At 58.2% G+C, this 138,158-nt stretch overlaps 7 protein-coding genes across 15 annotated transcripts in view; 2 read left to right on the top strand and 5 right to left on the bottom strand.

Moving 5' to 3' along the window:
• Positions 1–12,926, bottom strand: part of AKAP8 (A-kinase anchoring protein 8) — a 24,317-nt gene extending 11,391 nt beyond the window's left edge. Inside the window, exons 1-5 of one of the 5 annotated variants that reach the window (XR_010068964.1) lie at positions 10,162–11,954; positions 9,287–9,393; positions 6,604–6,642; positions 5,871–5,903; positions 4,352–4,634 (exon numbers count right to left, since the gene is read on the bottom strand). Coding sequence is in view for 4 of the 5 variants with exons in the window: in XM_063319078.1 (XP_063175148.1) it covers positions 4,352–4,634; positions 5,871–5,903; positions 6,604–6,642; positions 9,287–9,393; positions 10,162–10,241 (542 nt within the window). In the remaining variant the exon portion in view is untranslated. Of the gene's footprint in view, positions 1–4,351; positions 4,635–5,870; positions 5,904–6,603; positions 6,643–9,054; positions 9,242–9,286; positions 9,394–10,161; positions 11,955–12,804 lie in introns of those variants that run through there. The other 4 variants (XM_063319078.1, XM_063319080.1, XM_063319081.1 and 1 more) reach the window with 4 other exon arrangements.
• Positions 12,927–15,205: 2,279 nt separating this feature from the next.
• AKAP8L (A-kinase anchoring protein 8 like) lies at positions 15,206–31,409 on the bottom strand. The gene is made up of 13 exons (XM_063319012.1): positions 31,297–31,409; positions 29,886–29,918; positions 28,487–28,727; positions 25,938–26,406; positions 25,374–25,497; positions 25,154–25,209; positions 24,461–24,497; positions 23,045–23,153; positions 22,562–22,703; positions 22,033–22,138; positions 21,649–21,779; positions 20,743–20,838; positions 15,206–19,754 (listed from the first exon to the last, which is right to left on the bottom strand). Exons 1-13 carry the CDS (start codon positions 31,307–31,309, stop codon positions 19,260–19,262), a joined length of 2,052 nt encoding a protein of 683 aa, XP_063175082.1. The 5' UTR covers positions 31,310–31,409; the 3' UTR covers positions 15,206–19,259.
• Positions 31,410–33,088: 1,679 nt separating this feature from the next.
• Positions 33,089–94,882, bottom strand: WIZ (WIZ zinc finger). The gene is given in 13 exon segments (XM_063318974.1): positions 33,089–34,322; positions 34,476–34,668; positions 35,486–35,926; positions 36,340–36,870; positions 37,121–37,657; positions 39,913–40,419; positions 41,089–41,253; positions 53,208–53,573; positions 53,806–56,345; positions 58,666–58,720; positions 87,311–87,765; positions 94,532–94,677; positions 94,679–94,882. Coding segments are annotated over 13 exon segments (6,291 nt in total). The 5' UTR covers positions 94,874–94,882; the 3' UTR covers positions 33,089–34,162.
• Positions 94,883–95,699: 817 nt separating this feature from the next.
• RASAL3 (RAS protein activator like 3) lies at positions 95,700–110,627 on the bottom strand. 5 transcript variants are annotated; one of them, XM_063319041.1, is made up of 20 exons: positions 110,498–110,627; positions 108,128–108,542; positions 106,489–106,607; positions 106,284–106,368; positions 103,754–103,807; positions 103,213–103,301; positions 103,031–103,119; positions 102,824–102,956; positions 101,891–101,989; positions 100,636–101,172; positions 99,770–99,914; positions 99,438–99,582; positions 98,612–98,848; positions 97,952–98,153; positions 97,701–97,810; positions 96,790–97,102; positions 96,576–96,707; positions 96,291–96,490; positions 96,099–96,174; positions 95,700–96,023 (listed from the first exon to the last, which is right to left on the bottom strand). In XM_063319041.1, exons 2-20 carry the CDS (start codon positions 108,540–108,542, stop codon positions 95,874–95,876), a joined length of 3,330 nt encoding a protein of 1,109 aa, XP_063175111.1. In that variant the 5' UTR covers positions 110,498–110,627; the 3' UTR covers positions 95,700–95,873. The 5 variants fall into 5 exon arrangements, with proteins under 5 accessions (XP_063175111.1, XP_063175112.1, XP_063175108.1 ...); XM_063319042.1 differs by lacking the exon at positions 103,754–103,807 and having other exon boundaries at positions 97,707–97,810; XM_063319038.1 differs by lacking the exon at positions 103,754–103,807 and having other exon boundaries at positions 95,700–96,174.
• Positions 110,628–111,106: 479 nt separating this feature from the next.
• PGLYRP2 (peptidoglycan recognition protein 2) lies at positions 111,107–116,370 on the bottom strand. The gene is made up of 5 exons (XM_063318984.1): positions 116,278–116,370; positions 113,270–114,106; positions 112,144–112,354; positions 111,773–112,067; positions 111,107–111,614 (listed from the first exon to the last, which is right to left on the bottom strand). The coding sequence occupies exons 1-5, from the start codon at positions 116,321–116,323 to the stop codon at positions 111,612–111,614; spliced, it is 1,392 nt and encodes a 463-aa protein (XP_063175054.1). The 5' UTR covers positions 116,324–116,370; the 3' UTR covers positions 111,107–111,611.
• Positions 116,371–118,590: 2,220 nt separating this feature from the next.
• On the top strand, positions 118,591–126,868 carry LOC134507983 (ultra-long-chain fatty acid omega-hydroxylase). The gene is made up of 12 exons (XM_063318982.1): positions 118,591–118,821; positions 121,029–121,173; positions 122,174–122,227; positions 122,315–122,442; positions 123,916–124,055; positions 124,767–125,034; positions 125,563–125,629; positions 125,704–125,833; positions 125,906–126,039; positions 126,128–126,192; positions 126,309–126,391; positions 126,602–126,868. The coding sequence occupies exons 1-12, from the start codon at positions 118,636–118,638 to the stop codon at positions 126,777–126,779; spliced, it is 1,578 nt and encodes a 525-aa protein (XP_063175052.1). The 5' UTR covers positions 118,591–118,635; the 3' UTR covers positions 126,780–126,868.
• Positions 126,869–127,652: 784 nt separating this feature from the next.
• On the top strand, positions 127,653–136,463 carry MCOLN1 (mucolipin TRP cation channel 1). Its single transcript, XM_063318981.1, has 14 exons — positions 127,653–127,731; positions 127,851–128,041; positions 130,972–131,139; positions 131,238–131,397; positions 131,571–131,658; positions 132,333–132,429; positions 132,524–132,623; positions 132,756–132,862; positions 133,047–133,196; positions 133,649–133,750; positions 133,987–134,109; positions 134,403–134,609; positions 134,701–134,831; positions 135,282–136,463. The coding sequence occupies exons 1-14, from the start codon at positions 127,716–127,718 to the stop codon at positions 135,316–135,318; spliced, it is 1,677 nt and encodes a 558-aa protein (XP_063175051.1). The 5' UTR covers positions 127,653–127,715; the 3' UTR covers positions 135,319–136,463.
• Positions 136,464–138,158: the final 1,695 nt, after the last annotated feature.

The following is a 138,158-nucleotide window of genomic DNA, read 5'->3' as shown; positions in this document are numbered from 1 at the left end:
GTAAAACAGAACCAATTTTCTGATTTGTAATTCTGGTTTTTAGCTGGGCCTCTTCTAACCGCCTAACGGCTGAAATTAACAGCACGTTGTTCTGAAACCGTTCACTCTCGGAACGACGAGACCTCATTATACCAAGGAAGGGTGCGCACAGAGGCTCTCGCTTAAGACTTATTGCTGGAACAACCAAGGTTGGCTAACGGCGCTGCTCGCCCCCATGGAGGGTGGGAAGCGGAGAAGCGCGGAGGGATCCCACCCGCAGGGAGGAGTGGACGGGACAGGTGACCCCGAACTGACCATCGGGGTATTCCATCCCATCTGCATCACGCTCCGTATAAAAGCCGAGGGATCAAAGCGGGGCTCTGGCTCGGTTTTAATTCAATGGCTGACGCCTGAGGAGGACCCTGTCTGTCTGTCTGCCTTTGATCCCGATCCCAGCATTCCTGACTCTAGTTCCAATCTGGGACTTTCCCTGGGTCTGCTGGTGACGCGATCATCATCCTGGGAGCTGGATACGGTTTGGTATATATTATACACTTTTTATTTTTAATTTTTATTATTCTATGATTATTTTCTTATTTATTATTATTTTCATTAAAGTAGTTTAGTTCTTTTTCCAAACTCGTAAACCTCCTTGTCTCTTCCTCTCCTCTCTGAGGAGCCGGGGGGGGGGGGGGGGGGCGGGCATCTGTCGTTCTGCTTGGCCAATCCGGCCAAAACCGCGACAGATTTATCAGCACCCAACACGGGGCCCCGACTGTGGCACTGCCAGAGCTCTGACAGATGGTCTGAGTGGTTTGAATTCCAGTTTACTCCGAGATTGATACAGACACCTCACCATCATGTCGTTGCTGAACAGATTATTGTATTGTCTCTTTGTAGGGACTGCTTTAAAGTTAATTGATCCGACAGTGCTTAGCTGGCCTTACGCCTTGTATTGCTTGCTTGCTCTTTCTGTCTGTACGCGGTGGTCCAAACGTGCTATTTTGCTGCTGTTTTTAATTGAGATCCAGGCTGTGATTGAACGTATAGCGTCTTCACCTTCGTTCCTGGGGCATTACGTAATGGATTCTGTTACAACTTACACTAATTATACTTTGAATTTTACCATGGACATGTTTACTGCGCCCTTTACTTCTTACGTCGAATGGTCCCCATCAGAGCCAGGAGAGGGATCTCCTTTGGGTATGGGGAATGACACTTGCGTTCCTGAAGTCATGCTTTTGGTGCCGATTTTCCTGCGTGAGTTGCAGGGGGGGTTTCTCTTTAAATCTTGGCGCAGTAGGTGGGTGTAGTACGATACGCACTGACACTACTCGAACCCCATCGGCACTGGTACAAGTTGCCCCAGTGACCAGAAGGAAAAAGAAGAGGTCAGTAAGTTCCTCTGCCCCTCGTGATAAAGACCAAGTAAAGCCAGACAGCAGGGGGAGGACTCTTCCGATGAAGATCGAGGAAAGCGTTCTTCTAAAGACGATAGGGGAGAGGCTCCTGCGTCAACCCAGGAGGAGGAATCAGATACCGAGGTGATCATTAAATCCTTCTCCATGAAGGATCCGCGAAAGATGAGAAAGGATCTTACCCGGAATGATGGTGAGACGCTTGTCTCCTGGCTGCTCCGATGCTGGGATAATGGGGCTGATAGCACGGAGTTAGCTGGTAGCGAAGCCAGGCAGTCAGGAAACCTGGCCAGAGAAGGCGGTATAGATAAAGCTCTTGGGAAAAAGTCATAGACTCTCAGTCTCTGGAGGCGACTCGTGTCAGCCGTAAAAGGCAGATATCTGTTTAAGGATGACATTGAATGCCGCCCGATTAAATGGACCGGCATAGAGAAAGGTATTAAGTACCCGAGAGAAATGGCTGTGATAGAGGTGATTTACGGTGAAAACGCCATAAACGCCATGTAGGCGAGCTACGTTGCGGAAGCTTGTACGGAGTGCACCACCAATGTATTCCCGTACCTTGTCGATGCTGATTCGGGGAGGAGCTGATGATGCGTCACTAACTGTAAATAAAGTGGCTAGCAGAATGCGACAGTATGAAAACAGTCTTTCTCGTCCCCTCACTGTAGCAGCTGTGGAAAGATTAACTGATAAAACTGAGAAAATGATTGAGAAAAATGAGAAACTGTTTGATAAACTACCTAGGATGGAGGAGAGATCTTATTCTTCCCCTGCGTGGACCCGTGTTGCAGCCATTAGGAGAAGATCCCCTCCTACGAGACCGACTCAGAGGAAACAGAACACACTACGAAATATCCTGCGGTTTTGCCTCTGTGACTATGGAGAGGACTTGAGTAAGTGGGATAAAAAAACCTACCTCGGCCCTACAGGCACGAGTGAGTGAGTTGCAAGGTAACACAGATAGAAGAACAAATTATTCCAGGAGGACTGCTGCTCCAGTCCGCAGGGGGCCGTTCTCCGCTCCAGGCAGAAACTCATCTACTAATTACAGACATCAGAGGTGCCCTGCCTCCAGCCAGGAGGAGGAGAGGGACAACAAGAGCTTATCGGATGGTGTGGATTCGATGGCCTGGCACATTAGAGCCACAAAACTACACAGCCGTTGTGGACATGGGTGCACAGTGCACCCTATGGCCATCGAATCATAAAGGGACAGGATCTGTGACTGTTTCTGGAGCGACAGGTGGGTCTCAAGAACTGACTGTACTGGGGGCTGAAGTGAGCCTGAGTGGGAATAAATGGGAGCAGCATCCCGTTATCACCGGTCCAGATGCCCCGTGCATCCTTGGCACAGACTTCCTCAAAAGAGGGTATTTCAAAGACCCGAAAGGGCGTCGATGGGCTTTTGGTAGAGCAGCTGTAGAGACTGAGGACGGTACACAGCTGTCTGCCTCACCCGGCCTTTCAGCTGACCCTTCGGTGGTGGGACTGCTGAAGGTTAAAGAACAGCAGGTGCCAACTGCTACCACCACAGCACATCGGCGACGGCATCGCACCGACCGAGACTCCCCGATTCCCATCCAGAACCCGATTTCGTCGGCTGGAGACCTGGGGAGCGATCGGCAAGACTCGCTCGCCCTTTAACAGCCCTGTATGGCCAGTGCGAAAGTCTGACGGAGGCTGGAGACTAACGGTAGACTATCGTGGCCCGAAGGAAGATGTGCTGGAACCGCGGTATGAACTGGAGTCCACGGCAGCCAAGTGGCGTGCTCCAGTTGACATCACTCACGCGTTTTTCTCTCTTCCTTTAGCAGCAGAATGCAGCCCACGGTTTGCTTTCACCCAGAGGGGCGTCTGGTACCCCTGGAACGGACTGCCCCAGGGGTGGAAGCACAGCCCTGCTATTTGCCGCGGGCCGATCCAGACCGCACTGCAGAAGGATGGAGCTCCAGGAGACCTGCGATACGTTGATGACATCGTTGTGTGGGGTAACACAGCAGAAGAAGTTTTCAAGAAAGGTAAAAAAATAACCGAGAGTCTTCTGAAAGCAGGTTTTGCCGTAAAAAGAGGTAAGGTCAAGGCACCTGCATGAGAGATCCAGTTCTTAGGAATTAAATGGCAAGATGGTGGTCACCAGATCCCAACGGATGTGACTAACAGAAGAACATCTATGTACCCACCTACTAACAAAAAGGAAACACAAGCCGCCCTCGGCGTTGCGGGTTTCTGGAGAACGTGTATTCCAGGCTCTAGTCAGATTGTGAAACCTCTCTGTGAAGTGACTCAAAAGAAAAATTAGTTTACGTGGGGTCCTGAGCAACGATGGGCCTTTGAGCAAATTAAACAGGAGACTGTGCGTGCAGTAGCCCTTGGACCAGTCCGAACGGGACAGGACATTAAAAATGTGCTCTACACCACAGCCGGGGACAGTGGCCCTACCTGGAGCCTCTGGCAGAAAGCACCAGGGGAGAGTCGAGGTCGACCCCTGGGATTCCGGAGTCGGGGATATAGAGGCTCCGAGGCCAACTGTACCCCAACCGAGAAAGAAATATTGGCAGCATCTGAAGGGGTCGGAGCTGCTTCAGAGGCAATCGGTACCGAAGCACAGCTCCTCCTGGCGCCCCATGACCAGTGCTGGGCTGGATGTTCGAGGGGAAACTTCCTTCTACTTGTCACGCCACCGATGCCACCTGGAGGACGCGGGTTGCCTTCATCACTCAACGAGCTCGAAGAGGAAACCCAAATCGTCCAGGGATCGTCGAAGTGATCACAAACCAGCCCAAAGGCAAAGACTTCACAAGGCCACCTGAGGAGGTGGCGACTCATGCTGAGGAGGCCCCACCATGTTAATGAACTCTCAGATAATGAGAAACAATGTGAAGCTAGAGTGATTAAAAGCCATTATTTTTTATGCGATTAAAGATTAAAAAAAAAAGAAGTGGACCGGTCACCTTTCCTGGTCTTCCATCCCCTCCCCTGTCCCGCCGCTGCCCTCCTTCGATAGCATATCCAGCCGCTGGTTGATTTTGGCAATGATGGAATCCGAGTTCTCGTTAGCCGAGGTCTCGGTGCCGTAGGAGGCGACGGGCATCGCGGCGCCCACGTCAGCATTCATGCTCAGATCCGAGGTTTTGGGGGTTTCCCAGCTGCTGGAAGTGGCAGCGGCGTAGTTGTAGGTGGCTGCTGTGTTAGCGGCGGTGGTTTGGGTGTTGTAATAGTCGTAGCCTTCATAGCCTGGAAGGAAAGGAAAACACAATGGATTTTAATACAATATCGTAAAGATGTGGGTAGCTGGAGGAAGAGTTTAGATGCGAATGGATCCTACAGGCAGGGCTGCAGCTGGGTTTTACCTCCTTTCAAGAAAAACAGTTTTCTTAAAGTGAGAAATATCAAAGGTTCTTGTTGCCTAACCCTAAAAGCATGAGGACTTTCTTCTTTTGGGTGGTTTTATCCGCAGAAACAGAGCGCTGCTGCTTGTATGTGCGATTTCAGAACAAGACCCTGAGCCACTTCTGTCGCACGGTCCCACTAAACGAGACGAGAAAACCCAACGCAGATGCGCTGCTGGGCACATCGCCATTATACCCATCAAAAAAGGACTGCGACAAAATAAATTAATCAGAAAATCAACGCAGGGAGTTGTATTCAGAGAGAACCTTGTGGCAAGATACCTTTCTGCTCCGCAGCGGCACAACAGCCGGCACAACGGGGTGCAAGTCCTCCACACGGCACCCAGGTTTTACAAAAAAGAGGAATAACAGAAGGAAAAAAACCCTTTATTTTCACCAATGACTTGAGCCGGGAGGTTTGAATCCACAGCCCAACACGCAGCCTTCAATTTTATATCGTGAGGACCAAAGAAATAGTATTTTATAACGGAATCTCGGGCTTTTGCTTCGGAATGCGTTAAGACCGGCTTAAAACAGCCAAACGGTCCAAGTCAAGGCCAATTAACTAATTGCTCCGAGAGGAAACGTTTATTAGCGAAAGCAAATCATGTCATATTGAGGAAGCGCCAGCTTGCACGTAGAGAACTGTATTTGCGTACCATCAAGCTGCCAAAAATTCAAGAGCAAACCTTGGGTTTTGAGGGGAAAACAACGTAATCTCATTAAAATCAATTTATTAATACACACATCTGGCTGTCCCAGATCAAACGAGAACTGGAGACGTAAAATAAATGAACTTTTCTCATCCGCGAGCTGATTTTTTCTGCTTTACGGAACAGATGGCTGCCAGTCAGCAGGCCAGAGCTGCTCCCTTGGCAAGAGCAAAAGCCGCAATCATGGAGCAAGGTAAAAATAAAGAAAAGAATTAGCGGTTTAAAAGCACGGAGTTGCGTATTTCACATGGAATTCCAAGCAGAGACAGCTTATGAGCAGGAAAACAGCTCTGCTCGCTGCAGCCAGCTCGAGAGACTGAGCAGGACACCCCGAAGCCCGGAGACAAATGAGGTTTTTTGGAACGTACCTTGCCAGCTCGTCGCATTCGTCGCGTAGGTACCTGAGCGGGACAAAAAGAAAAGAGAGTTTCAGCTCTAAAAGCAACAAAGTTGAAGTTCAGAGACTAAATATATATAATTCAGGTGGTAAAAACGATGGATCCTTCTGCACGGAACAGGAAAGAACGCAGCTGGGATTTCCAAGAGCTAATCAGGAAAATGAAATGGATAATACAAATAGTTTTGAAACGTTTCTTGAAACATTTTCATATATACAAATATATTTTCGTATATTCAAATATACTCAAATGATTCCATTAAAACTCCTCAAGAAGCAAACCACAGCAAAAGCAAAACACGTTCATCAAAACTCTCGCTTTTGGGAGAATCCTGCTGCTTTTGCTGTTTAGGCTGGAAAGGGGTTCAAAGGAGAGAGCCCCAACTCCCAACCACCCCAGGACACACTTCGTTTTGCGGCACTAATAAACCTCAGGAGATAACGCAAAGCACGTTAATTAATTACACGCAAGGTTGTGACCAGTTCCTCCGGTACCCGACTGGGAATCAGAGCGTACCACGATATCCTGGAGGAAGCTTTTACCAAAAACCAAGTACAAAGTCGCTAGAACAGGTAGAGGAGAAGGAAAGGCTGCAAAAGCTGATGCTATATTACGTTTTTTTCTGGCTGGAAAGAAGAAAAAAAATCAGTTTTATTCTAAAAATGCAATTCCTCAGATCTATTTTTAGCTACACAAAACTCACCTTGAGTGTTGGTGGCCCCAGTATTCCAGGTTCCATAGCCTGCAAGAAAAAGAATGGAGCTATTAGCAGGATTGTCTCTGCTGTGATCACGGGGTTCGTTTCTTCCCTTAATTAACCCTAAAAACCAATAAGGTCTTTAATTACTTCCACTTGCTATGGTTTGGGAAACATGCCCGAAGCACGGACTTGATGACCTGAAAGGTTCCTTCCAACCTCGACAATTCTACGCCCGCCCGACGCTTTATTTCAGATTGTTTCACCAAAAAAATGCCCAGGAGGTTTTGAATTAATAAAAAAAAAAAAAAAAAAATCACTGTGTTTTGAAAAAGAAATTAGTTTTAAGAGGTGCTCGATGTAACAACGGTGCAGAGCTACGTTTCGACAGGAAAAAAATTGGTGGGATAAATCATCCGAAGAACCAAACCGGCATCAAGAATGGGCATTTCAGTTGTGTGACACATCCTTTTTCCTAGGGAATATCGGATGTCCTCGTACGGGATCCAAAGTTGAGCACTGCAATTATGCGAGCCAATAAAATAAAGAGAGTTCCCTCCACTTTTCAGCACTAATTGCAAGATTTGCGCTAACGAGGCGGCTTCAGTCTGGTCTCTCGCTGCGAAACGGTGACAGGGTGAAGGTGGAAGAAGCAACAAAGGGCCATGACTTGCAGGAGCTCCCGCCACGACCCCACCGGCTCTTTCATTTCACAGCAGCCATTTGTTTTTCTCGCCAAAATAAATCATCATTTTAAACCTTTTCCAAAGTTTCCAGGGTGGAATCGGCACCCCCGGCACAGCAGCAAACGCCTTCATCCACGCAAACGGCATGGGATAAATAAGCTCCACGCTGTAAAGAAACCTTGAGATCATCTACATTAAATTTCGAAATCAAAAGCAACGCGCTGGGCATTTTGCTGATAACGTTTCCCAGTGTCTTGGCTGCCAATTCCTCGCAGGAATACAATTTTTTAATCTTTATTTATTATTCTGATCAGAAGAATAAGCTGGTTCACAAGCCAAACGACTGACACGCAGCTTCCTACGGATCCGAGTTATTTCGACGCCCACTGTTTTACCCCAAAGTTCTCCCCATTTCTGCTCTGGCCTTGGCTTCTCCCCCCCCCGGCCCCGGCCCAGATCCACAGTTTCCCTTCCCTTTAGCAACCTCCTCTTCCTCCAAACGCTCCCCGGCTGAGGAAGAGCCTGCACGAGCCAAAAAAAATCACAGACACGCACACTTCCTTCCTTCTTCTTTTAAGGTTTAAGTTGCTTTTCTGCGCCTTAGACACCAACTTTGCAAAATTTCTACATTTTCGGAGGTGGCCCCCAATTGTCCAAAGCTTTTCTATTTTTGGAATCAGCCCCCAATTTTGAAAAACTTTTATTTTTTTAGAGAAAGCCCCCGATTCTGCAAAAACTTTTCTTTTTTGGCGGTGGCTCCTGATTTTGCCAAACTTTTCTATTTTCAGAGGTGGCCCCAAGCTTGCAAAACTTCTGGATTTTTGGAGGCAGCCCACGATTTTGCCAAACTTTTCTATTTTCTTGAGATAACGTCCAACTTTGCCAAGCTTTTTTATTTTTGAAGGGGGTGCCCAATTTTGCCAAACTTTTATATATTTTTGGAGGGAGACAGAATTTTGCCAAACTTTTCTATTTTTGGTGGCGGCTCCCGATTTTGCAAAGCTTTTGTTTTTGGAAGGGGCCCCCAGTTTTGCAAAACTTCTGTATTTCTTTGAGGCAGCCCGTGATTTTGCCCAACTTCTCTATTTTTGGAGGCAAACCCCAATTTTGCAGAGCTTTTCTACTTTTGGAGGGGGCCCCCAATTTTGCCAAACTTTTCTATTTTTGAAGGGGCACCTGATTTTGTCAAACTTTTCTATTTTTGTAGGGGGCCCCCTAATTTTGCCAAAGTTCTGTATTTTTTTTTTGAGGCAGCCCATGATTTTGCCAAACTTTTCTATTTTTAGAGGCAGCCCCCAACTTTGCAAAGATTTTCTATTTTTGCTGGCAGCCCCCAACTTTGCAAAGCTTTTCTATTCTTGGCGGCGGCCCCCGATTTTCCAAAAACTTTCCTCATTTTTTGAGACGGCCCCCACTTCATCAAAGCTTTTATTTTTTGGAGGCAGCCCCCAATTTTCCAAAAAGTTGTCCTTTTTGGCAACAACCCCCAATTTGGCAAAACATTTCCTTTTCCAAACAGCCCCCAATTTTACAAACCCCTTCTCCTGCACCCCCCGTACAAACCCCTCTAACACCCACCGAGGACATCCAGGACACCTCTCCCTCTTCACAACTTTTTTTCCCCGCAGGCCACCACTTTAAGGACACAAAACCTACAGAAGTCACGGGTGAAAGGGCCACCGACATATTTTTGAACTCCTACGGAAACCGCAGCAACAGCGAAACAGGAATTGCGAGGCGCAAACGCCTTTATAAATCGCAGTTTTATTACCAAATCGGTTCCTTTCCCACTGTCGGCGTTTTTAGGTCAAATCCTCACCGTTCAGCTTCATTTTCCAGCGGGATGGGGCTGGGATGGGGTTTTCCAGCTGCTGGTGAGGAGCATCGGGTTGAGCACGGAAATTAAGGATAAACCTCAGATCCATCGACTGCAGCCACCCCCACGCTTGATTTTAAATCCACAGCTCAATTTTAACGCTCCCTCCTCCAGCACCTTCTCTCACCTCTTGAAAACAAACTGCTGAGCGCAGGCGATCGCTTTGGGTGACAGCGAGTGACACCGAACCCCTGGCTGTCCCAGGCATCGTCCCAGTGCGTGCTGAGCTCCCGGCTGGAGAAAAGGGGGAAGAGAAAGCGAAGGAAGCACAGGGAAGCTTTCCTCTGGGCAGGTCGCTCCGTTTCTCATCCGGTGATGCAAAAATAGCAGCAGCCCTTGCGTTTTTGACCACAGGCAGACGGCGGATTAAAAGCGAGCTACTCGCCTTCGATTTTTAAGCCGTCTTTGATAAAACTTTGGGTACGGTAATTCAGGAGGCAAAAACAGCCTGGCCCCAGCACAAAACCTCGAGGAAACAGGAGGCTGCTCAGCCCAAAAGGCAGAGTTTTTCAGGCACAGAGAATCCCACCTCTTTGTACCTCCAGATTCTATAGGATAAAGCTCCCCAACTTTCATTTCCCGTGCGTACATGCTGGCGTCTGGCTCGCTGAGACGTAGGGCCGGTTATATTCATACACGTTATTACCACAATTATCATATTCTTTCAAGGAATGAAGGGATCTGGGTTAAGCAAAGACCTCAAGCTTTCACGACAACCTAAGAACGGGGTAATTAAAGAGTTCAACATCTAATTTTGAAACTAAATACTATGTAAAAAAATCCCACAAGATGAGACACTCGGGTATTAATGACTGGGCACCGCCGAGCAGGGGTTGTATCGTCAGCTCTGCAGCAGCGCAGCAAGTCTGTAAATATCCCCAGGAGGGAAAAAAATCAGCAGAATAAATCATCATCGAGTTCTCTTGGGAAAATAAACATGAAATAAGGCGCAGAGCAGGAAATAAACAACTCAGAAGGGACCAAGCGGTGAATTTTACTGACCCGAGTGTGCCGTGTGTCCTGGTTCCCAGTTTATTCCCAATACAGCGCGCTTGGAGCTGGGGAAAAAGCTTGGGAATCATTTTTTTCCGCACATGGAGAAAGCAGAGCACGGATCCGGAGATGGTGGAGCAACGTTGAGAGATTTACATCATTCAGTTTACGTGAAGCGCTGAGAAATGAAGTTTAACACCCGCAGACAAAAAGCCGGGGCCAATTCCTTCTGAAAGCAGAGGTCTGAGGTTCTCCCGCTGATTTCAACAAAGGACTTTATCCGGAAAGAATAAACTTTGTCTTCTGCTGGAATCATGAAGTATTCAAATTAAATCTATTATCACACGCTCCTACGCAAGGCTCAACTGCAAAGGACGCTCTTCCCAAAAACCCACTTGGGTGGAACCACGCGATTCTCAACATGCAGAGAATTAAAAATAAAGGGGCTGCTTATAAGGTGAGCTGGCTACACCTGAGGTTTATTTCTAAAACGCCAAAGAACTGTTAACACCTTCATTTTTATACTATACAATGGTAAAAATCCACAACAAAACTTCTCTAAAGCTGCAACATGCTCGGTGGTTTTAATTTATTAACAGTTCTGCGAGACGAAGGGAATATCCCAGCAATTGGGCAGCTCACTAACGTCACGAATCCAATGAAATCTTTCTCGGGAATAACTTTTAGCTGCCTAAACTCTTCCGGGTTGTTTATCCAGACTCGCTCAGCTGTCGGTAGAAAGAAACCAGCTCTTGTTGAGGATGATTCAACACATATTTAAGGTGTTTTTAATCCCGTTGCAGTCTCTCACCTCATTTTTATGCCCGAAAAACAGGTAAAACACTTAAAAAAACATTTAAAAGCATGATGAAAGAGAGTCCGGGCATCAGATCTCCACCAAACTGGAAGCAGAGACAGAGGGAACCTGAAAAGAGCAACTTGTCAACAGGTCTGTATCAACACGATGTCGGGATGAATTACGAATGATCTCCGCAGAAAAAGCCACGTGCAAGGTACTAGGAACTTGATAAAACACACACAAAAACGGCATCGCTGCTGTATTATTTATAAAATCCTGCCGCAGCCACAATTATGTTATAAAAACCACGGAAGCGTTTTCAACAGTGAGTTAAAAATCCCACTTCGCTTTGCGAAGTGGGAATTCAAGGTGGGAAGAGGACAGAGGGCTCAAAAACCGGAGATGGGGGAGAGGATCCAGGCTGTCAGGCTGCTTTGGGCTCGGATCCGCGAGCCCTTACCCACGTGCCACCATCTCGCATCCAGACAAACCTCATCGAGAGCCTTTAAACAACAGACGTTCACACGTTAAACTCCGATTTGGGTGACTTTCTTTCAATTTCCACCTCTACCAGCCTCGTCTCCTACTTTAAAGAGACATAAAAAACGAGCAGGAGCTGGGAGAGCGCCCCAACGCTCACAAACTCGACGCCGTTTGGTGCTCTGATGAAGGAGGGCTTTTCCCCCCCACAAATGACTTCCCACACGCCGGCGAGCGAACCTCAGCGAGCGCTTACCCACGTGCCGCCATCTCACATCTAAGTAAGCCTCATCGAGGGGCTTTAAACAACCGATATCCACCCGTTAAACTTCCATTGGGGTGACTTTCTTTCGATTTCCACCTCCGCCAACCTCGTTTTGTAGCTTAAAGAGATGTAAAAACCAGGTAGGAGCTGGGAGAGTGCCCCGACGCTCACGAATCCGATGCCGTTTGGTGCTTTGATGAAAGAGAAGGGGGTTTTCCCCCTCACAAATCACTTCCCACACGCCGTTGAGCGAACCTTAACGACATTAACAGTTTCGACGCTCACTTACGCTTCGTTTGACGCCGTCTCGCCGGTTGCCGTTATACCGGGGAGCAGGAAAACACCTCGGGGCGGGGGGGGGGGGGGGGGAAAGACGTACCCAGACGGCTTAGGAGGGGGGATGCGAGAGGGCGGCTCGTTCTGGCGGGGTTTACGGCGGTGACAGCTGCCCCGGTCGGGCCCCCGCTCCCCACCGACTCACTGCCGCCGCTTCTTCCGGGGGAACCGGGGGTGGATTTTCGGTCCCACACGGGGTGAAGCCGGTGCGGGGGGGGGGGGTGTGTGGGGAGGGCGGTTCAACGGATCCCCTCCGTGGGCATGAGAAAGTGGCCCAGCTGAGCGGCCCCCACAAGCCGCCGGGACTCCACAGGGTAGGGGGAGGTGTGTCACAACGGGGGACGACGACACAACCGAAGGGGGAGGGGGGGACGACGACACACGACACCGACGCGCACGCGGCGGGGGGCGTGGCCGCCTGGCCGCCATTTTGTGTCGTCTTCAGAAATGGGACCGGCTCCATTTCCGCCCCCCCTCACACCCCGGGGGGGGGGGGGGGGGGGGGGAAGGGGAGTGAGGAGGGAACAGCTCCCGTCGACCAATCGGCGGCGCCCTAGCTCGGAGCGACGCGGCCGCTCAGCCAATCAGCGGCGGCGCCCCCTCACGGGAGGCGGGTGCAACGGCTCCCTCAGGGGCTGACCCCCCCCCCGGCGCTACCGGGGAGGCGGAGGGAGGACCGAGCCGCCGCCCCGGGGTACGGGGGGAAGGGAAGGAGGAAGGAAGGAGGGGAAGGGACTTCTCCCGCGGCGCCTCGGGGACACCCCGCACCTACCGCCGTATCCCTGCTCCATCGCTCCCCTCCGCCTCCGGCCAACGGCGCCGCACTGCCCGCCCGAGCGGCCGCTGCGCAGGCGCACCGCGCCCGCACACCATTGGCCCCCGCCGCTGCTGCGCCCCGCCCACGAAGCTCTCCACTGGCCGTGCTCCAGGAGCCCGCCCCCGCGCCCGCCATTGGATGAGCTTCTCCGAGAGGCGCGACCCTCCCGCCGCTCCCATTGGCCAGCCGGCATCCGTCCCCCAATCCTATTGGACGGAGACGATTCCTGCGTGGCGCTCCATCCTGTCAGTCATAGCCGTTCCCTCTCCTGATTGGGCGGCGGCGTGGGGCTCATGGTGCCTTATGGGGGCGGCGGGGGTCGCCATGGAGCCGCGCTGCGAGCCCTCACCTGGCCCTTGACCTTTGCCCCCTCGGCTCCTAAACTGACCTTTGACCTCCCCTGAGGCCCCGGCCCCTCACAGCAATGGCGTCCGCCCTCCAAGGGCCGTCGCCCCCCCCCCCCCCCCCCCCCCCCCCAAACCCTTCACCTCACGCAGCCGAAGGGTCCCTCAGGGTGGATCCTCGCCCCCCTCAGAGCCCGGCCCCCGGGGCAGCAGCAACAAAACCTTCACTCCAGGAGAACGGTGGCTTTTTCCTCAGGTTTTGCCCCCAAAACCGAATTAAAGCAGCTTAAAAGCGACAGGCGGCAGCGGGAAATGGGTGAGGAAAGGGGTTTTTGTACCCCAAAAGTGGCCATAACCACACCGTGGGCTTCCTCAAGCTCCCCTCCCTTCTCCAGACCCGTTTCATTCCTTTATTACCTGAAGCGAAGCACAGACGGCTGAGGGACACACTTCTATTTAAATTTCTGAAAGAAATTGCTATAAAATTATGGAATGGATGAAGGATTGCGGCACCTGGGCTCTGCCTGGTGTCAATTGAACCTATTTATGGCAAGGAAAAGAGTGATATTTGAACTCCAGGAAGGTTGAAAGAAAAGATGTGGAAAAAGGTGAAAAATTTTATATTCCAGTGGGAGAAATAGGAAAACTGTTGGAACAGCAGCGGCTCGTCGTGGAAGAGGGGAAAGTTTGTACAATAAAACCATCACGTCAACCCTTTGGAGGGCAAAAACTACCCCAAAATATCCCCATTGTTTGGCTCAGCCACGCACGTTGCTCCTCAAGGGATTTTTTTTTTTTCCTGCTTCTTTTTAAACTTTAGTCCCTTTGAACCCAAGAAAGGCCGCAGTTTTGATTTGGGAGAGGAACAACCTCCCCTTTTTTTTTTTTTTTTTTTTTTTCTCACCATCGACGTGTGATTTCATTTGACATTCCCAGTTTGCAGCCGCAATGCCTAGAAGACACGACGGAGGAGACGGAGCAGGAGTGGAAGCGTCGGGAAGCAGTTTTACGGAGACGATCAAAGCTCCAAGAGCAGAGAGGGGTTATTCCAGCCCTCTCAGATGCCAGAATAGCACAGATTTTTTCCAAATTCTGTTGTTTTGGTTTTGTTTGTTTGGTTTTTTTTTTTTAACAAAATTAGGAAAAATCCTGGGGAATACAGAGCCCCGATGAAGAGAATCCCAGTGCCTTTAGACAGAAGGGCTGGACAAATGCCCGAGTTGCTTCTGTGGGATCATCTGTAGGACGTGGAAGATGGATTGGTGGCACCTCAAGGATATCCTCACCCACTAAATCTGGAAATTATCACAACAGAGCTGAGATAAATTGATTTCCTGATTCTAGAAGGAAACAAGGAGGATTTAAGGTCTGTGTTAATAACAAGTGGCCATTTCAGCACGTTGATGGGAGACTCTTGGAATCCTACACTTATTTCCATACCTTAGATTACGGATTGCATATAGATTTCTGGCCTGGAAACATTCAGACTATGAAACCATGCTGTGCGTGACCTATACTTGAAAGAAGCCCTTAATGTAATAAAGTTTAAAGTCTTGCTTATGTGTTTCTCATCTAAAAAAAAAAAAAATAAAAGAAAGGAACTTTTGGGAACTACATCATCAGAGTAAGGAGTTAAACGGGTGCTGCCGTGCTGCGTTATCAGTACGTTTCTACATGGAACACCACAGAAACAAGTTCTACGAGCCGTTGTTAATTACCGATGGCTGATTGATACCCCAGCGAGCTCGAGCGCCTCGAAACTCCTCGCTGTGAAATCTTTCCCACGGCCTCAGAAGGATGCAGAGCTATGAGACTGGCCACATCTGCTGGAAATCCTGCCAGGAGACGGGGCTGTCTGCTCCCAAACACCCCAAAACTCATCTCAGAACCTCCTGCAGTTTCTTTTCCCCGGATCTTTCCGGCAATCTCCTCCCTGGATCCTTCTTGTTGAGGTGCTACAAAAAAATACTCCTCCACAGGAGGAAAAAAGCAGGCTGACCTGGGCACAGGCGTGATCAGGCAGGATTTATAGAGTGCTGCACGTGATAATTATTATAGTTATTAACTAATACAATAAAATACCCAAGAGCATTAGCAGAAACTGAGATCTGGGCTGAACAATCAGAAAATATAAGTTAAATCTGCCGCCACCCCTGAGCCAGGGCCACTGCCAAGGGTAGCGCAGTAGCCGTTGCCGACATAAGGGTGTTCTGGGGATAAATGAAACACCCTTATTTATGCTGAGCTGCATAAATTTGAATTGTGGCACTTACTTGCATGTTCTTCAACACATCAACGCAGGACGGGGCTAGATGTATGGAGCGTGGAGGGAAGCGAGCCCAAGCAATAACTGAGCTCACCTTTCCTTAGGGAAAAGCGGCAGCATCCGAAAAAACATCGTGACGGGCGTAAATGGAGCGGCGGGCGGACGTCTAGCAGCTATATCCTAAAGGCTGTCCCTTGGAGGAGCCGTGGTGAGCTCCACACAATCAATTACTCATCAGCAATTTCCTTAAGAAATAGTTTGTTCAAGGAAAGCATTTACAGGGAGGCTGGTGCCAAAGGATTTTAGCACCTGCCGACTTCTCCGAGTCCTTCCCGGCTGATTTCCTCTCCTCCGTTCACGTGCTCCGAATCCGCAGCATCCCCGAGGACGAAGTGCTTGGGTTGTTCCTGCAGATCATCAGCAGACCGAGGTCCATCCTGCTCAGCTTCGAGCAGGGCTTTTACTTAGCATGACTAATTAATTCTTGTCAGGTGTCTGGAGTTTACTGCCTGCATCCTAGAGGAGCCATGAAAACCTTTACGCTACATGTAAGTGCGGATATGGAAATGCTTAGTGCTCACAGTTTAAGGATTTTGACCCAGAACACACCCCCACAGCGATATTTCGTGTATCGGGACCTGTCTACATCGCAACCGTGAAGCCCCAAACACTCCCGAGAAGCTGGATGAGCCCTGACCTCATCGCTATGGCATCAGGGATGGCGATCCAGGCTCAGCACCAGCTGCCTCTCAAGAAGGACGCGCTCCTTGGCCAGACCTTGCCCCAGCTCAGAGTCCAAGGGAAGGGCTGCTTTACGATTAATCCCTCACCAGAAGGTAGAAGGCTCAGCAGAATGGCACCAGGGAGTGTCCAAAATGCATAATTTTCCCATTAATCAACCTGAACAGCAGCTGTTGAAGGGATAAAAATGTCACTTTCTGGATTCTGCTACGAGGAGGCGAGTTGTTCCTTCCATCCCCAACTTCAGGAACACCGAGGTAACCTCACTTGGGCTGTGCCCCGATTACACAAGAAGGAAATTAATTACAAAATTGATCTTTCGTGCTGACACCTGATTTTTTCCTCTCTCCTCGTGGGTGGAAAAAACCAACAGGTAAAAGATAACCGGCGCAGCAAAGCAGCCCAAACTCCACTCCCTTGGAAGTTCTGCGGATGTTTCGATCGATGCCAACGCTTCTGGAGCGAGTGAAAGGGCACGGGAGAAGCCGCTGTTGCTGCTGACCAGGAGGTGAAGAGTTTTCTCCCCCAAAAAACCAGCTGGGAAGCAGCGTATTTAACACACAACCTGGTTCCTTTTCTTCAAATTCATTTTCTAAGCCAGCGTAATGGTGTGTTAAGAGAAGTATGGACAACAGAAAGGGGAAAATAAGGAAATACAGCGAAAGGGGAGAGTCTGAGGCAGGTGTAACTCGCTCTATTACAAATAAAGGCGGATTTTGTTTGTTTTTAAAAAGAATGGCTGGCTGATGGAGATCTCACCACCTCCATGACCCAATATTTAAGGTTACAGAGAGCCTACCCCAATGAAAGCAGCTCAGTTTTCTTAAGTAAACCTTAAAATCAAAGGTATTTCCCCGTATTCCTTTCTGAAAGTCCACCCTGATTAAAACATCGATCCTTAATGCGGTAAAACGCAAGCAAAGCACGGGTCTGAACACTTCAACAAAGCCAAGCCCGGTTGTTTTCCTCAGGATGGGATCAGCTAATTAAATCTAGACTTCTTAAATCTACATCTGAGGGTTTCTACAGAGAGGAAAAACAGGAGGAAACCTGGAAATCACCACAAAGCTCTGCTGAGCAAGGAGGAAAAAAAATCAGCAGCTGTAAAAGGCAACAGAATTAAGACTCTCTTCTTGGCACGGGCTAAATTGAACAGATGATGGTGGCTAGCTGAATGCCCGCCTGCCTTCAAAGCAAAAACGTGTGAAGATTACGCTGCCGAGGCGCGTTTCTAACCCCGCACCCTCCTCTCGTCTTTTACAGCCTTCAAAAATCATCCCCCGTGTCACCCTCAAGCGCCACCACCATCCTCCGAAGCACCCAGTTCGTTCCGCTAACGGCACTCAGAGGTAATTACGCCGCTCTGAGCTCAAACTCACATCAAGGATCAGACTTAATACGCTAAAACGCCCCAGAACTGGCAGACGTCGGATTAAATCCATGCAAAAAGGCGGAAGGAAGTGGCAGCCGAAGTCCCCGACACCCAACAGCTCACAGGGTCAACCTCAGGCTGAAGCCACACGAGAGGGAAGGAGCCACATTCGTTACAGCGCCCACAAGCTATTTAGTGACTCAGGGTGTTAATTCCATTTGGAAAAGAATTTTCCAGGACGAGTTTGAGATGTCCGTCTGCAGGAGAAGGGAGGGGGTTCACCGCTCAGGAAGGCGAGGGTAAACATTTCAGGACCTGAGTCCTTCGGCAGGAGAGAGGAGTCATGGCTGGGAAAGGTGAGGATAAACACTTCAGGGCCCGAACTTGGTGTTTTCATGGATAATAAATGTCCCCGGCATGGAGGAGGCGAAATCTTCCCCCTCACGGAGCTCCTCTCGTCCATCCCGCGATCCCATTAGCTTGCAGACTTCCCAGACACGGCAGAAGCATCCGGCGGTCGCTGCCATCAGGGAGCCGCGCTGGAGGAAAGGGTTTGAGATGGGGAGGAGACTCAGCGCTTTGTCTTCGCGTTGATCCTTAAATCTCCCTTTCTGCCCCCGCATCGCTGGGGGAAACTTCTCTCGTACAAAGAATTTCCACCGAGTTGGAGGTTCGTAAGACTGCGTTTGCCCTCACGCCGGTGATTCAAGCCTACACACATCTTTATCCATCAACCCATCCGGCAAGAAAGCTCACAGCTGTAGCAGGAATAACCTCTGGAAACTAATTTCCTTATTTCTCCCTTGTTTCAGGAAGAAGAATCCATACTCCAGGCGATGATTAACCGCTGACAGCTTCAACTAAGTGTTTATTGCTAATGCAGGCGAGGAAGTCGGCTCCATCTGCAGCGCTGGAGAGAGGAAAGCGGAACCGAACCCTAAATACCGAACCAGAGCACAGAGACGGAGGGTTTTTAGACCGGTTTTAAGCCTCCAACCTCTCCCAAGCCTTACCAGGGCACCAGAAATTCAGGCAGAGTCACAGGGTAATCTCAGGATCGTCCTTTTTATCTCCACCCACCAAAACATTCACCTTTAAAATGAAAGCATTTTTACAAACAAGACAAACGTTGACACCACTTAAGTTTCGCTCCGCGTTAAAGGGAAGAATAAAACATCAGGGAGGATATTACAGTCACATGGAAGTTATGCAGAACCTTAACGGCAGAAATTAAAAAGCCCGGAACCGAATTTCTGATGTTTCCAGACAGACAGGCTAAGGGGACAGACCACATTTTTGTTAAATATAGAAAAGTTTCAATTCGAAGGGAAGAAAAGAAGTTTCGTTTGCCCGATTGTGAAGTAGCACTGGTTTGCACACATGCTCAAAGGAAATTCTCCTAGTACAAAGCCATCTAAAAAACAGAGACCGCACAAAACCTAGCTACTAAAAATGAAGATTTGGTAAAAAAAACAACCAACCAAACAACCAACCACCCTATATTTTTCAAAAAAAAAAAAAAATGTAATCACTTTACAGGTCAAGGCTTCCACTGCCTAAGTGAGTTTAGTAGAATGAGAACTCAAAATATGTGCTATGAAATTCACAGATACAGTTATGTTTTTAAAAAAAAACCAAAAACCAGAATACGTCAGGTCTTTTACAGATCCGTTTCCCCATCCAGAGTTTACTCCGCATCCTCGTCCTCTTGTGCTGCAGCAGCTTCCTCGCTCTCTTCCTCCTCATCTTCCACCTCCACGCCTCCTACAGGCTGTTGCTCTTCTTCCTCGGGGAGAGACTCCTCTGTGGGCAGGGAATTCTGCTCCTCCGTGTTTCCCGCAGCCGGCTCCACCTCTGGTTGTGCTTGTGGCTGGGCCTCCATTTCTGTCCCTCTTTCTTCTCGCTCTCCCTCATTTTCAGCTCCTTCAGGGTTCTCCTCGGCATCCTTGTTTTCCTCATCTAGATTTTCCTCCTCTGGATTCTCTTCTTCCAAGTTTTCCTCCTCTGGATTCTCCTCTTCTGGATTTTCTTCCTCTGGGTTCTCTTCTTCCGCATTTTCCTCTTCATCCTTATTTTCATCAGCTCCTTCTGCTGTTCCTTCCTCTACGTTTCCACTGGCTCCGCCTTCTCCTTCCTCATGCTCCTCTTTTTCTTCTGGGTCATCCGTGAAAGGATTCTCACCCTGAAAAGAGAAAAGCAAACATTTGTCTGCTGGGAGTTTCTCTCTAACGACTTTGAGGAATTCATGCCGGCTACGTGCCAGCGAACCCTCCCAAGAAGTTGAGCGTAACTGTTGCACCGAAAGCAGCTCCTGAAAGCAGATGCCATCTCAAGAACTCAAATCAACGCTAATATTAGCAGCGACAGCGCCAACGGTCAGGTCGCCGGCCAAAATTTAAGCTGGAGGCCTCACTCATGCCGTTCACTCAGGGTTCGGTGTAACACAGGGGGCAGATGACAGGTGAAGTAATCATCGCAAGTTTGCTGGTGACCAAGCTGGGTGGCGGGGCGACACACTGGAGGGAAGGGACGCCATCCAGAGGGACCTGGACAGGCTGGAGGTGGGCCCGTGCCAACCCCGTGAGGTCCAACCAGGCCAAGTGCAAGGTCCTGCTCGTGGGTTGGGGCAATCCCAGCCCAAATCCAGGCTGGGCGGAGAATGGTTGGAGAGCAGCCCTGAGGAGAAGGGCTTGGGGGCGTTGGGGGGGGAGAACCTCAACAGGAGCAGTCAACAGGAGCCACGGGACAAGGCAGAAAGGTTTGAAACTGCAAGAGGGGAGACTGAGATGAGATCTGGGGAAGAAATTCTTGGCTGTGAGGGGGGTGAGCCCCTGGCCCAGGTTGCCCAGAGAAGCTGTGGCTGCCCCATCCCTGGAGGGGTTCAAGGCCAGGTTGGCCGGGGCTTGGAGCAACCTGGGCTGGTGGGAGGTGTCCCTGCCCAGGGCAGGGGGTGGACCTGGGGGGGGGTCTTTACGGTCCCTTCCAACGTAAACCATTCTATGATAATCAGCAACCAGGAATCCAATATATTCTCAAAACATCCCCAAATCACCACAAATTTCAGCTAATAAACACCCTCCGTAGTCAACGGCAGCTACCGCAGAATTCCTACAGCACGGAAGGGTTGCTACCGGCTTGACCCCGCACCAACCCGCTCCGTAAATACCTACCTTCAGGTACCGCTCCAGTTTCTTACTGATTAGTTTGTTGTTGAGAATACTCCTCGCAACTACTAGCGAGGATTTCTTGGACTGCTCCATCATGGCCTGTATGAGAGGACAAAAAAAAAATAAATAAAAAAAATCACACTTAGATTTTGTTCTGAATTAACTTACGAGGCCAGTAATTAGTCACATCTCATCATCAGAAGACAGGCTGCAGCGGCACAGAGCACATTTAGGTATTTGAGTAGGTGACAACACAGCGATATTTAAGAAATTGCAGATTTTCTGTATATTGCCCAAATTCTGTGCTTGGGAAAGGTAAGTATCAGGCATCCAAGGAAAAGCTGCGTGGGTTGTTTCACCCATTTCCACCAGCGGGATTGTTTCAGCTTTGAATTTTGGAGGATTGAAGTTGAAATTTGATGCGTTTCGATTCTGCTGAGGCACGGGGAGCGACGGACGGCTGAGCAGCCGAGCGCCGCAGATGGGAACGCATCAAGATTTACAGTCGCATGCCGACAGAGCTATTTTATACCCAGAAAGAGCTGTCGTCTGACAGCCGTCACCTCGGATCACCGCTTGCGGGTATAGTAAAGCTTGTAACAACATCATCCTACGCGTACGTGGAGGCGGGGAAGTCACAAAACTGTTTATTTTGCGAGAAACGGGGCAAGAGACACAAGATCTCATTTTCAGCGTGGCCCGAGGCTGTGCTGAACGTGCTTTAAGACCTCACTCGCCAGCAGAAAATGTCAAAGTGAACTGCAGACCGTGGAGAGAAGCACTGAAGAGGATGAACAAAAGTTCTCCCCTGGTTTCAGGAGCCACGTGAACTAAACCCAGCCAAATTCCTGCTCCTGTTATGGCGGCTGAAGCCTGCAAGAGCCCCGAGGTGCCCGGCCGCCCACTCACCCGGCGGTTGTGGTTGTGGTCGAGCGACTTCAGGTGTTTCTGGATGATGCCGTACTGCATGGGGATGAAGAGGTCGCAGGCAGCGCAGTGAGCCGCCTCCACCTTCTTAATGAAATGCTCCATGCCAACATCTGGAAAGGAAGAGAAGGGTATGAACCGGAAAATAATCCGGGGGATCTGTGCTGTGTTATGGATTTTACTCCCTCGAGGTCTACCACCACCACCAGCTCCTCCTCCTCAAGCCTTCCTCCACCACCAGCTCCTCCTCAACCCGTCCTCCACCACCAGCTCTTATTTTTACTATTTTACTATTTCTGGAGTTGACCCGGCAGCAGCTACACGCAGCAGAGGACCTTGTGCACACAGGTGGGTAGTAAACCTTACCTTGCGTAAGATCTTGGTCCCTATAAATCTGCTGAATCACCGCATTAATGTCTTCAATTGCTTTACGACGCTCTTCGGTTTTCCTAGTTTTATTAGCAACGTATTCCTGTGCGGCAAAATATTCGGAATTTAACTTTTTTCCCCCCCAACACTTTTAGGTGCATTTCCAGCCTGCTCATCCTAAAAGTCGTACAAATTCCAGTCCTACGAGTCCTGTGGGTTCAGCACTTAAATCACCCACTCCGGCCACCAAAATCCGTGGTGGGCAAGTATTTTATTTTCTACCAGTGCAACCAGTAAGACCAGAGGTTAAGCGACCCGCTCAAAAGAAGAGGGCAGCTGAAGCAGAGCTGGAGTAGCACCTCTGATGCTTCAGCCCAACTTTACTCCACCTTCTCTAGCAGTTTCCAACAGTTACTTAGAGGGGCAGTTTAGGAGCTTTACAGCATCTCCAAAATAATAATAATTAATACTACTAATAATGCAACTCTCTTAAACCTAGGGGACAGAAAGGTCCCCAGCGGCTCACCTGGAGGAAATCAGCTGTTTGTTGAGGCAACTTGGTTCCGACAAATTTGAAGTGTTCCTTATGGAATTTACTCTCGAGGTGACTGTTCATCTCGTCATCGTAAAAGGTCCGATATTTGCACAATGAACAAACAAACTGGATCCTGTTGAGAGAGTCGGAGACAAAGGGAAGTGATATTCAAACCGATCTGTTCCAGCTCTACACGGCAGCGCTTTCTCAATGGATCTACTCCCTCACTCCGCTTAAGGGGTTGATAAACTCATGGAATTCAGCGTTTATGGGACATTTTCTAGAGGTTTTTTTTCCCCATTTCTATTTCTCTTTTAAGCACGGACAGCAAGGAGACCGGCAGGAGAGCAAAGCAGCTTCTACAAGGAACAGACAAAGCACTGGGACAACGGCACAGAACGCCAGACCCCAACTGCGAGTACTACAGTACAACAACACTAAAGAAATAAAATAAAATAAAATAGGAGACATTACCTTTCTACCATGCGATCCCGATGCCTCTTCTTTTGCCTCTCTTGGGTTTTCTTGCCCGCCTGCAATTTGCGTTTGATTTGACTGATCTCTTCTTGAATTGTTAAAGCACCTAAGTGTTTAAAGCAGGTTGGATTTCAGGGCACTACTTGAGGACACCACCTGATTAAAGAGAATTTCCCTAGACAAGTTTAGTCGTCAGCCCGACCAACCCGCACGACCTACAGACGACGTTGAGTCAAGAAGCTGCTCCCACCGGCCAACTACGGATAAACCTCCGGTTTACGCAATAGTGCCGTCCACCCCAAATAACCTTTTTCCGAGAAAAACTGTGCTGGGACAGGCTTGGGGGCGGGGGACAGAGGGGAGAACCATGGCAAAAAGGCTAACGCGGTTTCACAGCTCTTTATTTTAATTACTGTTTGCTAGTACTGGTTTTGTGAGGTTTTAAGTATTAATTAGTTATGGGTTTGATTTTTTTTTTTTCTAAGTACCGCCCGCTCTGATTTGTTCAGCCTCAAAGCGAACACTGGCACCGCAATAAGGTTTGGGTAAGGGGGATGAATTTACAGCACTTCTTTTGGGGACAGAAAAGCTCCTTCTCTGTGCGGGCGCATCCCGGGATCGAGTTTACGCTGCCCACGGGTGCGATGAGGTTTCTTTCCAGCCCTCCTGCTTCTCTACGCTCCCTTAGGGTATCGCGGTGCTTCTCTGACTGGTCCCAATCTCTCCAATGCGGGAAGCTCCAGCCCAAACAACTTACCCAAAGTCAAATCTACGGCAGAGCGGGGAAATTAAATCTGGTTCCCTAAGCCCCAGGTTAGCAGCTTCACCAACCTACCTTGACCAAGGGATCCAGCTCCTCCCTAGCAGGGCTTTTACAGCATTTCCTTATCCCTGAGCAGACACAAAGGATGGGATTCGTCTGACTAAATGCAGACATTACAGCTGAGCTAGTCCCCTGTCCCCCCAGCAGCGGAGATCTGACAGGTCTCATCCTGAGGAACAAGTGAATCCATGCCCTGGGAAGGGCCCCCCCCCAGTTTCTCTCAGCAATAAAATCCCACCGGAGCCTCGCAACGCCAGAGCCTCGACTGCTCTCGCTTGTAGGACCCCACCTCTGATATCTACCACAGCACCAGACCGGCGTCCCCAGGGGACTCGGGGACACGCGCAGAGGCCAAATCACCCTCCATGGAGAAGGTGCAGAGGTTTAGCTCAGGTCACCAAGACGCAACGAACCAGAAGGGACAGCGAAGCCACAAGACAAACGGATTCTAAGAACCGGAGGAGCCTGAAAACCCATCGGATTTAATTGAAAACCTCTCTTCTGGCCACATCGGAGCCCTTGACTGGAAGGGGGTTACGCTCCACGCAGAGCTTCGCAGCGCAAACGAATCATTGCACAGCCCAACTCACCTTTCTCTGAATCTTTTCCTTCTTCGTCTTCCCCCTCCTAAAAAAAAAAAATGCAACATCGGCAAGTTAAAACCCCCTAGAGAGAGTGAACGTCTGGAGACTGGTTCAGCATCTTCCCCAGCCTCTCAAACCCTCCCCAGGCACTCAAAGCACTGCACGGAGGAGCGACGTCTCCACTGGATCCGGCCACTGCACGCTTGGAGAACTCCAGCGTGGTGCTCACTAGGCAGGAGATGCTTCTCAACACCCGCAGGTCCTATTTCCGAGAGAGATCTCCCTCCACCACGTTGAGAGGTGGCAGTAGAGGAGTCCCTTCAGTCCCCGACTAGAGCGAGACAATGTAATCCCACGCTCTGGGATTCCCCACATTGCAGGAAATTGACTTTTTTGTTCCCCTCCCCCCCCCACTTGAAGCTCGTTGCACATGGGTGTTTTTACTGCGTTTCGACACCATAAAGCATCTCGCAGCGACACCGCAGCCGGTGGGTGTAGCTGGCAAGCCCCGGTAGCATCCACGTTTCCCTCCACAGAGCATTTTACTGCCATCCTCTCCCCTCTACTCATCCGAGTCTCTGCGCCTGACTCAGTTTGGGAATAATGTGGGAATCGGGGATCTACCCTCACCAGCTCCAGCACCTCTAAGCAGAGCTACAGCTTTTTATCACGATAAAGTAGTTTTCAGGAGTTACTTACGCCTCTGGAGCCCTCTTTCTCCTCTTTTTCTCCCGATTCTCCTTCCGTTCCCTCCTCTGAAACAAACAACACAGTCAGTATCAAGACAAGTAACCCGGATTGACACCGACAGATTTGCCACCACGTTAAACACGCGGCAAAGCACAATGACCGATGGAAATAAAGAGAACAGCAGCTTTATACCGCGACCGAACGCGCCGCAAAGCCACTCCGCTCTTACCGTTGTCAGAGTCGGAGTTATCGGAGCCGTCTGTCTTGGCCGCCTTGCTGTCCGGTTCATCCGAGCTGTTCGTTTGCTTCCGCTTCTTCGCAGTGGGATCTTTTTTGATTTTCTTTTTCTGGGGCTGCGAGAGAAGAGAAAGGTTAATCCCGGCAATATGAGCAGCTGCCCTCTGCAGCCAGCAATGTCTTATTGTACTCATTTTTAGCCAGTTAAGCTTCCTGCATTCAGTTTCTGACAGGCAGAGTTGACGGGAAGGACATAATCCACCACACCTCTATCCTGTAATGTACGGAATTAAGCCGTGAAGGATCACGATACCCTCCTACCTTCAAAACCCAAAGTTTTTAGGATTAAAACATCCCATATATCAACACTGCTGCACAACTGAGCGCAGCCTCTTCTGTCTGCTGAGGAGAAAAGATGCTACAAAGCCAATAACAGCCAGAATTATGTATTTTTGCTTCCCAGAGTGTGTTTTGGAGCCCTTTGCAGCAGAACACGAGGGTCTGTTGGGACATAAGTCTCTACCCCAGCTGAGCAGGGTATCACGCAAGTACTTACTTTAAAATCCGAGTCCCACATTTTCCAGTTTCTCCTCATTCGTTGTTTCATCATTCCTCCTCCGTACCGCATATTTCCCGAAAAGCCTCGCATTCCCTGGAACATGCTGAGTTCTGGGATAATGTTGTGGGAGAAGAGGGAAGGGAGCCTGGAGGAGCCATGGGGACCGAGACCTCGAGATCCCATCGATTGCGGAGGCTCGTTCCACTGTCCACCCATGCGCCCGGGATAGGAAGACGCCATGGGTCTGTTATTGCGTCCGTCTCTACCCCAATTTTGACCCCGTTGACCGAAGTTATCCCGTGCTCTGTTCTGGTATTGATCCCGGCGGTTCCCGTAAAAGTTGTCGTAGTGACCTTCGTAGGCGTTATCGTTGTCGTGTTCGGACTCATTGTAATCGTAGCCGGATCGATACATGTCGCGGTCGTTCATCGAAGACCTCGAGTCGTAGGATTCATACGAGTCGTACCTGCAAGAGACGCGGCAGCAAGAGACACCACTGAGAAACGGCAGCAGAGGTTAAGCAAAACCCTTCAAAACAAGTTTTCAGGCTTATTTTTGGGCTTATTTTTCAATCGACAGATGGGTCATGCAACACGGGACATAGTTCACTGCGTGGTAGGACAGGGACAGCAAAAGCTGGTGACAGAGCATCAAGGTTTCAGTTCCAGGGCGGGAGGAACCCTTTAGACACAGGAAAACCCTGATGACAGGGAGTCCCTCAAACCATCCACATCTCCCAGAATTACCAAAATATTTTAAAAGAATAAAGAAGTTGAGCAAAAAGTTCCTTCAGCAGTTGAGGCTGGGGGTCATCGCTTTGCCCCTGCTTCCAAATGAGCTTTAGGAGCAGCCAAAGCAAACCAAGAGCTGCTCGTCCTCATGACAAGCTCCACCTTATCCAGAAATACTTCCAGAAACAGCGCGACTCACTCCTCAGCTACTCAAGGAACACCTTGGCACAACCAAAGACCTAATCCAGACCCATCCTTCCTCGCTCCCCATACGTAATACATCCACAAAGAGACTGTTTTCCCCAACTGCAAAGCCAATGTGTGTCCCAACTGATTTAAATCCATGTTCTCCTCTTGGAAATAAGGCCATGGAGGATTTTTAACTTTATATTTTGCAATACTAAAACACTTTGTACTAGAATTTAAGGTTTCCTATGCTCGCCGGCAGTGCTTTCAGTGACAAGGCAGGCGAGGAGGAAAGCCAGTGCTCAAGAAAAGATCGTGACGCCGAACTAACGAGCCTCGTCAAAGCATGACCCCTCGCTGCCGTGCTTTACAGCGAGGCCTCCAGAGCACGGAGATAGGAATTATCGGGGGCAAAAAGATGTTATCCCGGCTCCAAGGTCATCAGAAAGCCACTCGGCGCATACAAGGAGAGACGTTGGGGCTACAAAATCAGGTCAGGCACTGATGGAGGAGCTGCCAGTGTCCGGTTACGCGTCAGCCGGAGCAGCTGAAGGCTGAGCAGCTCCTTTTCTGCTCCACGATATCCCGGAGCTGACGTTCTCCAAGTGATTTATCTTCCTCTTACCACATTTCTCCTTATTTCTTGCACAGAGCGGGAATTTTTTTGCCTTTTAATAAAACCTATCCCATTCCCAACTGGAAGCAGGGGAAACACACCGCAGCGTGTCTGTGACCACCGGCGCATGAGATCGAAGTGGAGAAGCCCAAAACGATGTTTGAAGGGACAAGGATCCGGGGAATGATTCGGCGATCCCCTTCCAGCCCGGTTAAACCAAGCGAGCAATGAAAACAAATCTATTTAATATAATATTACAGATGTATCACTTCGTAGGAGAAGCAGACACATCATTTCGTAGGAGCTTTACTCTTCTGGAAGCGTAGGAGCGGAGTAGAAAACATTCACATCACATTTATCAGTATTTCCTCCTGAATTTTGCTTTGTCCAACATACTTTTATTTGTTTAAGGCATTAAAAACTGGGAGTAAGTCATCACCCTGCAGACATACCAAGTCCTAGCTCAAAACTCACACTGCACGGTAATAAATAAGAAGTCTTTGGGGAAAGAAAACATTAATAAAGATCAGCGAGGAGCTGACTGTGTCGTAGAGCTGAGCATCCGTTGTGACTCTGGCTACAAAGCTCTCACTTGCAGCAGCAGCAGTCAGTCTATTAATCAAAATTAGTAATTTTAACTCAGATTAAGCATGAAATAGTGCGTTGTTTTCCTTGGTACTTCTCTAGAAGTACAGAATGAAGCTCACGAGAACGTTCCTTGCAATTATTATTTTACTGAAGAACCCCAAGTTTCAGCCACAGCTGGAAATGCTGCGCTCTAAGTCTCAAATTTGGATTTCTTTTGCAAGACACAGATGAAAAGTGAGTGTAAAATCCTGTTTTACAGTTACAGCAGATGAGAGGAGGGCGACTGAGCCAGCTCTGGGCGTTCACTTGAGTCATGATACGAGAAAAGGCAAGAATGAGACCAGTGAGGGACAAACCGAGCAGCAACGACCCTCAACAAGCAGCAGATCGTTATGGCGTCTCCTCACCTCATGCCCAGCACTCACCTGTCTCCGCCAGACCCGTAGTGTCCTCCTTGCATCGTGTCCGCGTCCATGTGCGACACCATGTCTAAGCGCTGGTTCATTTTCGCGATGACAGCGTCGGCGTTGCCCCCGCCCGAACCATCGGGGTTCATGTCAACGTCCGAATTGGCCATTTCCCAGGAGTTGGATGTGGCCATGCCATATCCGTAATTCCCCGAATTATCCTGGCCGTATCCATAGCCGTAACTGTATCCCTCATAACCTGGAATAACAAAAAAAAAAAAAAAAAAAGAAAAAGACCTGGGTTTATTTCCAGTTATCTGGCTTCGCGAATATTTTAATTCAAATTGAGATGCCCCAAGCAATCTCCACAGGGAGTTAAAATAATAATAAAAAAAAAAGCTCAAATTTCTATTTAAGCCACCTATAAACTTTGAACTGTTGAGCTCACAAAGGTTTAAGGGAACAATTTGCTCATATAAGTCCCATAAAACACAGCCACAGCCCGCAGCTTCCTCCATCTAACCTGCTCCGGGGAGGAATAAACCCGGCCAAGGCAGAGCCTCCATAAAAACCTGGTTTGGGTTAACACTGAGATATCGAAGAACCATTTTAAGCTGGTTTTTAGTTTGATACAGAGCTGTCGGTAGCCAGAGGAATGCAGTTACCTTCACCGGGACATATATAAGCTGCTTTACAACCCCTTAAATCCAAAGGGATGACACTAGAGCACGTACCCGTCCTCTTCAAAGACACAACCGAGCACTGAAAGCAAAAACCCTTTCAGCTTAGCGTTTCCCACACTTTTTATACCAGGAAGTGTGATATCTCCTCTCGCTAAAGAAGCCAAAACTGTTATAAACAGGAGAAAACCCCACCTTAGAAATAACGCTCAAAGCCAATGAAAAGCCTGCCGAGGCTTAAAATTTAGGTTTTTCTCCCCTCAGCCCTTTTATTTGGCTGCTGGCACATGCGGAGAGGGAATTTGTATTTCTGCTGTCTCCCCGAGACTCAGTTTATATCGTCGCCTGCACTGACTTCTTTTCCAAGAAGCAAAAGGATTCTTTTAGGGGAAAAGAACCCCAAGACCCAATTATTCTGCTTCACGAAGTTTTTCTGTGTAACCATTTACAGCAACAAAGGGGATTTTTAGGGGAAAACAACCCCAAACCCCAAATATTCTGTTTCAAACAGTTTTCCTGCGCAACTGTTTACAGCAACAAAGTTTTCGGTTGGCTTCAACATGAATTTTTAAAATAAAAGAAGAAAATTGTCAGTAAGAGGCTGCATGGGGTCTGTGCTGTGGCGGTGGGTCGTCACCGACCTCGGAGCATCTCCCTCAGGCTCAGGAAACGGATCTGAAGTGGAAGGTAATAAACCAATCTGCCAGAAAATTACTCCAGTTTTTAACTGTACTTGCCTCTGTTCGTCCCAGAGTTCCAGTCTCCATAACCTAGAAAAGAGCAAAAAGCAATTAGAGATGAGTTTATCGTTAGTGTGGCACTCGCAGCTGAAGAGATTCTCGTTACCCAGCGTCAAAACGGAGCGACACCCCCAATAATCCAGGAGTCTTGCACCAAATAGTAAAGAAATCGGACCTTAACGTCGCCCCAGCAGTGACACGCCCCTGCCAGACCCAAATCCTTTGCTCTTACACAAAATCAGGTTTTAGTTTCAAGCTGAGCTCCCGCTAACAATTTCACCAACTGAGTATTTTGGGAGCAGAGGCGAAGCGAGAGGGATCTCACACGGAATAAAACCTGCTCCGACTAATGCCTAAAAAAAGGGGGAATCGGGACACATCGGGGAAGTTTTAATCCCAACCTGCAGCCTCCCGGGACTGACATTCAGACGCCCTTTGGGGCAAAATGGATCTCGACGGCATCGCTGCACTTTGCCCTTGCAGGAAACCAGCCGAAGATGGAGATACGGGGATGGGAAGACGTTGTCCGGAAGAGCCCCAGCCGGGACACTGACATCCCGTTGAAAAACCGTTACCCCAACATTAATGTTCAAAGCAATTACAGCCTCATTAACCAGGGTACGTATGCACACAGCCCCCCTTCATTATCTATACACATGCTATGGGAAAGCAATGGTACCTTACAGATACTTGTTACGACTTCAACCTTAATTAGAAACCCCTCTTCACAGATAAAAGGTAATTTATTAATTTTATTTTTTCTTTTTTTCCTCTCCCCAGTGACAGCCACTTCCAGCCAAAACAGCTGACAGTGAATATTGTGACAAATCGCTTCCTACACCCACCCGGCTCCACAGGTGAGGCAAGATGCCACTCCAGGAGCCAGCAAAGGAATAAAACCGTCAAGATTAAAAGGAAAATAAAGGCAAAACCGCCACTAAATTAGGTGAGGAGGCGAGTTCCAGCCATAACCCGAGGGAGGATGAGGGATTCCTGTCAGCTGCCGCCGCCAGGCAGCAATCAGAGAGCACCTAATTAAGCTGGATGAAAGAATAAATCATTTTTTCTGTCAGAAATAGAGCCTGGCTCGCTCCCTTCTCCCCCACCACCCGTACCGAGGCTGGAAGCTCCCCCTGCCCCCCGGGGAGCACCGGGGCCGAGGCCACAGCGGGGTTCTGAGGCGGAGCCGCCCCCCCGGCCCTAAGGCCCCGCTGACAGGGGGACGGGGCGAGGCCGGGCGGGCCCCTGAGAGGAGACAGAGCGCTGCCGCCGCCCGGCCGCAGTGGCCCCGGCCTCTCCCTCTTCCCCGCCACCTCACGACCGCCCCCGGGGAGCGGCGGCGGTCCCGGATCCCGGCTCCCCACCGCGGGGCCGCCCCCCGCCGCCATCTTGCGCCGCCGCCCCTCACCTGAGTAACTCATGATGGCGGCGCCGCCGCCCGCCCGCCACCTCCTCCTGCGCGAGACGGTAACGGCGGCGCGCGAGCCCCGCCTCCCCACCCCATTGGCCGCGCCGCTCCGCCTCCCCCACTCTCATTGGCCGGCGGCCCCCCTCGCGCCCCGCCGCTATTGGTCCGACCTCCCCCCGTCACCTCCCACAGGGCGGCCCCCGCGGCGGTTGGCGGGTGCAGGTGTCAATCGCGGCGCGGCGGGCTCCTCGCTCAATGGGACCCGCAAGGCCGAGCGCTGATTGGCCGGCGCGGCTGTCGCCTGGCAAGGAGGCGTGGCTACTACCGCTCTGCTCTCTGATTGGCCGGCTCGGGGGGGGCGGGCTGACCCCGCTTGCGCCAATGGCGCGGCACACCTGCCTCGGGCCCCGCCTCCCCGCGCCGCGCCGCCCGATGCTATTGGCTGCGTCCGCGCAGGCTCCGCCCCCACCAGGGACACACACTCGCGCGCGCCCCACCCGTGACCCTGCGCACACGCGTGGCCGTCACCCCCCCCGGCGCGCGCATGAGAGGGGGACACGGGCTGGGGGGGGGGGGATGGGATCAAGGGGAACCCCCCACTCGTGTCACCCGTGGGGGGGGCTGTGGTGAGGGGCGGGGGTGGCAGGGGCGGGGCCTCAGCCTGACCCCGGTGTCCCCTTTCCCAGGGGCCAAGGTCACATCCTGACCCCGGTGTCCCCAAATCCCAGGCCAAGGGGCCACACCGCGACCCCGGTGTCCCCCATCCCTGGGGACACGGCCCTGTCACAGCCCTCCTGTCCCTTTTCCCTGGGGACACAGCCTCAGCCTGACGGCAGTGTCCCTTTTCCCAGGGGTCAAGGTCACATCCCGACTCCAGTGTCCCCAAATCCCAGGACATGACCTCATCCTGACCCCCCCGTCCCCATTCTCGGGGGTCAAGGCCACATCCTGACCCCCGTGTCCCCCATCCCTGGGACACGGCCACGTCACAGCCCTCGTATCCCTTTTCTCTGGGGACATGGCCTCATCCCAATCCTGGTGTCCCCAAATCCCAGGACATCCTGACGCTGCTGTCCCCAAATCCCAGGACAAGAGGCCACACCCTGACCCCCATGTGCCCCTTCCCCAGGACGCAGCCATGTCAGGGTCACAGTGCCCGTGAGACACGGCCACGTCCTGACCCCCGTGTCCCCTTTTCCATGGGATCGAGGCCACACCGTGACCCCACTGTCTCCTTTTCCCAGGACACGGAGCCACATCCTGACCCCGGTGTCCCCATTCCCCAGGTCACGGCCACACCGTGGTCCCAACGTCCATGAGACGTGGCATCAGCCTGACCCCAAGGTCCCCTTTTCCAGGGGCCCAGGTCACATCCTGACCCCGGTGTCCCCAAATCCCAGGACAGGGCCACATCTTGACCCTGGTGTCCCCTTTTCCATGGGGACACGGCCTCATCCTGACCCCACCGTCCCCTTTTCCCAGGACACAGGGCCACATCCTGTCCCCACTGTCCCCAAATCCCAGCACCTGAGGCCGCTTCCTGACCAGGGGAGCCCTAAAACCACCCCAATCCCCCCCCAAAAACCGTGTCCCCACACCCCTGGGGACCCCCTATCCCGCCCCCATCCCATAATTCCGGGTATCCAGAGACTCCGCTCTCCCCCCGGCTTCATTTCCAGAAGAATTTAATCCATCGTCCCATATTCCCGGGTACAAGAAACAACAGAATACACCTCCCCACCCCCACCCCCCCCAAAAAAAAAAATATTTGGAAATAAAAAAAAAAAAAGAAGAAAAAAAAAATTTATCCGTTAAAATTCCTTCCGAAATTCGGAAGTTTCGGGCTTTCCAAATAAAAATGAATATTCCTTGTTTTCTACACAAATCTAGAGTTTAAAAAAGTCGGAAGGTCTATGGAGCTAGACAAGGAAAAACCGGGAAAAATTAAGAAATAATAAAGCAACGGTGGAAAAAACGGGGGGGGGGGGGCGGGGGGAGGAGGGAGAAGGGGCCGAGCCGAATCCCCCCCCCCCCCCCACCGGCGCCGAATCCGGGTGGAAAAACCAGGAACGTGGCTCTATTTTCTCCGGTGAAACTGAAGGGGGGATGCGGCGGCCGGGGGGGAAGCGGTGAATCCGGCGGGGGGTCGGGGGGGTTTGGTTTGTTGTTTTTTTCTTTTTTTTTTTTTTTGCCGCGGTGGAAAAAAAAGCGGGAGGGAAGCGGCGGGTTTTGTTGGTTTTTTTTTTTTTTATCTTTTTTGGGGTGGGGGAAAAAGGGGATTTTGGGCAACATGCAATCCCGGAACCGAGGGATTCCGACATCTACGCAAGACTAAATTTCATCGTTGCCTAATGGGAAAAAAAAAAAAAAAAATTAAAAGGGGGGGGGGGGGGAATCGAATATACATTAACTCTAAGGGTCATATACAAAATCCACAGCGTTTTTTTCCGGGAATGCAGCTGCTTCCCGAAATTCCACACCCCCTCCCTCCCCCCCCCCCCCCGGCCCCGATCCCGAATCGCCGCCAGTAAAGGCGACACCGTTTGTTCTTTGGGTTAAAAAAAACGGATTTTGGGGAAGTGAGGAATGAGGTGGGGGGGAAATTCCCTCGCCGGCATCGAGTCGTTCCCTCCCCGATCCGGTGCCGCATCCCAGTTGCCGCGTGTTTCCCGTGGGATCACCGAGGGTTGTCTTGATCCATTGTAGTGCTTGTGGCCGGGACTGTCCCCCCCCCCAGCTCATCCCCTGGAGACAGGGGGGGGACACTCCGGAGGGGCAAAGGCAGCGATCAAACCCCTTTTTCCCAAAAAACCCAAAGAATTATGGATGCGGGAAAAGGGGGAGGTGAGGATTTCCCGGCTCCCCATTACTGAGCCTCGGCGAGGGTGGGGGGTTCGGGGGCGGGGGGAGCTTCGCCCCGTAAAGGATCCGCTTTGGAGAAATTCATTTCCAGGATGTGTCGTTGGAGATGCCGGACCCATTCCTCCTGGATAGAAAGGGGACCTTGGAATTCCATCTCGCAGAACCTACGGAGGATACGGCGTCAGCTCGGGAACTAGTCGGGGGGGGGAATTTTTTGGGGGGGGACAGTCCCCAAAAAAAGAGGGATCCAACACCACAGAGCTTTTCCAGTCGGGAAAGAGAATCCCTAGGGATACGCCATTCCCGAGGTGACCCACCTGCACTTGAGGGTGTAGATGGTCCCCACAAACTTGACCAAGGAGGTTTGGGGCGGGCGAGGGACCAGGGACGGCACCGGCCTCATGCGGGGCGGCGGCTGCCGCGTCACCTCCATTTTCTGCTGGAATTCGGTCCCTTCCTCTTCCCGGTGGAGGGGAGCGTCTAGGGGCCGCGCCTGCCTCCGCTCGAACTCTGGGATAAGGGAAAGGGGGGGGAGTTAGAGACCGGGGGGGACACACCAAAGGTGGCACGGCATCGCTGGCGCGGCCTCTCTGCTCTCAGCTCCCCCTCGTCATGGAAGGAGGAGGAGGAGATGATGGAGAAGGATGGAGGAGGAAAGAGGAGGAAGGAGGAGAAGGATGGAGAAGGATGGAGAAGGATGGAGAAGGATGGAGAAGGATGGAGAAGGATGAGGAGGAAGAAAGGAAGGACAGGGATGGAAAAGGATGAGGAGGAAGGGAAGAAGGGAGGAAGGGAGTGCAGGAGGAAGAGGGAGGAAGGAAAGGAGGAGGAAGAAGGAAGGAAGGAAGGAAGGAAGGAAGGAAGGAAGGAAGGAAGGAAGGAAGGAAGGAAGGAAGGAAGGAAGGAAGGAAGGAAGGAAGGAAGGAAGGAAGGAAGGAAGGAAGGAAGGAAGGAAGGAAGGAAGGAAGGAAGGAAGGAAGGAAGGAAGGAAGGAAGGAAGGAAGGAAGGAAGGAAGGAAGGAAAGGAGGGAAGGAGAGGAGGGAAGGAGAGGAGGGAAGGAGAGGAGGGAAGGAGAGGAGGGAAGGAAGGAAGTAGAGGAGGGAAGGAGGGAAAGAGGGAGGAAAGCAGGAGGAGGAGGAAGGAATGAGGAGGAGGAAGGAAACAAGACGGAGGAAAGAGGGAGAAGGAGAGGGGGGGCTCCCAGCTAAAGACCCCGCGCCCCGGTGCTGCCGGGAGGGGGCAGAGGGGACAGGGCAGGGCTCTTCCCGGCGCTCCGCGGTGCCGGAGCCCCCTCTGCCCCCTCCCGGCGGCTTCTCCCCAACTCACTGTTGATGTTGGAGCGTTGATGTTCCTCCAGCTTCACCAAGGAGAGGGGGGACGTGATCATGGGCCGCTCCCCGCCGCTTCCCCCATCCAGGATTTTGCCGGCATCGCCGTGAGCCAAATCTCCCATCAATCCTTTGTTGAGCAGGGTGACGCCGCCGGCTTGAAGGCTGAGTGGCATCCGGCGAGCGCCGCCGTTGTGATGCCGGGTGTGGGATGAGTTACGGAATTTCTTAGTGAAGGGTCGTCCGCCTTGGATGTAGCTCCGATAAGCGACGGCTTTTTGGGGCCGGTGTCGGATCCATTCGCTGAGGGTCTCGATGGGCGAACCGTTAACGCACCATTCGGTGACGCCGAATTGCCGGAGATGCGCCCGCGCGTGGCTGGCCAAGGCTTTGCGGTTTTCGAAGTAGAGGCCGCACAGTTCGCAACAGGCTTCGCCAGCTGGGGATCGGGGCGGGGGGGGGAAAAACACACATAGGGGGTGAGTAGGAGAAGGCAGGAACGCAGCACGGAGCCAGTTCCCCCCCAAGGCTGGCGGCTTCCCGGCTCTGCGCGGAGGCAGATCCTCCCTGGGATTGAAATTCCACCTGCAGAAGCGTCCCCTTGGGGGGCTGGTGGCGGGGAGCAGGGGCCGGGGGGGTGGGGGAGGCTAATTAGCCAGGCTAATTTGCATCAGGGGAAGCAACGACCTTAAATCTCTGCTCCCCTCTCCCTGCTCTGCATCCCCACGAGCCAAAAATCCTTCCCAGCAGAGGGAGGGGGGTTCCCCGTGCGTGATGGATATCCCCGGGGAGCGGGGAGGGGGGGGCTACGCCGCGCTTTTCCCCCCGCCCTGTCCCGCATCCCCCACTTACACGTGTGCGCAGGTTTGTCGTGCACGGACTTGGTTTTGAAGGGCAGCTCGGTCTGGATGTAGGCTTTGTGCTTGACTTCGGCGTGAGGACCCAAGCGATCGTCCTGTAACGGCCGTTTGGCGGATAACGGCGTCAGGAAACCGCCCTGGGGTTTGCTGGTGAGAGGCAACAACGAGATCTCCCGGTTCAAGGTGGAACCGCCGGGGCTGGGTTTCCCCGTCCGCCCGCCCAGGGAAGGCAAAGCCATGCCCTGCAGGATTTTTCCGGGGGACTTGGGCTCTGTCCCTTCCTCCCCGATAGATTTCGGGGGTTCGATGCTGGAGGTGTGAGGTTCTTTCTTGATAACGCAGGGTTTGGATTTCTTCTTGAGGATCTCCCGGAGAGTGTCGATGGGCGAACCGTTGACCGACCACTCGGTCACCCCCATTTGTCGGAGGTGGGATCGAGCGTGACTCGACAAACCTTTGCGGTTTTCGAAGAATTCGCCGCAAAACTCGCAGCGGATATCTCGCACCAGGTCAGCTCGGGAGGCTGCGGGGAGAGACGCGGGGTCGGGGAGGGGGAGGACCGTGCTTAACCCCCCGCCACCCCCCGCCTTTCCACTCCTCCCCGGCTGCGGCGAGGGGTCCCCCAACACCCCGGCCCATGGAAGGTGACGTGGGCTCCCCCAGGTCACCAGGGAGAGCCCTCAGCCCTTCCCAGAGAGAGAGGGACCCCCGTGTCTCTGTCCCTGAGAGTGTCCCCACAGACGGAGTGGGGAAGGTGACAACCATGGACTTACAGAGGTTCAAGGGAGACAGCTCCTCCCGCGGGGACCAGGCTTGGTCGGAGGGATGAGGTTCTCCGTGGAGTCCTCCCGACATCATCTCCCGCTTGATTTCCAGCCTCAGTTGATCTTGTTTGAGTTTCTTCTGCAAGGAGGGAGGAGAAAGGCCTGGAAACATCTTCCGGGCGGTGGGAGGTGGGGACGAGGTAGGAGATTGCCCCATGGGGCTGCCAGGTTGCTGGACCTTCTTGGTGAGGGTGGGGATGTGAATCTCTCCGGGACCGCGAGGTTCCAAGGATCCCATGCTGCCCAAGAGGGTCTTGGCCATGGCTTTTTGCCCGGGACCGCTGGAATTGGAGGTGCTGCTCCGCGGCTGGGTTCTCCGTTTGAGGATCTCCCGGAGTGTGTCGATGGGCGAGCCGTTGACGTACCACTCGGTCACCCCCATTTGTCGGAGGTGGGATCGAGCGTGACTCGACAAACCTTTGCGGTTCTCGAAGAATTCGCCGCAAAACTCGCAGCGGATATCTCGCACCGGCTCCGACCCCGAGGCTGTGGGAAGAGAGAAAGAGAGAAGAAAGACGGCGTTGCTCAACAGACGCAGCCCAAAGCCGATCCCTGCCTGAAATCGGGAAGCACGCTCGGGGTACCCCAGGAAAACACAACGGCCGGGGGCTGCGGGGAGCTGGAGGGCTTCCCGGTGGAGCCAATGGCAGAGCTATGGACCGGAGCACTCGGATAACATGGATGCTCGTGTCCCTTCCCCGCTCACGTCCCCAAAATCTCACTCGCTTCGCATTATCCCAGCCACCGCGGGGAGGAGAAAGGGCTCCGGATGAAGACGGGCTCCCGGACACCGCGGTGCTGGTGGTACCAGGACAAACACCGTGTGCCTAAACCCAAGCGCGTCCCTGCTAATCCCGGTGCTGGATGCATCGAGCAGAGGCATCTCCTGCCTCCGGGAAGTGCCGATTCCCAGCACGTTGATGAAGAGAAGGAGGAAGATGAAGCGGGAAGAGGTTTTACCACCAAAACCAAGGGGCAACCTGAGCCATGTGATAACCCTGGAGAAGAAGAAACACAACTTCACCGGTCCTCATCCGCCCTCCGGCTGCGGAGGGGAAGGGAGAAATCATCGGTGTTGCGCTGGGATGGGGAAATGGAGACAGATTCCTGCCTGGGATTGGGGCAAAACCATGCCAGAGGCTTGAACCTGCACGACAAGGGAGGCTCGAGCAGGGTAATTTCAGGTGGAGGAGAGATCAGCGCGGGCAGGACTTGTCCAGCCGCTCCCGGGCACCGTGCAGCCGTCCCCACCGGTGGAAAGAGCTCACTGGGAAGGTGGGAATTTCTAACCCGAGTTGGGATTTTGGGCACCGCTGAAGCGATGCTGGGAAGGAGGAGCAGAGGCACCACAGCAGCCAAAACCACCACGCAGACCGGCCCCAGCTGACAGCCAGCGTGGCCACGGCTTTGGTTTCTTGGCCGGTGAAGGGGAACGAGGGAGAAGATCGGCTGATTCCTTGTGCCGCGGCTTGGGATCTCTTGGCCGCTGCAGCCCACGGCGTGCCGGGGACTTAGCTCATGCCAAGCTGAGCAGCCAAACTGGAGTTCATCTGCTCCTACGGCTTCGTTAGCAGGCAGCCCTAACGAAGAGGAATTACGGTGCTGGCTATGAGACAGGCGTAAAGCGCTTTTCTGTTCCCGCTCCAAGTCTCCGAAGGGCTACGAGGATGAGCCAGGGCCAAACTCTGCATCTTCTGTCACCGGCCAAGGAGCAGCATCGCCAGCCCACGGGCACATCCTCCAGCTACAGAGTCCGTCCCGCCAACAGCCACTGTCCAGCTCTGCCATCCCGGAGCTTTTCAGGTTGGGAAAAGCAAGACGGTAGCTGGGACGGAGCGATTTTATAGCCCTACAGCTCCAAGAAACCTCGCAGCGTTAGGAAATCCCCAGCCACAGGGATTTTGGGGGGATATCAGGTCTTAAAGCCACTCCTGCAAGGAGGGAAGGAGCGGATACCACAAACACTGAGGCGCCGCCTTCTGCTTTATTGTGGGAAACGACACCAAACGCGCCGTGACTCCCGCTGGGGAAGATGAAGTGCCTGTTGGTGCCTGCTGCTGGACAAGCTCGCTAACGAGGGTGAAGAACTAACGAGCCAGAGACACTAAACAGCCCTCTGAGCTGTTGATGAGGACGTTCCCGGCAAGACACGGTGCTCGAGGAGACGGCAGCAAGAGCTGGCTGCTGCCGGGAAAACCATTTTGGTCCCAAGGTGTCAGAATAAGTCACTGATGGAGCCTGGGGACAAAGAGGGACGTGGCAGCGCCAGGGCTGCGGTCCCAAGAGCTGTGGTGGTGCCTCTCCAAGCGCATTCTATGCTGGAAAAGACAGCGGGGAATGGGCTGTCACCGGTCAAAGCCACTGTGCTCCGTCGGGAGAGGGGAACCGGCTGCGCCAGATCGAGCCGCGGCGCAGGAGAGCGCTCCACGCCAGCCGAACTGCGGCCAGGAGGTGAGAGAAACGGGGAAGAGAGATGTGAAGGACTTGGAGGGCAGAGAACCAGTGGTTTTCCTGGAATCCTGACAGAAATCCCCATTTGCCCAGTCAGGGAAGACCATCCCCTCCGAGAGTCGCAACCAAGAGGCACGTATCTCCCCGGCACGGCAGTTACAAACTCCTCCACCGAGCTCTGCGCCCTCCCGAGGGATTCCTGGCTTGGCAGGAGCAGGATGGGAGAAGCCAGGGATTTCCCCTGCCCTCAGCCAAATGGGAAACACTGGAAAAAAAAATAAGAAACTCACTTAAATTGAGGGGTCCTTCCTCATCCGCCTGCGGCCACTGGGCTTTTGGGGAGCTCTGCAGAGGGCTCAGTGAGAGCTTGGAGCTCTTCTCCTCCAGGTTTTTCGGAGACGGGGACCCTGAAAGAGCGGGCGGCACCTTCTTAAGGATGGGGGATCCCGGTTGCGAGAGGTTTTTGGAGAAGCCGGGAGGGGATTTGATGGCTTTATTAACGGGACCATCCGACGGGCGATCACCGGCTTTGCTGAGCGCCAGGAGCGTGGGTCGAGGGGAACCGGTGGCCGTGGCGTCTTTGGGGGAACCGGATTTTTTGCCGAGGGGGGGAGACAGGGGGCTGCCGTCGGGTTTGCCTTTTTGTTTCATCAGTTCGTAAAGCAAATCGATGGGAGCCCCGCTGCTCTCCGATTCGGCTACGCCGAGTTGCCGGAGGTGAGAACGGGCATGGCTGGATAAGCCTTTGCGGGTTTCGAAGCAGGCGCCGCACACTTCGCACGTCGTAAGGTTCTGGGCTAAAAAGAGAAAGAAAAAAAAAAAAAGAGGAAAAAAAAGAAAATCAAGGCACAGTTAAGACAGGAGGCACAAGGAGCAGTATCTGGCCGCGTTGTTTCTCTCCCAAGGGATTTTTACCACCCCCAACCCTAATTTTGAACGTTAAGACACTCCGCGCATCCCTGTGTGGGCAGGAATCAAGCGGGAAAGATGAAGCAGAACTGTGGGAGGACAAGGATCGCTGCCCCGGGGCAGAAGGAAGACGGTTTTCCCACTCGAGGACGTCTTCCAGAGCGTTTTTGGAAGCCTGGCCCACAACTGGTCTGTCACAGGCCGGCTCCAAAGCCCAGCCAGCGAGGGAGAGGGATCTCAAAGCAATCGTTTTAGGGGAACATCGTTAATTAAGAAAGAAAACAGTGATTAAGGTAGTTTAAGGTGGACAGGGAGCACACATCAGTCCTGGGGAGCTTTAAAAAGCTGCTGGCATCAGAGAAAGAAAAGCAATGTGAACCAGCAATACTGGAGTACGACATAGCCACTGTCTTAATTAGAGGATTAATTAAGCAAAAAGACCTGAAAATCCTCCCGGATCGGGTAAACAAACGCTTGCCAGGTTCCCCGCTCTCTCCTCATAGTGAAAACCTGGTGCTCAGCCATCAGAAATAATGAAAAGCCAGCAAAATACTCACATTTGGAGTCCTGAGGCTCTGGTTTGCTCCCAGGTGGCTCAGGAGAGAGTTTGGTCCCTATCCTGGTTGGGGGTTGATCCAGCTGCCCGGTGGGAGCGCTTTTTTTCGGGAGAGGGGGAGAACCCACCTCCATGGCCACCAGTTGTTCCTCTTCCGGAGCCAGGACTGCCAAGAGAAGGAAATCATTGGCCACCGAGGGCAAATAACGCGGCTGAGGGAGGTCGGGGGGAGGAGGCGGCTTCATTCCGTGAAGGTTTAAGCTCAGGAGGGAGAATCGGAGAGAAGGGGGCTCTGCACGGGGCTGGCAGGTGATCTGAGAGGGGGACACCCACCCCAGTGGCAGGTGACACACCACTGGGAGAGTGGTGACCTGCCAGCGGGATCTGTGGATGCTTGGGGACAGTGGGAGGGGGGGAGGAGGGTGGCAGCTCCCTAAGGGGAGGGGACAGGGAAGGTGGCAGCTCCCTGTCAAGGAGAAGATGGCAGCAAGTCTCTAAGGGGAGGGAACAGGGAAGGTGGCAGGTCCCTGCAGAGGGAAGAATGGGGATGGCGGCGGGTCCCTAAGGGAGGAGGATGGGGATGGTGGCAGGTCCCTAAGGGAAGGGACAGAGAAGGCGGCAGCTCCCTGCCTGGGAGGGGAATGGGACAGTGGCAGGACCCTAAGGGGAGGGGACAGGGAAAGTGACAGCCTCATAACAGGAGAGGACAGGGGTGCTTGGGGACAGCAGGAGTGACGGAGGATGGCGGCAGTTCCCCGCAGGAAGGGTGACAGTGGCAGCTCCCTGCTGGAGAGGGGAAATGGTGTCAGTTCCCTCACAGGGGGCGGCGGCAGCTCTCTGCGTGTGTGGGGGACACACGCGAAGGTGGCAGCTCCCTGCAGTGGTGGGGAAATAAAGGTGGCATCCCTCTGCAGTAGGATGGATGGATGGATGGATGGATGGATGGATGGATGGATGGATGGATGGATGGATGGATGGATGAATGGTGGCAGCTCCCTGCTGGGAGGAGAACAAGGAAAAGTGGCAGCTCCCTGCTGGGGAGGGGACAAGGAAGGTGGCAGGTCCCTAATTGGAGGGGACAGGGAATGTGGCAGCTCCCAAGGCGTGGGATGGGAAGGTGGCAGCTCCCAAGGCAGGAGATGGGGAAGGTGGCAAGTCCCTGTGAAGGAGGGGACAGGGAAGGTGGCAGCTCCCTGCAGGGGAGAGGAGGTGATGAGGAAGATGGCAGGGAAGGTGGCAGCTCCCTAAGGGGAGAGGACAGGGCAGGTGGCAGCTCCCCGCAGGGGGGAGAATGGGGAAGGTGGCAGTTCCCTAAGGGAGGAGGATGGGGAAAGTGGCAGCTCCCTTTGGCAGGGGGACAGGGAAGGTGGCAGGTCCCTGCAGGGGGGAGGATGGGAAAGGTGGCAGGTCCCTAAGGGAAGGGACAGGGAAGGTGGTAGGTCCCTACAGGGGAGAGGACGGGGATAGTGGCACCTCCCTGCAGCGGGGACATGGCCGCTGGCAGCCCCGCCCGGGCCTGGGGGCGGGCTGGGGGCTGCCTCGGGCTCACCGGGCCCGGCTCCCCACCCCGGGGCGGTGCCGGGGCACGGCCGGGATTTGCATCCCCCCACCCCGGATCGTGTCCGTGTCGTCCCCCCCCCCGGCCCCCACCCCCGCCCCTACCCGGAGGGGGCGCGGCGGGGAGGAGGAGAAACGCTCCCTTCCCCCCCCACCCCGGTCCCAGAGGTGACAGGAACCGGGCGCGGCCCGTTGCGATCGGCCAGGCCGCACCCGGGGTGGGGGATGGCGGGGCCCCCGTGAGGGACAAAGCCACGGACAAAGGAGGGCGGCGGCTCGGCGACAGCGGCCTTCACCGGGCCTCCCCCCATCCCCTTCCCCGTCTGGGCCGGGCCTGGAACCGGCGGCGGCCCCAGGGTCGGGCCCGTCGCTGCGGCGGGGGAAGGGGAGGGGGGGGCAGTGAGAGGTGGGGTGGGGGGGGGCCGCGGGTGGGCCCGGGCGCGGCGGGGCGGGGTCGGCGGAGGAAAATGGGGGCTCACCCGGCTCGGGCGCCGCCTCGGGCTCGGGTTCGCCGTCCCCACCCCGGTCCCGGTCCCGGGGTCGCGGCGCCGCCGCCGCTTTTGTCACTTTGGGCTGCGAGGAGGTGGAGGCCGCCATCTTGGCTCCGGCACATGCGGGGCGGCCGCCAGGCCGGCAGGCCGAGCGCCGAGCGGCGCGCGCCCGCCAGGCCCAGCGGTCGAGCGCCGAGTAAGGCAACGGAGATAAAGGGCGGGGGGGCGGGGGGAGAGGGAGCCGGTGCCCGGGGCGGGAGGTCGAGTGCCGAGCAATCGGCGGCCCGGCCGGCAGAGGCTGCGCGGGTGGTGGCGGCAGGAAGGGAGGGGGGAGCGCCGAGCGATCGAGCGTCGGGGCAGGACAGGGGGGAGCTCTATGGCGGGGTGCGAGGCCCAGAATCGGGCCCCGGACAAGAACCGGAGCCAGGACCGGGTTCCCCGGGGCTCAGCTCTTGCCCAGCACCGTGGAGCTTCCTCCTGGGCCTGCGGCAGGGCCAGGGCCTGGGGTATGGGGCAGGGCCTGGCCCCAGGGCTCGTGTCCCTCTCTGGTCCCCCTCACACCTCCGGCCCAGCCCCATAGGGCTCGCCTGGCCCCACAGATCCCCAGGCCCTGACTCAACCTCCCCCTCACTGAAGGGGGCTCTCCCCACCCCAACACCACTCGTCCAGGGCTGACCCGGACACCCACTGAGAGGGAAAAGGCCACCCAAAGCCTTCTCCATCCCCTCCGCCTCTGCCACAGCCCGGGCTGCCCCAGGGAGGGGGTTTCTATTCAAACCAATCCGATAAAAAAAAAACAAAAAAGAGAAGGGAGTCGCTGTCCAGAAGAGGGATATGGGGACATCAGCCATCGCCCGTGGCACTGCCACCCCCCCTCAAAGCCGGGGGTACAAATAACGCCTGAGCAGGGATTCAGACCCACGGGGACAGACGCAACGGCAGCAAAGTCTCCCCAGAAGCGCCGCTCCTAAACAGGCCGACAAGCGCTACCAGAACCCACGGAGAAATCCAGGTTTTTGACAGAAGCTATTGCAAAATTACAGCAGGTGCGGGGAGAAAGTGAGCCCTGCGAAGGGAGACGCGGCCACGCGCTGCCCGGGGTGAAGAAAAGCAACGACGAGTCCTATGGGAAAAGGGAAATGCTGCCAGAGCACGCAGAATCATAGAATCGTGGAATGGTTTGGGTGGGAAGGGACCTTAGAGACCCCCCAGTGCCACCCCCTGCCCTGGGCAGGGACACCTCCCACCAGCCCAGGTTGCTCCAAGCCCCGGCCAACCTGGCCTTGAACCCCTCCAGGGATGGGGCAGCCACAGCTTCTCTGGGCAACCTGGGCCAGGGGCTCACCGCCCTCACAGCCAAGAATTTCTTCCCCAGATCTCATCTCAGTCTCCCCTCTGTCAGTGTAAAACCCTTCCCCCTCGTCCCACGGCTCCCCTCCCTGATCCAGGTCCCTCCCCAGCTTTCCCGGAGCCCCTTTAGGGACTGGAAGGGGCTCCAAGGTCTCCCCGGAGCCTTCTCTTCTCCAGGCTGAACCCCCCCAGCTCTCTCAGCCCGGCCCCACAGCAGAGGGGCTCCAGCCCTCCCAGCATCTCCGGGGCCTCCTCCGGCCCCGCTCCCACAGCTCCGTGTCCTTCTGCTGTTGGTGCCCCAGGGCTGGAGGCAGCGCTGCAGGGGGGTCTTCCGCGAGCGGAGCAGAGGGGCAGGATCCCCCCCTTGCCCTGCTGCCCACGCTGCTGGGGATGCAGCCCAGGCTGCGGGGGGTTCTGGCCACCTTCTCCCCCATCAACACCCCCAAGTGCTTCTCCTCAGGGCTGCTCTCCGGTCATTCTCTGCCCAGCCTGGATTTGGGCTGGGATTGCCCCAACCCACGAGCAGGACCTTGCACTTGGCCTGGTTGGACCTCACGGGGTTGGCACGGGCCCACCCCCAGCCTGTCCAGGTCCCTTAATCTGCTGGCCACTCTTCTTGAGGAGGAGGAGGAGAAGGGAACGTGGTGAAACACATGTAGGAAACCAAAATCTACCTGGATCAGGAACAAAAAAATCCACCTGGATCGCAAAGCAACCGTAACAAGCGCAGACCGTTGACCTCAGCAGCGAACGGAGAGGACCGATCCCTGCTGGAACCCTCCCCGTCCACTCCCGGCACACCAGGGTGATACACCCAGTGCCAACCGACGGAATTTACAGTACGTAAAAGTTACGGACAGAGCCCAAAATAGAAATACAGAAAGACGGAGCATGTAATCGTTACCTTGGACCAGTTCTGCTCAGCTCCATCCTCCTCCTCACCTCCCGGGGGAAGGACAAGCAGAGTCCCAAAGTGGCGACAACGGTCTCCTTACAGTTTTGGGGCTTCCGAGTTGAAAACACGCCTTCAAAGCCGGCCAGTTCGGTCCGTAATTGCACCAGGAAAACCCACGTGCAATGGCAAACCCGCCTGCCGTTCCCCGAGTGTAAAAACAAAACCGAACCACGAAGCGGCAGCGGGGGAAGAGGAGACAGCCCACGAGAGCCACAGCTAAAACAAAACCAGAGCCACACCAGAGACTTCATTTTTCCAGCATGGGGAAGCTTGGGAGGTTCAAATTCCTATTTACTTTTGCATCTCAGGCAGCTTAAAAAGGGATGGTGGATAGTTAATCCAGCTTCTGCCAAGATTAACCAGGTTCTGCGAGGCTAAAGCAGCGACGATGGGCCAAATCATGACATTTTTAGGGAGTTTCAAAGCCCACGGCAGTAACCAGAGGTCCCCAGGGGCTCCGGTCTCTGGGCAGTGACGACACGGAGGGTCTCATCCTGGCAGCTTTCGGGTGCTGAGGGGACACGTGTTCACATCTGCGGGGTAGCACAGAGACTCGCGAGTCCTCAAACACTCTCACGCTGATTTTCAACAAACCCCGCTGAGAAGAGGGGAGAGAAAAGCCCCCCGTAGCGGTCGACAACCCCATTGCACCTGGAAAAAGGCTCGGGGGGGATAAACCTCCTGCTTTAAACCCTCCTTCAAGGGATGATCCACGGAGCAGCCGGTGCCGCTTCCGAGCTGCAGAGCTCAGCCGTGGTCTGAGAAAGCGATTCCCCAAATTTGAGCCAAATCTTCCGGAAGAAGATCCAGCAAAGGCAACAAGGGGTATGGGAAACGCCGGGACAGGCAGGATTGCCTGATTGCTGGCTTGTCACGGGCTCCGTCTGGGGCGAGGATGGAAGCGTCTGTCTTTGCTGGCCAGCTTACGGCCTCCAGAGCTCCGTGCGAGCCGACTCCTTGCCAAGGCGGGGTTTTGCCAGCTTTCGGTCGCGCTTTTGAGCTATCGTATCATTTTAAACACGGTGCTTCCCCTCGCTGGCGCTGCCGAGGAGGGCAGGCTGCTCATGAACTGCGCCTAAAGTTCCTCTCATCTTTCTTTACCGGGGCGTCAAGGCATAAAACCTCTCCTTGGCTTAAAGGAGCCGGAAAAAAAAGCGACATTGGGACTAGGAGGACACGAGGAATCGCCGTGGCAGGAGCTGGAGCTCGCTGAAATTTAACGGGGAGAGGAGAAATACAAGAAAGAGATGCCGTTCCTTTCTCTGCCACTGTCCCGCTGGGCTGCGGTGGCGGCGGCGAGGCTGGTTTTGAACCCGAGGTGGTTGCAGGACCCGTGGGTATCCCCGGCTCATCCCAACCCAGGGATCGCCCCCTGCAACATCCCCTTCTCCAGCAGTTACAAACCAGGGTCTCCCAAAAACAGCGGGAAAGGGACAATTTCTACCTGTGCTTGCCAAGACTAAAATGGGTTATTGCAACCACCTGCCTTCGAGTGCCGCCCCCAGGGATCCTCACTCCGCAATTCCTGTGCTGGAAGACCTGGCCGAGAGATTTCTCACCATCTCCTCTGGCCACAGACGGGCTGCGGTGACAACAAGAGCTCAAATCCAGGCTAAAAACCGACGTCCGGCCTCCCTGCGGTGCTGCCTACCATCAGAAATCATCAGAGAGCAGGAGAAGAGACAATATCGAGGGCAACGGCCCGCGTTCTCCTCCTGCAGGGGAAGGAGGGAAGGGAAGGAGGAGGCCAACCTGAGTTTTTCAATAACCTGGAACTCCTGAAAGGAATCAAAGACGGTGGAAAGTAGGTCAGGCTGCGGGTGAGCGCGGAACGAGCACGCGGGGAGGAAAATCAGAAAGGCCGGCACAAAAGGAGAGCGTGACCCAAGAACCGTTAACCTGGGAGGGAGGTGGGGGTACCTCCAACCCTCTCCAAACTCAACAAGACACGGCCCTGAGCAACCTGACCTGGCTTTGAAGTTGGCCTTGCTGGCATCTGGGGTCAAGTAGGGACCTCCAGAAGGTTTTTCTAACCCTTCGTCCATCTGCGATTCATGGAGCCACTGTGGGATATGCGGGCATGCTCCTCGACGGAAAGGAGGACGAAAGGCCACGTCCACAAAGCATCTCGATTCCTTCGAGGAGGGCGACCACAATTAACAAGAGGAAGCAAAGGTCAGGATGGAAATCGGAGCCGCTGCCGAGCTGCGCCGAGGTCTTTGCTCTCAAGTCAAAGTGTCAAGGAAGAAACGAGGCTCAAAGAAACCATAAAATCTACAATAAACGTTCTCTTGCAGCCCTAGTTGTGCTGGTGGAAGAGCCTTCCCCCTACGGTCTCCTCCGGCCTCTCCTCAGCCTGTTGCTGAGGCTCAGGCTGTGGTTGGCCCCATCCCAGGCACCACGAAGTCCCAGGCTCCTCCTGGCTGCGCTGGCTCGCACACCCTGGATAAAAGGAGGTGGGGGCAGGAATCCAAGCAGCGATGGGGTCTCTGCCCACTTGTATCTCTGAGCAGACCACACCAGGGCTCCCCCTGGACACCCCTAAAATCAATTTTGGAGACCCTGATGCTGGACCCCATCCCTTTTTCACTCATTGTCCACTGGAAGGAGCTCTCTGTTCACCACGTGTCCTGGAGCAAAGACTTGCAGAGAGGAATCTGGGGGCTTTACATGATGGGGAGCTCAACAGGAATCAACCATGTGCCCTCACGGCCAAAAGGGCCGCCCATATCCTGGCACAGTCCAAAGACGCCCAAGTTTGTGGGCGTCTAAGAAAGACAATCTAAGAAAGACATAAAAATATTAGAACGTGTCCAAAGGAGCAGCAAGAGAGATGGCAAAGGAGTAGAAGGCATGACTTGTGAGGAGCAGCTAAGGGTATCAGAGGTTGGTCAGCCTGGAGAAGAGGAGACCAAGGGGTCACCTCGTTGCTGTCTACAACTTCCTCGTGATGGGGAGAAGAAATGGAGGTGCTGATCTCTTCTCTTGGGTGTCTGGTATGCGAGGGAACGGCTTAAAGCTGCATCCGGGGAAGTTCAGATTGGCCATTAGGAAAGAGTTGTTCACAGAGACGGTGGTCCAGAACTGGAAGGAGCTCCCCAGGGATGAGGTCATGATAGCCCCCCAAGCCTCGTGGTGTTCAAGAAGAGTTTGGAGAATGCTCTTAGATCCAGAGTTTAACTTTTAGGTTGCCCTGTTTGGAGTCAGGAGTTGGGCTTGATGATTGTCACGGGTCCCTTCCAACCCAGGAGATCCTGAGAATGTTTCTGAAAACTATGCTCTAGAGAGGGGGAAGACGCTCTTCAGCCAAGGCAGGATCTTGGGCATGGAAAGGGCAAGCCCCACTTCTGAGTCCTCATCTGGAGGCTCAACATGAGCAAGCACCAGGTGGAGGACGTGGAGAATCATTCCCTAAGCTCATGCCATTCAACCGACCCTCTTCCCCTCCTCTTAAAAACCCAGGACGCACCCCAGAAGGTAGGGCTCTGCGTGGGGTGGAAGGTCAACCAGCAAACGCACATTGTCCTACCCATGGTGAAACATCACTATCGCTGCATGGGACCAGGTCAAGAGGAGAAATCCAGGTCTAGCAGAAAACCATGCGGTTTGAGGCAGTAAGGGAGAACGTGGGGTGTTAAATCTGGGGAAAAAACGGGGAGAAGAAGGGAGGATGATGGTTCCAAGCCTGCGAAAGCAGTTTGGGGGACAGAGCAAGGTGAGGCAGGCTATGAGGAAGGAGAACGGCGAGCCGTTTTGGAGAGGACGCAGTTGCCTAACGCTTCCCAACGCCTGCCAAGAAGCGCCACGTGTTCTCGGAGGCGGCTGCCAATAGGTTCGGAGCCAGGAGAGAGATAAACAGCCTCGATAACGAGCCAAGCTGGGCCTTAAGGAGGCGGCTGCAGCAGCAGGACACACCTTCGCCCGTCACAACATGCAGGGAAAGCCACCGCTGAGCACAGGGACCTCCTCGGAGAAGCCACCAACTCCACTGGGTACGGCTCAGGAGCCAGCGGTCTCCAGGAAAAGAAGAAAAGAAAAAAAAAAAAAAAAAAGGGGGGTTTCAGACTTTTAAGCTGTTCAAAGGCAAAGTAGAGTGAATGTTGCAACCCCTCCGTACGTCACAGCCCGTCCTGGGATGGGCAGGAGCAGACAGACCCCTCCTGCTCTCCTCCGACGCGTCCGACGTCGAGCGCGGCATTTCAGGGAGGGTTCGGACATAGCGAGGAGGGACTCGCGAACGATCCGGGGTCTGAAATCGGGACCAAACAGGGGAGACTGAAAGATCTGGGTGTACAGAAGAACATCAACTCTTGTCTCTGCTTATTGGGGGTAAAATGGTCATGGATTTAGATATTAAAAATACCAAAGACCTCATCGGCTTTCTAAGGGTGAGGGCTGGCGACGGCAGCGCAGGCAGTGGTGGTGTCTCCATCCGAGCCCGGAGCAGCCACGTCCAGGTTGGTTTAGGTACCGTGGACTTGCCTGGAAGCAGCAGGAGGCAACAGGTAACCTCCGAGATCCCCGCAGTATCTCAAAAACATCCTGTTTTTGCCACACACGCTCCCATCTAAACAACCGGCGCAGCCAAGTTCGAGTTCTCGCCGCAGACCCAAACACCTACTTCCTCCCTTTGACTTTTAGTTTTGCTTAAAGAGGTTGGTGGTTGGGTTTTGTTTTTTTTTTTTTTTTTTTTCTGGTTTTGTTTTTAAACAAGCAGCCGAGGGTACGAGACCGGCAAGAGCCAACCCAGCTCTCCCGCTGGGTGCGTGTTAAACCCAGAGCCCTTTTCCCGACTCCGCTCTTCTTTTCTTCTCCGTGTCCCACCTGCGAGCAGCTCCGGGAAGGGAAACTTCACCCCGCGAGGGCCAAGACCCTCAAGGTCTTGCGGTGATTTGATTACAAAACCCCAAGAACGGAGAGCGCCGCCGGACTCATGGAGTCGATCTCCCGGCACCCGGAGCCAAAATCCTCCGCCTTCGTTTCCTGCTGCAGCCTCGTTAGAAACCACGAACCGCAGCCGGCGCAGAAAACCCTTCATAAAAGTCTCCCCCAAAAGAGGATTTCTCCCTGCCCGAGCGCTCAGCTGCCTGCCCCCCGCCATGGAGGGTTTCGGTTAAGGCTCTACCGATATTCTTAGCTCGTGCCAGCTCGAGAGGCATCTCTTGCGACGCCGGCAGAGCCCTTCTGGCAGTTCGCGCCTCTGGAAGCGGAGAGGAAGGAAGCGGGAAGGGGCTGGCGGGGAGCCGCCGGCAGATGCTGAGCTGCGACATCGTCCTGGGGCGCGAGCAGCAGCGCTGCTCCCCCGGCGTCCCCGCTCGGAGGTGCCACCGGTGGAGATGCCACCGGGTCTGCTGCGGTGCCACCACCGGCTTTTCCCCGAGATCCTCCTGCCATTAGAACTCACCCACGGCCCCGTATCTCGTTCATGTTGCTTAAAACCCTCGACGAATTACGGAATTAGCATAAAACACAGGCAGAAGACATTAACGCTAAGCAGGTGCCCTTAAGGCAGCTCATTGCTCCTGGCCGAGGCTGTCGCAAGACGCTGGCGGCTCCCTCGAGCTCCCGCCCGTCTCACGCGTGATTTGAAGAGACGCGGGGACAAGTGGGCTTAAAAAATAAACATCTAAAAAAAAAAAACCCTCCCGGCTACGGATTCGGCATCCCCCATCTCCAACCCCGCTGCACTGTTTGCTCAGCTGCTTCCCCGCAGCCGTACCCGGAGCAAGAGTTAAATAAATACGGCGACGGGCGCCGCTTCGTTCTTAAATCGGTTGCGACAGAGACTTCCCGGCACAAAGCCGGGGCGCCCCGAAAGCGCCGTTTCAGGCTGGAAGGAAAACAAGGAGAGTTTCCGACTCACGGCGAGTCGCTCTCTGCGAGGTTCGGAGCGTAACTAAGAGACTTGAGGCTTGGATTTAAACACAAAAGCCGTCCAGCGAGCGCTATCTCCACGTGATCCGCCGGCCGCGCTTCGGTTACACAACAGGTTGCTGGGCCGGGGATTTTTAAGCTTTCCACATTTACCCATTTTCTGGGCATTTTTCCCCAAAGACTGGTAAGGAAATACAGAGTTTAAATCCAGGAGCACGGCTTAAGCTTTTGCTCTTGCCCTCCGCTCATCCCACGTGTCCATCCTCAACCTTATCCGGGTCTAAATACAGTGCCGAAGCAGACCAGAATTAAGCTTGAATTCAACTATTTTTTTCCCCCCTAGAAGGCCAATTCCCGGCCCCATTTCTCCCACCAAACACCCACCGGCGTTTCAAGGCAACCGGAGACGGGCGCAGCGAGGAGCGGGAGAGGTTCCCAGCCCTGCGCCAACATCACACACCAAAAAAAAAAAACCCACTTGAGTGACGTTGCCCGAACCGATAAGCGAGATCGTATTTCAAGACGTGACCCATTTTTTTTTTTTTTTTTTATCCTAAAACTTCACGTTGGGGACATTTGATATTAGATCTGCCTTGTTAAGAACTGCGGTAACCTCTGCTCCGATGAGCGGTTGTTACCAAAGGGTGGCCGCACTCTTTCTTCACCGAGACACTTTCCACCCTTCTCAACCACAAAAATACCCGAGCCCTCCTTTTTAAAAACAGCGGCGCTACCTATAACGGCTCGTGCCCGTGAATTTTGGGCACCGGGAGACCTAAAAATTGCTGAGCGATCGTCACAGTCAGCATCCAGCTCTCCAAAACGCCTCTCCTTGGCATCAACCACCAGCCCGGGTTCATCATCCAAGGTTTGCCATGCCAAGGAAGAAGAGTCTGGGTTTGTTGGTCTTTTAATTTGTGTTCGTTACGCTCAAGACTCGTTCCAAAAAGCAGCCGGGCACGGGGAACAGCGCGGAGAGCCAGGATTACAGGCTCTTTGAAATTTCAATTAAAGCCAGCTTCTCGCTGCAGGGATGTATCTCGCATAGGATTAGGCTGAGCAGAACGTAACGAGAAGCTGCTTCAAGGACTTCAAGATGCCGCCAGAAGCCCCAGGTGTCAGTAGGTGGTTGTTTTTCCTGACGCATGAGCAAGTTTTTAGTCTTTGGAAGAGGAAGAATGGTTCCTTGCCAAGTTTTTGGTGCAACGTCAAGTTTTTTGGAGCCTTGCGGGGGAAACCTGGAAGCTCTTTGGGACGGGCTCTGCTCTGGAACTGATGATCCCGTGTGAATAATTTGGCACTTCACTGATGGAGGGGGACCAGCTCAGACCCAAAGCTGTTTGGGAAGGACCCCTTAACGCCCCCCGCCATGGTAACACAACACCTACGGAAAACACGCCACTGAGGGATGAACACAGATCCCCCGAGACCAGAGGTCGCATCCTGCCTTCTGCCTGGCCAAGCACTGTCAGCACGGACCACGCTCTTCTCCTGTCCTCCAGCCACGCTCTGCCCCGTGATTTGTGAAGCTTTAGAGGTTTCCTCGATGGAAACCTCGTTCCTAAACGCGACGCTTTTCAAATGAGAAAGGCTGAACGTAACAAAGCGCGGCTCCCCGTTGGGATGCGACCCCTCCATCCACCCCTCGTGAGACCGCACTGCCGAGGCTCTTCCATCTACCAGCATCTCCATCCACCTGCCCCAAACCAGCACCAGATTTCATGGGACACAGAGCATCAACGACGGAGACGGATAAACCAACGCCAGTTTATGCCGATTAAACCCTTCCCTGTAAATACCCACCCGCCAGCAAAGGCTCTGTTCAGCAGGACGCGATGGTTTGGGGTTACCAAAAGGGTTTCTGGCTCGCACGGGGTTTTCGGGGACACTTACTGTCTCTGTAGGACTGTAGGGACTCATCTCCCCAGGACGGGGGGAACGGGGACAGAGGAGAGCGTGGAATGCTGCACTCGGACATGGGGGTCATGCTCTTGCGTGACACGAAGCCGTGAGCTTCCCTCTCTCGGCTCGGGGACGAGGGCTCCGCTCCCATCGCCGCTTGCAGCATCGGATGCTCCGATGAGTTGGCCAACAGCTCCTTGAGGATGTTAATGGGCGAGATGGTGAGTTCCCAGTTGGTAATACCAAAGTCTCTCAGGTGGGCTCTGGCGTGGCTGGAGAGACCCGCTCGCGTGTCGAAACCGGCCCCGCAGAACTCGCATCGCATCAGGCTGAAAGTACTGGGGTCGAAGTTTGCAACTGCGGAAAGAAGGGCAGAGAGTCAGCGCCGCCGCTAAAACCCCTGGATGGGGGCTCCGAGGAAGGGAAGGGGGGGCTATTGCACCTGAGACAACCGCACGGCACCGGTTGCGCCGTGGCCACCACGGTTGAGGTTGACCACAGCACCATACGTACCCAGTTCTCGGTGGGAGGAGAAAACCCCACCGATTAAACCCAAGAAAATAGAAAGCATGGTGAATTGAATACATACTACCTTTTTTCTTCTTCTTTTGGAAGGAAAATTTTTGCTCAATAGCTTTCACTTCTTCCGCTGAGATGAAGTGACGGACGTTGTAGCTCACCCCCACCCTGTTGAGGTGGCCCCGCACGTGGTTCGCCAGCCCGATCCCGTTGTGAAACCTGTCTGGGCAGTAGGGACATTTCCTCTCCTCGTTCTTCAGCATGGGCGAGTCGGAGTCCAAGAGGTCATCAAGCTCCAGAGGACCCTCCAGAGGAGCGTCCAACAGGAGCATATCCAAGGGAAGGGGTTCCTCCATCATGAATTCCTGGGAAGGGAGAGTTGTTTTCTTCTTGAACGGCTTCCCCCGGGGCCGTTTCGTCGCCTTGGGGTGCAGGTTCACCTCCTCCAGGAGGACGATGGGGACCATCATCCGCAACTGCTGCTGCTGCTCCTCCGAAGCTATCGAAGAGTCGGTGGCTTTCAAGGTGTCTCTGAACGTCCTCTTGAGGTCTAAGGCAGCTTGAGGGATGGTGACGGGTTTGATGCCTCTGTTCTCGCTCAGATCTATCTCAGTGCTCGCGGAGATCTCCTCTTCCATGCTCCCAGCGTCGCTGCCCAACATCCACTTGTGCCTGAGCTCCTCCAGCCCCATCGGGTGGCTCCTGAGACCGTCGCCTTCTCCTTCAAGGTGCTGAGCCGCTGCTTTTTTTTTCAGCTGCCGCAGAGCAAACTGGGAATAAGCTTTCGCCGAGGGAAAACTGGAGAGCCCCAGGTTTTTATGGGGGGTAGCATACGGAGCTGCTTTCCTGGCATGAAACCCTGATGTCTGGTAGTCCTTTTTACTAGCCCCGTTGCTTTTATCGAGCCTTGGGTGACTTAGGGCAAAACCGTGGACCGCTTCGTAATGCGATGTGCTTTCTTGGGGAGGTGGAGGGAAAAGCCGGTCTGCTTTGCTGAAATAATCCGTCTCTGCAAACCGGCCTGGCCTGGCCGGGCTGTAGGCATCTCTGCTAGTTCCTGGTTGATTGGGATCGTCCTCATACACCTCCGCGTCCCAGGAGAGGTGGGAATGGGCGTATTTCATGTGCTCCTTGAGGATGTTCTCGTTGGGGGCCGGGAAGCTGCAGAGCATACAGGTGCTGAGCCCTTTGCCGCTGCCGTGAGGTGGTACCTGCATCTGCAGGGACATGTGTTCATTTGGTTTGAAGTGTTTGTAGATGCCGTGCACGGGGCTATCCCGTATTTCTCCGCTGCCCGCGCTTCCAAAGAGATTCATGTTCTTTGCCCCTTGGTCCTTCCTCTCCTTGACGTGCATCTTGGCGTGCTGGACAAAGATCTTGGAGGAGTTGGTGCCAAAGACACACTTGGGGCACTGCAGCCGGGCTTCCCGGCCTTCGTCTGGAAACTCGTTCAACTTCTGAATCTCTTCGATAATTTTTTCCCTAGACTCTTGGTGGAGCCTTTTGTGCTGCTCCAAAGACGTGGGGTCTCCAAAGGCCCATCCGCACTCGTTGCAGCAGAACTGACACTGTCCTCCCAAAGCATCTCTGTCTTGGTCCCTCCCTGGTCCACGATTATGCTGAAGCATGTGATCCATCAAATGTTCCTTCTTCTTGAAGTAAATGCTGCACTCGATGCAGGTGTACACCGTAGGGTCCTCCTCTGGACCCAGCTCCTCCTTCCCCTGCTCCTCCAACAAGACGCTGCACACGTAGGGCCGCATCTCGATGTCATAGGAGCTGCAGGGAGCGGGTTCCAGAGACATCAATGGGATCCGCTCCACCGAGTCTTCGGCATTTACCGTCCAGGACTGTTTGCCGACGGCAAGATCCGCGCCGAGCTGAAGGCCCGGCTTCTGGATTGTCCACTCGGCCGCGTTGAGTGGGTTGATCTCGCCCAAGTCTGAGTCGACCATCAGCCCCTTCCTGTGGGACGAGGAGCTCTCCAGGGATTTGGACTTGCCGAGGACAGGGTTTAGCGTTTTTCTGAACACCGTCGGAGTCAGCGGAGGAGGCACTTCACGCACGGCCTGTCCCCGAAAGGGCAAGTTGGTTGCTACATCTGTCGGCTTGCTTATGTCTTTGTAGTGAGGACTCGGGCTTTTGCTGGGTCTAGAAATCCAGTCGACCCTCTGGATTCCCCTCTTGCTTTTATCTAAGTGCTCTTTGCTGAGGCCTTCAAGTTGCTTTGGTTCATTTTTGAGATATTTCTCTTCCCCGCTGCCAACCGATGCCCCAGCGCAAGGGCTGGGCGTCTCTGCTGCCACTTTGCCACCATCCAGGTCCTCGGAGTCGCTCTCCAGTTGCTCAGGATCCACCTGCACAGTATTTACAACCTGGGGCTCCACGGCGAAGGCCGACTCCTTTACGCACCGCGCGTCCTTTGAGTCCTTCAAGCCAGAGAGTCTCTCTAAAGTGCTTTCTTCTCTCCCATCGCCCGCTCTCGTCTCCAGCGCGGAGGTGTCCCAGGTCACGCTGCCGGACACGGTCATGTTTCGCAGGTCTAGGGAGCTCCTGGCATCCGTTCTGTACAAAGCCTTCTTGAACTCCAAATGTTCTTCATTCGTGGAGCTGCAAATAAGTTTTTGAGAGTTAGTAACTGGTTAACGGGATTGTACCGACATTTCCATTTACAAAAGGGTTGGCCTAGAACCTAGTACAGCATGACACAAGCTGGGGGCTCCACGGCAACTCCCGTATTGCCCCAAATATTAAAGACTTGGGGCAAAAACGAGGCCATCCCTCCACACCCTCCCTTGGCCATGGGCAGCTAGAAGCATTTCTGCATCTTCTCCTAAGCTTGCTCCAAGCTCGTTTCAGCGATGGCTCCACCTGCTCCCTGTGATGGCTCTTCCATGTTCATGTCAGGTACACCAGGAGCGTTGGGTTCCCATCACCACGTCACCCATTCCTGCCTTGGGCCAGAAGTCATCTTCCCCTTGCTCCACCCCACTCTTTGCTTCTCCTTCCCTTTCCCCTCCTCCGAACTCCTCGGGATGCTTGGACACATTCTCTGGGACCAAAGGATGGTTTGTCTCCATGATTAAATGGAAGTCCCTGGGTGATCCCTCTCCACAGCAGGAATGGGGAGCCTTTCTTCTCTGTGCAGAGACCCCAAACCATGGTGGATCAAGGTGGTTCCTCCCCATCCTCTTCCAAACCTTCAGGAAGAGCCCTAAAGCCGGAGAACACCATCAAGCAGCTGGAAAACATAAAAGCCTCCATGGGGTGAGCTCTACAGTGGGGCTGGGTAGCCCCAGGCCACCCAGACGAGTGCTGTGGGTACCACCACGGCACCCAAGATGTGTTGGGTGTTAGAGAGGGGCCGAGCACACCCATGGGCAGTCCCAGCCTGGTGGTTTGGAAAGTCCTACATTGGGCTTTGGAGGCTTTTTCCTGAAAGGAAGGAAGGACGTGGTGAGGGCCACGAGGGTGCAACAGAGGCACTTGATGTTCTCCAAGATGCCTCGAGGGACTGGAGACATCTGGCACAGGACCAACAGTTAGGAGCCAGGATCTACAGAGCCTCAAGCCCTTCTGCTGGGGTGGTGGGAGTCTTGGTGGGGAAGCAGAGAGCCTTGAAGGGCACCAGATCCCCACATTTAGGCTTCTGAACTGGGGTCCAAGAGATCAAGGAACCCTGACGGCAGCTTCATGGGGGTTCGGGGCCGAGCAGCCTTGGGGCATCCATGTCCCCATCCCTGCCCTAAGGATGGGACCCAGCTTTTGTCCTCCACACCCAGCTTCACGCCCGGCTTCTCCCTCTACCCAGCACCCGTGGCATGAATGCATAGCCAAGAGCCGGATGCAAACCGCCGTATCCCGGCTCCTGCTCCGTGCTAAACCATCCCTAGGGAAGAAACCTGCCGGAGCACAGAGCCCGACACCCGGAGAAGCCCGGTGACTCGAGACCTCAAGCAAGGAGCTGCTCCAAGGCCAGGAAAACACTATCTCACGGGTCAAGTTGTGCTGCCAGGAGAACAAAGCGCCTTTGTTGGAGACAGCAGGGCTGCCAGTTCCACACGGTTCTCGCGCTGCCCCTCTCTCTCTCCTTCTTTTTAAACCTATTTATTTCCAGCTTGTTCCTGAAAAAAGCCAAGTTCAGGGGCGAACCGACCCTCCCACCTCACCACGCTCGCCCTCCCAGCTCCAAACTTTTCCCTGTTTTTAACAGGAGAGAAATTACCGCGGACTGGAGGACGGGCTCGCCATTGTCCGTGGCGTGATATCAGGGAAATGCGATTCCCATATGCACTGTAAAACCCTGCAAACGTTATTAAAAATAACTCGCTAAGGAAACCGCTGGCCCAGGAAGGATCAGTCACCAGCAGATACTAAAATAAGCCCATTAAAACGTGCCGGGCATTGGTTGGCGTCGCTAAACAGGCTAAGACAGAGAGCGATGCTGAGCCAGGCCCGGGTCCCCCGGTGCCACGAGGAGGGACAAGGACCCTTGCCCTGCGCGAGCCTTGGCCTGGCACCCCTAAATCTGCCTTTTCCAGGGTGCTCAGAGCTATTTGGGACACCCCTTGGCAGCTTCGGGACACCCAACACAACCAAATCGAGCATCCACCTCCCAGCAGGGACGGCCCCAGCAGTGCCGAGGGGAACTGGGATGGCTCCGAGGGGTGACTCGGGGGTAGGCAGAAGCCGGGTGGTTTGTCGGGAAGCGGGACAAAGGAGACGAATTAGAGCAGCCAGCACTGCTCTGCAGCGAGGGGACCGTGCTGGCCGGCTCTAGAGGGACCTGCTGACGTCCTCGGTGGTGGGACAACCCTCTTCGGGGACAGGCAGGGAGATATTTTGGGGCTTTGTGTAACCGGAGCGCCGTTGGCAAGGGGAGATGGGCTCCTGGGTGCTCCCTGCTCTGCCGCGTCCCTTGGGAACTTACCCGAGTTCAGTCCTGTGAGCCGGCACGGCACCGGAGAGGGCAGGATCAGGCTCATCTGCAACAGAGAGGAAAGCTCCAAGGTCAGTGCCCAAGCGAGGCTTCTTCCAACGCAATTTGCAATGAAGTGATTTTTAATTTTTTATTTTTTTTTTTTGGTGCGTGTTAAAAAAAAGCTTTCCCAGCAGATAAAACCCCCTCTGCTCCCGCTGCCCGTCCTTCCCTCCTACAGCCGGGTCCGGATTACGGGAGGATTTCCAAGCCACACTTAAGAGGGTTTAATCCCGTGTGCAACTATTTGATGTATAATCGTTCCTGCCGCTAAGCAGTTTAACGGGAAGATGCACACGCTGCTGGCCGCGCTCCCACCACCGAGGTATCCGGCACGGAGCCGCCGCGGCCGAGCAGCTGGACAAGGGTTGGCTTGATCCACCAGGTGAAGACCACCAGTTCCCCCGACGCCACGGACGGGGGCTCACAAGCCTCCCCAGCGACGACGTGCAGCCCTGCGCTGGGACCAGCACGCGGGGTTTGCTCTGAGCATCGTTTGGGGCTTGGAGGAGCTTTGCTTCGCTCCGGTGTTGGCCGAACCCCCGGGGATGGCTCCTGGGCTAAAGCACCTCCGAGCCCGCTCGCAAGAAGGCACAAGGCAGGATTTCAGGCAGCGACGACAGACAGGCAAATGCCTCCTGAAGATCTACAGGGTCCGCTGAGATATATCGGACCCAGACGCATCCTTCCTCAGGAGGAGGAAAACCTTCGGCTGCGTCCGATGAAGATGTCTGGATCAAACCTACCCGTCCCAGATGCTCCGTCAGTGGCGCTGTGCTCAGGGAAGGACACGGGGGTCTTACTCCTCATGCCGGATTCCCTCCATCCTGCTCCGGCCACGCGTTGCCTGTCCCGGCCGTATGGAAAGCAGGGACTCACTTGTTATTACAGGCAAGGCTGGGAGCTTGGGGAAGCCAAGACGTCGCTGGGTGAATCCCACATTGTTTCCTGCTGCGAACCAGCCCCAGGCAAGCAAAGCTTGCTGCTGGGACAAGGAATTGTCCTGCATCCCTCCTCCCATCATCATCATCTTGGGTCACGGCAGCCCAGCAGCCCGGCCCCAGGCAAGCAAGCTTGCTGCTGGGACAAGGAGTTGTCCTGCATCCCTCCTCCCATCATCATCATCATCATCTTGGGATGTCCAGACGCCCAAGAGTTGCCTGGGGCTCACCGGTGTGGTGGAAATCAGCTGGAGGCCATGGGAAGGAGGTGGCCACGGCTTGATGGAGGGTGCAGAGCCAGCACCAAGCACGCGTGGGGCTCATGGAGAAAAGGGATGTGCCAGGAGCAGCTCAGCCTCCCCCCCGCCCCGACACCGACCAACAACCCCGCGAGCCTTTGATGCTGAACGCAAAGATGAGAGAGAGCGGGATCAAGCTGCCCGTCCCGGGAAGGCAACGGGGAGCGCTTTGGAAACACACGGCCAAGGAGATGGGTTTCACTGCAACGATCCGTGGGCTCAGCCTGGGAGAGCCTCGACAGCCCAAACTGACCTCCATCCCCTCTGGGATGGACGCAGCCGCTCACGGTTTGTGTTTATCCTATAAATTACCGGTTACGTGCCCTAAAACCAGGAGGAAGGTGGTGTTCAGGCCACCACGCTGGTTATGGAGATGGGGGAGGCAGGGCAGGACCTGCCCCGAAAGCAGAGGAGGGACACGAAAAGCCAGGGTTGGCTTCCAGACCTTCCATTTTAGGTGAGCCACCTTAGAGGCGAGATTTTTAAGGCTGAGCATCTCCGGTGTGTAGATCTCATCCAGAGATGGTGCGGTTTGAGATCTTTCATCTAGACGCAGAGCTGGGACCACAACATCGCCGGGGTTTAGCCGGCATCGGCACCCTCAGAGCCTGTCCCGGAGAGGTGGCAACGTCCCCGGTTCCCAAATCAGGTCCTTTTGGGTTCAAAAATCATTTCGGAAAAGGCCGGCGGGATCCAGGGCGGAGCTGCCGAGGCCATGGGAGACCGTCAGCGTTCATTCAGGAAAGCCTGAGTCACCAAGCAGCCGGGGCGGGAATGTCAGGGAAAAGGACGGGGAAAAATACCCCAACCCTCCCAAATCGGCAGATTTTAAACACATCCGTAAACCCCCAGCGCCTGGATGGAGAGGGGCAGAAAGCACCGACCGCCGAGAAAGGACGGTGGCAGGAGCCTTCCAGGGACTCTTTTGTTCTCCAGAGCTCCGGCACGGCTCCTATTTTTAGAAACTGTCTCCTTTAGAGGAAAACACGCGGTGATTTATCTTTCTCCTGATGAGCACGTAACTGCACTCCCTGCAAATCCTGGTTTCTTGGAAACAGCGAGAGATGAGGGAGTTTAATGTCTTGGACTTAGGAGGCTCAAATTTACCCTCTATGGTAATCCAGCAAGAGCTACTCCTCTAACCACAGGAGCGTGGCTCCAGCGTCTCCCGAGAGAGCACGGCCAATCTGAATTCATTTTTGAGCTCACGGTCTTTCCCTTCGAGAGGTCAAACACCCTCGTACTGAGGCCATGGGTCTCTCCTCTCTGTTTTTCCTCTATCCCAAGAGTTAAAGCAGCCCGGCCAGGACATCAAGACACTTTCAAAATCGAGCCATCGCACGAACCCGCGGCCAAAACACACAAAAAGCCAGAGAGAAGGGAAAACCTGTGAGTTGCCCAGCACGGGAGAGGTTATGCAGAGACCAGGAGCTCTCCCAGATGTGGCGCGCCCACCTCTAGATAAATTCGGCGATGGTTAATTACAGGACATGTTTCAAAGGTCACAGATTGAGAAATACCAACATCTCCAGAAGAGCTGAAAGAGCCCCGGCTCATCGAGGCTGTCAGAGTCGATAAGCAGATGTTAACGGCATGCCCAAGACACTCAATCATCTATTAGGGTGCAAAAATTTCACCTAAACCTTCCCCACCACCCCAAAAACCACCAGGATGCACCAGGTGCTTTTCCACGTCACCGCTCTTCATACGGCAGATGCTTCCTATACAAAGCGTTGGGTTTGTTTTGTCCCAGAGCTACTCAACGCGTATTTTAAGACTAACGACACACCGAATGGCAGCTGTGATAATTAGTAAGGTTGTCCTGCTGCGTCAGGAGGTCACAGAGACGTTGACAGATCCAACATCCAACAAAACGAGCCCAATGAAGGTCCCCGATCATCGTAGACTGGAGGACGTGATGGATAAAGACAAGCTGAGGCAGTTGGGCTCGTTCTGCGTCAGGATGAGAGCATGAAGGTGCTGACTACAGCCACTAAGTGGAGGATGTAGAGAAGACTAAGCCAAACTCCTCCCGGACACGTGCAATGAGAGGACGAGGAAGTCACAACATGGGAAACTCTTCCCTGCGAGAGCGGGACAGCTCTAGGACAGGCCAGAGGTGTGTGTGTGGGGGGATCTCCATTCTTGGAGATGCTCAAAACTCAACTTGATGGGGCTTGAGCAACCTAACTTGGAAGCTGGCTGTGCTTTGAGCACAGGGATGGGATGAAGACCTCCAGAGAGTCCTTCCCACCCCAATTATTCTGTAATTTTAGGATTAAAAGCCCAAAGAAGTTCAAGAGTCTAAAGCAAAGAGGTCTTTTGGATGGCAGTTTCCATCAAGATCCTAGGCCAAATTGAAACAGGGAGAGGATCTCCCTTCTGAAGAGTTCACTCAAGAAACTCCATTCTCCTGGAAGTTTTCTACGCAGCTCCCAAAAGAGGTCTAGTGACAGTTTAAAAGGGCATAAAGCAGTGGAGACTTAAAGAAAACTCTAAAATACTATTATTTCCCAAACTTCAAACTGTGTAAAGCTCCACCCGCTGAACACCAACAGAAGGTTTCCCTTCCATACAATCCTCCAAGACGAGAAGCAGGACACCCACCTGACCTCCACGTGCTTTCCGCATCTCTTATCTCAGCGATAAAGGATGAGGAGGGAGACTCAGCTCCAACTCAAGCTCTCCAGTGCCTCCCAGATCAGCTGGGTTCCCGCTATAGAAGGACCGGCACTTCGAAAGGCCATCGGTCCGAGGATGGGGTGAACTGGTCTCCAGCCAAGAGAGGAAAAAAACCAGGCTCCTCCAGAGGGCGAAGACTGGGATTAAACCAAAACTGAACTCGTCAGAAATCAAAAATTGAGCAAATCGGCCAGGAATTTGCAAGACCGCTTTTCCAAGCAATCTGAAGGCTTCCAAAAAGCCCTCAAAACCAGCTGATCACCTTCAAAAAGCCTTCACTGAGCCTAAACAGGCTCACCCAGGCTTAGGGGTTTTTTTTCTAGCCTGTCTAAACAAACTGAAAAGAGAGGCAAGAAGAGATATTTTATCTCCTCTACAGCCAGGCTGAGGGACCTTGCCATTTGAGCAAGGGTATTAGGCAAGGGGTGAGTTATTGCGTCATCTTCCGAGTAACGCAAGATGTCGCAAGGCATGATTTAGCTCTGGAATTAAAAACTCGCTCCTACTTCAGGCTCACGCTTTCATCTCAGGTGTTTAATTTGAGAGCAAAAGGTACCAGAAGAATCGCTGATGCAGCTTCTGCATATTGTAAATAACCGGGGAAAAAAAAAATATATAAATTGGACTCGACACGTCACCTTTCGTGGTCCAAAAACATGACAGCAACTGCTAGTGCCAAAAAAAACCCAGCAGATGGACCCGCGCAGTGGGATTCGTGCTCAATACTGGTGGGAAAACACCGCGTCCCCATGCCGTGGCGGTGCCGGAGCCGAGCGGCTGGGTGTTCACCAGCCGGCTACCACCCAACCCGGCCATGGGGATTTCTGCTGTGTCGGATGGCGCAGAGTTGGGTTTGTTACCAGCGCGATGAGGAATCTCACACTGGAAACGTTCAGTCATAAACCAGAATTGTCAGGGTTGGGAGGGACCTTTCAGATCATCGAGTCCAACGATCAACCTAACACTGACAAAAGCCACCACTAACCCATGTCCCTCAGCGCCACGTTGACCCGTCTTTTAAATACCTCCAGGGATGACGATTCCACCACTTCCCTGGGCAGCCTCTTCCAATGCTTGATAACTCTTTCAGTGCAGAAATTTTTCCTAATATCCAACCTTAAACTCCCCTGACGCAACTTGAGGCCATTGTCCTCTTGTCCAGCCACCTGGGCCTACACGATGGCCAAGAAATGGAGGGGAGGGTCTTTCAGCCCCCAGCACCGTAGGAAATATTTAGCTCCCTGAAAGCTCACTGGAAATGCAGGGAAGCAGGAGCTTCCTTTCCCATATCCCAGCCCATCTCCAAATCCATCCCATGGCCCCAAGCTTGGCTCTTCCGGCCCAAAGCAGTCATGCAAGACGACCTCTCCAAGACCGCATCCACGCTGGCAGAGACACGGCAGGTCCAACCAGAGCCAGGCTTGTGTTTGCAGTGCAAACAGTGGTGTTTGGTGGGCAAAGGCACCATCGGTAACTTTTGCTCGGCAATCCTGATACCTCCGGACACCAGCATGCGGCTCCGGGCTGAGAGCAGATGACAGGAGAAACAAAACACGGAAATCCTACAAAAGAGGGTGCAACCAGCAGCTCTTTCTTCTCCAACCCACCCTAAACAGGGCCAACAGCTCCCACGTGAAGGCAAAGGCTTTGCCTGAACACCACGAGATGCTCCACGGCAGAGCTTTTCCCTTGCACAAGAGAAGTCGACCCCCTGGCACCCCAGCATCCCCCCGTCCACTGAAAGCACCTGGATGAGGAACGTGGGTGCTCTGCACATGTTGGGCTCAGCATGGAGCTATTTGGGTGGACACCCGTGCCAGATTCAAGCTCTTCAAGCGTATTCCTGCCCCAAATCCATGGGGTAGACACTACTCCTCCGCCCCAGGAGCCCAGCATCGCTCCGTGCTTGCAATAGCCCCTCTCCAGCAGAAATCATTCCACCCACGGTCTCACGCCAGCATCCGAACGTTCTCCCCGGAGCCAGACGAGACGATCGCGTTCTCCGACCCTTTGCTGCGGCTTGCCAGGACCAAGCTGGAGATTTTGCTTGTGCTCCTGAATACAGACGAGCTGGCGTCAGGACAGGCTTTGCTGCGGGAGGGCTTGGCCAGAGAATTTCATGTTTCCTCCTGAAAACGGGCGCATTTGGGGTCAAGTTTTCCCGCACGTAGCTCTGGGTCCTGCTCCGATGAAAGCTCTCGGCCGTTTGCAGTTGGAAACGGGACACATTTCTTTCTCCTTTACGCGGCGTTGGCAGGTTCAGGGCAGGATTTAAGGACGCTCCTAAGCCTGCGGGCAGGTGACCTTGAGGACAGGAGCTCTTCAAAGCACGGCGTGCTGGCAGCACATCGTGTCTCATCTGACTCGGGCTTAGCCGGCTGCTGACGGAGCTGGGGACGGCGCCGTTGCGTTCACGCGACACCAACAGCTCCGTGTTCACTTCTGCTTGGGCTTCCCGGGAACGATACGGGTCCCTTCACCCCTCTGCAGGCACAGGGTGCTGGAAGTTTGTGTATTTAAGGGCTGGAAATGCCCAGGGTTGCGCAACCAGCATCCAGGTGCTGCTATTTCTGCTGCTGGACTTTGCACGGGCAGGAAAGTGCACAGGAGGGAGGGGATTCTGCCCCTCTGCTCCGCTCCGGGAGACCCCCCTGCAGCGCTGCCTCCAGCCCTGGGGCACCAACAGCAGAAGGACACGGAGCTGTGGGAGCGGGGCCGGAGGAGGCCCCGGAGATGCTGGGAGGGCTGGAGCCCCTCTGCTGTGGGGCCGGGCTGAGAGAGCTGGGGGGGTTCAGCCTGGAGAAGAGAAGGCTCCGGGGAGACCTCGGAGCCCCTTCCAGTCCCTAAAGGGGCTCCAGGAAAGCCGGGAAGGGACCTGGATCAGGGAGGGGAGCCGTGGGACGAGGGGGAAGGGTTTTACACTGGAAGAGGGAGACTGAGATGAGATCTGGGGAAGAAATTCTTGGCTGTGAGGGGGGTGAGCCCCTGGCCCAGGTTGCCCAGAGAAGCTGTGGCTGCCCCATCCCTGGAGGGGTTCAAGGCCAGGTTGGCCGGAGCTTGGAGCAACCTGGGATGGTGGGAGGTGTCCCTGCCCAGGGCAGGGGGTGGCACTGGGGGGTTTTTAAGGTCCCTTCCCACCCAAACCGTTCCACGATTCTATGAAAAGACGTGGCAAAGGGCCCAAGCGACAGCAGTCCACAAAGAACGGGGCAGATAAACACTTATGTCCCCAACGCATCTGCTCTGGTCCCAGGAGATGAACGCTGCAGGCTTGCACACAAGGGGATCAGCTCGTCGCAGGGGGATGAATAACCCACCATTGGGAGCTGATCGTGTTTTAACCCCCTCTCTGGCCTGGGAGGAGCTGCCTGGGTTGGGACTTTGCTCAGCTGGGGGCACCAACTGAGCCTGGAGGACTCCATATCATCACTGTGAGGGAGTGAAGCAGACTCTGCTGATGAAAGAACGATGTCCAGCCCCGTAACGAGGTGAAAAACCCAACGCAGGGGCAAGAACATCCTGAACGGGTGCAGCTCGGTGCTCCCCAGCCAAAGGATGCCACATTTTTAATTGCGCCAGTGCCACCTTCCATCAAATTATTCAACCATCGACTCACTGTAGTAATCCCAGTATGAGCGGAGACACCTGTAAATGGTCCCTCTGGCTCCCTGACCCGCTCAGCAGTGCTGGAGATGACCCAAAAGAGGAGGCAGGACTGTGCAGGCAGGGTATAGGCAGCATGAATTTAGACCAGCTCAAAAACCACAGCAACCAGTGCAGTGAGTGGTCCCATCCATCCCGTTGGACCACGCATCCCAGCCATCCCCGGTGCTGGCTTGGCTCTTTTTTTTTTTTGAGCCGTTTCAGTGGAGAAGTACCAGAAAAGACGGGATTGGGCTCAAAAACAAGGACTGCAGATATCTCCAGGGAGGGACAAAGCCGGCTGCCAGAGAAGCAGGTCAGAGCTCTCCTCCTCCACGACTTGACGCTTATCTCAACGCGGTGACTCATGCGGGATCTCTCCACCGAAAGAGGCCGGGTACAAGACATCCAAAAGGCATTTGAGAGGCTGGGAATCAGCACGATTCCCATCCTTCGGTCTCCTCCTTGGGTTCGTTTTGTATGTGGAGATGGAGAACGGCCACCCAGAGACACCATGGCACCTCCGTTCTTGGAGGTCTTCCAAGCTAGACAACCTGCTCTTGCTTTGGCATCAGCTCGCCAACCCAAATCCCCTTTTCTACCCAAAAAGATGTTGAGGCTAAATAAGAAGCAGCCCAAATATTCTTTCCCCAGCTTCATAAAGGCTTTGCGCTCACTGCTCTTTGCCTGTTCCCAGGATTCATCTGGGCACAAACAACCAAACCATCCCCCAACAACCGAATGTCAAGGAGCCGCAGCCTTTGGCGGGCGCTCAGAGACCTCCCAAAGCCTTGTTCAGGCAGAAGGTAAAGCGATTTTGGTGCAGGAGGAGCCAAAACCTCCTGCCTTTCACTTCAGCAAGTGCCTGATTTGGGGAGTAAAACAAAAGAATCAAATCCCATTTCCATTCCCAAAGCGATTTCCATGGGAAGCCCCATGAGCACAGGAGCATCGTCTGCAAATGGCAGCGCGGGAAGGGGCTGGGGGGCCATAAAGTGACTCAGCGTCTGGAGGGGCAGGTCAGGACGGCGGATGGGTCACGGACCAGCTCTCCTTGCTGCCCCATGGGAAATCCAAGGCTATGGGGAGAGACCAGGACAACGTGGAGGACAGGTACAACGTCCTGGTCCCACAAAGCCCAAAGAGCTCTTGGAAAGAGAAACCACACCACCAGGAACTCCAGAGCAGGAGAGACGGACCTCCAAGCACTACTAAAAATAGCAATGCTCCAGTATCAGCATTACTAGAAAATTTTAAGACAACCGACACCCGTGGAGCAAGGACAAACACGCAGATGTTTCCCATAGGGGACGACCACGGAGACCACGTCAGCTCTGGGCCAAAGCCGCCCTGCGTTCTCCACCCACCAGCAACACGCGGGGATGGCTGCGGGTTCAAAGAAACCTTGAAGCAACCAGCAAGCTCCCATCCTTCCCAAGGGATGGGCTTTGGGACAAGCACCGGTCTCCCTGTCCGGCTCCTCCCTCCCCTAAAATCAAGCCCATGGGTTTCCACCCTCCTCTCGCCCAGTCGATTCCATCCACCAGGTCTTCTCTTTGGTTTCTAGATGCAAATTAGGATTTAGTTTTCACCCTGCCCGGCCACCGCAGACCCCAAAACCCCATGCGAGACCGTGGGCGCGTGGCCCCGCGTCCTACCACGCGCTCGGGGACGAGCGGGTCCCTCTCGCCTCCATCACGGGCGGCAGTTTGGGGTTATCCTGTCCTCGCTATCGCAACCGGTTCTCCCTCGAGCAGTTAGAAAGGCAACGCCTGCTCAGGAAGTGGTCTCTGCAGCAGACGGAGGTGGGGAACGGTCACGGCTGCGAGGGGAGGGCGCTGGATGTGCTGACTCAGCTCCCCAGCGAGCTCCGGCTCGTCCCGGCAACCCGTCCGCTCGGAAAAAGGCTTGTAAGACCCCCCAGGTCCCTTTCCAGCATCCCGCTTGGGCGACGAGGCCAAACGATGCATCACGGACACAGAAAAACACCAAACGGCTCCAAGCCCACCAGCACCCATTTTCCACAGGGGGTTTTTCCAACGCCACCAGCCCTCGTCCTCCTTCGCTCGCCTCTCGCCGCGCAGGATTTCCCTGCCATCGCTGTCGTGCCCAAGCTCAGCTCTTCCCCTCGAAACGCGGAGCGGGCACACGTGTCTCAGCTCGGCTGTGCCTGGGCACGCTCCCTCCGACGGCTCCGGAGGTTGTTCTTGCCGGTCCCGACAGATCGGTGCGTGTTGCATCCCTACAAAAACCCGCTCGAACCTCTCCAGATGGGACCTCTGTGTTATCCAGTGAGCCCCGGGTTGTTCCATGGGCCATCCCTGGGTGCCAAGCAGATGTTTTGTGGGATGCAACATCTTCGCCGTGTGCTCGTCAGCCGCATTTGTCGCTCCTGGGATGCAAAATTTGGAGATTTGGCACCGGTTTGGTGCCAACCGGCCACTTACGCTCAAGCCAAACACTTCTCTCCCAGTGCTCATGACCGATAAGAGCAACAACCCTCCTGCTGAAACACCGTTCCCCAAGCTCATCATCCTCCGAGACATCCTCGTGTTTTGGCTCAGAAACAAAGAATCACCCAAGAGATCCTCGTGTCCAGCTCAGAAATAAAGAATCACCCGTCCACCGCCACTGTCCATTCTCAAGACGGCACCCAAGTTTTCACACCGAGAGGGCAGGGGTCCCCCGGGGACAGCTGGGTTTCAGCAAACTGCTTACGCTGGAGCAAAAAAAAAAAACCCCTAAATTAAACTAAGCCAGCGCCTGTTGGCTCGTGCACATGGGCTTGGGTTCAAGCTGCCCGAGTCAGCAGAGCTCAGGAAGCCCCGCGCGCTTCTGGAAGACGGAGCCGTAGGAAGCATGACACATCTCGAGATGTTGGCTCCGCTCCCCGGGATGTTTATGGTCAGCGAGAGCCTGCCACGATTTCACAGACTTCGTATAAACATCTGGATGAAGGACTCTACTGAGGTTTAATCAGAGGCGCTGACCCGGCACGGGGCCAGCATTATGCCCAAGCTGGAGCAGCAGGACCTCAACATGGACGTGCAGGAGACACGGCAGGTTCTGGCACCCATCCCACCACAAGCACCGGCACATCTCCACCCGAGAGAAGAGTAGCACGGGGCGACTCACTCGCCCACCAAAGCCCCTCCACTGGGTCTTGCTGTTGAGCTCTGGTCGAGGAGGAAAAAGATGAAGCCAGGGATGAGGTGCCTCATCTCACTGGTCACCGAGGGCCGCAGAAGTCCCACCAGGGTGGAAAGGAGATGTTAAGTGTCTAGAGGTGAGCCAAACCACAGCTTCGAACGCTTCCCTTCAACTCTCCCAGGACAGCGCAGTCCCTCCAGCCCTTGTACGACTTGCCAGGACCACCCCAAGGGTGGCCAGAAGACGACATTAAATTTGTATCTCCCAAAGCTCGACCATCTGGGCACCGTCATCTTCTCAGAAACAGCTGCGCAGCGACAGGCGGTTTCTTTTCCAAGAAAGAGGCCAACCTGCAGGTCTGCAAGCCAAAGAGCGGAGCCAGGAGAGGACGAGCCGTCTGCCCAGAGGAAGGGCCGCACCCTTCCACGACTGCCGGAGCCAGGAGACATCCCCACCGCAGCCCAGAGACCTCGGGGGGGACAGGGGGGGATGACACAGACGCACTCCACCATGGTTTTGGCCACCGCAACCCAACAACGAGGGCTTTGGAGACCACGTGGGTCCAACCTACTCAAGATAGAGAAGGAGAAGCATCATAGCAGCGTAAAACCCAGCAGGACCCATGAACGCAGAGGAAGATCTACAGAAGATCATGAAGGCCACTGGAAAAAACATCGATGAGGGTAAAGACTCAACAGAGAAGGAAGCATTGAGGGGTTGCGCCAAAGAGTCTCCTGGAGAGCCCAAGCATCCGCCGGTGATGTCCCATACCTGCTCCTGACCCCAAAGGGTGCATTAGAAAGGTCCCCGATGCGGAGGAGAGCTGGGCAGCAGCACCCCGAGGGACAAGGATGGGGACATCGTGCAGAAAAAGCCAGGAATCGGAAGAGAGACGGGGATGGATCAACTGCAATGGGATGGGAAGCTCGTTAGCTGGCTGACGGATGACCTGCTGCACTCGGCGATCACATGGGAGCTGTGAGTCACCAACGGTGTGGTCGGGGGGGAAAAACAAAAACCAACAAAACACCAAAAAATAGAAGAAAAAAAAAAAAATTACATAGCTGTGGTTTGCAACCTGCAGTTCACCGACGGCTTCTAAAGGCAGCGGAGAAAAGCCAGCCCGTTGTCAGCAGCTTGAACTCGCTCCCCAGGCATCTGCTCCCCCGCTGGAAAACCTCCGGCAAATCTAACGAGGTGGAAAAAAAATCCCCCCGGGTTTCTCCCCGAAACCCTGCATGCGACGGGGTCAAGGAGTCCGTGCCGAGACCCTGCACGGGGGGGGTTTCGTCGGTGGCGTATGAGTGAGATTAAGCGAAAGCGAAACAGGTGCGAGGAAGGGCTGCCACAGGGAAAACCAGCTCTTCTGCTGCGAGCAGACGAACAGCGTGGCTTGTTTAGTTTGGCACGGCCGAGAGGGAACCCGACACTTTCCCAGCGAGGAGCTTCGCTCTTATTCCCAGCTTCTCCACGCTCCTTGGCCAGAGGACGTGAGTTATACTTGGGTTTTTCTCAGCTCTTGGGGTATTCGCAGAGCCCAGGGGGGATGCACCGGAGCTGCGCCCAGCTCCCAGCGCCGGGGCCGGGGGGGGGGATGCAGAGTCCAGACCCGTCCGAAACGCTCCAAGTGCTGCAAGGCAAAGCTTTGGGCTGTGTTTCCTTCAAGAAAAAGGCAAAAGTTGGTGGTACGAGCCCGACAGACAGGCTTGAGGGCTTCCTCCCTGCCTCCAGAGCGATGCAGACTTCCCGCAATACTGCAAACGGTGGAGGTTTGCATGATTTCAGGCTCCGGTGGTAATTCCGAGGCTCCCGCAGAAGCGGGATGAGATTGTGGGGCAAGGACGGACACCCGGAACCCCAAATTTGGGGCTGATCCTACGACCTGCACGGTGTCGGGGGGGAAGATGCTGCTCCTTCACCCGCCGCGCCTGGACCATACCGTCACCTCTCAGCATCACTCGCGTCAAAGATACTCGGCCCACAGCACCTTTCAGGACAGCACCATCCCCGTTTTGCCCCGGGATGGCAATACCGAACCCAAAACCTCCTGCTTTGAGCCCAGAAACCCCCCCCCGGTAAAACCCTCCTGGGCTTCAGAAAACAAGCGCTGAGGTTTGAATGTGTTGGAGCCGCAACACCAGCTCCCAAATGCTAATTGCTCCCCAGCGCCTGCTGCCTGCTTTGGGCAGGGAAGGCATTCGCTCTATGCCCCCCCTCTAAAAAGATGGCCAACCCCCCCCCAAAAGACAGCCAACCCCCCCAAGAGACCTCCAAACTCCCCCCAAAAGATGTCCAAAACCTCCCAAGAAACGTCAAACCCCCCCAAGAAACGTCAAACCCCCCCAAAAGACCTCCAATCCCCCTAAGAGATCTCCAACCCCCGCACCCAAGAGACTTCCAATCCGCTGCAAGAGACCTCCAACCCCCCCGTCAAAGACATGCCCAAAACCTCCCCAAAGAGACGCCCAAGCCCCCCCCCCTCAAAGAGACCTCCAAACTCCCTCCCGAGAGACCTCCAAACCCCCAAAAGACATCTGAAGCCCCCCCTAAAGACTCCCAACCCCCCTCCCAAGAGACGCCTTTCTCGCGAGCTCTCCTCAACCATCCCTCCTACAACCCCGAGCGCGCTGGCACGGCCCCAAACCATCTCCCAAAGTATTTTCAAGCGAGCCGAGGGACCGGCTGGGGGACGCTCCGTAAAAACCCGGCCCTTCCTTCACCGCCTAAAACCCTCGGGCTTCCCCGGCCGTACCCTCATATCTGGTGGGATGAGGATTGTCCCGAGCGCCGTGGTCCCTCTCGGAGGGACGCTGAGGGTCCTGCATCCAGCATCTGCACCGGGCTCCGAAGCAGGAACCTCCCTCCGCAAATACCTGTTTTAACAGGGTTATTTTCTACCCGAGGTGTTTCCAATTCTGCATTTCCCCCATTACCAAGCCTTTTAAAAACAAAAGCGAGCGAGAAAGAGCACTGCCCGAGGGTGCCAGCCCTCCATTCAAGTCTTTCACCCGCCGCTAAGAGCCCAAATTGAGCCTTTTCAGAGGCGATTCCAAGCCGATCCTTGAAAACCTTTCTTTCTTTTTTTTTTTTATTTATTTCCCTTAAAGAGTTATCAGGCCTCCGAGCAAATTCATCCTCTAGATCCTGCTCTGCTCCATCCAGCTTTAAGCAAGATTTATGTGACGGGGCGGCAGAAAACTTTCCTCGTCAGCAGAGGACACATCCAGCATCTAATGAAAGAAGAGTTTCTCTCCAAGCTGCTTGAAAGGCATCCAGACTCTGTTGCAAGCTCATCTTGTTTGGATCCATCTCTATTAAATTTCCAGCGGATTTCGGCTGCTCCCATAAAAGTGACAGTGTTTTTTACCGGCCATGAATGCAGGCGATTCACATCACCGTCCCCTTTTTCGCTCCGGGTCCCTCATCAACTTTTTTTTCCCCCTCCATCTGCCGGCAGGTTTGGGCTTCACCATCATTAAAACAGGGTTTTTATCACCTAAAAAGCAACGATGGGGAAAAGCCACAAGGCTCAGCTCTTTTGTACCTGTAATGTTAGCCGGAGAGAAGATCCCCAAAGGCTGTTTTGGATGCTATAAAGCCACGGGGAAGGCTCCTGAGGGATCGTCTTCTCACTTTTCATTGCTGTCAGCCTGTAACGAGCTGTCCTCTACGATTACCAAACCCCACCGTTGGCCGCGAAGACCTGGGAAAGCTTATTAATCATCCTGGCGTACGTGCCGGCGCGCTCCGGAGAGCACGCGACGTTGATGGGCGAGCCTTGTCGTGCGCGGATGCTTCCCCGAACCCAGCCAAGAGCTTGGAGTCAGTCCTTGGCGCAAGCACGGGATCTCGGGGCCACCTTGGCACAGCGTCGGTGCCAAGTGTTACTGCGGTGACGGAGAATCGCTGGATGGCTTTGCCTGGCAGCATCTCACCCCCCATGTCGGGGCTGGCAAGAACACATCGGGCTCCAGCGAGGAGATGGAGCCCCAAAAGCTGCTGAGATCCTTCCTCCACTCAATCATCCCATATGGAGAATGGGGGGGGGTGGTGTGTGTGTGTCCTACACACCCCAGGGAAGACCCCAGGGTGGAAAAGCAGGACTCTTGGCCCCAGGATCAGCAAGAAGGGACCAGCCACCAGCAACGCTTACTGGGAAACAGAGATAAATGGGGAAGATTTGCAGCCACTACCCATGGTTTAGGGTTGGGGTTGTGCTTGGACATCTCTGCAGGGACTATCTGGTACAAACTGGGGAGAAACACTTGTCCCAGCTCCTCCATCCTTAAATTAATCCCTTTTTCTACATCTAGGTGTCTTTGATGGCCAAGACCCAGAAGTCTCTTCCCACAGACACACAAATTTTCAGGACACAGCAAGAAAAGGAAGGATTTTGACCGTGTGGACAGCCCAAAACTATAGTAACACATCAGACAGCATGGTTACAAGGAGGACAAACCACCAGGGAGGAAGGGAAGCAGCTGCTCAGCTCCATGTTGCACCCTAGAGACAAAGCCAAATGGGCTAAGTGCCACCAGTTTTCCTACAAGAAGGACGACGTGCTTCTGCAGCAAGAAATTAATGTCTCAAAACCAGCTAGTTTTCCCCCAAACCACAAAGCACCAGCTGGGTTGAAACCAGCGTTCCGATGACACAAGGACATTGAATCTTCTGGGTTGGAAGGGACCCACAATGATCATCAAGCCCAACTCCTGACTCCACACAGGGCAACCTAAGAAGTTTAAGAGCTTCTTGAACACCAACAGGCTTGGGGGTCACGACCACATGCCTGGGGAGCTCCTTCCAGTTCTTGACCACCCTCTCCATGAAGAGCTCTTTCCTAATGGCCAATCTGAACTTCACCTGATGCAACTTTAAGCCTCGTGGTCCTCTCACTAGACTCCTCCTAACTCCTCTCACAGCACCTCCTAACCCGTTCCCCATCGTGAGGAAGTTGTAGACAGCCACGAGGTCACCCCTCAGTCTCCTCTTCAGGTTGACCAGCTCTCCACTGCTCCCTACTCCTTTCACCATCTCTATTGCCCTCCTTTGGATGTGTTCTAATACTTATAAATCCTTCTTAGATTGTGGAGCCCCAAACTGCCCACAGGACTCAAGGTGAGGCCACGCCAAGACATGAGACAGCCGCATCTTTTGACCAGTTCACTATACTGTGCCTAATGCACCCCAGGATATGGGTGGCCCTTTTGGCCATGAGGCCATATCGTTGACTCCCATTGAGCCTCCCATCACCCGAAGGCCCCAGATCCTCTCTGCAGGCTTCGCTCCAGCCTCTTGGCCCCAAATCTATACCTACATCCCAGATGACACCATCCCAGGTGCCAAATCTGTCATTTGTCCTTGTTCAGTGTCACAGAGTTGGTGATTGCCCAGTGCTCTGCTCTATGGAGATCTCTCCGTGAGGCCTCTGTCCTTGAGGAAATCAACACCTCCTCCTAATTTAGTATCATCAGCAAACTGACTTAGTGTGCGCTCAACTCCTGTGGCCAGGTCATCGATAAAAACATTGAAGAGAGAAAAATCCCTGGAGAACACCACTAGTGACTGGCCACCAGCCAGATGTTGCCCCACTGACTACAACTCTTTGAGCCTGACCCTTCAGCCAACTGTTCACCCAAGGTGTTGTGTCCGTGCCTAGCTTTATGCTAGAAGGATACTGCGAGAAACAGTATCCAAAGCTTTGCTAAAATCCCCCAGACCCACATCCACTGCCTTCCCTTCATCCATGAGGCCGGGAACCTTGTCGCAAAACGATACTCCGTTAGGGAGACATGACCTTCCCTTCCTGAACCCATGTTGGCTTTGACCGATGACTGCATCGTCTTTCAAGTGTTTTTCCAATACCTCCCAGAATAACCACCTCCATAATTTCGCCAGGCACCGAAGCGAGACCGACAGGCCTATAATTACCAGGGTCGTCTTTCTTGCCCTTCTTGGAAATTGGAATAACATTTGCGAGCTTCCAGTTGTCTGGGACCTCTCCAGAGTCCCGAGACCCTTGATAAGGTCTCACATCGGCGAAACTCTCCCAGTACCCTGGGATGAATCCCACCTGTAGGTTTACGTACATGCAGTTGCTGCAGCAAATCCCATACAAGTCCAAAGTTAACTGGGAGCTTACCACTCCCCCAGTTGTGGTTCTCCAACCCAACGCCAGGGGCTCCCAGGGCCCGTCACCGGTGTTAAAGACAGGGGTGAAGGCACGAAATGTCTCTCTTTTATCTTCACCCCTATCTACGAGGTGACCAACCTCATCAAGTAACGGACCAATGTTTTCTTTAGTCCTCTTTTTGCTGTTAAAATACTTTAAAAAACCCTTTTTTTTTTTTGTTATCCCCCCACAGAATCAGCCAGACACGGTACTGCAGGAGGCACAGTGCAAACACAAATTTCATTTTCTCAGCAGCAGCAAACTCCAGAGAAGGATTAAGGTGGCCTCGTGCCGAAGCATTAGCTCATTTCTGCTGGGGTTGGGAGAAGGTTACGGTATCTCCATCCCCAGCTTGACCCAGCAGCAGTTTTCCTCTTGCAAAAGGGGTCATTGCCACAGCCACTTATCTCTTACACGCTCCTGAATAGCTTTTATCCCCCCGATATTGAGAAAAAAAAAATAGATTTAGGCCACTTGCTGAGGGCTTATAGATACCTGGTAGCCAGGAGAGCAGCCTGGGCTGTAGGACAGAAGCAAATCACCCCGAGAAACCCAAAACCGCAGCCACAACACGTTTATATCCCACTTACCCCAACCAAGAACTTGGCTTTGCATGGCCAAAAAACCAAGTTTGCACCAGTACAGAACCTCTCCTCCCCATAAATGCCCAGTGGGGGAGAAGGATTAGGCCATGTCCTACTTTGCAAGGCAGCAGGAGAATCCACGGCCCTGCCCAGCGTTGCCCCCGGCTTATTTTTAAACCGTGGCCCCGATAGCGCGAGCGACGGCCCAGGGGAGAGAGGCTGCTCGGGGGGTGCTGGATTTGGGAGGTTATTTATAGACACCGAAAGACAGGCACGGCAGGTGCTCCGTGCCTTGGACAACCGCTACTGAGCGCGGGCGTGAAACCTTCTCCCAGCACGCCGAGGAGAACTGCTGGCCACCAGACTGGACCCCTCCTCGCCACAGACCTTGCCCGTTCAGGTTTTGGGCTTACCGAAGACCACCCATGGCAAGAAAACACCTTCAACACCACTCACCCCGTTCTCTTGGTGGCACGTTTGAGGACCATGTCATGACCCACCTTCCCACCCACCGTGGGAACACCACAAGCAACCACTCAACCAAACTCTCGTGCTGCCATCAAATCCTTATTTTGGTGCTTACCCACGGCACGGGTGGAAAGGTACAAACCTCAAAAGCCTTTGGGAAGAGATTGACGGCCGAGAGCTGTGTTACCCCTGCCTTAGAGGAGACGTAGCGTGGGGTTTTTTCCATGCAACTTTAGGGTTTCCAACTGTACTCCATGTCCCAGCTCCAGCTAAGCCCTGCCTGTTGTCTTGGACTCAAGTATTCAATTATTTATTTGCTAGGCAACAACATGACATCTTTCCTGGCACCGTTCGCAGGCTAAGAGGCTGACGAAGCGGTAATTAGTGAGGACGGTTACTGGGACTGTGAGCTCAACCTCCCCGTCAAGAGAAGTTGAAAGCCAACAGCTTAAACTCAGCCCAACGCCAGCGAGCAAGGAGACAACATTGGAAACCAGCCACGATTCCAGGGGCAGCTCCCCACCCACGCAAAAAACCTCAGAAAAGGCCACTGGATGTAGGCACCGGCGACTGTCCCGAAGAGTTAAGGCAAGATTAGCAGGAGCTGCACCTCCATTGGGTGTCTGGTCTCATGACTTGCATATCTTTTCTGGCCGGAGTTCAAAGGCGGGCCATAAAAAAAAAAAGAAATGGCCCAGCGGTTGGCAAACGCACCTTGGGATGGGCTACACGTGAGCTGCTCCGCTCCAGAAAAAAGCTTTAGAGGCACCCGGAACTCGCTACTCAACCCAAGATCAGCCCAAAGCATGATTTCCTACGCTGTGGAGCACTTCGCGGGGGGACCCACCTTGCAGGAACGACATGTTTTCCCTCAAAACACCCCTAAAACTCATTCCAATGCTTCACAATTAAAACTAGGACAGTGTCATGAGGTCTCATCACACCACCAAAGCCCAGATCTAGGACAAACCTTGTCATTGCAAGGGCTGAGTATATTTTGGCCTCTTCAATCTGTTAATTTTATTTCCCAGGCTCCCGTAGACCAACGGCTCCGGCTCTTTGCTCCCGCCTCTCATCTGCAAGTCCCTACCCCCAAGAAGTGCCATGCAGATGCTCTTCGGCAGCATCTCAAGACTCTCACACACGTTCCACAGCAAAGAATTCAAGAGTTAGTTAAGAGAGAGTTTAAGGGTTGGACTTGTAAACCATGTAAACATCTACCAGAAGACTTCAAGGACCAATTTCTTGGATTTCTTTTGTGTCTCGCTGGGCACGGGGCTGTACAACCACCATCTGGGACAGCTCAGACCAAGACAGCCGCACGGACTCAACCAACAGTTGAGCAACAGCAGAAATTGCTCTTTGGAAACCTCCATTTAAGAGACCAACACTCTCTTTGTGCAAGCCCCAAATGCTGCTTCCCTTCTCCATCTCTTTGCTCGTAGCTGTTGGCAGCTGATGCGGAACAAGCCCAACACCGGTGACCTGCTCGGGGACAGGAGGACACCACCAAGAGTAGAGCAAGAGATGTTCCTTCAGCTGCGGTAAAATGATGTTAAACCATTATTTTGCGCAATTTCCGGACACGAGTTCTCCATCTCGGGCACATGAAGGATCCCTTACTTTGCCTGGAGGACAGCATTGAAACGCAGCCACCAAATGCCACCGCTTTAGCACTCCTCCAGCCAACCCACGTCCCCATAGGGTTGATTTGTGCTCCACTGGAAGTCCCTATTGCAGGCTCCTAGTGACAGGCATTAAAAAAAAAAAAAAAAAAAAAAAAAAATCACTCATCCTAAAATCATCTCCCTTTCTCCAGCTGCTCCCGGTGTGGCTCTGGGTGAAGATGCTTTTCAGTATTTTAATGTGAAATTGCAACTGGACCACGCACATCCACTCAACGTCATCGAGATTAATGCAACACAAAGTTATCTTATTTATCACCAGACTGGCCACAAGGTCTCCAGAGGGCAGATGTGCTATGGTGACGCATGGCTCAAAAAATGGCAATTATTGGGGTTTTTTTTTTTTAGCGGTGGATCTGTTTGGATCAGCTCTGCAGCCCGTAAAGTCTTGAGGGAGTTTTGCCAAGCCCTAACGGGGCAGGGCTGTCGAGGTGGCGAGCAGAGCCATGCACCATCCAAAACCCGACACCCAAATCTGGGGCCGTACACCAGTTCCATCCGACACCCGGCACCCCAATTCCAGGCCATCCGCCAGCTCCATCCAACACCCGACACCCCAATTCGGGGCCACCCACCAGCTCCATCCAAAATCCAACACCCCAATTGGGGGCCACCCACCAACTCCATCCAAAACCCAACACCCCAATTCAGGGCCATCCACCAGCTCCACCCCAAACCCAACACCCCAGTTGGGGGCCACCCGCCAGCTCCACCCCAAACCCAACACCCCATTTTGGGGCCACCCGCCAGCTCCACCCCAAACCCAACACCCCAGTTGGGGGCCACCCGCCAGCTCCACCCCAAACCCAACACCCCAGTTGGGGGCCACCCACCAGCTCCATCCAAAACCCAACACCCCAATTGGGGGCCACCCACCAGCTCCATCCAAAACCCGACACCCCAATTGGGGGCCACCCGCCAGCTCCACCCCAAACCCAACACCCCAATTCAGGGCCATCCACCAGCTCCACCCCAAACCCAACACCCCAGTTGGGGGCCACCCGCCAGCTCCACCCCAAACCCAACACCCCATTTTGGGGCCACCCGCCAGCTCCACCCCAAACCCAACACCCCAGTTGGGGGCCACCCGCCAGCTCCACCCCAAACCCAACACCCCAGTTGGGGGCCACCCACCAGCTCCATCCAAAACCCAACACCCCAATTGGGGGCCACCCACCAGCTCCATCCAAAACCCGACACCCCAATTGGGGGCCACCCGCCAGCTCCACCCCAAACCCAACACCCCAATTGGGGGCCACCCACCAGCTCCACCCCAAACCCAACACCCCAGTTGGGGGCCACCCACCAGCTCCATCCAAAACCCAACACCCCAATTGGGGGCCACCCACCAGCTCCATCCAAAACCCGACACCCCAATTGGGGGCCACCCACCAGCTCCATCCAAAATCCGACACCCCAATTGGGGGCCACCCACCAGCTCCGTCCAACATCTCAATTCGGGGCCATCCAAAGCAACCAGTAAACATTTGCTATTTCCAGCAATATTTGATGCCTGCCACACAGTTTTAGCAGCGCACATGGCCCTTTGCAACACCTTGCACCCGCAAACTACCCGGCATGTCTCCCGTCTCCAAATCCTTTGTTGCACAGACCAGGAAAAAACACGCCATACAGCTCAAATCCAGCTTTGCCAGGGCCCAACATCCAAAGGGCGGGCGGGAGCCTGAGCCCAGCACCCAGCCACGTGGTACGGATTCATCTGGGCATCCCTGGACGGCGACATCCATCCACCACCGGGATTTATTGATTTCTGCCGTACAGCCGAGCTGCCACCGGTGCTTTTCCAGCCGCTTCCTCCTTATCTCCATCCGCCCCGCGGCGGTTTGGTTATTTAAGCACCGTGCAGACTTTGCTCTTCCCAGCGAAGAAAAACTACCTTTGTCCTCTTTCCCTGCTCCTCCCATCCCCTGCGAAAGGATACGCGGGGCTTTCGGAGGAGGGAAGAAGGTTCGGAGAGTCGTTCAGCCTTCATCCACCACCTCCTGTGTCCCCCCCAGGGAGGACGGGCACGTTTTTTGGGGTGAAAACCACCCCACCCTGGAGAGGTTCCGGGGTGGAGAGGGAGCTGGAGAACATGGGAACGGGGATCCGGAGCCAGCCCGACGCACGGTGATTTGCCACCGGCGCCAGCAACCCCAAAATGACCCAAATTCAGGCGGTTTCATCCCTGTGATTCCCTTGTCCCACAAAATCCCCGCAGCGCCTTGTGCTCAGCCTGGAGAGCAGCTCCCGTCTCGCAGGACACCCCTAGAAAAGCCCCTGCGGCGTCTAACGAGCTTTGCTTTAACGACAACCAAGGTGGCGATATCTCAGAGGCCAGGGCTGAGGACGTCTACGAGGACACGCTCCGTGAACAGACACTGGGAGCTCCCACCAGCGCCAATCCCGCTGGATTTCTCCCCATTTCGCAAGGGCAGCCAAGTGCGCAGCCCAGATCCCTCCCCTCCGTGGCAGTGGGATTTTCCAGGGGAAACTGAGCCACAGTCGGAGCCTTGCAGCTTGAAATTACCCTTTTTTAAGACAATTTAAGCCAGACATCACCCTCCGGGCAGCGGCATCCCAAAACCAGGTTTTTCTCAGCACTGAAGAGGGGGATGAGGCCAAACGGGTGAGCATCGTTATTCCCCAGCGGCAATTAAAACCCAAATTACTGCCAACCCAAGGATGGGTTGTCCCCAAAACCACTCCAGGCTGCCGACACGGATGGGGACAACTTCCCAATACCCGCCACAGCGTCACACCCCGGGGCATATTTCTGCTATCTAATTATTTTCCGAGAGTGTATCCGGAAAGAAAAAAATACCTACAACCGGGACCGGTGAGCGCTGAGCTGTCGGGACAAGCCAGCGCCTTTCCCCGGGGTCGTTCCTTGTGCGGGCAGCGGGCGCCGAGCCCACCTCTGCCCCGGGAACGCCGCATCCTGCCCCTCGATTTCGGGAGAGGAGGCAAAGGCGGCTCCGAGCATCCTTCCCCCAGCTCTTGTGCGTGACTCAAGTGGGCTCTTGAGTTTCATTCCAGAAGTGAAAAGAAAAATAATAAAAATATATGTATTAAAAAAAAAAAAATAATCGGGTGGCGCACGCGGATGCTGGAGAGGGGAGGGGATCTCCGAGCGTCGGGATCGGCCTCTCCCGGGAGCGATCTCAACTTCAAGAGCTCCTTAACGGTGCTCGGAGGGATGGATCAAAAGAGGCTCTTGGCCCGCGAGCGCGGTTCTTGCAAGTCAAGACTGGAGGGGGAAGGGGAGGAAGGATGGCGAGGGGACGCAGAAGAAGGGATTAAAAAGAAAGGAGAAGGGAGGGGGAAATAAAATAGGTGGAGAAAACAAAAGGGACACGGAGGTGGGACAAAGGCTGAGCCTCAGCCCCTGCCACAAGCAGTCCATCTTGGGTATTGTCCTCGCTGTCAGACCTGTATAAATTAAAAGCCCGGCGCCGTGAGCGCCTCCCCTACCTCTTTTCCCCGGCATCGTCTCATCTTGAGCGGAGCGTTAAGAGGGGGGGGAAAAAAAAAAAAAAATAATCCTGGAAAAACTTCTCCATCTCCAGCTTCCCGAGCGACCGCGCCGCCCGACGCTGCATCCTTTGGGGAGCTCAAAGGGGTGATTCCCCCCCCCCCCCAAAGTTGGAGAGGTTTTTTTTTTGGGGGGGGGGGGGGAGGGGGGGTTTGGTCCTGCCGAGAGGACGAGGTGGTGCAGGGTGCGGTGCCGAACAAGCCTCGTGGGCTCTGGTTTTCCGCCACCTCTTCCGTATCGCCTCCCCCCCCAAAAAAAAAAAAGACACGGTGGATTTATTTAGTCACCCAGATCCTAAAGAAAAAACAAAAAAACCCACAAAAAAGACATTTCTTCCCCCCGCCCCCGAGCTAGAAACGGCTCCGAACTAAACCGAGAGTGGCTTCCCAGCGATCGCAATCAAAATAACCATAAAAAGCTCTAAATTGGGAATAAACGACGCTGCAGCCAGGTTTCAGCGCCTGCAGCACGGGGAAAGGCCTTGGGTTCCCATCACGGGCGGGTCATTAAAGCAATTTGGGATGAAAACACACTTTTTTTTAGTTAAAGCACACAAGCTGTTTGTACCCGAACTGGGCTTTTTCCCCGGTCGTCCCAGTTTGGCGCGCGGGCAAACCTCACGGCGTGCCTCAGCTGGGGCTTTCCAGCCCGAGGTGCGATGGATAAAACCCTGCTCCTGCAGAACCGGGGACATCAAAACACCAAAACCAAATCAAACCCCCCACCTCCGACGCGACCGGGAGCAGAAGAGGAACCCGATGGTGACCCGCAGTCGCTCGGTCGGATCCCGTGCCGGCGATTCAACACGGTTTAAGGCACAAAAGAGAAGATTTGGCGAAATCAAGACATATCCAGCAGTTCCAGCGGCAGGAACGGCAGATTTCAGATCGATAATCTCGCATCGGGACCACTAACACTTGTTTCCCCTCTTCTACCTTTCTCGTATTAAATCAACGCACGCTTTGCCTTGATTAATTCGGTTAATTAATGTGGCAGCTCCCAGGCAGAGGTCACGGGTGGGGACGTGAGCCCGTGGCACCGACTCGCTACGGGGCTTTGCCACCCACAGAGTGCTGGGGACCTTGTGGCACTGCTCGATGCCACGGGGACGTTTGTGACATCCCACACTGCCACGGAATCCCCAGAGCAGGGTGTCCCTGCACTGGGGACCTTGTGACGCCCCACAGTGGCGCGGCATCCCCGGAGCATCCTGCTGTCCCTGGATCAGGGACCTTGGGAGACACCGCGCACTGCCGCAGCATCCACAGAGCAGCACGCGCCTGTATTGGGGACCTTGTCACACCCCACACTGCCACGGCCATCCCAAAGCATGACATCCCCAAACTGGGGACCGTAGTGACACCTCACGCTGCCACGGCAATCCCAAAGCATGACGTCCCCAAACTGGGGACCGTAGTGACACCTCACGCTGCCATGGCAATCCCAAAGCATGACGTCCCCAAACTGGGGACCGTAGCGACACCTCACACTGCCATGGCAATCCCAAAGCATGATGTCCCCAAACTGGGGACTGTCGTCACACCCCACACCGCCACAGCATCTCCAGAGCAAGACGTCGCTGTCTCGGGGACCTTGTGACACCCCACGCTGCCACGGCAATCGGGGACCTCGTGGCACCATCCCCAAGCGCGGGGAGGAGCTGGGTGCCGTCCCTCCCACCCCACGCACCCATGGGACCCCCTCACCTCCACCGAAACCTCCAGGGGGGGACACGCAGCCGGGTGACCGGGGACAAGGGGGGACCGAGGGGACCAGCCCCGTGCCAATGTGACACCAGAAGCACGGTAAGGGAGGAAGAACCGAGCAAAAACTCGACGTCTCCACGGGGTGCAACCATCCCACACCGACACGGGGAAGAAAAACTCCCCCCGGCGCGGGTTGACAAGGGTGCCGGTGATTCGGGAAATGAGGAGGGAACCGCAGCCAGAAGATAAACCATCCCCAGGTCCCTCACCTTCACCCCGGGGGGGACGGGGATGAGCCCCAAAATAGGAACGGGGCAAAGGTTGGAGCATCTCCAGCCCCGCTGCTGCCACCCACAACGACAAATCACCCAAACCCCTTCTGAAACAGCCCACACGTGGCGCAGACCCCCCCAAAAAACCCCCGTGAGCAGCCCAAAACAGCCCCCCAAAGAGCAAGGAGGGGAGACGAGGCCACCAAAAAGCCACAAGAAGGGTCCCCGTGGGACGTGGCACCCAGCCCCCATCACTCACGGTTGCCTCCAGCCGAAAACGGGACGACGGTTCGGGTACCACGACCGGGGCTGGGGAAATCCCCCAGCAGCAGCTCCTTCCTTCCTCGCCAGCTCGAAGCTCGGTCGGGCAGAACGGAGCAGCTGCCCCGAGCCACCACGGCGCTCGTTACTCTGCTAACGAGCTCACGCACCGCGCTTGCCGGCACCGGGGCAAGCCACGACGTGGGGTTTCTTTGGGTTTCTTCCGCCATCTCCTCTCCTGGACCACCATCGTTTGGTGGGTTGCACCGTGCGGGGTGTGCTGCTGCACCGGCACTGTCTCGGCACTCTCCGGCACGCAAGCAGGACACACTGCTGCTCGGGAGGGATGCTCCATGCCGAGGGCACCCCAAAAACCTCACTAAGGGGGAACGTCTCTCCCAGCGATCGCTTGCTGATCTCCCGGCAGCACCGGACTCTGCCTGGCTCTGAAAACCGACCGCAGCCGCCATACTCATGGTCGGTGGCACTCGGCAGATGCCGGGATAATTTTGCCGTGCCGAGGCTGTTGGAGACAGCAGAAGAACCCCAAACCCTTGAGGCTGGCGGTACTGCAAGCATTTGTGGAGGGTCTTTCCACCCCAAAGGACCTTTAGACCAGCGTGCCAGCCTCAGCCTCTACTTTGGGGCATTTTGGGCCATTTCACCTCATTTTTTTCTACCCGAGAAGTGCCCAGCCCCTCCAGTCACACCTCCTTAAGTCTGCCCATGAGCAGAGCTGGATCCACCCAAAGCACCCCAGGACCCCAAGTGAGCCCCACCACCCATCCAGAGCCAGGTTGGACACCCGGATGGAGACATTCTCCATCTCCTAACACTACCCTCGCTATCTTCTGGGCACCAACTCCCTCCTTCTTCAAACACCATCTTTAAACACCCGTTTAAACGTCCGTCCATCCCCTAGAGATAATTTTCCATCTGTTGACCATGGTGAAAGAACAGAGAGCTGAAAAGCTTCCCAGATGCAACGTGGTCCCTTCCCCACCCACCTCATGGTGGGTAAATAACAACGGGACCCACCAAACAGGTCGCCTGCGCCAGGAGATAAGGTTTTAAGTCAACGGGTGATTGTGGAGATGGGCAAACTCATCACAGGGATGTGGCGTTGAAGAACAATTGCAGCCAATGACTCCACTGCTGTCACCGCTTCCAGCTGGGGAAAAGGCGACCCACCCACCATCCAGGGGACAATTAACGAGGCAAATCACTGACCGGATCCGTGGCCACCACCCACCTCATTTTCCAGTGAAGACATGGGGATGGGGAAGGACAGGAGGGTTGCAAACGTGTGGAGGGGTTCAGATAGGACTGAGGATGGTGGAGGGACCTCTCCAGCATTGAAATGATGGAGAAGTTGAGGTGGGATGGGGTTAATCCTCCAAAGGCAGAGAACACACACCAGACAAGCAGGGATCTACAGATGAATGGACAACTTGCAGCAGCTGCGCTCGATAGATAAGGAATCGGCCGGAGAGCCACATACAAAGAGTTAGAGTCAACATCTCAATGCCCAAGTGGAAACCAGTAACAAGTGGAGTCCCTCAAGCGTCCACACTGGGACCAATGCTGTTTATTATCTCCAACACCAACATGGATTGAGCACACCCTCAGCAAGTTTGTGGGTGACACCAAACTGAGTTGATACCTTGAGAGAAGGGATGACATCCAGAAGGACGCTGACAGGCCAACATGACTTCTTGATGGGCCAAGAAGTGGGCCAACACGAACCTCATGAAGTTCAATGAGGCCAAATGGAAGGTCCTACACCTTGCTTGGGGCAATCGCCAATATCAAACTAGGGGATTGAGAGCAGCTGGTGGAGAAGGACCTGTTAGAGGAGGCCACAAAGATGATCCAAGAGCTGGAGCACCTCTCCCATAAAGAAAGGCTGGTAAGAGTTGAGGTTGTCCAGCCTGGAGAAGCGAAGGCTCTGGGGAGACCTTCTTGTGGCTTATATGGGGGCCTTACCAAGACCCGTAGGACAAAGGACAACAGTTTTAAGCTGGAAGAGGGTAGATTTAGATTGGACCTAAGGAAGAAATGTTTTATGATGAAGGTGCTGAGACATTGGACGAGGTTGCCCAGAAAAGATACGGATGCTCCATCATTGGAAGTGTTCAAGATCACACTGGATGGAGCTCTGAGCAACCTCATGTAGTGGAAGATATCCATGTCTGCTGCAAGGAGTCAGACTAGATGGTCTTTGACAAGGGGGACAAGGTGTCTCCAACCCAAACCATTCTATGAAAACCTCCCCACTCACCCAAGAGCCCTTGGAGGAGAGTTTCTCCAGAGCCAAGCCATAGACAGACCCAAGGGGGTCTCCCATGGGTGACGAAGATCCCCCACCCCATAACAGGACATCCCCTCCAAGAGCAGCCAGCACACATAGGGGGTTTTCACGATGCCAAGGTCATCCCAGAATAGCTCCACACCAGCACTGGAGACCAACCAGTCCCTATCGGAGCTGCTCATCCCCCGTCACCCGCACAACACCGGCAGCCCAGCACCGAGCAGTGGGGCAGGGGACGATGCCTTTGCCCTGCAGCCGCCCTCGGCAGCGCCGGAGGAAGGTTTCCGTTTCGAGAAGAGGGGAATTCAGTGAGGCCAGGCGCAGGTGTCACGGTTTCGCTCTGCTCGGCACAGCCGCGGCTTCACCAGCAATACCAAAAACACGTGTCACCGGCGGTGAGGCGCAGTTCCCACCTGCTCCCTCCCGACACGGCACCAGCCCCACACCGACACGTGGTGGAACACGACCACCTCGCATGGCGATGGGCAAGGTGGCCCCTTTTGGGGGCACCTTCAGTTTGGGATGAGGAGCCTCCAAAAAGCCACCAGCTTGACCCACCACCAGGTTTTGTGCCCGTCTGTGGTGCTGCAGCCGGGTGGTGGCACAACAGCACAGGGATCCCAGCGCAGCATTCACATCCCCGTTTCTCCTTACATCAAAATCACGCGTTTCTCACTGTACGGGTCCCGTTTCACCGCGAGATGCTGAGAGCTGAGGAACATCTCCAACGCCAAGACAGAAAACGCCTGCCCACACCACCCCACCGCAATGGTGCAACCATCAGGCAAACCAACCAAATCAACCCGAGCATCACCGGCCACGCACGAAGCGCCGGGAGACATCCCCGTCCCCCAAGAAGCCACCCCAACGGCATCAACCAGGGACTTACCGGCCACATCGTGCGCTTCCAGGGCGACGTCAGGCTCCTGACGGGAGAGCGACGAGAAGAAGTCGGGGTCCTCTTGCAACGGGCGCAACTCAGCGCCGGAGGGTCCCTTCCCCTCCCTGCTCATCGTCGCCAGATCATCCGCAGCATAGAAAGCATCTTCCTCGAGCTCCGTCTCCGTTTCCACCGACGTCCCAGATAAAGCCAGGTTCTCCAGGGGCTTTTTTGCATCTTGAAGGAAAGCAGCTCTTCGTTCTTCGCCTTGGGGGCACTCAAGGGCAGGAAAAGTCTCTTTGTTTGGCTCCGGTGTCATTAACAGGGCTCTGCCTCCATCTCCTTGGCGCTCTGAGAAATTAGGGACAGCTTTCTCCATCCCTCGCCGATTGTGCTGTGTCACTCGGAAAAAAACACCGCGCCGGCACTCGGGAGGGTTGGCGGCCAGGGACTGCCGGCAAAATCTAGAAGAAATAAGAGATAAAAGAGGAGAAAATGAGAAAAGAGGCTGGATTTTGCAGAGATGGAGGAGAAACGGTGGCGGCTCGTGCTGGAAAACCCTCGCTGCGGGCACCAAAGCTCTCAATGCCATGGAGTTTGGGCAAGACATCGGGTGCCATCACTCATCCCTTGGGAAAACTGGTGCTGCCGGTAGCTGACGCGGTGCCGGGTCCCTGCTGGAGTCGATGAACCACAAAAGGTGCCGCTTCTCCCCGATACGGAGGGTTTTTTTCCTCCGCCTTCCAAACCGCGATTTGCCAGAAGAACGGCTCAGGACCCTGTGGGCCCCTCCATCCCCTGCCACGCACCCCCCCCCCAAAAAAACCCTTGTCATCCTCAAATTGATTATTTATCCCCCCCCAAAATTTCAATCCCCACGACGCGGCGCTGGGAAAGGTGCCAGTTCGCACCCCCTGGGGGCTCGGCTCTGCCCCAAAATGGGGATGGCCGCCCCCAAAACGGGGGCGTGGGGGGGGATTTTGGGATGCTGTGCCGCATCCTTCCCCCATAAGCCAATGGGACAAAGTGGTACCTTCACGCTGGGGACCCCTCGAAGGGCTTGGGGACCCCTCGAAGGGCTTGGGGACCCTCGGGGGGGAACCAGGTACTGGCCGCCCCAATGCGGAACCCCCTCAAAAATAAACCAAACACCTTCTACCACCCGATGCCGCTGCAGGTTAAAGGGTGAAAAAGAAACTAATTAGGAGAAATAAAGGAGATCCTGATCTCTGCCGGGTGAAGATATTGGGTCGAATCCTGATCCGGGTGGGCGGAGAGGGGGAAAAACAGGAGGAAAACGGAGCTAAAAAGCCGAGCTTATCAGCTCCGCTGGAGGATAAAGGCACAGGAGGAGAGCGAAGGAGCTAAATTTACCCCGGCGAGGAAGGAGAAGGCAGAGAAGAGACTATAAATACCTTCAAGGTAAGAATGCAAATGAAGAGGGAATTATTCGAGCTGGCGCAAGATGTTTCCCCGCCCCGGGGCCGAGGGAGGAGAGCGATGGAGCAAACCCCGACGCCCGGCGGCCACCTTCAAATCTCTCCCGCCCCGAAGCAGCCGGTTGCCCATCGCTTCCCCGGAGAACGATGCCCGGAGCCACCGTGGGTTAAGTTTGCCAAGAAGAGGTGAAAATAGGCAGTCAATTAAATAAATTAAAAATACGTTGGCTCCGCGGGCAGGTGTCTTTCTTCCATGAGGATCGGTGGCTCCGGCTGGCTTCGGTTTGTACGGATATACCTCCGGCGTCGCCCCAAAACGGCACCCGATGCCCAACACCGTGCTGGCGGGATGCTCTCACCCCGAAGAGCGGCACCGCAACGATGCTTCCCGCCCAAGCCCCTGCGGGGTTTTGGGGGAGCAAACCCCAAATTTGTAGGCTTTTTGGGGTCCGACGCGGCGGTGGCTCAGTGCCGGTGGGCCGGGATGAGGGATGCTCCGCCGGGATGAAGCCACCTGCTCTCCTCGCACCGATTTACCGGGAAGAACCGGTGGATCGTGACATCATTTTTAACCAGAATCCGGCTTAAATCCGGTCGGACGCGCACGACATTCCCTTTTTACTGCATCTCTCATCGTGCCATGGTGGCTCATCCATCATGCCGGCAAGGAACGTCGGAGAAACCTCCATGTGGCACAGTGCCGGCAGGATGGGAGCCCGGCAGACGGCCTAGTGACGGCATTTCTCCCGGTTTTTCCCGGCGTTCCAGGAGTCGCCCCAAAATGTCTCGCCCCGCTGCAAGGAAATAAAACGGCACGGCAAGGCGCCGGGTGCGTGGCGGCAAAGCTGGCAGGGGACAGGCAGGAGCACCTGGATCCAAGGGCGGAAAAAGCCATTGCGGAGTTTTACCTTTTTAATTGCAGCCACGTCTCAGCCCGGCCGGGGACCCCGGCGCATCCCTGCACCAGGGGGATCCATCCAGGTGAGAACGGGTCAAAAAACCCCACAAAATTGGTTTATTTTTAAAAGCTGCGGGTTTTTTGGGGACATGGGTTTGATCCCAGCCAACTCCAGGACCGAATCTGGCATCCCGCAGGCACCTTTCCCCAGCGATAAACCGCAGCATCCCTTTGGCACCGGCGTTCACCGGCACGGTCCCAACCTTTGCTCACCGAAACGTGTCTCGCCGCAGCCAGGCTGAAATCCCCCCAAATGACACCAAAATCCCCCATCTGCACCCCGGCATCGCGCTCAGCGTCACCCACCAGCACCTCGACCCACCAAAACACGCGCTGGCGCAGCCAAGACGCAGGGACATCGGCGCCGCGTCCCCCACCTTGCTCACCGAAAAAACACGATTTTCCAAGTTTTCCCCCCTTTTTTTTTTGTGTGTTTTTTTTTTTTTCCCCTCCTTCCCCCTCTTCCCAAAACACGCACTCATCCGTCTGCTGCGCTGGCGGCGCTCCCTAAAAACCCACCATCCTCCCCAAAAACCCGCTTGGGACAAGCTCACCGGGGCGGGGGGGAAAAAGAAAAAAAGAAAGAAAAAAGATTATTTTTTTTTTTTTCATTAAAAAAAACCCGCCAAGCGCTCACCGTAAAGTTTAAAAAGCCGCTTCCCTGCTCGCTTCCCAAGCTCTGCTCGCTTCCCAAGCTCGCTTCAAGGGGTGGAAGCGGGGAGTGCGGAAACCCTTCCCCCAGCCCATCGCCCCAGAGCCATGCAAAGGCGGAGCAGAATTGGGACAATTTAAATGCTAAACCGGTTAAGTGGGGACAATCGCTGCCTTCCCTGGAAGTCAAGAGGAAGGGGCCTTTCCCCAGGCCAAACGCCTCCCGGCGGAGGTTCCACAGTGGGTTACCCCGGGCAGGTTTTGGCCGCGTGTTTTCACCCGGCGTGGGTTTCCTCGTTTTTCCCCCCTCGCTCGGAAGAGCAGGGCCGCGAGGAAAGGAGGACGGTGCCAGTTTTTTCCCCTCCTTCGTATGGGATCGCGACCAAGCGCGCGGGGTCCCGGCGCGCTGCCGGGGCGCTTGAGTCGGGCAAGGCTACGGCCGCGTGGGTTTTTCCCCTGCGTGGTTTTCTTCCTCTCCGGGAGAGAGGAACGTGTGGCAGAGCAGTCGCAGCACAAGAGGACAATGCTGGGTTTTTGCCCCCCCCTGCTCTGTGCTAGATCACAACCAAGCGCGCGGGGTCCGGCGCGCTCATGGCACGCTTGAGTCGGGCAAGCCACGGCCACGCGTTTTTTTTTTTTTTCTCTGCGTGGTTGTTTTCCTCTCTGGGAGAAGAACGCGTGGCACAGCAGAGTCGCGGGGCAAGAGGACCATGCTGGTTTTTTCCCCCCCCAACTCTGTGGTGGATCGCGACTAAGCGCGCAGGGGCCGGCGCGCTCACGGCACGCTTGAGCGGGGCAGGCCGCGGCCGCATGGTTTTTCCCTGCGTGGTTTTTTTTCCCCCCTCCCTGGGAGAGGAACGTGTGGCAGAGCAGCTGCGGCGCAGGAGGACCGTGCTGGTTTTTCCCCCCCGCCACTCCATGGTGGATCGGGACCAAGCGCGCGGGGTCCGGCGCGCTCACGGTGTGCTTGAGTCCGGCAGCCTACATCCCCGAGTTTTTTCCCCGACGCAGTTTGGTTTTTTTCCTCGCCAGGAGAGCAGGACCACAACGCATGAGGACGGTGGCTGCTTTTGCCCCACTTCGTATCGGCTCATGACCGAGCACGCGGGGTCCGGCACGCTCCCGCGGCGCTTGAGTCGGGCAGGCTACGGCCGCATGTTTTTTCCCCCCGTACGGTTTTTACTCCCCCCGCCACGAGAGACGCGGGGCACAGAAGAGACCAGAGCAGAGGAAGACAGCGTTGGTTTTTCCTCCTCCGTGCCACGTCACGGCCAAGCACGCAGGGTCCGGCGCGCTCCAAGTGCGCTTGAACCGGGCAGGCTCCAGCTGCGTGTTTATTCCCCCCCCCCCCCGCACGGTTTTTATCCCTTGCACGGCAGAACAGAGTCACGACGAAGGAGGACAGCACCAATTTTTTTACGCCTTTGTGCCAGGTCAGGGCCGAACTCACAGGGTTCGGCACGCTTCGGGTGCGCTTGAAGCAGGCAGGCTCCAGCCGCGTGTTTTCTTTTCCCCCACATGTTTTTGTTTCCTTGCTGGCAGCGCAGAGCCACAACACAGGAGGACGGTGCCGGCTTTTCCTCCTCTCTACCAGGTCACGGCCAAGCTCGCGGGGTCCGGCGCGCTCCCAGCACGCTTGAGCCGGGCAGGCTCCAGGCTCATGATTTTTCCCCCCTCCGCCCCCGACGTGTTTTTGGTTTTTCTTCCTCACGTGCCAGAGCAAAGCCCCAACGCGGGACGACGGCGCTGGGTTTTCCTCCTCCGTACCAGGTCACGGCCAAGCTCGCGGGGTCCCGCACGCTCCCAGCGCGCTCGAACTGGGCAGACTCCAGCTGCGTGGGGTTTTTTTTTTTTTCCCCCCTCTTTTCCGTGTGGTTTATTCTTCCTCGCGTGGCAGAGCGGAGCCCCGACGCCGGAGGACGGTGCCGGTCTTTCCCACTCCGTCCCAGACCACAACCAAGCACGCGCGGTCCGGGGCGCTTACGGGCAAAACCCATCGCACCCACAAAGAAAACGCCGAAGAGGAGCAAGCGCTCCAGGTTTGATACAGGAGGAATTCAGGGAGGATCTGGGAAGCTCCCATGGCTCAAGCCGGGATCCCGGATGGTTTCCTTCCTTGGGGAAAGCTCAAGCGATCACTGACGTTCCTCCCCGGTGTTAACGAGCTTGTTTAGCAAAAAAGGGTCTTTTTTTCCCCCCCCATCTCGGAGATGGAATGAGCAAAGGACGCATTCCCCAGGGAGCACTTCCATATCTGCTCCAGCGGTTGCAGCTGTAAGCCAGCAAATCCCGTGCCAAGGGTATTTGTTGGGATGCGGGGCTCTGCCAGTGCTGGGATCCTCAGGGAATCTGGCCACGGGATCGTCGGCGCTGCCGGAGGGGGATTTCACGGCGTCAATGGGGATAGTCCGTGTGCCAACTCCTCTAAACCACGCGCCGGGGAGGGAAATCCAGTGTAAAGCCATGCCGGGATGAGCCGAAAGATGCTCTGAGCGGCGTCGAGCCGTGCCAGGATGAGCCGAAAGATGCTCCGAGCAACAGTAGCACCGCTCTCGCCTCCGTGCCGTGCGGCGGCCGCACTGGCTGGGTTCCGATCCGCTCCCTGCCATCCAGCTGCTTGGGAAGAGGAAACGTTCCCGGCGCCGCGCCAAAAACTCGCCACCGAACCCATCAGAGCTGCCAAACCACGGCACGGGGTGAAACACCGCGGCACCGCCACAGCCCCTCACCGGTTCTGACACCGCTCCAGTCGGCAGAGAGGAAAAGCTCCCAGTGGAGATTCCAAGGTCGCTGTCGCTGGATGCTCGTTTAACCCCAGTTAACGAGCCCGGCAGAGGTCGGCCTCCTTCCACCGGCGCAGGAACGGTACCGGTGATGGCGGTGGAGACGAACCAGCACCGGAACGGCCGAGGGGAAGCGTTAGCACGGGTCCGGATCTGTCCCATCCCCACATTCCCAAGCGGTGGATGCTGAATCCAGCACGGCTTGGCACTGGGTGTCCCGGTGCTGCTGCCGGCGCCCGATCCCCCCACCGGCACGTGGGTGCCTGGGTCCCCTCATCACAGACCCCCCCCCACCGCCTCCATACCCCCCCAGACGCCTGGGTCCCCTCCTCCGTACAGACACCCCCCCCCCCAACCCCTCGGATGCCTGGGTCCCCTCATCACAGACCCCCCCTCCCCTCCATACCCCCCCGGACACCTGCGTTCTCTCCTCAGCACAGACACCCCCCCTCCTCCCTGTACCCCCCCCCCGCCCCATCCTCCTTCCCCGGGACGCTTGGGTCCGTTCCCCGGCTCCTGGGTCCCTCCTCAGCACTAACCCCCCCTCCCCCCCTGTACCCCCCCCGGACACCTGAGTCTCCCTCATCACCACAGACCCCCCCGCCCCGCTCCATAACCCCCCCGGACACCTGGGTGCCCTCCTCAGCACAGAACCCCCCACCCACCCGGACGCTTGGGTCCCCCTCATCACCACGGATCCCCCCCCGCCCCCCCCCGGGACGCTTGGGTCCGTCCCCCCCCCGTCCCGGACGCCCGGGTCCCTCCTCAGCATAGACCCCCCCCTCCCTCCCTGTACCCCCCCCCCCCCCGGACACCTGAGTGCCCCCTCATCGCCACAGACCCCCCGCCCCCCCCGCTCCGCTCCATAACCCCCCCGGACGCCCGGGTCCCTCCTCAGCACAGACCCCCCCCCCTCCCTCCCTGTACCCCCCCCCCGGACACCTGAGTGCCCCCTCATCGCCACAGACACCACCCCCCCCCGCCATGCCCGCCTTCCTCGGGACACTTGGGTCCGTGTGTCCCCCCCGGACACCTGAGTCCCCCCTCATCAGCACAGACACCCCCTCCCCTCCATACCCCCCCCCAGACGCCTGGGTCCCCTCATCACCACAGACAACTACCCCCCCCCGCCGCCATGCCCGCCTTCCCCGGGCACTGGGGTCCGGTCCCCACCTCCCGGACGCCCGGGGCCCTTCCCGGTTACCTGAGGCCCTGCGCCCCCCCCCACCCCCCCCGGAGGCCGGGGTGCCCCCACCCCGCGTTTCAGCACCCCGGACGGGGCCGGCGGGGGGGGCCGGGGGGGTGTCAGCGTCACCCCCCCCCCCCAGCCCGGCCTCGGGTTCCCCGGTAGCGGCTCCGCTTTGTCTCCCGCCGGGGCCCCCCCACCCCGGGCACTCACCCCTCCGGTCCCCCGGGGCCGGGCCGTTCCTCCTCCTCCTCCTCAGCGGCGTCGCTGCTCCAACCGCCGCCCCCGCCGCCTCCTGCCCGGTTCCGGCCTCCACAGCAGCCGCCGCGCCGGGGACATGGTCCCTTTAAATCCCCCCCCCGGGGGCCCGGCCGGTCCCGCCGCCGCCGCCGCCGCCGCCGCCGCCTCCTGCGTCGCTCCGGCCGCTCCCCCGCCCCCCTCCCTTCGGCGGGGCCTGACTACGTCACGCCGCGCGCCACCGGCCCGCCGCCGACATCTTAGGGGCGGCGAACGGGGTCCCGGCGCCGCCTCCGCTGTCGCCGCCGCCGCCGCCATGTTGGGCCGCGCCGGGCGCCACCGCCCCCCCGCTCTCCCCCGCCCCGCCGGAGCGGCCGCCGCGCGCCGCCGCCGCCCTCCGCCGGCGGCGCGGCGCGCGGCTGATGACGTCAGCGGGTAGGCGCCCGCCGCCATCTTGGGAGTGGCGAAGGGAAGGTGGGGGAGGCGGCGCGGTGACCTTCCAGGAGGGAGGGGTGAGGAGGAGAGCGGGCGGCGCGGGCGTTTTGCGTCATCGGCGAGCGACGGCGACGGCGCGCCGCCATCTTGGGGGGGCGGAAGGGGAAGGTCGGGCTGGGCTGGGGAGGGGCGGCGCTGAGGGGACCCCCGGGGGTCCCGTCAGCGCCCAGGGGACCCGGTGGCCTTGTCCCAAGGGGTCCCCGTGGCCCTGTTGTCCCCAAAGAGTCCCCATGGCCCTGCCCTGCGGTGTCCCCATGGCCCTGTTATCCACAGAGTGTCCCCATGGCCCTGTCCCAAGGGGTCCCCGTGGCCCTGTCACCCCCAAAGTGTCCCCATGGGCCTGTCCCCAGCGGTCTCCATGGCCCTGTGATCTCTGATGTGTCCCCGTGGCCCTATTCCAAAGTGTCCCCGTGTCCCTGTGATCCTCAAAGCGTCCCCCGTGGCCCTGTCCCCACGGGTCCCCACGGCCCTGCCATCCCTGTCACTGCCCCAGGTCCCCATGGGTCTGCTCCAGGTCCCCATGGCACTGCCATCCCTGTCACCGCCCCAAAGGGTCTCCACGAGCATGTCCCCAGGAGTCCCCATGGCCCTGACATCCCTGTCACCGCCCCAGGTCCTGGGATGTCCCAGGCAGGCGTAGGGTGCTGGGGACAGGATGGGGTTGAGGACAGGGCCCCAGGCGGTGGCAGGACACAGCCAGGCACCTTCTGACGGGGACACCAACACTGTTTATTGCCTGGGGAGGGGACACCCCTTCGGAAAGACCCAGGAGATGGTGGGTGACTGGGCTGCAGGGACGCGTTGGGGACATTGGGATAGCCGGTTACACGCTGGTGGCCTGAGCATCGTCACCGCTCTCGTCCCAACCCCGTGCCAGCACCCGGCGTCCCGTCCTCCCGGGGTGGCCCAGAGCTTGGGCGATGGCAGCCCGCAGCTCCGCCTGCTCCCTCTCCAGCGCCGACAGCCGTCTCTCCTGCGAGGGGACCGCGTCAGCCCCCACCCGCGTCCCTCTTGTCACCCGTGGGTGCACCCGCCTCCCGGCTCTTACCAGCTCTCGGCTCTTCTCCTCGCTGGTCTTCAGCCTCTCCAGGTCCTTCTTCCTGGTGCCTTCAGCCGCCGTCAGCCTAACGGGGTTGGGAGTGAGCCGAGATCCCCACCCGCTAGTGGGGCACCCACTGGTTGGGGGCACCCACTGGTTGGGGACACCCATTGGCGTGGGACATCCACTCCCCACCCCTACCTGGCCCCCAAATTGGCCGCGCGGGCATTCGCCTCCTCCAGCTGCTGCCGGAGCCGCTCCAGCTGCTCTCGGTGCTGCCCCTGCTCCTGCCGCAACCCGCGCTGCTGGACCTCCATCTCCCCGGCCCGCGCCTCTGCCAGCCGTAACTTCTCCCGGTTTTCCGCCACCTCCTTCCGCACCGCCTCGATCAACCGCCCGTACTGGAGGGAGACGGGGCGGGGTGTGATGCGGGGGACACAGACAGTGGGGTGGCTTTGGCTGCCACCCAACCAACCCCGGGGTCACCTTCTCCAGCGGGCGGATGGCGTAGAGCTCGCCCTGTGCCACCGCCGCCGCCGCCGCCTCCTCCGCGTAGCGCTGCCACGGCACCGTCGATTTGCGCGGCAGCGACGCCGACGAGCGCATCTTCCCGCGACCCTACGGCACCGGCGGCACCCGTTAACGACAACATTCTCCTCCACCCCGACGCGAGGGTGGTGTGGCGGCTGCCGGGGCTTACCGGGGCGTCGCGGGGGACAAGGGACCCCGGGTTGTCCTCAGCCGGTGGCTCCGCCACGTGCTCGACGCTGCTCTGCTTGCGTAGGCGCCGGGCGGCTTTGTTCTGCGCCGGCACGCTCTGGGTGCGTTGCACGTTGCGACGTTCCCGGCTGGGCGGCGGTGACGGTACCGGTGCCGGTGATGGCTCCGGTTCCGGCCCGTCCTCCCGACCCCGGACGCGACGGATGCTGATGAGGGACTGGCTCTTGATGAGGGGGCTGTGCTTGCTCAGGTCCCGTGGTGGCACGAAGCCTGGTTTGAAGCTCTCTGCCGGGCTGTGAGAGCAGATAGAGCCATGGCACGGCCAGATACCGGGGTGGTGCCAGACCCAGGAGGGCCAGAACCACCCTGAATCCGGCTGGGACCAGGGACACCTCAAACCCAGTTGGGATCAGACCCATCTCCTGACCCCAGCCTTTACCTGAACCACCCCAAACCCAGCCAGGACCAGAGTCAACCAACACCCAGCCAGGACCAGAACCACCCTGAACCCGTCAAGGACCAGAAGCGCTCACTGAATCCAGCTGGGACCAAAAACATCTCCTGGACCCAGCCTGGACCACAAGTATCCACCAAATCCAGTCCAGACTGGCACCATTCCCTGAACTGGGACCAGAACCATCCCCTGCCTGGACCACAACCATCTGCTGGACCCATCAGGGGCCAAAACCATGCCCTGAACCCAGCTAGGACCAGTGACTCCAAGCCTGTTCTGGACCAGAGTCACCCTAGACCCCACCAAGGCCAGAACCATCCCCTGAACCCAACCAAGGCCAGAATGACCCCAAACCCATCCTAGTGTCACCCCTCTACCAAAGCTCTTCCTGGCCCCACATGTCCTCCTTGGTCCCATGTGTGTTCCTGTTCACCCACCGGTACCTTCGCTCCGTGGTGGAGCTGAGTCGGACGGAGACGGGGACAGGGGTCCCTTCCTTGATAGCGGTGAGGATGGTGGGCAGGGGCTCCAGCTCCTCCTGCGTGGCCTGCCAGGATGAGACAAGGACATTATGGGAACAATGGGTGGCTTGTACCATCCATGGGGCAGTGGACATGAGCTCTGTGTGTGGGGAGGAGGAGGCGGCCGGTCTTGCCAGCTACCCTCGGGGACAAATGGATGGTGGCACCTGGTCCAGGCTGGAGAAGATGTCGCAGAGCAGCAGGTGGAGAGTGGCGAGCTCCAGAGCCAGGTCCACGTAGCCGTCATAGGTGGCCATGTGGATGCTGTTCTCGGGGTTGGCCACGCTCTGCAGGAAGTCTGTCATGGTGCTCCAGTTGTGCTCCAAGAACTCATTCATGAAGCCCATGTAGGCCTCCTTCTCACCAAACCTGGGGACCACAACATCCAATTACCTGGCAGCCAGGTGATGGCCTGGGCCACCACCATGCCCGCAGCCCGGGCCACCTCCGGGATCACAGACCAAGTCACTGCAACGTCCCTGCACCATGTCACCACCTTGTCTACAAGCCAGGACATGGGTGAGAACACTGCCATGTTCTTGGACCAAGGCACCCATTGGTCAGGCCATCACAGAGGACACATGAGGCTCTGCTGCTGGGACACATCAACCCCATGCATTGAGCGGAGACGTTCTCTGCTGCCCCATGGCTGGTTCCATGGCATGTAGGAGATGGCCCTGCGGCTCCATGGTGTGTTGGGGACAATCTACTGCCCCATGACTATCCAGGGCACGTGCCACACAGCATGTAGGGGATGTCCCCGCTGCCCCATGGCTTCCCCATGGGGATGTCCCTCCCCACCCATACCGTCCCCTGCCATGACATACGTGGTGAAGTTGGCCAGGTTCTGGATGACCTTGGCCACCAGGGTGAGGGTACGGGCAGTGGCCTCACTTGGGTACTCCTGGACAAGGCCGAAGAGGCTGGGGGACATGATGGCGGGGCAGAGGAACCGCAGGAAGAGGGAGGCTGAGACCAGGCGCTGCCCGATGGGTGCCTTGCCCCGTGCCACGCATTCCTCCTGCCAGGCTGCAAAGATCTCGCCCAGCTCCGCTGGGAAGGCTCTGTGGGGAGAGACACCCCAATGGGTGCTGGGGCAGGTGGATGGTCCTGGAGCCCCCCCGTGTGCCACCATGATGCGCTGTGGGACATGGTACCCACCATGACTGTGCTTGTCCCCATGCCAGTCCCCCGCGCTTGTCCCCAGGGTTGTCCTCAGGTCCTTCCTGGTGCCCATCCCAGGGGTGGTGCCCATCTCTGTCCTCCATGTCTGTCCCTAAGCTTGTCCCCAGGTTCACCCTGGTGCCCATCTCCATGTCCATCCCAGGGGTGGTGCCCATGCCTGTCCTCTCTGTCTGTCCCACCTTCCTGGTGCCCATGCCACCCCCAGGGATGGTGCTAGTTCCCAAAGCCATCCCCACGCCCATCCTGGTGCCAGTGCCTGTCCTCCTGCCCATTCCCATTCCTGTCCCCAAGCCCGCCCCTATGCCCATGCCCATCTCCAAGACTGTTCCCCAGGTCTTCATGGTGCTGGTGCCCACCCCATGCCTCTCCCATGCCGGTGTCCATCCCCAAGCCCATCCCTGTGCAGGTGTCCACCCCTATGGCCATCCCCGTGCCCAACCCCACGCCCGCGCAGGGGCCGTCACTCACTCGCAGGACGTAGCGATGCGCTGGAAGGTCTCCTCGCAGACCTGCTGCAGGTTGTTCTGGTTGTCAGAGAGGTCAAGGCCGGCACATTTGCTGGGATCCACCTCGCAGCTATCATCTGAGGTGCAGAGCTGGGCCACGGCCTCACCTGGGCACCAAGCGACAACCCATAAGGGGACCAGCAAGCCACCACCATGGGCATGGCTGTGACAAGCCTCCACCACAACCCAATGGATGTCCTGGGGGTGTCCTACAGCCCTGTAATGCTCTGCCCATGCCCTGCACCCCATAACACTCCATAATGTCCCACAAAAACCTGTAACGTTCAGCCTTACCCAGTGTGTCCTGGAGGTACTTGCCCCCCACCAGTTTCATGTACTCGTCGATGGCCTTGGTGGCCAATGTGTTCTCACGGAAGATCAGTGCCTCACGGTCATCAAAACGGTCCAGCTCAGCCACACCGAGGTCGATGAGGAATGACTGCCGGGTGGACGTGTTGGAGGGCTCAGTGGGCACCCATGGTCCCAGACTGAGTTGATCAGCCCATCCTGGAAAGGGCTAGGGTCTCCTGGCACTCCCCTGAATTGCGTTTCCCATCCCATCAACCCCATCCCAACTCTGCCATTCCACGCCATCCCAACGCAACTCATCCATCCCATTCCAACCAGCCCAACCCGTCTCATCTCAACCCATCCCAACTCATCCATCCCATTCCAACCCAGCCCAATCCATCTCATCTCAACCCATCCCAACTCATCCATCCCATTCCAACCAGCCCAACCCATCTCATCTCAACCCATCCCATCCCAACTCATCCATCCCATTCCAACCAGCCCAACCCATCTCATCTCAACCCATCCCATCCCAACTCATCCATCCCATTCCAACCGAGCCCAACCCATCTCATCTCAACCTATCCCATCCCAACTCATCCATCCCATTCCAACACAGCCCAACTTAAACCATCCACAACGTATCGCATCCCATCCTATTCCAACTCAACCCAACCAAACCCAGCCATTCCATCCCAACCCATCCAACCCATCCCAATCCAACCCCACTCATCCACCCCATCCCACCCCACAACTCCTGGCATCTCCAACCCATGATGTCCATCCCACCCCACCACAGCACCCCAGGCAGCACCCATCTTGCCCTCACCCACCCTCCCCACATCCCCCATTGCCAGCACCCACTCCACCTTGGCCTTCCCAGTGCTCTGCAAGACGCGGACCAGGGCACCGGCCAGTTCCTCCTTGTGCCGTACGGCGATGGTGGGCTCCAGACGGGCACACAGCTCCCGGTAGTGGAAGGTGATGAACTCGGCCAACTCCTTGTAACGCACAATGGGCAGCACCCGCACCTCCCGGTAGCGCCCGCGCACCCTCACCGACGGCACCCGCTCGCCTCCCCCAGGACAACTCAGTGGGTACCAGCGCTCCAAGGGCTGCCGGGTGGCCGCCAACTCGGTCAAGGGGACAGTGATGGAGGCCACTGGTTGACTGGGGTGGTCATCACGGCAAAGGGCGAGAGTGAGGGCACGGGAGGGTGGGAGGGCGGCCAACTGGAAGAGTTCACCCCAAAAGAGCTCGCCATCGGGACCGGCCACCTTGGCGGTGGTACGGGCAAAGAGGGTGCCGTCCAGGTGGAGGTGACAACGGAGACGCCGCCGAGGTGGCAGGTCCCGTGCTTCGTACACCCACAGGCTCAGTGCCAACTCCAGCCGCTCGCAGTTGTCCTGTTGAGGTGGGGGTCAAGGGGACAAGGGGGATATGGGGGATATGGGGGTGTGGCTGAATCTGAGGGGCGTTTGGGGGGGACAGGGTGCAGGGGACAGGGAATTCTGCTGGTGGATGTGGGGATGGGGGCAATGGGGACAGGAGGGGACATGGGGGATGAAGGGGGGACACATGGGGATGGAGGGGACGTGGAGGGACAGGAGGGGACACATGGGAATGAGGGGGACAAGGAGGGACAGGAAAGGACATGGAGGGACAGGAGGGGACACAGGGGACAGGAGGTGACATGGGGGAATAGGAGGTGACAGGGATTCTGTGGAGGGACATGGGGACGTGATGGGACATGGAGGACTGGAGAGGACATGGGGGACGGGAGGGACAAGAGGGGACATGGGGACACGGGTGGACAACTGAATCCTCAGGGGGACATGGGTGACAGCCAAATCCACCATGGGACAGGAGGGGACATGGAGGGGACAACCAAGCCCTCCAGGAGACAAGAGGCCACAAGGGGACACAGGGCTGTGGGTGCCTGCAGGGCTCCAGGTGGGGTGGGAGATTCGTGCCTCAGTTTCCCCACCCAGCCCCACCAGTGGGCCCGGTGGGGACACAGGAGGGCAGTGGGTGGCCCCTCGGGTCAGGGTGCTGGGGGTTCCCGTCCCCTGGGGGTGGCGGGGATGTCCCAGGGGTGTCCCAGGGGTGTCCCCATGGTCCCACCTTGTTGGGCTGCACGGTCCGGCGCAGGTTCTCGATCCAGCGGTCGCGCTCGGCCAGGGACGTGCACCCAAAGGACCGGCTGCCCTCGCCCGTGATGATCTGGGTGCAGGGAGGGTGTCTGGGCTTGGGGGGGGGCACCCTAAGGTGCCTGGAGGGGGGGGGGGGCTGCGCTGGGGGCTCTGGGTACCCGCGGCTAAGAGGGGATCCTTTTTGGGTGCCCTGAGTGACCCTTCAGGGTGCCCTGAGTTCCTTTGCGGGGTGCCACAGGTGCCTCTCCAGGATGGTTGGGGTGCTCTGGGTGCCTCTCCAGGGTGCCCCGGGGTGCTCTGGATGCTCTGGATGACCCTTCAGAGTGCCAGGGGGTGCCCTGGGCACCCTGGGTGCCTCTCTAGGTTGCCTGGGGTGTCCTGAGTGTCTCTCCAGGGCACTTTAGGGTGCCCTGGGTGCCCATCCACGGTGCCCTGCGTCCCCTGGGTGCCTGTGCAGGATGTTCTGGGTGCTGTGGGTCCCCCTCCAAGGTGCCCTCGGTGCCCCTCCAGGGTGCCGTGGGTGCCCTGGGCATCCTCAGTCCCTCTCCACTTTGTCTAGGTTGCCCTGGGAGCCTCTCTAGGTTGCCCGGGGTGCCCTGGGTGCATGTGCAGGGTGTTCTGGGTGCTGCAGATCCCCTTCCAAGGCGTCCGGGGTGCCCCTCCAGGGTGTCATGGGTGCCCTGAGTGGCTCTGCAAGGCGCCACGGGTGCCCTGGGTTCCCCTTCGGGTTGCCCGGGGTGCTCTGGGTGCCTCTCCAGGCTTCCTGGGGCGCCCCCGTTGCCCATCCAGGTTGTTGTAGGTGCCCTGGGTTCCCCTTGAGGTTGCCTGGGGTGCCCCTCCAGGGCGCCACGGGAGCCTTGGGTGCTTCTCCAGGGCACCCCGAGCACCCACCCAGCCCCATTACCTGAAAGCAGAACTTCTCGCCCACGATGCTGCCGTGCACGGGCCGGACGATGACGTTGTCCCCGGTGAGGTCCAGCTCGGCCGCGCTGGGCGGTGGCAGCAGCGACTCCCGCGAACCGCTCCGGCTGGGGACCCTACCGGGACAGGACCGTCACCGGGGCACCCTCACCAGCACCCACATCCCTCCCCACCCTCCACGGTGCCGTACCTCTCGCCGTCGGGGACCGTCGCCACCGGCGTCTCGACTTTGGGGGCGCCACGACCTTTCCGTTCCCGGAGCCTTTTCCACAACAGCCCCTGGATGGGGTAAGGAGGCGGCTGCCGTGTCACCCATGGGTGGGACCAAGCACCCTGGAGGGGGGGATCGGGGTGGGGGAGGGGGGTACCCACCTTGACATTACTGAACTGGGAGGTGGGGGAGGTCTCGCTCTCGGTGCTTCTCCCGGCGCCCCGGGTGCATCTCTCATCCGTAAGCAGGTCTGGAGGGGCACCCAGCATCAGGACACCCCCACCCCTTACCAGCACCCCGAGCACCCCAACACCATGCCAGGGTGTAGGGGGGGGGCAGGACACACCCGTACTCCCCCCCACCCCCCCACCCCACTGGGAAACATCAACCAAAGCTGGAGGAAGGACCCGGGTGCCTGGTTCTGGGTGCCGAATCCTGCCGGCACCTCACCGTATCTGTAGCCCTGAGGGAGCCAAGCTTTGGGTGCTGAAAATGGGTGCTCATGGGTGCAAGGGAGAAGGGGGGGAGAGGGATTGATCCTGCCGCCCTGGCTCCGGTGCCCAGAACTGGTGCCCAACCCCGGTGCCCAACCCCAACGCGGTGATGCCAGCATCCACCCAGGAGGGTGCCCATCCCGGTGCCATGTGGGTGATGTCCCCGGTGCCAGGCGGGTGCCAGGCGGGTGCCAGGAGGGTAACTCACCTCCCTGCGCGGTGCAGAGCAGCCAGCGGCGGGGCCCCATGGCTGGCGGCGATGCTGGGGGGCGCGGGGAGGAAGCCGAAAGCGTTTATCGCTGGGATCAGCCGACGCAGCAGCGCGGAGGAAGCGGTGACGGTACACGGCAGCCTTGCACCCGGCGCTTCCTCCACGCGCCTGGCTCGCCATGGGGCACCGGGCATGGGGCACGGCGCCATTCAAAGCATGGGGCATGGAACGGGGCATGGTGTGGGGCATGGAGCGGGGCAGGGGGCACGGCACCAGGCATGGGGCACGGAGGGTTCAAGGCATGGGGCATGGGACGGCGCACGGGGCATGGTTCAAGGCATGGGGCATGGCGTGGTGCGCGGCACAGGGCTTGGCATGGTCTGCTGCATGATGCGGGGCATGGCACGGGGCACGGCGTGGGGCACGGCGTGGGGCACAATGCATGCGGCAGGGCACAGGGCATGGCACAGGGCACGGCGTGGGGCATGGCGTGCTTCAAGGCGTGGGGCACGGCGTGTGGCACGGGGCACGGGGCATGGGGCGTCACGCAGTGCAGGCAGCACGGCGTGGTTCAAGGCACGTGGCACGGCGCGGGGCATGAGGCATGGTGTGGTGCACGGCGCAGGGCTCGGCATGGCCTGCTGCACGGTGTGCTGCGTGGCACAGGGCACGGCGTGGCGTGCTGCACGGCGCATGCTGCGTGATGTGGTGCACGGCACAGGGCACGGTGCGGTGCACGAGGCACAGCGTGGTGCATGGCACGGGACTCGGGGTGGTGGGTGTGCTGCATGGCATGATGCACGGCATGGGGCACAGCGCGCGGGGCATGGCACGGTTCAAGGCGTGGGGCATGGCGTGGGGCATGGTGTGTCACGCAGTGCAGGCAGCACGACGTGGTTCAAGGCACGTGGCACGGCGTGACACTCGTGGCATGGCCTGGTGCACGGCGCAGGGCTTGGCATGGTCTGCTGCGCGGTGCGGTGTGTGGCACGGGGCATGGCATGGCACACAGTGCATGCAGCACAGCACGGTGCATGGCACGGGGGCATGGCGTGGGGCACGGAGCATGGCGTGGGGCATGAGGCGTGGCGTGGGGCACGGCACAGCGCTTGGCATGGTCTGCTGCACGGGGTGCTGCATGGCACGGGGCATGGCGCAATGCACAGCGCGTGGTGCACGATGTGATGCAGGGGGCATGGCGTGGCATGTGGCGGGAGTGGTGCACGGCACAGGGGCACGCGGCATGGTGTGCTGCATGGCACAGGGCTTGGCATGGTGCATGAGGCATGGCGTGGGGCACAGCACGGCGCCCGGCATGGGGTATGGCATGGCGTGGTGCAGAGCGCACGGTGTGGAGCGTGGCACAGGGCACGGCGTGGTGCACGGTGTGGTGCACAGTGCAGAGCGCACGGTCATACGGTGCGTGGCACAGGGCACGGTGCACAGTGCGTGGTCATACGGTGGCAGGGCACGAGGCACGGCACAGGGCGCAGCCAGGCTGCGTGGCACGGGGCATGCGGCAGAGCACGGTGCCCGGCAAGGTGCATATCGTGGTACACAGTGCACGGTGCATGGCACGGGGTGTTGCCATGGTGCACGGCACCGGGCACAGTGCATGGCACGGGACATGGGATAGAGCCTGGCACGGTGCGTATCATGGGGCACGGTGCCCGGTGCATGGCACGGGGTATGGCCATAGTGCATGGCACAGGGCATGGGGCACGGGCATACGGTGCATGGCACGGGGTATGGCCACGGTGCATGGCACAGGGTATGACCATAGTGCACGGCACAGGGTATGACCATAGTGCACGGCACAGGGCATGGGGCACGGTCATACAGTGCATGGCACGGGGTACGGCCACAGTGCATGGCACAGGGCATGGGGGACAGTGCATGGCACAGGGTATGGGGCACGGTGCACGGCCGCATGGCGCATGGCATAATGCATGGCACAGGGCATGGTACGCGGTCATACGGTGCATGGCACGGGGTACGGCCACGGTGCATGGCACAGGGCACAGGGCATGGTGCACGGCACAGGGTATGGACCACGGTGCACGGCCGCATGGCGCATGGCATAATGCATGGCACAACACATGGTACGCAGTCATACGGTGCATGGCACAGGGTACGGCCACGGTGTGTGGCACAGGGCACAGGGCATGGTGCGCGGTCACACGGTGCATGGCACAGGGCATAGCGGTGGTGCATGGCACGCTGCGTGGTGCATGGCACGAGGCACGGCACAGGGCACAGCCAGGCTGCGTGGCAGGGGGCATGGGGCAGAGCGCGGTGCCCGGCACGGTGCGTATCGTGGTGCGCAGTGCACGGTGCATGGCCCGGGGTATGGCCGTGGTGCACGGCACAGGGCACGGTGCACGGCCGCAGGGCGCATGGCATGACACGTGGCCCAAGGGGCTGCATGCACAGGAGCCGCGCCGGACCCGCGCCCGCCTGGCTCGCGCCAGCACGTGCCAACACCGCGTGGCACCAGCGTGTGCCGGCACGGGGCAAGGTCTCTCACCGGGGTCCCTCCTGCCGCCCGCCGGGTGCAGGTTGGTGCTCTCAGAGGTGGAGCTCCCCGTCCGGTTCCTGCTCCTGCACGAAGCCTGGGGACACCGAGGGGTCAGGCACTGCCGTCCCCAGCCCCCGTCTCTGCACCCCGGCACCCACGGGACTCTGGCACGAGGCCCTGGGTGCCCAGGGGACTTCTGTCCCCACGTCCTCACCTCCTCCTCCCTGCCCACGAGGACCAGATGGCCGTCCACCAACGAGAAGTTGGAGACATCCCACACCTGGGCATCGGGTGCTGGAGCCAGCGGGATCGATGACGTCCCATGGGTGCTCGCTGGGGGTGCAGAGCGGGGTGTTAGGGGGAGACTGGGCGCTCATGGTGCCCCCGTCACCCATGGGCAGCGTGGCAGTGCCAGGGGCCATGCGGCCGCGGCCGTGTCACCGTAGGTGTGACAACACCAGGGCACATGGGGCCATGGCCACGGTATGGGTGGGGTGGCAGTGCCAGGGGACACATGGCCATGGCCGTGCCACCATGGGTGTGGTGATGCTGGGGGACACGTGGCTGTGGAGGTGCCATGGTGGATGTGGCAATCCTCGGGGACACATGGCCATGGCCATGCCGCCATGGGTGTGGTGATGCTGAGGGACACGTGGCCTTGGAGATGCCACCATGAGTGTGGCGATGCCAGGGGACACCTGGCTGTGGCCATGCAACAATTGGGGTGGCAATGCTGGGGGACATGTGGCTGTGCCACCGTCAGCATGGCCATGCCGGGCCACACTTGGCCGTGGCCGTGCCGTGGTGGGGACAAACCCGGGTGGCTGCCCTGCCCCAGGGCCCTGCCTGCACCGTGGGTGGCCCTGCTGGAGCCAAGCCGGTTTTGCCAGATCCGGGTGCCGCAGGGGCTGGCACGGCTCCACGTGCCGTCACCGAGGCCCGTGCCAGGCACACACGGGGACCAGGGCCACGTGTGGCCGGGAGCGGGCCCTGGGGCCAGGTGTGACCCAGCCACGCAGCACCCATGGGTGCCTCCCCCAACCATGGAGGGCACCTGCAAGCGGGAGCTCCCCCACACCAGCAAAGCCTGGCCACATCCTGCACCCCCTTATGCCCCCCACCGTCCCCCACCCATCACCATCTCCCAGACCCCAGTGGTCACCATCACCCACCACCACCCATCACCCCCCAACCCATCACCCATCACCACGACCCATTGCTCCCAACCCATCACCCATCACCCATTGCATCCCAGATCGTCACCCATTTCCATTGCCCACCACCCATCAGCCCCCAACCCATCATCCATCGCCTCCAACTCATCACCCATCATCTTCACCCACCGCCCAGCATTATCATGCCCCACCCATCACCCCCAGCCCATCACCCATCATCATCACCCACCACCCCTAATCCAGCACCCATCCTCATCACCCACCACCCCTCAATCCGTCACCCATCCTCATCACCCGCTACCCACCACCCTTAATCCATCACCCATCATCATCACCCACCAACCCTAATCCGTCACCCATCATCACCAACCATCACCCCTCAGTCCGTCACCCATCATCATCACCTGTCAGCCATCATCACCACCCATCATCATCATCACCCACCACCTCTCAATTGATCACCCATCATCGTCACCCGTCACCCCTAATCCACCACCCACCATCATCGCCAACCACCTATCACCCCCGCAACCCGTCATCATCACCCATCACCCACCCAACCCATCACCAACAACCACCTACCACCCATCATCCCCCAGCCCGTCACCCCTCACCCCCAACCCAGCACCCCCACCCACCACCAGCACCCTGACCCCCACCCTCCCCATCACCCCCTACCTGGGACAGCATCATGGGGCACCTGCTCAGCCCTGGCACCGCTCTCCACATGACCCTTCCTCTTGGACATGGAGCGCAGGTACTTCTGCAGGGTGGCCTTCCCACCCTCGGGTCCCCGTGTCTCCTTGGTCCCCTTGGAGGGGGCCGAAAAGGCCCGTTGGAAGAGGGACCGGCGGGTGCTGGCTTTGGGTGCCCCCGAACTGGCGCTGCCCTTTCCAGCCCCATCATCGGGGCCATCGGACTCGGGTTGGCTGTAGGAACGTTTCCATCCTTGTAAGCGGGTCCAGCGCCGGCTGCCCGGGGAGCCGGTGCCCCTCTCGGCTTCCCGGTCACCCATGGGTGCTGCCGTTCGCCATTTGTAGGTCTTCAGTAGAGTCGGTGGCTCGGGTCCCAGCGGGGGTTTCTCCACCTCCATCTGTGGGACGGGGAGAGCCACGTTAGCCACGGGGTGGCCACGGGCTGGTGTGGGGAGTGGGGTGGGTAGCGGTGGGAAGGGCACCCTTCTCCGCACACCCCCAACCTGGCATCCCCACCCGGTCACCCATATTTGGGTGCTCCACCCAAGTCTCCCTATTGGGGATACTCCCCACCCATGCACCCCGATCCGAGCACCTCCGACTGCCCCTTTATGGGTGCCCCCGTCCAGGCACCCCTCTCTGGGCACCCCCCCGTCTGGGCGCCCCCATCTGGGTGCCTCTATCTGGGCACCCAAGCCCCGGCACCCCAATCTGGGTGCCCCTATCCACGCACCCCCTACGGACACCCTACCCAGACACCCCTATTTGGGTGCCCTCACCCAACGCGCCCCATCTCGGTGCCCCCATCTGGGGGCCCGTATCTGGGGGCCTCTATCTGGGCACCCCCATATCTGGGCACCCCTATCCAAGCACCCCTATCTGGGTGTCCTCACCTGGGCACCCCCAACCAGGGCACCCCACCCATTGGGGGGATCCCCATCTGGGCACCCCTACCCGGGTGCCCTTCTCCAGAGCACCCCTTTTTGTGTCCTCTCCTCCAGGGCACCCACTGGGGCACCCTGGGGTGCCCGTTGCTGTGGGGTGGCCCTGCCCACCAAAGGTTCCCCGTTCCCGTGGGTGCTCCAGGTACACTGGGGTCTTGTGGGTGCCCACGTCCCTGGGGTGCCACTGCCTACCGAGGGGTCCCCATCTTGTGGGTGCCCACGTCTCCAGGGTGTCTGTGCCCACAGAGGGGTCCCCGTCTTGTGGGTGTCCATGGACAGGTCCCCGTCTCGTGGGTGCCCACGTCCCCTGGGTGCCCCTGCCCATTGATGGGTCCCCATCTCATGGGTGCCCATGACCTTGGGGTGCCCCTGCCCGTGAGAGTTCCCCATCCTATGGGTGCCCATGTCCCCCCGGGTGGCCCTACCCCTGGAGGGGGTCACCATCTTGTGGGGGCCCGCGTCCCCAAGGCGCCCCTGCCCACAGAGGGGTCCCCATCCTTTGGGTGCCCATGTCCCCCGGGTCCCTCTGCCCACCCAGGGGTCCCCATCCTGTGGGTGCCCTTGCCCGCGGGGTGTCCCTGCCCACCGAGGGGGTCCCCCACCCAGCGGGTGCCCGTGTCCCCGAGGTCCTCCTGCCCACCGAGGGGACCCCATCTCGTGGGTGCCCTTGTCCCTGGGGCGTCCCTGCCCACGGGGGTTGTCCCCCACCCGGTGGGTGCCCACGCCGCCGTCCCCCCACGCCATCCCCTGCCCCACGCAGCGCCCATCCCCGCCGGGGCGCGGTGACACCGGGGGCGAGGCAGAATCGGGATTCGGTGACACCGGGGACACGGTGACACCCACGGCAGGTGGCCCGCCGCCACCTTGGCCCCTAGCGCAGGCGGGTGCCGGAGATGTTTCCGTCGCCGCCACGGCTGTGTTTCCCCTCGCGCCGCCGCGGCATTTCCTCCCGGCACCTGCACCCGGGGTGCACACACTGGGTGCAGGCCAGGGTGGGGGTCCAGGGGACCTGTAGCACCCCAAAACCTCCTTGCCGCGCCACACGCACCCCCCCGCCATGGCCTTGGGCTGGAAGTGAGCCGTGGGTGCCCGTCGCTTTGGCGCCCGCCAATTTTGGGGTGCCAGCACCCGAGAGCTGAGCTGCGGTGGGTGCCCAGACCCTGGAGGAGGAAGGCGGTGGGGGGGGAGGGAGGGGGGCAGGGGGATGCGTGGCACCATTTTTGGGGTCCCCACCCCAATTCGCAGCACCCTCCAGCACCCCGTCACCCGTACCCTCCCCTGCAGCACCCCCCGCACCTCGGGGCGCCGCTTCACCCCGCCCCAGCACCCCGCGCCCCCTCGGCGCCCCCGAGGCTGGAGCATCACCCAGGGTGGCCCCCCCCGCCCCCCCCCCCGGTCCCCCGCGGTACCTCGGCTGTTCTCTGCCTGCTCCGGCACCCGGCCGCCCCGGTTCCTGTCGTGGCTTCCCCATGTGACCCAAGCGGGAGTTTCAGTCACACCCTCACCTCCGCCTCTGCCCCGATGATGTTATCTACGCTCCCAATTCGGCCAGGGCTCGCGCTCGGCCACGGCTCGGGCCACGCCGAGAAGGGTGAGCCACGCCGGGCCACCCTACAGCGGGGGGCTGGCTACCTTGGTGGCCGGTTGCCTGCCTCCAGCTAAAATGCCATCATTAGGTTTCAGAGTGAACGGGTGCGGGGAAATGACAGTGGCTGGGTGCCACCATGTGGGGTGCAGCATGGGGCACCTCTGGGGACCGGGTGCCCATCTGGGGGGAGGGGTATGGAGGTGTGTGTGGGGGGGTCTTCTGGGGGGTCATGCGGGGTCTTCAAGGCGGGTTACGGGGGGACAGTGTTGCCTGGGCACACGGCACACGTGTGCGTGCACACGCATGTGTGCCACAGCACCCAGCCCCGCAGCAGGTCACGGGCACCTGGGTCGCTCGCTTGAGTCCTCTCCTGTGACCCCATGGCCACCCCCACCCCGTGCCTCAGTTTCCCTCTCGCTCTCCAGGGACCATCCGAAGCTGATGTCCTGGCACTGACTTTTATTGTGGCTACTGGGCTGGTCTGCTGGGCCAGTGGGGCCGGGATAGGATCCATCCGGGCTGGTGCCCACCTCGGCCAGGATCTGTCCAGGCTGATAGTCTTCATGGCTGGGGTCCTTCTGGGCCGGGGTCCTTCTGGGCCAGTGTCCATCAGGGTTGGCATCCGTTGGGCTGGTGTCCGCCTAGACCAGGGTCCATCTGGGCTGGCATCTATTGGCTCAGGGTCCATCAAGAATAAGGTCTACCAGGCTGGTGGCCATCAGACTGGTGTCCATCTGGACCAGGATCCACTCAGGCTGGTGGCCATCAGACTGGTGGCCACCCGGACCAGGGTCCACCCAGGCTGTCATCCACCTGGGACCAACATCTGTTGGCCCAAGCTCCAGCCAGATCATCACCCATTAGGCCAACATCCATCCAGACCATGATCCAACCTTGCCCGCACCCATCCAGACGAGGACCCACGGGGCTGGTCCTCACTGAGGAGGAGAGAAGAAACCATGATCAGTCCCAGCATCACCTCCCACATCCACTCCCACCCAACCCCCATCCTCCTGGCCATGTTGGACCGGCCCAGACACCCCAACCAGCCACCGAACCTCCAACCCTTGGAGATGCCACAGAGCTTGGTGCCCACCTTGAAGCCGTGCCAGGTCTCGATCTCATGGAAGAGGGAGTTGCCGGGGCAGTCGGTGTGACCCAGCTGACGGTGCCCACGGAGGGTGTAGTTGTGGTGGAGCCGGCCGGTGCGTACGGCGCAAGGCAGGAGCTCGTCCCGCACCAGGGCGATGGTGTCGGGGTCCGGCAAGGTGGCCGAGAAGTCTCCAACGTAGCCCACGCCGTAGCCTTTGCTGTTGTAGCCTTTGGTGTGGGCACCAACCCAGTGCCAACCTCGGCCTTGGTACAGGTAGCCATCCGACCCCACCACGAAGCTGCAAGCAGCCATGGGTCAACCTGAGCTGCCCGCAGACGGGTGACGGGGACCGTGGTGGGGTGACGGGGCCTCACCTGTAGCCGATGTCATCCCAACCGCGGGTGTCCTGGTGGAAGCGTTGCATGGCGCGCATGGCGCGGGCGCAGGCGGCGAAGGTGCGGCACGGGTCGCTGGGACTGAAGGTGTGGTGGATGTAGATGGAGCCCAAGGGGAGGGTCAACGGTTTGGGGGTGCCCCGGTAGGGACGGGCACCCCACATGCAGCGGGGCACGATGGCCGGGCACTCTGCGAGGGAAGGCAGGCGGTGGAAGAAGGGGACTTGCCTGGTCCCCCGGGCAGTTGGGGACATGGCAGCGTCCCCTTGGGGTCTTGGGGACATGGAGCACCTGCCCAGCTTGGGAACCTCTTGGCCTGGGACACGGCAGTGTCCTCCTGGGGTCCCCTCATCAGGGCACGTGGAGGACCTGCTCAGGGTGTCCCTTGGCTGCGGACATGGCTGCATCCAGTGTCCACAGGACACACCAGTATCCAACCAGAGGACACGGTGGTGGCCATCCAGGGGACAAAGCAGTGCCCAGGGACCCATTATCCAGGGGACGTGGTGGTGTCCAGCCAGGGACCACTACCTGGGGGCACACCAGCGTCCATCTAGGGGGATAGTGGTGTCCAGCCAGGAGACACAACGGTGTCCAGCCAGGAGACCTGTGGGTGTCCATCTGTGGGACATGGTGGTGTCCATCCAGGGACCACTACCTGGGGGCACACCAGCATCCATCTAGGGGGATAGCAGTGTCCAGCCAGGAGACCTGTGGGTGTCCATCCGTGGGACATGGTGGTGTCCATCCAGGAGACAGACCAATGTCCATCCAGGGGACACAATGGTGTCCAGCCAAGGGACTGGCAGGTGTCCATCATGGGGACACACCAGTGTCCGTCCAGGGGATGTGGTGGTGTCCATCAAGGGAGCACCATCTGGGGACACAGTGGTGTCCAGCCAGGAGACACACCAGTGTCCATCCGTGGTGTCCCACCATGCCAGGCCATATGTCACCAAGCTCTCAGAGCTTGACTCCCCACCGTGCCACCTACACTGGGGTGACACTGGGGAACCCACCCAGGGTGCAGCTCCCCACCCATCCTCCCACCCAATATTTTGAGGGGGGGTAGATGTGATATCGTGACCCGGTGCCACCTCCCTACCCACATAGACCTCCGTGAAGTCCCGCGCCGCTTGACGGGCAATGGCCACCATCTCCTCCGGTCCCACGTCCTCCAGGAGCTCCTGGGTGGGTGGCAGCTCCCGCAGCACCCTCAGCATGGCCACCACCTCCTCCTCCAGCTTCCCCGGCCCCGTCAGCACCCCAAAATCTCGCCGCCGGTAACTACTGGGTGGTCGCCCCTTCTCCGTGCCGTTGCCTGTCCCGTAGTAGCCCCGGAGAAGTTCGGCCAGTGGGATGGGTTCTCGGGCCAGCTGGGCACCCAACAGCACCCCATCCATGGCCCCGATGGCGACGGCATCAGGGATGGGTGACGGGGGTCCCAACAGGGTGTAGTTTTGGGGGTCATCCACGTCGTCCCAACAGCCGGCAGGTCCCAGCGTGGCTTGGTGGCCATCAGCACCACGAGCCAGGAGGAAGGACGTCCCCAAAGCCTCGGCGATGGTGACGGCGTAGAGCGCGTCGATGGGTGGCTCGATGGTGGGGGTGGGGCACCCTGTCGCCCGCTTGAGGCCGACCTCGATGCCGGCGAAGAGGGGACCGAGGGCGACGGTGGAGCTGTCGGGTGCCAGCACCGCGCCGCCCTCGGGTGCGGCATCGTCGTCGCGGCGCAGGAGTTGGGTGAAGAGCAGCCACTGCTCGCCGGGGAGCGCCGGGGGGGCCGCCGGGACGTCGGGGGGTTCTCCCAGCACCGCGCGGCACCCCGGGGTGCCGCAGCCACCCAGCGCCCGCGCCAGCTCCGGCACCGTGAAACCGGGCTCGCTCGCCTCCAGGGCTTCCACGATCTGAACCACCGAGTCCATGTGGCGCGGGGGGAGACCTGGGGAGGGACACACACACACACACACACACGACAGGGATGTGGGGACGGGGGGGCACCCACGGGCGACAACGGGGCGGCTGGAGCCTCCCGGGGTGGCTGAAGGGGCGTGGAGTGGGGTGAAAGCACCCAAAGCGGGGTGAAAGCACAGAAAACAGGCGGAAAGTACCTAAAAATGGGTGAAAGCACCCAAAGCAGGGGGGAAAAGCACCTAAAAGTGGGTGAAAGCACCCAAAACTGGGTGGAAGCAGTCAGAACAGGGTGAAAGCACCTAAAACGGGGCGGTGGGAGAGCACTTAAAAGTGAGTGAGAGCGCCCAAAACTTGGTGAAGGCACCCAAAGCTGGGTGAAAGCAGTCAAAACAGGGGGAAAAGCACCTAGAAGTGGGTGAAAGCACCCAAAGCTGAGGGAAAAGCACCCAAAACAGGAGGAAAAGCACCTAGAAGTGGGTGAAAGCACCCAAAACAGGGGGAAAAGCACCTAGAAGTGGGTGAAAGCACCTAAAACGGGGGGGGGGGAGAAGCACTTAAAAGTGGGTGAGAGCACCCAAAACTTGGTTAAAGCACCCAAAGCTGGGTGAAAGCAGTCAAAACAGGGGGAAAAGCACCTAAAAGTGGGTGAAAGCAGCCAAAGCTGGGGGAAAGCAGTCGAAACAGGGGGAAAAGCGCCTAGAAGTGGGTGAAAGCACCTAAAACGGGGGGAGGGGGAGCACCTAATAGTGGGTGAGAGCACCCGAAGCTGGGTGAAAGCACCGAAAACGGGGGGAAAAGCGCCCAAAGCTGGGTGAAAGCACCCCAAACAGGGGGAAAAGCACCTGAAAGTGGGTGAAAGCACCCAAAACTGGGTGAAAGCCCACAGAGCAACGTGAAACTACCCAGAGGAGGGCGCAAGCACCCAGGGAAAGGGCGAATACACCCCAAACTGGGCGAGTGCACCCGAAATCAGGGCGAACGCACCCGAAACAGGGCGAACGCACCCAGAAAAGGAGGACTGCGCCCAAAACGGGGTAAAAGCACCCAGGGGTGGGTGAACGCAAAGTGGAAGCACCTGCGACAGGGTGAAAACCCCCAAACCAGGGTGAATGCACCCAAACCAGGGTGAACACACTCAGAGGAGGGCGCAAGCACCCAGGAAAAGGGTGAAAGCACCCAAAACGGAGGGAAGGCAGCCAAAACAAGGTGCAAACACACCCCAAAGAGGCACCAAAGCACCCAGAACAGGGTGAAAGCACCCAAACCAGGCTGAGCGCACCCAAAGCGGGGTGAAAACACCCCAAAACCGGGACTACAGCACCCAAAACGGGGGGGGAGGGGAACACCCCCCCCCCCCGAAAAAGGCAAAAACACCCCAGAAACGGGCAAAAAAGCACCCAAAAATCGGGGCGACTGCACCCGCCGCCAGCACCCAAAGCCCGACTGACGCCAAACGCACCCAAAACTGGGTGCAGCCCCTCCCCCCCCCCGGCACCACCCGTGCGGGCACAAATTTGGGGTGGAATCACCCTAATTAGGGTGAAAAAATGCAGCCGGAGCCATTTGGGCCCAAAAAGGGGCTCGGAGAAGCCCCCACCGTTGGCACACGCGTGTTGGGGCGTGTTGGGGCGTGTTGGGGGTGCTGTAGCACGTTGTGGGGTGTTTCAGCGTGTTGCGGTGTGTTGTGGCACGTTGTGGTGTGTGTTGCGGTGTGTTGTAGCGTGTTGCGGTGTGTTGTAGCATGTTGTGGCGTGTTGCAGCGTGTTGTGGTGTGTTGTGGCATGTTGTAGCGTGTTGCAATGTGTCATGGTGTGTTGTGGCGTGTTGCAGTGTGTTGTGTGTTATGGTGTGTTGTGTGTTGCGGTGTGTTGTGGTGTGTGTGTTGTGGTGTGTTGCAGTGTGTTGTGGTGTGTGGTGGGGTGTTGCAGCGTGTTGCAGCGTGTTGTGACATGCTGTGGCATGTTGTGGTGTGTTGTGGTGTGTTGTGGCGTGTTGCGGCATGTTGTGGCGTGTTGCGGTGTGTTGTAGCATGTTGCAGTGTGTTGTCATGTGTTGTAGTGTATTGCGGTGTGTTGTGGCGTATTGCGGCATGTTGTAGCATGTTGTGGCGTGTTGTGGTGTGTTGCAGCGTGTTGCAGCGTGTTGCGGCGTGTTGCGGCGTGTTGTGGCGTGTTGCGGCGTGCTGCGGCGTGCACTTACCGGTGCCGGGCTGGGCGCAGACGCTCAGTGCCAGGAGCAGCAGCATGGCGCAGGACGCGGCCCCCGTCGCTGCGTCCCGTGGCGGGGCCTCCCCGGACTTTGGCCCCGGGGGCGGGGGACGGTGGCGGGGACACGGGCGGGGGGGGGGGGGGGACGGGGACGGGACACACGTGTGTCGTGGCGGCACGCGTGTGCGCTGCGCGGGCGGGGCAGCTCCGCAGCACGGGGGGGGGGGGCTAAGACGGGTCTACACGTGTGCGTGCGTGTACATACGTGTGTGTACATACGTGTGTGTGCATACGTGCACACGTGTGAGCGCGTGTTCTTGGGCACGGGACACACACAGACACGTGTGTGCACACGTGTGTGCGTGGGGTGTGTGTATACATACACGTGTGGGGGGGTGTGTGTACATACGTGTGCGTGGGGTGCGTGTACATACATGTGTGTACATACGTGCACACATGTGAGCGCATGTGCTTGTGCACGGGACGCACACATACGTGTGTGTACATGGGGGTGCATATACATGTGTGTGTACATACGTGTGTGCGTGGGGTGTGTATACATGCGTGTGTGTACATATGTGCACACGTGTGAATGCGTGTGCTTGCGCACGGGACACACACACGTGTGTGTACATGTGGTGTGTGTGTACATACATGTGTGTGGGGTGCGCGCCTTGTGTACATACGTGCTCAGTGTGAGCACACGTGCTTGGCCATGGGGTACGTACGTTTGTATATGTACATACGTGTGTGCATGGGGTGCGTGTACATACGTGTGTGTACATACATGCACACGTGTGAACGCGTGTGCTTGGGCACGGGACGCACACAGACGCGTGTGTGCATACGTGTGCATGGGGTGTGTGTATACATACATGTATGTGCGTGGGGTGCGTGTACATGTGTGTGTGTACATACGTGCACACGTGTGAGTGCGTGTGCTTCTGCACGGGACGCCCACATACGTACATGCGTGCGTGCATACACGCGTGTGCATGTGCATACATGCCTCTGTGTGCACCCAAGGGGTGTGTGTGCGCGTGTGCACACGTGACCGCCTACACGCACGCACGCACGCTTGTGCAAGGGGTGCATCCGCACACGCGTGTGCGTGTGTGTGCGCCTGCAGACGTGGGTGCGCGGGGAGTGCGTACTGACCTGTGTGCGCGTGTGCGTGGCGGGTGTGCACACACACGCGTGGCGCACACGGGGTCTGCGTGTACGCGTGTGCACGTATCGCGTGTGCGCGTTTGTGGGGGGGTGCGCACACGTGGCGCGCGTGTGCGTGGGGCTGCGCGCAGGGGGCGGGCGGGCGTTCTGACACCTGTGCACACGCGTGTGCGCCCGTGTGCGCTGGCCTGCGTGTGCGTGTGCAGGCGGGTGGGGGTGGGGGTGTGCGCACGCCACCAGGACACGCATCCGGGCACGAAGCCACCAGGACGCACATGGGGTGACAAAGCCCCTGGGACGCGTGTCAGGGCACGAAGCCACCGAGACACGCATGGGGGGACGATGCCACCAGGACACGCCAGGGGACGATGCCACTGAGATGCACATGGCAGGAGGGACAAAGGCACTAGGACACACGTCAAGGGGTGACGCCACCAGGAAACACATGAGGGGACAATGCCACCAGGACACACATGGGGGGGATGGGGAAGATGCCACCAGCACATGCATGGGGGGACGATGCCACCAGGACACATATGGGGGGGACGGGGACAAGGCCACCACGACACGCATGGGGGGACGATGCCACCAGGACACAGGTCAGGGCGTGAAGCCACCAGGACACGTCAGGGGACGATGCCACCAGGACACGCATGGGGGGACGATGCCACCAGGACACAAATGGCAGGGATGGGGACAATGCCACCAGGACATGCATGGGGGGACGATGCCACCAGGACACACATGGGGGGGACGGGGACAATGCCACCAGCACATGCATGGGGGGACGATGCCACCAGGACACAGGTCAGGGCATGAAGCCACCAGGACACATCAGGGGACGATGCCACCAGCACATGCACGGGTGACAATGCCACCAGGACACACATGGTGGGGATGGGGACAAAGCCACCAGGACACGCATGGGGCGACGATGCCACCAGGACACGCATGGGGGGGACGATGCCACCAGGACACAGGTCAGGGCGTGAAGCCACCAGGACACGTCAGGGGACGATGCCACCAGGCCACACATGGGGGAACGATGCCACCAGGGCACGCGCCATGACAAAGCCACCAGGATGCGCACGATGACACCCTGCCGTGGGGACACGTGACAGCGCAGTGCCGTGCCCACCCTGCCGCCCGACCTTTGCCCTGTCCCCAGCGAGCGGGTGCCATGGCGGTGGCCTGGGTGCTGGGTCCCCTGGGAGCGGTGGCCCTCGGCACCCTGCTCCTGGCCCTGCTGCTGGGGTGGCTTTGGGACGCCGCGGTCACCGTCACCCGCTTCCGGGTCACCTGCCACCAGCTGCGCCGCTTCCCCCGGCCACCATGGCGCAGCTGGCTGCTGGGTCACACCGGCTTGGTGAGGGGACAGCGGGGGGGGGACAGGGTGGTGGCACCTGGGGGGTGGCAGGGGCAGGGGGGTGGCAGCTGGTAGGGGGACGGGGACAGGGGGGTGGCACCTGGGGGAACAGTGGGGACGGGGTGGTGGCAGCTGGAGGGGACAGGCGGGACGGGGGGGTGGCAGCTGGGGGGGGTGGCACGGACAGGCTGGTGACATCAGGGGGGACAGCAGGGACAGGGTGGTGATGGCTGCGAGGGGGACAGCAGGGATAGGGGTGGGAGACAGTGGGGACAGAGTGGTGGCTTTGGGAGGGACAGCAGGGACAGGGTGGTGGCAGCTGGGGGGGGGTGGCAGGGACAGGGTGGTGGCACCTGGGGGCACGCAGTGGGGACAGGGGTGGGGGACAGTGGGGACAGAGTGGTGGCAGCTGTGGGGGTGGCAGGAAGAGGGTGGTGGCACTGTAGGGGACAGTGGGGACAGAGTGGTGGCACGTGGAGGGGCGGCAGGGACAAGGTGATGGCACTGTAGGGGACATTTGGGACAGGGTGGTGGCACTGGAGGGGACAGTGGGGACAGGGTGGTGGCACCTGGGGGGACAGTGGGGACAGGGATGGGAGACAGTGGGGACAGGGTGGTGGCACAAGGGGGGACAGTGGGGACAGGGTGGTGACAGCTGGGGGGGTGGCAGGGACAGGGTGGTGGCACCTGGGGGGCACACAGTGGGGACAGGGATGGGAGACAGTGGGGACAGAGTGGTGGCACCTGGGGGGCCAGTGGGGATGGGCTGGTGGCAGCTGTGGGGGTGGCAGGGACAGGGTGGTGGCACTGTAGGGGACAGTGGGGACAGGGTGGTGGCACTTCGGGGGGACACAGTGGGGACAGGGGTGGGAGACAGTGGGGACGGGGTGGTGGCACCTGGGGAGACAGTGGGGACAGGGTGGTGGCACAAGAGGGGACAGTGTGGACAGGGTGGTGACAGCTGGGGGGGTGGCAGGGACAGGGTGGTGGCACAAGGGGGGACAGTGGGGACAGGGTGGTGACAGCTGGGGGGGTGGCAGGGACAGGGTGGTGGCACTGTAGGGGACAGTGGGGACAGGGATGGGAGACAGTGGGGACAGGGTGGTGGCACAAGAGGGGACAGTGGGGACAGAGTGGTGGCACCTGGGGGGCCAGTGGGGATGGGCTGGTGGCAGCTGTGGGGGTGGCAGGGACAGGGTGGTGGCACTGTAGGGGACAGTGGGGACAGGGTGGTGGCACTTCGGGGGGACACAGTGGGGACAGGGGTGGGAGACAGTGGGGACGGGGTGGTGGCACCTGGGGAGACAGTGGGGACAGGGTGGTGGCAGCTGTGGGGGTGGCAGGGACAGGGTGGTGGCACTGTAGGGGACAGTGGGGACAGGGTGGTGGCACAAGGGGGGACAGTGGGGACAGAGTGGTGGCAGCTGGGGGGGTGGCAGGGACAGGGTGGTGGCACTGGAGGGGACAGTGGGGACAGGGATGGGAGACAGTGGGGACAGGGTGGTGACACTGTAGGGGACAGTGGGAACAGAGTGGTGACGCCTGGGGGACACACAGTGGGGACAGGGTGGTGGCAGCTGCGGGGGTGGCAGGGACAGGGTGGTGTCACGTAGGATGGGGAATGGGGTAGTGACACCTGGGGGGGACAGGGTGGTGACAGCTGGGGGACAGTGGGGACAGGGTGGCAATGCCTGGGGGGGTGACAGGGATAGAGTAGTGGCACCTGGGGGGAGGGGGGAGGATGGCAGTGGGGACGGGGTGCTGGCATTTGGGGGGATGCCAGGGACAGGATGGTGGCACCTGGGGGGTGACGATGGGTACAAGCTGGTGGCACCTGCTGGGGGACAGTGGAGGGACAACGGTGGCACCTGCGAGGGAATGGTAGGGACAGAGCGGTGAAGCCTGGGGGAGGATGTTGGGGACAAGGTGGTGGCACAGGGAGGGGGTGACAGCAGGGTGACGGTGGAGACAGAGTGGTGGCACCTTGAGGGAGGTGACGGCAGGGACACATGCACGGGTGACGGCAGGGACACAGCGCCGGCACATGAGCTCTGGGTGTCTCCAAGACCATACGTGAACCCGAGCTGTGCCCGTCCCCGAGGCTGGCCGCGGGCTGGTGACAAGCACGTCCCTAAGCCTGGCCGTCACCGTGGGGACAAGGGTGTCCCCGAGGCTGTCGCTGAGCCCCGCGGTGTCCCCTGGCACAGGGGAAGAGCACGGAGGAGGGGCTGCAGCAGGTGGACGAGCTGGTGGCGCAGTTCCGGCGTGGCTGCCTGTGGTGGCTCACGCCGTGGCTGCCCGTCCTCCGCCTCTTCCACCCCGACACCCTCCGTCCCATCCTCCTGGCCTCAGGTAGGACACCAGGGCCACCAACCCAGTCCTGAGGGTCCCCAGGGTCACCCAGAGGTGTCACCGTGGCTGGCCCTGGTGACTTGGCCGTGTCCATCACCCATCCTGTGGTTGGCCACCAACCCAACCCCACGGGCCTTCAGAACCACCCAGAGGTGTCACCAGTGAATGCCCAAATGCCCGTGCCATGGTGGCCACCAACCTGTCCTTGAGGGACCCCATGGCCACCCAAAGGTGTGACCTATGGCCAGCCCAGAGGCCACCCCACAGTGGCCACCAGCCCCTCCCTGAGGGACCCCAGGGTCACCCAGAGGCATCACTGTGGCTGGCCTGGTGACCTGGCCACGTCCATCACCCATCCTGTGGTGGCCACCGGCCTCTCCCTGAGGTTCTCCGGCATCACCCAGAGGTGTCACCTGTGAGTAGCCCAGTGAGTGCCCAAATGCCCATGCCATGGTGGCCACCAACCTGTCCTTGAGGGTCCCCAGGGTCACCCAAAGTGCCACCATGGCTGGCCTGGTGACTTGACCGTGTCCATCACCCGTCCTGTGGTTGGCCACCAACCCAACCCCAAGGCTCTTCAGAACCACCCAGAGGTCACCTTTGGCTGGCCCCATGAGTGCCCAAATGCCACCCCATAGCGGCCACCAACCTCTCCCTGAGGGTCCCCAGGGTCACCCAAACGTGTCACCTGTGGCCAGCCCAAATGCCACCTCGCAGTGGCCACCAACCAGTACTGGAGGAATCCCCAGGGCCACCCAGAGATGTCACCTATGGCTAGCCTGGTGAGTGCCCAAATGCCCATGCCATGGTGGCCACCAACCATCCTCAGGGGAGGATGCCCGGGGCCACCCAACGGTGTCACCATGGCCAGCCTGGTGGTGTGGTTGCACCCCAAACCCCACCCTGGGGTGGTTATGGGTGCAGGTGGGGGGTGCCCTCTCCCTGGGGGACCTGGTGCCACCCTGGCACCCCCCCCCACCCCCTCTCCCCTCCTTCGCAGCCTTCATCGCCCCCAAGGACCAGTTCTCCTACGGCTTCCTCAAGCCCTGGCTGGGTGAGTGGGTGCTCGGGGATGGTGGGACGGGGGGGGGCAGCACCCATGAGTGCCCCCCCACGGCTGGATCTGGGTGTCTCGCCGCAGGGGACGGGCTGCTGCTGAGCCAGGGGCAGAAGTGGGCTCGGCACCGGCGCCTGCTGACACCCGCCTTCCACGGGGATGTCCTCAAGTCCTACGTGGGCATCTTCAACCAGAGCACCCACGTCATGCACGTGAGCACCCGCTGCCCGCACCCCGAGCCCTGTCCTGCACCCACTGCCTGCGCCCGGACCCCAACCTGCACCCGCTGCCTGCACCCCAACCTGCACCCACACCCCAACCTAAACCCAGACCCCCGTCCTGCGCCCAGACCCCAACCTGCACCCACACCCCAACCTGCACCCAGACCCCAACCCAGACCCCGTCCTGCACCCACACCCACACCCCAACCTAAACCCAGACCCCAACCTGCACCCGGACCCCAACCCAGACCCCGTCCTGCACCCACACCCACACCCCAACATAAACCCAGACCCCAACCTGCACCCGGACCCCAACCTGCACCCCGACCCCCGTCCTGCACCCTGACTCCAACCTGCACCCAGACCCCAACCAGAGCACCCAGGTCATGCACGTGAGCACCCGCTGCTCACACCCCGAGCCCTGTCCTGCACCCACTGCCTGCGCCCGGACCCCAACATGCACCCGGATCCCCCGTCCTGCACCCACACCCCAACCTGCACCCACTGCCTGCACCCTGACCTGCACCCACACCCCAACGCAGACCCCGTCCTGCACCCACACCCCAACCTGCATCCAAGACCCCCGTCCTGCGCCCAGACCCCAACCTAAACCCAGACCCCAACCTGCACCCGGATCCCCCGTCCTGCACCCAGACCCCGACCTGCACCCAGACCCCAACCTGCACCCAAGACCCCCGTCCCGTTCCCAGACCCCGTCCTGCACCCAGACCCTAACCTAAACCCAGACCCCAACCAGAGCACCCACGTCATGCACGTGAGCACCCGCTGCTCACACCCCGAGCCCTGTCCTGCACCCACTGCCTGCGCCCGGACCCCAACCTGCACCCGCTGCCTGCACCCCGACCTGCACCCACACCCCAACCCAGACCCCGTCCTGTACCCACACCCCAACCTGCATCCAAGACCCCCATCCTGCGCCCAGACCCCGACCTGCACCCACTGCCTGCACCCACTGCCTGCACCCACACCCCAACCTGCACCTGGACCCCCCAACCTGCACCCGGGCCCCAACCTGCACCCACTGCCTGCACCCCAACCTGCACCCAGACCCCAACCCAGACCCCGTCCTGCACCCACACCCCAACCTGCACCCAGACCCCAACCCAGACCCTGTCCTGCACCCACACCCCAACCTGCACCCACTGCCCGCACCCAGACCTGCACCCTGTCCTGCACCTGGACCCCAGCCCGCAACCGACCCCTGTCCTGCACCCACTGCCTGCACCCAGACCCCAGCCTGGACCCTGTCTTGCATCCAGACCCCAACCTGCACCCGCTGCCCGCTCCCAGACCCCGACCTCAACCCTGTCCTGTGCACCCACACGCTGTCCTGCACCCAGACCCCAACCTAAACCCGGACCTCAACCCGCACCCGCTGCCTGCCCCCACCCCCTGTCCTGCCCCCAGCCCCCCGGCTGCCCCCAGCCCCTCTCCTGCCTGCAGGCCAAGTGGCGGGCAGGGGCGCAGGCAGGGGCGCAGGCAGCGGGGGGGGCCGTGGGGCTGGAGGTGCTGGAGGAGCTCAGCCTCCTCACCCTCGACACCCTCCAGAAGTGCATCTTCAGCCACGAGAGCCGCTGCCAGGAGTGAGTGTCACCCTGTCCCCTGCTCGGGGTCCCCAGCCCGCTCCCCGTCCCCCCTTCCCCGTGTGCCCCCACAAGGGACACCCCCACCCCCACCCCTACCCCAGCTCTGTCCCCTGCTGGGGTTCCCCCTGGGCTTTGCACCCAGCAGGGTCACCCTGTGTCCCAGCTCTGTCCCCTGATGGCGTTCCCTGTGGGCTTTGCACCCACCAAGGTCCCCACCACCCCAACACTGTGTCCCCTTTTGTCCCCTCACCCCAAGTCTGCGCCTTCTGGGGTCCTCCCTGGGCTTTGCACCCATCAGGGTCTCACCTTGTCCCAGCTCTGTCCCCTGCTGGATCCCCCCAACTGGGGTCCCCTCTTGCCCTGGCTCTGTCCCCCACTGAGGTCCCCCCTACCCTGTCTCGGTCCCCAGCTGGGGTCCCCTTCCCTGGCTTGGTCCCCAACTGGGGTCTCCTGGGCTTTGCACCTGTCAAGGTCCCCACCATCCCAACACTGTCCCCCTTTGGGTCCCCCCACTCAAAGTCTGTCCTCCCCCTTATTCCAGCTTTGCCCCTCATCAAAGTTCTCCCCTGGTGTCACCCCACCCCGGCCCCACATGTCCTCACGGGCAAGGGTCCTGCTGCCACCCCATGTCCCCCTTGAAGCTCACCATGGCCAGTGGGATGGCCGCCTGCGGGGTGGCCGTCCCCAATTGTCCCCGGTGCCCCACAGGCAGCCCAGCGAGTACATCAAGGCCATCCTGGAGCTGAGCACCTTGGTGGTGAGACGCCACCACCGCCTGCTCCATCACCCAACGTGGCTCTACCGCCTCTCGGCTGATGGGCGCCGCTTTGCCCGAGCCTGTGCCACCGTGCACAGCTTCACCGCCACCGTGGTGCAGCGCCGGCGCCAGGCCCTTGACCGCCTTGGCCACCAAGCCTGGCTGGAGAGCCATAAGGGACGAAGGATGGACTTCATTGACCTTCTCCTGCTCGCAAAGGTAGCGTTGGGGTGAGATGGTGTGGCCATGGGGAGGGTTGGCCGTAGGGTGGTGGCCATAGTGGCATGGTGGTGGCCAAGGGATGGTGGTGGCCATAGGAAAGGTTGGCCATAGGGTGGTGGCCATAACAGCATGGTGGTGGCCAAGGGATGGTGGTGGCCATGGGACAGGTTGGCCATAGGGTGGTGGCCGTAGCAGCATGGTAGTGGCCAAGGGGATGGTGGTATCCATCGTATCATGGTGGTGGCCAAGGTGATGGTGGTGGCCATGGGACAGGTTGGCCATAGGGTGGTGGCCATAGTGGCATGGTGGTGGCCAAGGGGATGGTGGTGTCCATCGCATCATGGTGGTGGCCAAGGGGGTGGTGGTGGCCATGGGAAAGGTAGGCCATAGGGTGGTGGCCATAGTGGCATGGTAGTGGCCAAGGGGATGGTGGTAGCCATAGGAGCATGGTGGTGGCCATGGGGAGGGTTGGCCATAGGGTGGTGGCCCCAGAGGGTCCCTTGGCTGCCACGCTCACCCTTGCAGGACGAGGACGGCAACACCCTGTCGGATGAGGACATCTCGGCCGAGGCTGACACCTTCATGTTTGAGGGTGAGGGCGAGCCACCGGGTGTCATTGGAGGGGGGAACACACATGTCCCCTCAGTCACCCCTTGTCCCTCGCAGGTCATGACACGACGGCCAGCGGCTTGGCATGGCTGCTCTACAACCTGGCCCGTCACCCCCACTACCAGGACCGGTGCCGCCAGGAGGTCCGTGAGCTCCTCAAGGGCAGGGACGTGGAGGAGATCGAATGGTGAGAGGTCCCCGGTGTCACCCCCTGGCCACCCGGCTTGGGGACCCCGGTGCCACCATCCCTCATCCCTAGGGAGGACCTGTCCCACCTGCCCTTCACCACCATGTGCATCAAGGAGAGTCTCCGCCTGCATCCCCCCGTCACTGCCGTGTCCCGGCGCTGCACCGAGGACATCACCATGCGTGACGGACGCGTCATCCCCAAGGGTACGGCTCGCTCGGGGTGCAAAGTGTCCTCAATGTCACCATCCCTCCTTGTCCCCTGTCCATAAGGTGGCCATTTCCATCCCACCAGGGATCATCTGCCTGTTGAGCATCTATGGGACCCACCACAACCCGGACATCTGGCCTGAGCACCAGGTAGAGCCACCTGGCCTTGGTGGCACCCACCCTGACATGACCGTGGGGCAGCAGTATGTCACCATGGGCAGGGACAACCATGTCACCATGGCACGATGGTGTCCGTGTCACTCCAGGTCTTCAACCCCCTGAGGTTCAGCCCGGAGAACAGCCAGGGACGGTCCCCGTTGGCCTTCATCCCCTTCTCTGCCGGTCCCAGGTAAGCCATGGTGTCCCCACATGTCACCCCCCAGCCTGGTTGGGTTCAAGGTGGGGTGGTTGTCCCCCAGCCGTGACATTTGGGCATCATGGGGGCCAACGCCATCCCCACATTTCGAGGAGATTCCACCCTCTGCTCCACCACCCAGATGGTGGGGGGGGTGGTGTCTGCTGTCCCCTGTGGAGGTGACAGAGGGGGACGTGGTGGCAGGAACTGCATCGGGCAGAGCTTCGCCATGGCCGAGATGAAGGTGGTGGCAGCGTTGACGGTGGCACGCTTCGCCATCCGGCTGGACACGGAGCGGCCACCGCGCCGCAAGCCCGAGCTGATCCTCCGCGCCGAGGACGGGCTCTGGCTGCTGCTGGAGCCACTGCCAGAGGTGGCCTGAGGGACACGGGGACACAGGGGACACCAGGGACACCCCATGTGGTGGATGTGCCACCCAAGGGAGGAGCAGTGAATAAATGGTGGCACGGAGGGGACGGTGTCGTGGTGGTGTGGTGGGGGACAGGGTGGTGGGGATGTGTCCTCCTTGATCACGTGCCACCTCATGGCATGGACACGTCCCTCCATGGCACACGTCACCATCCATGGACGTGTGTCCCCGGACCACATGTCACTGTCCTGCTGTGGACACATCCCCCCATGCCACATGCCACCATCCATGGACACATCCCCCTGGGCCACATGTCACCAACCTGATGTGGACACATCCCCCCATGCCACAAGTCGCCACCCATGGACATGTTCTCCTGGGCCATAGGTCACCATTTTGGCATGGACACGTCCCTCCATGTCACGTGTCACCACCTATGGACACGTCCCCTTGGGCCACGTGTCACCAATCTGATGTGGACATGTCCCCCCCAAGCCACATATCACCATCCATGGACATGTCCCCCCATGCCACATGTCACCGTCCTGCCATGGACACGGCCCTCCGTGCTACCTGTCACCGTCCATGGACTTGTCCCCGTGGGCTGCATGTCACCAACCTGGTGTGGACACATCTGCCCATGCCACATGTCATCACCCATGGACATGTCCCCTGGGTCATGTGTCACTATCCTGCCATGGACATGTCCCTCTATGCCACACGTCACCATCCATGGACGTGTCCCCTCCGTGCCACATGTCCCCGTCCTGGCAGGGGAGGGGGGAGCGACAGCGCCGGGTGGGCGTGGCCACGACCGCCCAATGGGCGTGGCCAACGACTTATGGGCGTGGAAATGGGCGTGGCTACGGCCAAGCCCTGGGGGGGCGGGAAAGGCGGTGCCTTCCGGTCACGTGAGGCGGGCGGCTGAAGCCGCGCTGGGGCGGCGCGATGGCGGCTCCCTCCGGTAAGCGGTAACCGGGGACCGGGTTGAGGGGGCAGCGGGGACACCGGGGGATGCCGCCCTCCCCGGCCCGGCGTCCCCCCCCCCCGTACCCGACCGTTTAACGGCCGTTTTCCCCTCAGAAACGGAGCGGCTGCTAGGCCGCGGCCCCGGGTACGGCACGACGGAGTCTCCGGCAGCGGCGGAGGAAGAAGAGCTGCGCCGCCGCCTCAAGTATTTTTTCATGAGCCCTTGCGATAAATACCGGGCCCGGGGACGGCGGCCCGTTAAACTGGGGCTGCAGCTGGCCAAGATCCTCCTTGTCACCGTGCAGGTGCGGGGACAGCGGGGAGGGAGGGCAGCGGGACACCGGGGAGAGGTGGCCGGGGGGCATGGGTGGTTTGGGGAACGGGGACACCCGGGAGAGAGGGACTGAGGGGGGGTCTGGGACGTGGGGACACCGGGGAGGGGTGGTCTGGGACATGGGGACACCAGAGAGGAGAGGGGGAACTAGGACACGGAGGGGGGGTGGCCCTGGGACGTGGAGCCACCAGAGAGTGGTGGCCAGGGACATGGGGACACTGGAGAGGAGGCCTGGGACACCAGGGAGAGGGGGCCGTGGGGCATGGGTGGCCCTGGGGACCGGGGACATTAGGGAGAGAGGGACTGAGGGGGGTCTGGGACATGGGGACATTGGGGAGGGCGTCCAGGACACCGGGGAGGGGGGTGGCCTGGGACATGGGGATACCACAGAGGGGAGGGGGCACTAGAACACTGAGGAGGGGGTGGCCCTGGGACATGGGGACACTGGGGGGGGGGCTCTGGGACATGGGGACACCAGAGAGTGGTGGCCAGGGACACGGGGACACTGAGGCAGGGTGGCCTAGGACATGGGGACACCAGAGAGGAGGTCTGGGATACTGGGGAGAGATGGCCTTGGGACATGGGGACACCAGGGAGAGAGGGACTGGGGAGGGCTGTGACAGGAGGACAGTTGGCTGGGGGGTCTTGTGACATAGGGACACTGGGAAGGGGACACGGGGACACTGGGGAGGGGTGGCTTTGGAGCATGGGTGGCCCTGGGACGTGGGGACAGTGGGGAGGGGTGGCCCTGGGAAATGGGGACACTGAGGCACTCTGGTCTAGGACATGGGGACACCAGAGGCAGGGGTTCAAGGCACCGGGGAGGGGTGGCCCTGGGACATGGGGACACCAGGGAGTGGGTGTGGGATGCTGGGGAGGTGGTCCCCTGGGACATGGGAACAGCAGGGAGGGGACAGCAGGGTGGCACTGAGGGGCAATGGGCAGGTGGACACCGGGGTATGGGGAGTTGGGGGGGGTGACAATGACACAGGCACTCTTGGGGGGATGGCGAACTTAGGAGGTGACTTCTAAGGTGCATGCTGGGCATGGGGACAAAGGAGGGGACATGCTTCGTGAGGCCTGGGGACAACGTGGGGAGCGCTGGGGGCTTGGCGGGGGAGGCTTGAGTATTTGGGGACGCTTGGTGGGGGTGCTTGGGGACAGTTGGGGACTCAGGAGAAGGTCCCCTGGGGATGCGTGGTGTCTGTTGTGGTTACCCTGGTGGCACGTCCCTGGGGACCGGGTGCCACACACCGGGGTGTCTCAGGCAGTCAGTGATGCCAGGGTGCCCCAAAAAAGGGAGGGGGCAGAAAGGACACACCCCCTCTCCTCAGGGTGTCACCCTCAGGGTGTCACTGGCTCCCAGACGGGTGCCAGGCTCCGTCCTGGGGCAGAAAATCCCCCGGGAGCCACCCGGCTTCGGTCGCGAGGCACAAAGGAAACAGCTGGCATGTGACATCCCCTTCCCCACGAGGACAATGGGGACATGGGGGCCTCGTGCCTCGTCTCCCCCCCCCCCCTTCCCTTTTCTGCCTGCTCAGCGCAGCCCGGCTGCCTGCACCCTGCCCCGCGCCCCGCCGTTGTCCTGGGTGCTTTGTCCCCGAGGCTTTGAGCGGTGTCACCCAGAGCCACCCTGCTAACGAGCAGTACACTAACGAGCGGCACCTTGTGTTAATAAACACAAGCTAATTACCGGCACGGGGAGGGGTTAGAGCACCCCGGCGGGGAAAATGCTGACGAGGAAGATCAGGGTCCACTCTGCTGGCGTGTTCCCAGGGTGTTTGGTGGCGCTGGGGGGGGACACAATGCGTGTGTGTCCCCAAGGAGATTGTCCCGCCCGACATGTGGTGGGACACAGGCACGTCCCCAACGAGATTGTTCTGCCCACCCTGTGATGGGACACTTGTGTCCCCAAGGAGATCGTCCTCCCCCACGTGTGGTGGGACCCGTCCGTGTCCCCAAGGAGATCGTCCTCCCCCACGTGTGGTGGGACCCATCCGTGTCCCCAGGGAGATCGTCCTCCCCCACGTGTGGTGGGACACACGCGTGTCCCCAGGGAGATCGTCCTCCCCCACGTGTGGTGGGACACACGCGTGTCCCCAGGGAGATCGTCCTCCCCCACGTGTGGTGGGACACACGCGTGTCCCCAGGGAGATCGTCCTCCCCCACGTGTGGTGGGACACACGCGTGTCCCCAGGGAGAGCGTCCTCCCCCACGTGTGGTGGGACACACGCGTGTCCCCAGGGAGAGCGTCCTCCCCCACGTGTGGTGGGACACACGCGTGTCCCCAGGGAGATCGTCCTCCCCCGCGTGTGGTGGGACACACGCGTGTCCCCAGGGAGAGCGTCCTCCCCCGCGTGTGGTGGGACACACGCGTGTCCCCAGGGAGATCGTCCTCCCCCGCGTGTGGTGGGACACACGCGTGTCCCCAGGGAGATCGTCCTCCCCCGCGTGTGGTGGGACACACGCGTGTCCCCAGGGAGATCGTCCTCCCCCGCGTGTGGTGGGACACACGCGTGTCCCCAGGGAGATCGTCCTCCCCCGCGTGCGGTGGGACGCACGCGTGTCCCCAGGGTGATCGTCCTCCCCCGTCTGCGGTGGGACACGTGTGTGACCCCAAGGAGATTGTCCCCCCCCACGTTTGATGGGACATGTGCATGTCCCCAAGGAGATTGTCCTCCCTCCATCTGCAGTGGGAGAGCTTTGTTGCAGGAAAACAGGCAGCTTCAGAGGTTTTGGGGCAACCAGGTGGAGATGGGGACAACCTCAGGGACGTGCTAGCTGGCCCTTGTCTTCTTGGGGCCACCCAAGTGATGGCGTTCTGCCTCCTGCGGCCAGTTTTGGGGCAAAGGACTGCGTTTTGGGCCGTGGCATTTAATCGTGGTCTCTTTTGTCCCTCAGCTCATCCTCTTTGGGCTCAGCAACCAGATGGTGGTGACGTTCAAGGAGGAGAACACCATCGCCTTCAAGCACCTCTTCCTGAAGGACTACGTGGACGGCGCTGACGACTCCTACGCCGTCTACACGCAGCGCAGCCTCTACGACCGCATGTTTTATGCCGTGGAGAAGGTGAGATCCGCAGGTGGAGGGGGACACACAGATGTGCCTTGGGGACGCGGAGGTGACTTGAGGCCACGTCCAGCATCTGAGGGCATCTCCTTCTCCAGTATTTGGCCATTCCCAACGAGACCATCGGCCGCTATGCCTATGTGCGGGGGGAGAGCGGAGGGAACCGGTCGGCCCTCATGCTGTGCCAGCAGTACTACCGTAAAGGACGCATCGATCCGGCCAACGACACCTTCAACATTGACCCCAAGATTGTCACAGGTGGGATTTGGGGACCTTGGGGCTGAGGATTCCTTGTCCCGCAGCCACCGCTGGGTCTTGGGGTGGGTTGTTTTTTTTTTTTTTTTTTTTTCCTCCTTATCCTGGCCTTGAGAAGGTCCAAGGGGTTTTGTGGGACTTCGGGCTTCCCTGAAGGTGCTTCTCCCTCCCTGCAGACTGTCTGGGAGTGGACCCTGAGGACCCACAACTTCTTCCCCCCGAGCTGGACCGCAGCTACAAGAACTTCACCCTCAAATTTCACAAGTAATTACCCAATCCTTACCCGTAATCCCAACATCTGGGTGCTGGGGACCTCCCCTCGGCGCAGGGTACGGGCAAGGGTGGAGCGAGGACCCCAAGGTGGGGACGTCCTTGCTGCCGGGATGGAAAAGCCCCCGTTGGGTTTTCAAAACCTCTCGTGGGATTGGAAAAAAATCCACCGTTGTGCCGAGGGAGATGTGAAACCGAGGAGGTTGCACAACGAAGCAGCTGCTTTCCGGCCCCGAGGTGCCGCAGATGTCCTGCAACACCCGCCTTCGGGGGTTGTTTTCCCCTCCCCAAAACCCCGCGCTGGCTTTTGGCAGCGTTTCGGTGGCCCGTGGCCAAGCCCTGCAGTTGGTTGCCAGGCAGAGGGACGTCGGCGTTGCTGACACCCAGAGATTCGGTATCGTTGGCGGCACCGTTTCTTCCAGCCTCCCCCTTGAAGCAGAATTCACCGACGCTGGGGCAGGTTGGGTGGGATTTGCTCCTCTAAAGCTGGAGACACCCTTTCCTGGGGCTGGCTGCACCCCCCCAAAGGATGGTGTTTCCCCCCCCCGCCCCCGTGTTGGTTGGTTGACTCTCGGCACCACGTTTTGGGGCTTTGGGTGGGTTTGAAGTGGGCTGAGACACCCTGGAAAAGCCCCAGGAGGAGGATTAACGAATGTCCCGTCCCTCAGACTCATTAACGTCACCATCCAGTTCCAGCTGAAAGCCATCAACATCCAAACCATCATCAACAACGAGATCCCCGACTGCTACACCTTCACCATCACCGTGAGTGCTCCCCACCTCCGGGGGGGTGACGGTGACCCTCGTGGGGACGTAGGGACCAGGTTTCGTGGGCAGTAACCGTCCCCCTTCTCCCCAGATCACCTTCGACAACAAGGCGCACAGCGGCCGGGTGAAAATCCGCCTGGACAACCGGGCCGACATCAAGGAGTGCAAGGATCCCAGCGTCTTCGGCCGAGGTAGGAGCCACGGGGACGTGACGAAGGTGGCGTTTGTCCCCAGTGGGTGCCAAAGGGCTGCGTGTGGGGTGGCTCTGAGTGCTCGGGGGTGGCTGTCCCGCTCGTGAAGAAGAGCCCCCGCGCATCTTGCAGGTGACAACTCCTTCCGGCTCTTCTTTGACGTCGTCGTCATCCTCGTCTGCTCGCTCTCCTTCATCCTCTGCGCTCGCTCCATCATCCGGGGCTTGATGCTGCAGCACGTGAGTGATGGGGCGGCGAGATGTAACCGGTGGGGACAGAGATGTCACCAGGACGTTGTTACCGGCTTTCAGAGGAAGCCCTTTCCTCGCGGAGTTGCTCAATCAAAGCCGTGGGTGCTTCAAGATGGGTGAAACTCTCCAGACGGTGGGTAAAGGACCCCATTTTTCCTCCCCCCCTGCACAGGAGTTCAGCCGGTTTTTCTGGCGCCGTTACAACCAGAGCGTGTGTCTGTCGGATCGCATGGAGTTCCTCAACGGCTGGTACATCCTCCTGGTGATCAGCGATGTCCTCACCGTGCTGGGAACCATCATGAAGATTGGCATCGAGTCCAAGGTCCGGGACGCTGGGGGGGCGGTTTTGCACGTCCTGGTGTGCTGGCGCGGGTGTCCCCGTGCTCCGGGGAAGGGGACGTTTCCGTGTGGCGGGAGGCCAGCTGCACAAGGGCCACCCCTGCACGCTGGCAATGCCTTGTCTGCCCCGGTGAAGCTGTCCTGGATGCCATCAGAGCCCCAACGGTGGGTTTGGGGACAGACATCGCTCCCGAGGGGCTCGCAGAGGGGTCCTGGCCCGAGCGGGACCCCAGAGCCCTTTGGGACAGGGTGATGGTAACAAAGGGCTAGGCCGGGTCCTGTCTGCCTGCTGCGTTGTGGCTTGCGGCACCAGGATTTCACTCGTCGCGAGCTTGCGGCCAATGCAGAGGGTTGTTATGGCTTTGGGGGTGGCGTTGGGGACTTTGGGGACAGCATTGGCCGCGCCTCAGGCCTGTGACACCATTGTCCTTGCAGAACTTCGCCAGCTACGACGTCTGCAGCATCCTCCTGGGCACCTCCACGCTGCTGGTCTGGGTCGGGGTCATCCGCTACCTCACCTTCTTCCAGAAGTACAATGTGAGTGACACCGGGGAGGTGACCTGGGTGCCGAGGGGACAATTTCTGGGACCGGGAATGGCCGTGCCAAGCCTGGCCCTGAGCGCCTGGGCAGGCTTGGGCTTGTCCTACAGCTGCTGCGTGTCCCCAGGGTCCCGCTGGAGACCTCGGGGTGTCATGGGGTGCTTTTGGGTCACCTCCTGGTGGCACCCTCGGTTGAAGCCGGGGGTTGATCCCGCCTGATCTTCCTCCACCAGATCCTCATCGTTACCCTACGGGTGGCCCTTCCCAACGTCATCCGCTTCTGCTGCTGCGTGGCCGTCATCTACCTGGGCTACTGCTTCTGCGGCTGGATTGTGTTGGGCCCGTATCACGTCAAGGTGCTGCTCCGCTGGGGGTCGATGGTTGGGATGGGTTTCACCCACCTCCGGGCCATTCCCTGCCCAGATTTGGGAGGAGACGGGTGCGAGGTTGGTCCCCGTTTTGGCAGCGTGGGTTAGATTCGGCGCCAGTCTTGGCCGTAGCCTCTCCCCTCATGACACAACGGCATCACGGTGGCGCGTAGGGTGTTGAGGAGCGTTTGCTCCCTGCTTGGGAGCTCCCAGCCCGGTGGTGGAGGAGGTGACGCAGTGGCTTGGGCCACCTACCAGCCCTTTGTCACCTCCCATCCCAGTTCCGCTCCCTTTCCATGGTATCCGAGTGCCTCTTCTCCCTCATCAACGGGGACGATATGTTCGTCACCTTCGCCGAGATGCAGCAGAACAGCTATTTGGTCTGGCTCTTCAGCCAGATCTACCTCTACACCTTCATCAGCCTCTTCATCTACATGGTCCTCAGCCTCTTCATCGCCCTCATCACCGGCTCCTACGAAACCATTAAGGTGGGGCTGTGGATACTGGTGGTTTCGCGGGGAGGATTCCGCCCCCTGCCATCCGAAGGACTTCACCTTCCCCCTGCTCTTCTCCCCGCAGCACCAGTGCGAGGGTGAAACGCCCGTTTCCCAGCTCCACGCTTACATCGCCCAGTGCAAGGACAGCCCCAAATCGGGCAAGTACCGTCGCGACAGCGCCTCGTCCTGCTCTGTCTTCTGCTGCTGCGAGCGGTGAGTGGCCAGTGCCGGTACTGGGGGGGACACCGCGGGAAGGGCTCCTGGCTTACTGGGAGGGCTCCGGGCTGGCGGATGGGGGCCAGGGACACTCTGCGACCCCCACCCCGTTATCTACCCCACTCCCTCCTGTGTGCCGGGAGAGGAGGATTTATGCTGTTTTCGCTCCTTGGACGTGGTCCATCCCGCGGGGATCGGCGTTTCCAGCCCCTCTTCGTGCCCATGAGACTCTTACCGCCCCCCAAAATGACTCCGTGCCTGTGGGGAGCCTCCAAAATTGTCTGTGGGCTCCCTGTGTGTCCGCCCCTGCCTCATAGCTCCCCGCTTGTTTCTGGGGTGTGAGGGGTCTCCTTGGCCCCGTGCCTGGGTCTCGTTCGCAAAATCGAAGCCGTCTTACCCAAATCCCTCAGATTTCCCCCCGTTACCGCCGCCGCTGTCTCCCCGCAGGGCTCCGCTGCAGGACAACGCGCTGCTGGTGAACTGATCCCCTCGACGCGGACCCCCGGGGCCGTGAGGATCTCGTGCTCCCCCTGAGCGCTTTTAATTTATTTTAATCGTCTGCTTTTACCGGCTCGGGGCCCCCAAGGGGTGAGGAGAGACGGCGACAGTGTCCCCTGCACCTGGGGGACACTCGAGGGACGCTGGTGGCCCCGTTATTTTTCTTGAAGGACTTTGGCCGGGCTGTTCCCCGTCCTGGAACTGGAGCTGGGCAGCCCCTCGGGGGCTCAGTGTGGAACCCTGGGATGCAATTTTGGGGACAACCTGGACCCTGTGACACCTTGGATGAGTTTTTGGGGACAACCTTGAGCCCTGTGGCCCCTCGGATGTGTTTTGGGGACAACCTGGAGTCCTGCGACCCCCTCGGACGTGTTTTTGGGGACAAACTGGAGCCCTGTGAACCAATGGCTGCATCAGGGACTTGTCCCCAAGCCCTGCTGTCCCCTGGCAGTGTCAGGGAAGTGCCTGGGGCTTTGTCCCCAAGCCGAGCAGCCCCTTTGCCACACTGGGGACTTGTCCCTGCCCTTGTCCCCAAGCCCAGCTGCCCTGGGGTACCCTCAGGGCCTTGTCCCCAAGCCCTGCAACCATTTTGGGGGGACGCTTCTGGGCACAAAGGGCCGCGGCAGCTTCCCTTGACCCCCCCAGACACCTTTGTCCCGCTCTGGCTGGGCCCTGGGTGGTGGGGTAAGAGCGAGACATGTCCCTTGTCCCTGTCCCTGAGGGCCGGCGTCACCCCCCCGAGCTGTTTACGCGCAGCAGGACGGGTCAAGGGCATGTTTTGTAACGGGAGGAGCAGCTGGTCCCGGCTGGAGTGGGGCCAGCATCCGCTCGCGCCAGGCACCGCCGCCTTCGCCTGCTTTCCCCGCACCCAAAAAAGCTCGATTTCATCCCCCCCAAAAGCCCCATTTCACCCCAAAACAGAGGCCCCACGGCGCTACGGGTTCTTGGCGCTGCTCTAAATGTCTCTCTCTCATTCGTGGACTGAGTTGTGGCTGGTCTCAGCCCAGGGAGGTGTTGCTCGCCCTGGGGCTTGGCGTTGGGGGCAGGGGACACACGTGCCCCATGTGGGGACACGGTAGGCGCCCCCCCCCCGCCCCCCGGGGTGGGAGAATAAAGCGTCCTGGGAGAAGAGTGGGGCTGTGCTGCTCCGCGACCCCCTGCGCCGTGGGGAGGGAGGGGACGTGCCAGCACCCTGGGGTGCCCGTGGGGGGACAACGGCGGTAGTGGGTGCCCACGGGGGACAGGGCTGGGGGTGGGTGCCACCACCCCGAGGCGTCCATGGGGACAGGGGTGGTTGTGGGTGCTGTCACCCTGGGGGGCCACCGGGCTGGCGGTGGGTGCCATCACCCTGGGGTGCCCACAGGGGGACAAGGGGGGCCATGGGTGCCACCACCCTGTGGTGGCCATGAGGTGACAAGGGGCAGTTGGGTTGTGGGTGCTGTCACCCTGGGGTGTCCATGGGGGGACAAGGGTGGCAGTAGATGCCACCACCGCGGGGTGCCCATGGCGGGGACAGGGCTGGTGTTGAGGCCATGGGTGCCGTCACCCCGGGGTGCCCTGGGCCTGGCGGTGGGGTGGTGTGTGCCAGCACCCTGGGGTGCCCGTGGCGGGACAAGGGTGGCAGCGGGTGCCACCACCCATGGGGACAGGGCTGGGGGGTGGGTGCCACCGTCCCAGGGTGTCCATGGTGGGGGGAGAGGGCCGGCGGTGTGCCCATGGGTGCTGTCACCCCGGGGTGCCCATGGGGGGGACAGGGGTGGCCGTGGGTGCTGTCACCCATGGTGGGGGGGGTGTGGGGTGGGGTGCGGGGGGGCACAGGCCTTCCCCTGCCACTCCCAAGATGGCGCCGGAGCGCACACCCACCCTCCCGCGCCGTCGCCCCGTGATGACATCACGCTAACGCTCCCCCTCGGCGCGCCACACCCAAGATGGCGCCACACCCAAGATGGCGCCCGCCCTCCTCGGCCTCCCCCTGCGGCCTTCCCCCCGCTGACCTTCCCAACATGGCGGCACCGCCGGGACGCAGCCCCCGTTCCCCCGCCTCGGTGACGTCACGGCGAGGGGCGGGGCGCCCTTAAACGGACCATGACCCCGCGGGCGCCGCCGCCGGGGCCGGGGCCGGGGCCGGAGCGGGGCGCGGGGCGGCGATCGGCGGCTCGTGAGTGCGGGGGGGGGGGGGGGGGGGTGTCGGGGGTTGGGGGGCCATTTCCGGCCGGGGGGGGGCAGTTGGGGCTTGGCGGGGGGGCTGGGGGGGGCAGAGCCCCTCTGCGAGGCGGTTAAGGGGGGGCAATAACCCTCGGGGGGGGGCCAGTAAGAGCATGGGGAGGGGTAATTAATACCCGGGGGCGGGGGGGGGCTATTAGTCCATGGCGGCACGATAGCGCCTGGTGGGGGGCAATTTATTTGGGGGAGGGGGAGTAATGCGGGGGGGGGGGGGGGGGCAATACCGCCTGGGAGGGCAATAATGTCTGGGGGGGCTGTTAGCCTCTGGGGGGGCAATATCTCCTTGGTGGGGGGGGGTGAGATTAGCTTGGGGAGGGGGCAATAATGCCGGGGAGGGGGGCTATTAGGCGGGGGTGGGGGGCAAGATTAGCTTGGGGAGGGGGCAATAATGCCCGGGGGGGGGCGATTAGGCGAGGTGGGGGGGGCAATACCTCCTGCAGGGGGTAATAATGCCGGGGCGGGGGGGGGGGGGGGCGCTATTAGACCGCGGGGGGGGGGGAATTTCAGTGGGGGGGGGCAATAACACCTTGCAGGGGGTGGCAGCAGCCCCCCCTTCCCCCTCCCAAATTACCGGGGGGGTTGTAATAATGCCTGCGAGGGGGC

Source organism: Chroicocephalus ridibundus, chromosome 29 (assembly GCF_963924245.1).
Source record: "Chroicocephalus ridibundus chromosome 29, bChrRid1.1, whole genome shotgun sequence".
Lineage (NCBI taxonomy): Eukaryota > Metazoa > Chordata > Aves > Charadriiformes > Laridae > Chroicocephalus > Chroicocephalus ridibundus.
Note: the sequence above shows the minus strand (reverse complement) of the source record. Positions and strands in the feature narration are given on the sequence as shown.

Bases quoted from the DNA above. Each gene is read 5' to 3' on its own strand.
- AKAP8L (XM_063319012.1), bottom strand. The intron at 24,498-25,153 runs GTAAGTAACTCC...TTTTTTTTTTAG, and splicing joins AGAAAGAGGGCTCCAGAGGC to GAGGGGGAAGACGAAGAAGG. The intron at 20,839-21,648 runs GTGAGTGGGCGG...CCTCTCATACAG, and splicing joins ACCACAACCACAACCGCCGG to GCCATGATGGAGCAGTCCAA.
- RASAL3 (XM_063319038.1), bottom strand. From the start codon at position 108,542: ATGGAGGTGGAGAAACCCCCGCTGGGACCCGAGCCACCGACTCTACTG. The intron at 99,915-100,635 runs GTGGAGTGGGTG...TCCACCCGGCAG, and splicing joins AGAGCACTGGGAAGGCCAAG to TCATTCCTCATCGACCTCGG. The intron at 98,154-98,611 runs GTATGTCATGGC...TGTGGTCCCCAG, and splicing joins AACCTGGCCAACTTCACCAC to GTTTGGTGAGAAGGAGGCCT.
- PGLYRP2 (XM_063318984.1), bottom strand. From the start codon at position 116,323: ATGCTGCTGCTCCTGGCACTGAGCGTCTGCGCCCAGCCCGGCACCG. The intron at 112,355-113,269 runs GTAGGGAGGTGG...CTTCCCTCGCAG, and splicing joins CTTCACGGAGGTCTATGTGG to AGTGCCCGGCCATCGTGCCC. The intron at 112,068-112,143 runs GTGAGGCCCCGT...GGCTGCTTGCAG, and splicing joins TGGGATGACATCGGCTACAG to CTTCGTGGTGGGGTCGGATG.
- LOC134507983 (XM_063318982.1), top strand. From the start codon at position 118,636: ATGGCGGTGGCCTGGGTGCTGGGTCCCCTGGGAGCGGTGGCCCTCGGC. The intron at 118,822-121,028 runs GTGAGGGGACAG...CCCCTGGCACAG, and splicing joins TGCTGGGTCACACCGGCTTG to GGGAAGAGCACGGAGGAGGG. The intron at 125,035-125,562 runs GTAGCGTTGGGG...TCACCCTTGCAG, and splicing joins ACCTTCTCCTGCTCGCAAAG to GACGAGGACGGCAACACCCT.
- MCOLN1 (XM_063318981.1), top strand. The intron at 132,863-133,046 runs GTGAGTGATGGG...CCCCCTGCACAG, and splicing joins GGGGCTTGATGCTGCAGCAC to GAGTTCAGCCGGTTTTTCTG. The intron at 134,832-135,281 runs GTGAGTGGCCAG...GTCTCCCCGCAG, and splicing joins GTCTTCTGCTGCTGCGAGCG to GGCTCCGCTGCAGGACAACG.